This window comes from Magnolia sinica, chromosome 10 (assembly GCF_029962835.1).
Source record: "Magnolia sinica isolate HGM2019 chromosome 10, MsV1, whole genome shotgun sequence".
Classification (NCBI taxonomy): domain Eukaryota; kingdom Viridiplantae; phylum Streptophyta; class Magnoliopsida; order Magnoliales; family Magnoliaceae; genus Magnolia; species Magnolia sinica.
The window spans coordinates 19084454-19200498 of record NC_080582.1 but is presented as its reverse complement, the minus strand read 5'-3'; the positions used below and the strand labels follow the sequence as shown (position 1 = coordinate 19200498).

The 116045-nt window shown below is 41.5% G+C and overlaps 3 protein-coding genes and 1 long non-coding RNA gene across 15 annotated transcripts; 1 reads left to right on the top strand and 3 right to left on the bottom strand.

The window, feature by feature from the left end:
• Positions 1-8473: 8473 nt before the first annotated feature.
• Positions 8474-9710, bottom strand: LOC131257382 (uncharacterized). Its single transcript, XR_009177349.1, has 2 exons — positions 9643-9710; positions 8474-8720 (listed from the first exon to the last, which is right to left on the bottom strand). It is a non-coding gene; the product is annotated as an uncharacterized LOC131257382 (long non-coding RNA).
• Positions 9711-37404: 27694 nt separating this feature from the next.
• On the bottom strand, positions 37405-38394 carry LOC131217418 (uncharacterized). Its single transcript, XM_058212340.1, has one exon. The coding sequence runs from the start codon at positions 38392-38394 to the stop codon at positions 37405-37407; it is 990 nt and encodes a 329-aa protein (XP_058068323.1).
• Positions 38395-47709: 9315 nt separating this feature from the next.
• On the top strand, positions 47710-53870 carry LOC131258121 (thioredoxin-like protein YLS8). 3 transcript variants are annotated; one of them, XM_058259208.1, is made up of 3 exons: positions 47710-48888; positions 53089-53494; positions 53757-53870. In XM_058259208.1, exon 2 carries the CDS (start codon positions 53089-53091, stop codon positions 53371-53373), a length of 285 nt encoding a protein of 94 aa, XP_058115191.1. In that variant the 5' UTR covers positions 47710-48888; the 3' UTR covers positions 53374-53494; positions 53757-53870. The 3 variants fall into 3 exon arrangements, with proteins under 3 accessions (XP_058115191.1, XP_058115193.1, XP_058115192.1); XM_058259210.1 differs by lacking the exon at positions 47710-48888 and adding an exon at positions 49440-49917; XM_058259209.1 differs by lacking the exon at positions 47710-48888 and adding an exon at positions 49443-49902.
• A 1655-nt stretch (positions 53871-55525) lies between these two features.
• On the bottom strand, positions 55526-107995 carry LOC131258120 (transcription factor BIM2-like). 10 transcript variants are annotated; one of them, XM_058259199.1, is made up of 10 exons: positions 107775-107992; positions 107546-107670; positions 104132-104240; positions 69199-69271; positions 68675-68770; positions 63411-63859; positions 57875-57992; positions 56463-56568; positions 56256-56336; positions 55526-56057 (listed from the first exon to the last, which is right to left on the bottom strand). In XM_058259199.1, exons 2-10 carry the CDS (start codon positions 107637-107639, stop codon positions 55999-56001), a joined length of 1185 nt encoding a protein of 394 aa, XP_058115182.1. In that variant the 5' UTR covers positions 107640-107670; positions 107775-107992; the 3' UTR covers positions 55526-55998. The 10 variants fall into 10 exon arrangements, with proteins under 10 accessions (XP_058115182.1, XP_058115183.1, XP_058115184.1 ...); XM_058259200.1 differs by having other exon boundaries at positions 55526-56042; positions 107775-107991; XM_058259201.1 differs by having other exon boundaries at positions 56256-56315; positions 107775-107991.
• Positions 107996-116045: the final 8050 nt, after the last annotated feature.

Below are 116045 nucleotides of genomic sequence, written 5' to 3'. Positions count from 1 at the left end.
TCCACCTTAAATACCTGATATTTCTTATGGTGTCGATTACTTGGGTTTTGTTGTTGCACTCCAATTCAATTAAATAGGACCACTTATATAACCACGGTCTAGATTAGATATGTATGTGCGTTAGTAGGATGCATGGCGTGCTCAAACCTCTTACTCATGTGACCGAGGGTCTAGATTGGATTTTTTTGGACTTTTCTGTGTATGAGTAGAATGCGCGGGTGTCTCGGAGTATGCGTGATTCAAGAGTTGATTGAATTGTTGTTGTCCCCTTAGCAAAGATTGACATGTTCGAGACTAGGGTCGAAAATCTAGAATCTTTTGGCAACTAAAATTGTGCTCCGCGAAAGCAACCAATGAAAGGAAATGAGACTAATCCTTCTGAATGAGTTCTTTTTGCCTTGCAATAAAGACGTAGGTTTATGGCCTTAAGGACTTGTTCTTTCACCAACACTTTATGTCACGACTCAGATTTCGGATACTTGGCGTTTACTTCAGGCCCAAGATCCATGTCATGATTTGTACATTGAGTGTACTTAAACTATTAGATATGCTTATAATAATTCGCCATGCTAGTAGTTCCACCATAATTATATGTTTCATTCATAATCAACAACATTTCATAAGTAAGAAATCGACTACCCATTGCAATCATCAGTTATGAATATAGTTAAGGACCCTTTCATTTGGAATTTTATGAAATGAAATAAATATTTATCCAACAATTTAAAAGAAATAATTAACAATCTAAGAACATCAAATATAATTAAAGTAAAAAAAAAAATAAAATCATAACTAGTTTAAGGGAGTAACTTCTTCCTCTGTCAAGTAGGACCACGTATCCCTTGAGTCATTTTTCGGCTCAACTACGTATTCCTGTTCTCGAGCCACCAACTCACCCTCAACCACATTTGTACGATTTTACATCAATACAGGGTAAGCTCACTGGGCCTAATAAGAATTCCCGACATAGTTCTTCATATCAAATTATAATAAAATGTCAATAATCATACATAATATAATTTTAAAAACAAAATGCAAATATTATGCAATGCATGATTGCATCAAATGGGAATCCGTCCACTTGCTTGAATTGGAAACCCATCGACCCACATCTGTCCCTTGGCAAGCTTATACCATTTGATAGGCATTGTCAAGGCCCGCATCTACTCCTTGAGTAGGTTTTCACTAGTATAGTGGGCTTCTGGTAACGATTATACCAGGTATACTATCCAGGGAGGTCTCCAAGAATTCAGCACATATTGCCCATATAATTAATAGATGTACAAGCATATCAAATAATCGTGAATCATGTATTATATAGATCATTTTAACTATCACATTTAAATCAACATAGTCACATACTATCTAGTAATATCAGTATGTCATTTAATTCATGTCCAGTCAGTAATTCAACATATAGGTTGCATTAATATAATAACTCATATAATTGATTATACTAACACATTAATCAAATCATATCATGATTACTATATTAATACAAAAATCACATGTTCATCCAAATCAAATAAGAGTACATAGCAACTATATCAGGGTAAGTATACAACATATCAAACAATCAATATATTTTAACTTGATGGATGGGAAACACATCAAGATCACTCAGCTTGATACAATAGAGATGATTCTGTGAACCAATAGTTTGATTTGAATTAAGATTTCTTAAAATCAAATAAATAAGAATTATTTTTAATCTTATAATTCCACTTAACGAATCAACATATAGTTCATTATCTACTATTTCTTCAGATCGATACAGCCCATCCAATGATCTGATCGGTTTGAAATTTAAGATTTTAATTTATTTTAATCTTAAGAATCTAATGAATGATGAAGATTTAATAATATATTTCAGATTATGTCATATAATTCTCTGTGTCAAGTTGTATTTTACGCAGAGAATTACTCTTCCAGTATTAATTCAGTTTATTTAGATTAAGGAAGAATCTTTGCAGATACATGATCGGTACAGTTTATTGAGGTGTCGAGTTGGTCTGATTTTTAAAAAATTTATATAATTGAGTCTTATAAAACCCATAAACTGTACATATCATATTGATCGTTGTTTATCATGGAAAAATTCTCACATTCTACACATCAGTCCTAAAGTCATGCGCATCAATGTACCTTTCCACATTAATGAATTAAACCTACACAATAGATGTTTGATTGATCTAATCCATCCAATGTGTAGATCAATGCCAAATTAACTACTGCATAAAGAAAACAAAGGAAAAAAATATTACGCTAACCTGAATAGACGAATTCTAAAAACTTCCTTCCTACTTTCCCTTTTATTTTTTTTCTACAAGTTTCTTTATTTGGTTATTTGAGTTTTGATAGGAACTCGCTCTCACACACTCACTTTTTAAGAGCGGAGATTCGTTGGGAGATTACGAGATACGATGAATAATTTGAATAATGAGAAATAAGAGGAGTGATGAGATGAGATCGACGGATTTCTCTCTCACTCAAAATCAATTTAAAATTTTAAAATTTTATTAAAAAATGTGGGCATTACACTTTTAAGTTTAAAATACTTTTCAAATTAATAGAGATACACATTCAAATTAAATAAAGGCTAAATGTTCCTAATTTCATTAAGTATTGTAAAATAATGTTTATTACAACCAAATAAAAAAACAAAAATGAAAATGAATAAATACCTAATACACCTATTGAAACAGATGAATCGATGTGGGTATAACCAACCAAATCGGAACTTAGAAGAATCACGATCTAAACTAACTCTACTGCTAAGGTACTTCACCGAGAGCTGCTAGGCAACAATTAAACTAGGTTAAGAAAAGATAAATAAAATATATATTGATGTGTTTAGCATAAAGCTCAAGCTCTTCTTTGATTGCTCTTTTTATATATCATCGAAAGAATTAAACACTCATTAGAGTTTCCTTACTGCTTTTAGATTCTTCACGTTCACGTCGCTGGCTTTTTAAATAAGAAAATCTCTTTAGGAAGATCTATAAACTCTCAATCAGGAATGTCTCTAAAAAATACGAAGACATCGGATCTCATATTTCCCCTCCTATACGTAGATGCTCCCTTATTAGACTCTTTAGGAGTATCTTTCGCTTAATCACGGTCGTTCATCTGAGTAACCTAGTCTAGGATACTTAATTCTTGACTGAAAGAGTGAGATTTGACACTACTATGGGTTTGTTCCCGACAATGGGCCAGATTCATCTGATACCAATATATTATCAGGCAGATAATATCCTTCTTCGAGCCCGTTACCCATTATTTTTGTTCTAATTGTGGCATGGTTAAACCCAACCTAGACGATGTGTCTGTTTCTCCTAATCTAGGTCCGAGCCATAGTTGGGTTTTCTTGGACATCGGTCCAATCTTTCAATCTTCTCGAACGCTACAGTCTTCTCGAATGTCTTTGGGAAGATCTCCCATTTCGGAAGGACTATAAGAGATGGCCTTACCGAGGGAATCATCACCAGATTTGTGATAAGATTTAATCTCTCAGCACGTCACTTATAGACATAGTGGACACTTTGCCTCATTAATGAACACGATAATTGTGGCCACATAGCTTATGCTGATTTACTCTCTTAAAGGCAGGCCTAGGGGCTTGTGCCTCCGTATTTATCACATAATACTTATCGTTGAAGGAAATGCCAACGATGATACTCTCGGGTGAGAGTATGTTTTACGCTAGTTATAGTTTTGTAGTGTCGACACACGGCGGCCTTTGATTGGCCCATATCAGGTGTTGAAATTGGCGTAAACAATGCCCCCATGTCTCTTTGTATCGAGAGATATAATGAGACGTGTGACGATCGGGCTTTCGGCAGTCATTCCAACGTATGACATGCAGCAGCACAGGGTTTGTGCTTTGACCATTGTATGACTCTACTAGACGTCAGATTTCGCCTAGCATGATTACTCGCTTTTATTGCGGACACGAATTGCGATGTTTCATTCCACTTATATACAATTATATTTTCCATCGAAATTGGTACTTCCTTATCCCTCAGTATCTTCATTTTTCTTGATTTTGTGACTTCTTTGTACAATGACTTCTTCTTCCAATGATTCACACCCTGAATTTGAATAAGTCGACATGGCTTTTTGCATCCTCGAATCTAGCACAACCACCATCGAGGGTTTGGCCGATTTTATTCTCCCGAACACTCACTTGTTATGAGGATGGTGAGTTGAGTTAGTACCTGCTTGGTTTGACCTTCTCTCATGCTTCCACTGAAGAATTCTCTCCTCTTCAGTTCTTCTTTCTTTTATATCCACATGAGAAGCTCCTCTTACAAGCTCATTCTTTGAACTTTCTCTCAATGGAAACATGTCAGTTCACATAATCAATCATGGCCCTGCCCAACTGCGGATTGGATTATCTAGTTAGATTGTGTCGAGCCTGCATATGACGACCAATGGAGGAGCATTGGGACCTTCAGTTGCATTCAATTTTCTCGAATTGGGACATCTATTTACCTTTGGTTATTAGCAGTGGTTGTCTGTTTATGGGGTTCTTCCACCAATTGTTTTCACTTCCCTCGGGACTTCGTGAGTCCAATAGTCCTTGACATTTGTGCATTGATTAGTCTCCCTACCCTTGGTGAATATATTGAACCGTCCACCATGTAGTCTTCTACAACTCTCGATAATTAACGAGCGATTGTTGTGTACTCTTATATACAAGAGGAAATGAATCAGGGTCATATGCCACATCAAGAACATTTTTCTTTCTTGTTGATGTCGTTGTGCCAGTTTGTTTTTTGTGTTTAGGTTGGCTTCTGACTAAAGAACATATTGAGTTAATCGAGTCTTTAGCCAATGGTCAACATATAGCCCTCGCTCCTTTTCTCCTTTCTCACCTCTATCACCCTCTTCACAATCTGGCATTCCAAAATCTTCATCTGCCCTCATGGCTTCTTCGATTGTGGCTTTGTGACTACTTTTCTACATTTAGATTTCTTACTTCAAATAATGCTCCTTCTTGGTCCCCCCTACTTATGGTTTTTGCCAATTGATGTATTACCAACTTAAAGAGCAATCATTTGAAGATTATCTACATTTCTTTATGGTCAATCTGAGAAACTTCCTAGATGAGTCTTTTTCCCCCTTTTTGGAATGTTTTAAGGCCCACGTTGGTTTAGGTGTTTCCGGCATAACCCTTTCAATTATAAAAGTTTAGAAATTGTGTGTCATCTGTGGGCTAGTTTTTTTCTATTTTGTGAGACCTTTTCATATGGCGGGGCGTTCCCTATTCACAATCTCAATCCCAAAATTAGTATCAATTTTTATCTAGTCATTTTGTATGCACGACAATTTGGCCTAGCTTAGGAGATCCCACTTCCTCCCTATTATTCTTTGAAGAATGTTCACCCACTTTCGAGGAAACACTTTCAGTCCCAAAATGAACTTGACTCAATTCGGGATGAGCATAAGAAATGGCCAATAATTTTACGTTTTCCATATTCTGTGCTGCTTCAGCCATACAGGGTCCCTGAATTTCAAGCTTTGTGGAAAGATAACTGGGATTTTCAATATTTATCTCTCGAAATTGCTAACCTGGCGCATCTTTCACCAAACAAGGGTGAAATTTCTCAGGTCGTAGGGGCAATTTGTTAAGGATCAAATATTGCATATTATCCCTGTAACGCCCTAGATTTCGAGGGTTGAGCAAAGCTCAACTCCAGAGATCCAACACATCACTTATGCAACATAGATAATGATGTTTAAATGTTGTCCATATTAGTGCCTTAAACATGAGGGGGATTATACTAAAACAACACATCATACTCTAGATATAATTAAATTTAGCAAGCAGCAGACTGAAACACATATATATCTGAACAAGCAAGGGTTCAACAACCTCTGGAGTATAATCATATAACCGGGCTGAAATTTATACATGTATTGGTTCAAACTAAACAAAATGTCAAAATGTGGAGTATCCAGCTAATCTGTGTATCCCTGTAATCTCATCGAAACAACACGAGGTCTACATAGACCTGCCAGAGAGCTGAACATAGGAGAACTCTTCCTCCTCGTCTACGAAGTCCAACTTCGCCGCATATACATCCTCATCACTTGCGTCTATAATAGAGTCTGGTTGGTGTTTTAAAACACCGTCCTAGAGTGGGAGTGAGTGATCAACTCAGTGGTACTATAAGGCAAAGGTTAACATATTATCAATTCAATCAAGTAGTAATGATAAAGCAATACAACAATCACTTCCTAGCTACTCTTGTTAATGCAAGGATGGTGTGCAATAATGATGCATGCTCTCGCACAAAGCTCCCTCAGAATGTTTTAATTAGGCTTTACATGTAATACGGTGCATACAGTAGATTTGGGAAGCTAAGGTACCTCCCTTTACATCATTAACCCAAACAGGGATCCATCTAAGGTTGTTAATCCTAATTAATCACATATGATAGACAAATTGTAGGGCATCGTCCCTAATGAAAGCAGTGAATATGCAAATTCAAGAGTTTATACTCGAGGTCACTACGAGGAGGCTCGTCACCTCAGCATAGGCCGATAGCTCGAATACAGTATTCTATACCATCATATTCGGCTCACGAGTTTGGGTTGCTCACTAGTCACTACGGGGAGGCTCATCACCCCAGCGTAGGCCGACAACTCGACCATGGTGTCCTATACCACCATGTTCAGCTCATGAGTCTTAATGGATCATGCTACCATGGTTGAGATAGGCCTTTACATTGGTAAGTGGTACCTTAGATTCAAGCAGTGATGTCCATACATGGTAAACACACAATAGGCCAATCGGTTTATTAGACAAGTTCCATTGGTACGAGCACACACCGAATTAATCGCCATGGAGCGTGTAAGCACTCCCCTGGCCTAACCACTGTCGACAATCGTCGTACGACCCAGATTCACCGAACGTATCAAATGTGGTGAGACGAATTTAGCCACTCAACGAAAATCATTACCACTTGCCTGGACTACGTTGCAGTCTCAATCTTACTCAGATGTAGCATGTAAATATATGTGAAAGTCATGTCAGCATTTGACAAACAATTCAAATCAATATCTCATTTAAGCTTTATCAAGCATATTTGAACATGTTACCAAACATTGCATTTCATTCATAAATTGCGTGGTCGAAATTAAGATTTCATGAAGGAACTATACATATGTCTAAAGTAATTGAGAATTTCATTTCAATACCCTTATTTAATACATTTCATCAACAATTTCTCATTCAGACATTTTATCAAACAATTAGACTACACATAACTAATTACATAGACTAGATTAGTTACGACATGAACCATGACAATTCATTACACAACATCAGTTATAAAGCATATAACATACATGGATCTTAGATTAGAAATCATGACAAGTACAAATCAGGATTTTACACTCATTCAAACATTTCAACAAACACATGAAATGTATCTTATATTCAACATAGTTCACAAATGTATAATTTATCGAAAACGTCGTAACTAAGATCATATGGCAGCAATCAAGTCAAACATAAATCATTAGCTAACATTGAAATCCTTGAAAACCATAACTTAAATGTCTATAGTCCACACCTTTTGTCGAATTGCTCGTTTTGAACTCGGTTCGAATCCTACGCTCCCATATACAGAATAACGGTTACCTAAACATTGAAATAGGTTAGCTATTTCATTAATTACTCTATTTGGATTCCTAAATCAAGATTAGGGTTAAGATTTCTTATCCAAATCGTAGTTGAAATGAGTCGTGTAGAGATGTGGAAAGGCGAATCAGCTCGAGGAGTAATGTGAGTGAATCCCGGCAACAATCTCCCGAACTCTCTCTCTTCTCCTCACTCTTTTCTCTTCTTTTCTCTCATCTCTCTCCTAGGGTTAGAGAAATTCATATGGAATAAAAACGGGGTAGTTTAAGGGCATTATATAGGCCCAGAACTGGTGTCAATGGCCCCAGGGCCATGGTATACTTAGGTTATAATCAAAGGGCAGCTGTTTCTGACGAATGGGGCTCATCTGGGGGTCTATTACCTGTTTATGTCATAGAGTAAGTTCTTTGACAATGGATCTAGGCAAGGATGCGATTTCAGCGCGTTTAGAAAGGCCGATCAACCATGACGGACCTGTATCAGATCAACGGTCGTTGTCGCTTGATCAGGGCCACAAGTATACAGATATGTGCAGGAAAATTTTCCTGATCCATGGGTGAAGTTCTGTTAAAATTTGACAGTCCAAAGTCTTCAATTTCGCCCGCAAGCCAATGGTCCAATGCACTTAGGTTTCAATACTTTTTCTAAGAATATTCGCGTTTCTCACACACTTCGCTCAGGGCTCAAGTTGTGCGTTTCGGGACACCATCTAGGCTCGATTGTAACGCCCCGATTTCTAAAACTCGAGTACGAGACTCGTTTTCAGAAATTCGAAAGTTAATAAATCAGAGAAACAGCGGAATATAAACTCAAAGTGCAATAGCCAAAAGAAGCATGTATATTCATGAGAGCCCAATATTTGACCCGCTCAGCTGGGGGTCTTAGTTACAAAGTTTTCAAAAGTTTCCAAAATATCAAACTACTGAAGTTAAGATCTCAAGCTACTGATTAACACCAAAATATGTTGTTGCGTCCTGATACGGCTCATCCTCATAATACTCCTCCTCTTGCTCCACGGTGGCATTATCAAGGCCGGCACCGACGCCCTCTACATCCGTCCTTGCATGTTCTGTACGGTTGGATAGTCGATGGATGAGTGGCCAGCTCAGTGTGAATTCCCCTCAAGATTACACATCTCCGCGTTAGCAAACATAGTTAAAAGAAAAAACAAGCAGTAATCCAACACAGGCAATATGCAGTCTTATTAGATGGATGCATGAATGCACATCGGCCTGGGGATGCACATCCAACCGGACTTGGGCTCGTCATCCATGCAAATCATCGACCTGAAAAAATCATCTAGTTGGATAGGGGTTGATAGTCGATGGTCTGAGAGCTAGCGAAACGATACCCCAACAACTCTGGGGTATGTGCTACAGCATCCAAAATTAGTCATCCGTCATCGCCAGTATGCTATGAATGCATGATTAGCCAGCCGTTATTAATCCAATTACAATCAGCCAATTTAAGCAACTCAATGGTCATGATTAGCCAGCCATTATTAATCCAATTACAATCAACCAATTTAAGCAACTCAATGGTCACTACGGGGGGGGCTCAACACTCAGCGTAGGCTGATAGCTCGAGTATAGTGTCCCATTACCACCATCTCCGGCTCATGAAGTCCTCCACCTTGGGATGTTCTAATAGGATACCTTGATCAAAATGACACCAATTCAAGGTCCCTATTTCCCACACATTTGTCTAATTACATTCCAAGTGTGGCTTGCATACAATCATGGTATCCTCCATGTGTACCATAAAAAGGTTATGTATAGAAGCAAATCATGTTAACATGTGACAATAAATGACTTCAAATAAGGCATGAAAGGAAGCATCATGAATTAATAACTAATGAGAATATACTACCAAGTCATGTGAATAGTGATCAAGGATTAACTAGCATGTGGGCAAGTATCATAATAATGGTGATCTAGTACAACTAGGTTTAGCTAATTTAGAAATGAAAAGCCCAAAGGGAAAGTCATCACCTGTATGGTAGTGTCCACGTACTCGGTCCGGGTCTTCTTGTGGCTTACGGTTGCTCAAGGAATCTCCTAAGATTGCAATTTATCTTTGTCAGGTATGGCTTTGTACATCTAACAAAAGTTCAAAGGGGTACATCACAAGGCCTTCTAGGCTTGTGTTAGGCATGCCATGTATTTCATCAAGGTGATCTAACAGGATTCCAGCTCATCCTTACCAGGGGTTGGATTGGTCCTCCCAAATGGACCCCATATGTACCTGGTGGGTCCCATGGTTGGGTTCAGGTGAGGGTTGGTTTACACGAAGAGAGGTTTCCATGTGTGTCACTGTGCTCTATCACCCTTTTGGGGCACATGACTTATTAATGATGATTAGCATTGTCACATGTAAACTAGTGTTGTTTGAATGTTGTTTATGTGAATGGCATCGCCCAATGGCAGTGCAGGTAGTTCAATGCTACTTAAAAGCAGTTAGACACTGTTCTAAACATTGTCCAGCACCTATTGGATGGTGTGGATGAAGGGCACATGGGTCAATGGTAGGCCTAACCGTCATATGAGTGGTGTGAATACTTACATTAGGCTGGGATATATGGTACAATCGGTGCAGATGAAGCACTCTACCATGGTGGGACCTACTGTGTTGATGGATGGCTTGGATGAATCATATGTATCAGGGTGAGGTCCCTTCGTGGCCCACCACTGTATAGACGAGCTCATCAAATGGACAGACGGCTGGGATGGAGCACGCCCACCACTGATGCTTTCCCATGTGATGTGGCACACATATATTATGTGTTTATCTAAGCACATTTATACCTGGCAAATCCCACGTGCATGTGGGGCCCATATGGCATTTTATTATATTAACTTGTGCTGGAGGGTATTCCAGCCATTCATAAAATAGGTGGGTCCCACATGGATGTGGGGCCCATTTAATATATATTACTATATATACTATACTTGTTGGAGAGTACTCCAGCCATCCACACTTGTGGGACCCACCATTTATAGTGGTATGATATCATTTATTATCATAAATTTTTAAGTGCATGTGTTATGTATACACATATATACTCCTCCTTTTCTTTTTCTTTTTCTTTTCTTAAAGTGTGCAGGGTCTGACGAGATGGGTGGACGGTCTGACTATAATGTCCATAGATGGACGGTTTGATTTTTGGTCTTAAAATGTAGGGCATGTTTATCTTCAAAACAGAGCCTGTTTCCGGCTTCATGAAGGGTCCCTGGTGATGGGTGTTTTGCAGCCATGAACAGGTTTTGGGTTTATCTGTAGAGAGAAAAGGAATGGAAAAGAAGGTCTCACCTCCAACAGATGGGTCCGACCCGAACTTGGGTTGACACGCACACGCCCACCACCCTCACCTACTTCTTCTCTCTCTTAGATGGTGTTGCTGTGGTCCCACACTGACTCGGCTCGGTCTGGTTTTAATGGACTGAGTTGGGGCAGTGTGCTCCAAGCTCACCAAGGATGCTCTCGTTCTCTCTGTTTTCTCCCTCTCCCTATTTTCTCTCTCTTTTCTCACCTTGTTTCCTTCCTTTCAGTGAGGGAGCTAAAGGGCAGAAATGCTCCTTTTATAGGCAAAGGATGGGGACCTTCGATGGCTGTGTCAGCCTTTCGCTGCCGGAAATGGAGACCTTCGACGGCTGTGTCAACCTTTCGCCGCCGGAATGGAAATCACATTTAAGGTTTTCTCAGCCATTGTCGGTTATGAGGGGACTCTCCCCAACTGGTTCGGTGTAAACCTCAGTCCTCTGGATAGGGGGGCGGTGGCTTACCTCTCACGCCACCGGATGGTTCCTCTCTCTTGATCTTATCCGCTGGTGAAGGGAATGGACGGTTGGGACACAAATCCCAAGTCCCTATGCGTGGGGCCGGATCGCTATACCGTTTTGGCCGGGCAGACCCCATGAGGAAGATGGACGGCTTGGATCGTCTGGAAAATGGCTGTGGTGGCCCACTTAAAGCTCAAAGGCCAACGTTTTCAAATAGGTTGTTGGCGGGAATCGTTTTGAGAATTTTGTATTTGAGTTCGGTCAAACATTATTTGACCACAAGTGGTCGTCCAACGCTCATCGTGTACTAGTGTTTTGGGGTGTATATGCACCTAGCTTGGGGGCTCATTACGACTCTGGTGCTTGATCCGCCCCGTTCAATTGTTTAGGGACTGGTCATAAGGGTCCCGACCCAGTTTGGGGCGGGGCCGAGGCCCAGGTGGGTCGTATCATGCCTTTTAGGGCTGAATTTGGCCCGAATGATGTGATTTGTTGGTCAAGGGAGTTTGATTCTTGTTTTCAACGGTTAAATATATGTCTTTAACGCAAAGATACCCTGTTGGCTATCCGCTGAGTCTCGGGGATTTAGTCCTTGAAATAATGCCAACACAAGTTGTCTTAAAATGAGTGTAAGTTAAGTCTCCTGAGTCGTGGCCGATGGTCTCAATGATGCTTGGGAAATCCTGCCCTGGGTGTATTAAGTTAAGTTGTTAGGTTGACGGGTCCCAAGTTTTAATAATTGTGGGTTTAAAAGGTAACACCCGAGTATCAGAGGTACGGGGTGTTACAGCCTACCCCCTAAAAAAAAATTCATCCTCGAAATTACCTATAGTGTGTCACTGAATAGGTGGGGATATTTTTCCTTAACTTCGGCATCTCGCTCCCACGTCGCCTCTTCTTCTCCATGATGTGACCAAAGAACCTTGACCAAGGGTATTGTCTTAGTTTGGAGGATCTGCTCCTTATGGTCCAAGATACGAATGGGTTCTTCGGTATAAGAAGCATTATCGGTAAGTTCAATCTGCTCCCAGCTAACAATGTGTGATTCGTCTAGCATGTATTTCTTTAACATAGATACGTGGAAGACGTTATGGATGCTGGTCAGTGCAGTCGGTAGTGCAAGGCGATATGCTACGGCTTCCACACGATCCAGGATCTCGAAAGGCCAGATGAAACGAGGTGCAAGCTTCCCTTTTTGTCTGAACCTCATCAGACCCTTCATAGGAGAGACCTTAAAAAATATGTGATCGCCTATTGCAAACTCCAGATCGCGTCGTCGATTGTCTGCATAACTTTTCTGTCTACTCTGAGCGGTACGCAAACGCTTCCGAATGACATTGATTACTTAGGTGGTAATCTGAATGAGCTCAGGTCCTAACAAACTTCGCTCTCCTATTTCAGCCCAACACTGCGGGGCTCGACAGGGGCGGCGATATAGAGCTTCGTATGGTGTTATGCCTATACTGGACTGGAAGCTGTTATTGTAAGCAAACTCGGCGAGGGCCAAATGGTCGTCCCAATTTTTCTTGAAGTCAAAGGCACAAGCTCTTAACATATCCTCCAGGACCTGATTTACTCTTTCTGTATGTCCATCTGTCTAGGGGTGAAATGCTATACTGAACTTGAGTTCTGTGCCGAGTTCCTCCTGCAACCTTCTCCAAAAGGTAGACATAAAGCGGGAGTCGCGATCTGATATGATCTCCCGAGGAACTCTATATGACCGAACTACCTCACGGACATAGAGTCAAGCCAGATTGTCAGTCGAATCTGTCGTCCAAATAGGAAGAAATCGAGCAGACTTTATCAGCCTATCCATAATGACCCAAATCGAATCATGCTTTTTCTGAGTCCTGGGAAGTCCAACGATGAAGTCCATAAAGATGCTGTCCCACTTCTACTCAGCTATGGGTAGGAGCTAAAGAAGGCCTGTGGGTTTGCGGTGCTCGGCTTTTATCTTCTGGCACACCATACATCTTGCTACGAAACTGCTTATGTCCCTTTTCATATTACTCCACCAGTATTGCCTTTTTATGTTGTTGTACATCTTTGTACTCCCCAGATGTATGGCCATTCTGGAGTGGTGTGCTTCTTTCATTACTCCTTTCCTTAAATCTGCATTGTTGGGTACGCACACCCGCCCTTGATACCGAAGGCCGCCATCGCTACCAACCCTCCAGCCCGGTATCTCTTCGCTCTTGCATCTTTCTTTCATCTTGATGAGCCATTCATCCTGGTCCTAGGTGGAGATCACATGTCGGACCAGGGTCGGCTCTGCAGTTAACAAGGCTACATACGCATTGAGTTTGTCAAGGGTAAACTGGATGTTGAAATCCTGTATGAACTCCATCATTTCCAACTCCTTGATCATTAGAGTGGCCACCAGCTCATGTTTCTTCTTCCGACTCAGCGCATCAGCTACAGAATTCGCTTTACCAAGGTGGTACGAGATATTAAAGTGGAAATCTTTGAGTGTCTCCATCCACCTGCGCTGGCGCACATTCAAATCTTTCTGCGTAAATATGTATTTCAGGCTCTTGTGATCGCAGAATAGCTGAAAATCCTCACCGTATAGGTAGTGCCTCCATATTTTTAAGGCAAAGACTACCACTGCCAACTCCAGGTCATGGGTTGGGTAGTTCTCTTCATGCTTCTTCAGTTGGCGAGCAATCACTTTGTCGTTCTGCATCAAAACACAGCCAATGCCCATCTTCGAGGTGTCACTATACACCACAAACTGTTCTCCTCCTTGTGGGAGGGTGAGTATTGGTGCAAATGTCAGCCACATTTTTAGCTCTTAGAAGGCTGCCTTTGTGTTCTCGTCCCATGTGAATCGAGCGTTCTTCTTCGTTAGTTGGGTGAGTGGTCGCGCGATCCTAGAGAACTCCTTGATGAAATGCCTATAGTATCCTGCCATGCCTAAAAAGCTTCGAACTTCGGTGATTGTGGTGGGCTGGTCCCACTTGGACACTGCTTCGACTTTAGCGGGATCGACCACGATGCCTTCTTCATTCACTATATGCCCTAGGAACTTTACTTCCCTTTCCCAGAACTCACATTTTGATAGCTTGGCATACAACTGATTTTCCTTCAGCGTATTTAGGACCGTGTGCAAATGTTGTTCGTGTTCCTCCTGGCTTTTAGAGTAAACCAAGATGTCATCGATGAACACGATCACAAACCAATCTAGGTATGGCATGAAGACTCAGTTCATGAGGTCCATGAATACCGCCGGAGCATTTGTAAGTCCAAAGGACATTACTAGGAACTCGTAGTGCCCATAACGAGTCCTGAATGCGGTTTTAGGGATATCCTCATCCCTGATTCTTAGCTGGTGATATCCTGATCGTAGGTCAATCTTTGAGAAATATCTGGCGCCCTTGAGTTAATTGAACAAGTCGTCAATATGCGGGAGAGGATATCTATTCTTTATTGTCACTTCATTCAACCACCGGTAATCTATGCAGAGGCGCATCAATCCGTCCTTTTTTACAAAGAGGACCGGTGCTCCCCAAGGAGAGACGCTGGGGCGAATGAAACCCTGGGTCAGCAACTCATCTATCTGCTTCCTAACCTCTTCCATTTCATACGGGGGCATTAAGAACGGTGGTAATGATATAGGGGCAGTTCCTGGTTTGAGGTCGATGTAGAAATCTATTACTCGCCTTGGGGGTAGTCCTAGTATCTCTTGAAATACCTCAGGGAATTCCCGCACTACTGGGATTTGGCTCACAGCGGATTCGACTGATTCTGATTCTTTCAGAGCTTGTAAACTTTCCAGCGTACCGTGCTTACTTTTCCCTTTTACGGTGAAGGAGGCCTGCCCAGGGACGGTTATGGTGACCGTTCTGTTGTGGCAATCCATTACTGCCTGGACTCGAGAAAGCCAATCCATCCCGAGGATGATGTCGAATTGTTTCATAGGCATGAGGATTAGGTCCACAGCCACTTCATGGTGTGCGAGATTTAGGGGACAATCTTTACATATCTTGTCTATTTCGATGAATTTACCCATGGGGGATACTACAACTAAGGGAGCATGTATGCGAGTTATGTTCAGCTCTAGTCTATTTGTAATAGTAGAGTCCATGAAAGATCAGGTTGCACTAGAATCAAATAAGAGAAAGACAGGGGTACCGTGGATGTGAGTGGTATCGCGAATGGTCTGATGGAGGTCTTCCTCGGTGTCTGCCGCGGTTACAACGAATACCTGAGTAGGGGCCCTCTGGTGGACTGGAGGTCCGATCTCTGCATCTGCGGCCTTAGTGCTAGCCTGACAGCTACTGGTCCTGTCTGAGGGTGACCTGCTGGTGGAGCGATGCCTTCGTCTCTCATCTTTTTGAAACAACTTCGTGCAGAGTGCCCGGTCTTGTGGCAATACTCGCAGCCTTTTATAGGAGGCATGGGGGGTGCACCTGCAGGCATGACCCTAGCCCTCTTTTCCGATGCAGATGGGGACGGAGGCGCTTGTCTGGGCCTGACTGGGGCTTCCCTAGCTGAGGAACGGGTCCTTAGGGCGCGTTCAAAATCCTTTTCGACTCTCATAGCCTTATCCACCAGCTTGACGAAGTCTTCAAAGTCCCAAGCACACAGTCGTGACTGGATTCCCTGCCTGAGCCCTTCCTTGAATTTCTATAGTTTGTACTCAGCATCTTCCAGGGCTTTCGGCACATTTTGAGAAAGTTCATCGAACCGGGTCTCATATTGGGCGACGGTCAGACCGCCCTGCTCCAGCTTTAAGAATTGAGCTATCTTCTCATTCCTACATGATCGAGGGAAGTATTTTTCGAGGAACTTCGTCTTAAACCCTGCCCATGTCCATACATATGTGGGCGGGACACTCCGTTATATGCCCTGCCACTAGTTCTCCGCCTCACCCTCCAACAGGAACATGGCTAAGTTTACCATTTGTGAATCGGTGCACTCCAGGGGCCGCATAATCTTGGAAATCCTTGTTAGCCAATGTTTCGCTTGTACGGGGTCTGGCGCTCCTTTAAACGTTGGCGGTCGGAGCTTTAGAAACCTTTCAAAAATGTCCGCGCCTTGACTGTATCTTTCTCGGGATGCCTCCCCGCCATCTCTGTTTCCCAAGGATTCCATTAAGAGATTATGCATATCCCGTTGTTGGCGCATGAATACTTCTTGTTGTTGCTGCATAGCTGTAACCATTTGCTCAACGGCTACAAAGGCCGCAGCCCCAGTCTGATCTCTTGCGGATGCTCCAGCGGTCGGCGTCCCTTATGCGAAGTATTGGGATGACAGCCCGATGGTGAAGTCCCATGGGGAAGGAGAATCCCCCACCGTTTCTGACGCGTTGTCTGTATTTGCGATGCCCGATGGAAGGCCTAGGGTATACTCCGGATTGCGCTCTCTTCGGTGCTCACTTGAGGGGATAGGGTGGATATTGACCGTGTCAGTAAGATGTGATCCCAACACCGGCGGCATGATTCCCTGAGAAGTCAAAATTCGTGGTTCAGTTGTTTGGGGGAATGTCCTTAATCGTCCGCGAAGTTGTGTCAAGGTTAGTTATTTCATTACTTGACTATCGCGGGCGTGCCTGAGGGCTGTCCCTGGTTGAATTTTTTCTGAGGGGAGGCTAAGATTTCTGTTTCTAAGTTCATATGAATGTCTTGATGTTTCTCAAGGGGTCTTATGTGTTTTGGTTTCTACATTTGCTCACCCTAACTACTTTCTAAGGGAAATCTCTATGTTTGTCCTACGTTATTTACTTAAGGGTTTTGTATACTTAGATCCCACAGCCAGGCTATCTCAGACTCCGCTCTGATACCAACTTGTAACACCCTGATTTCTAAAGCCTGAGTACGAGACTCGTTTTCAGAAATTCAGGAGTTTATAAATCAGAGAAACAGCAGAATATAAACTCAGAGTGCAATAGCCAAAAGAAGCATGTATATTCATGAGAGCCCAATATTTGACCCGCTCAGCAAGGGGTCTTAGTTGCAAAGTTTCCAAAAGTTTTCAAAATATCAAACTACTAAAGTTAAAATCTCAAGCTACTGATTAACGCCAAAATACGCTGTTGCGTCCTGATGCGGCTCGTCCTCATAATACTCCTCCTCTTGCTCCACGGTGGCATCATCAAGGCTGGCACCGACGCCCTCTACATCCGTCCTTACATGTTTTGTACGGTTGGATAGTCGATGGATGAGTGGCCAGCTCAGTGTGAATTCCCCTCAAGATTACACATCTTCGCCTTAGCAAACATAGTTAAAAGGAAAAACAAGCAGTAATCCAACATAGGCAATATGCAGTCTTATTAGATGGATGCATGAATGCACATCGGCCTGGGGATGCACATCCAGCCGGACTTGAGCTCGTCACCCATGCAAATCATCGACCTGAAAAAATCATCCAGTCGGACAGGGGTCGATAGTCGATGGTCTGAGAGCTAGCAAAACGATACCCCAACAACTCTGGGGTACGTGCTACAACATCTAGAATTAGCCATCCTTCATCGCCAGTATGTTATGAATGCATGATTAGCCAGCCGTTATTAATCCAATTACAATCAGCTAATTTAAGTAACTTAATGGTCACTAGGGGGGAGGGGGGCTCAACACCCAGCGTAGGCCGACAGCTCGAGCATAGTGTCCCATTACCACCATCCCCGGCTCATGAGGTCCTCCACCTTAGGATGTTCTAATAGGATACCTTGATCAAAATGACACCAGTTCAAGGTCCCTATTTCCCACACATTTGTCTAATTAAATTCCAACTGTGGCTTGCATACAATCATGATATCCTCCATGTGTAGCATAAAAAGGTTATGTACGGAAGCAAATCATGTTAACATGTGACAATATATGACTTCAAATAAGGCATGAAAGGAAGCATCATGAATTAATAACTAATGAGGATATATTACCAAGTCTTGTGAATAGTGATCAAGGATTAACTAGCATGTGGACAAGTATCATAATAATGGTGATCTAGTACAACTAGGTTTAGCTAATTTAGAAATGGAAAGCCCAAGGGGAAAGTCATCACCTGTATGATAGTGTCCACGTACTCGGTCCGGGTCTTCTTGTGGCTTGCGGTTGCTCAAGGAATCTCCTAAGATTGCAATTTATCTTTGTCAGGTATGGCTTTGTACATCTAACAAAAGTTCAAAGGGGTACATCACAAGGCCTTCTAGGCTTGTGTTAGGCATGCCATGTATTTCAACAAGGTGATCTAACAGGATTTCAGCTCATCCTTACCACCAGGGGTTGGATTGGTCCTCCCAAATGGACCCCATATGTACCTGGTGGGTCTCATGGTTGGGTTCAGGTGAGGGTTGGTTTACGCGAAGAGAGGTTTCCATGTGTGTCACTGTGCTCTATTACCCTTTTGGGGCACATGGCTTATTAATGATGATTAGCGTTGTCACATGTAAACTAGTGTTGTTTGAATGTTGTTTATGTGAATTGGCACCGCCCAATGGCAGTGCAGGTAGTTCAGTACTGCTTAAAAGCAGTTAGGCACTTTTCTAAACATTGTCCAGCACCTATTGGACGGTGTGGATGAAGGGCACATGGGTCAATGGTAGGCCTAACCATCATATGAGTGGCGTGAATACTTACATTAGGCTGGGATATATGGTACAACCGGTGCAGATGAAGCACTCTACCATGGTGGGACCTACTGTGTTGACGGATGACCTGGATGAATCATATGTATTAGGGTGAGGTCCCTTCGTGGCCCACCGATGTATGGACAAGGTCATCAAATGGACAGACGGCTGGGATGGAGCACGCCCACCACCGATGCTTTCCCACATGATGTGGCACACACATATATTATGTGTTTATGTAATCACATTTATACCTGGCGGATCCCACGTGCATGTGGGGCCCATATGGCATTTTATTATATTAACTTGTACTGGAGGGTATTCCAGCCGTTCATACAACAGGTGGTCCCACGTCGATGTGGGACCCATTTAATATATATGTAATATATATTATACTTGCTGGAGAGTACTCCAGCCATACACACCACAGGTGGGTCCACACGTATGGGACCCACCATTTATACTAGTATGATATCATTTATTATCATAAAATTTTAAGTACATGTGTTATGTATACACATATATACTCCTTTTCTTTTTCCTTTTCTTTTCTTAAAGTGTGCAGGGTCTGACGAGAAGGGTGGACGGTCTGACTATAATGTCCATATATGGACGGTTTGATTTTTGGTCTTAAAACACGGGGCATGTTTATCTTCAAAACAGAGCCTGTTTCCGGCTTCATGAAGGGTCCCTGGTGATGGGTGTTTTCAACCATGAACAGGTGTGGGTGAAGTGTGATGGGGCCTTGGTTTTGGGTTTATCTTTAAAGAGAAAAGGAATGGAAAAGAAGGTCTCACCTCCAACAGATGGGTCCGACCCGAACTTGGGCTGACACGCACACACCCACAACTCTCACCTACTTCTTCTTTCTCTCTCAGATGGTGTTGCTGTGGTCCCACATTGACTCGGCTCGGTCTGGTTTTCACAGACTGAGTTGGGGCAGTGTGCTCCAAGCTCACCAAGGATGCTCTCGTTCTCTCTGTTTTCTCCCTCTCCCTATTTTCTCTCTCTTTTCTCACCTTGTTTCCTTCCGTTCAGTGAGGGAGCTAAAGGGCAGAAATGCTCCTTTTTTAGGCAAAGGATGGGGACCTTTGATGGCTGTGTCAGCCTTTCACCGCCGGAAATGGAGACCTTCGACGGCTGTGTCTGTCACGCCCCAAATCCAAAAATCGGATTCACAGGAATCCCGATCACCGAACTCGGTGCCGACAGCATTCGTAGTACCCCATTCTCGGCCCCCGGGGTACATACACTAGGTTCCGATCTTGGGATCCTACAAGGAGGATTTTCCAACATATATTTGTCTCATAAGAAGCATAACCGCACGTATACCCAAATCATAAAGGCAACATCTTCATCACATATCTACTAATATAATCATTTGAATACAATGCTGAAAGGGAAATACATATATCGAAATCAAAGCTCCAGAGGACAGTTGCACGCTTCAAGCTCAACGCTGCTGCAACCTAACGCCACCTGCACGCATTTATCATGCATAAGTTTACAAAAACTTAGAGGGTGGTGAAAGTGTGTGCACAAGATAAGTGCCAAGTATACCATAAAGCCCATAAACCATACATCATCGGAATAAGCGAAAATACTGACAAGATCATGAATCAATCAATATCAGAATACGCAATATAGAACAACTATGCAAATGAGGAGTCATAAAGAGCCAGATATCAGATGTCGAGGATGCGATGCAATATGCAATTCCTGATGAGTCCACGAATAGCATCAGCCGTATCTAGACCATATAATACAGAAACACAGTAACCCAAAATGTCATATGCCATGGATGTAATGCAATATGCGGTGCGAATGGAATGACCATACTGGAGTGTGAAGTCGGGGATGATAGTACGTAGTATCGCAAGCTACGGGGTCCACCACCAAGGACTCCTATCCAAACCAATCGCATACATAAATTTGGAAAGTCAGACTCAATGTAGTAAACTCCTGATCTCAGGTTAGTCGCGAGCTCAACCGAAATCTTGGTCATGCGAAGGTACACGTAACAAATAGTTGCGCACTACCAGCCCGAGTGGATAGTGAATGAATGATTGAATGAGTATGCAACCCCTGCTCAATAAGTCAACATATCAGTACGGTTCATCTCTGGGATCATCACCGGGATTTAGTACACTCCAAATGGCACTGCCGCTCTCCCAGCCGCACAGTCCAAGTGAGCGTAAGAAACCTCATTATCTGTCTGGCCAATAGTCTGCCAATACCTATCCGGCACGTCGATAGCGGACCCATTCACGAGCTGGTCAAACTCAGCCTAGCAATGCCCCCTACGCTTGGGCGGGTAAGGCCATAACCCCTCCCAACCAACCACGACACAGTGGGAGACGCTGCCTCCTGGTATTTGGCACTCGGGCGCTCATGTATCCACTCGGTCTCGACATTGGGGCATCCTTTGATACCAAGAGGGTTTAGGAATTTTCACCCAGGGCCATCTATGGCAGCCCGATACTAAAATAAATTTTCGGTGTCCCGTCTGGCCATCCACGATATGCATGTGGAGGCTACGACCCTGATGTCACTAGGGCGTACAGTAATCATAATGCAAGGTGCATGAGTCATACAATCCAGTCATGCATCAATCTTGCGCTTACCGTGCGCTCATGCGAGATAACCTTCGCCTATCAGGGAGTCTCATAACAACATGCTCAATGACATATGCAATGATCAACCACATCTCATAACAAACTTGCAGATGATGCGAATGAGCATGTATCATGATGCTATGCTGTCACATATTCATAATCGGTATCAATAACCGGCATCGACAATCAACCTCGACAATGTGGACATTTAACCAACATTGCCCCCAAGGAATGACCCACATAGATCCTAACATATAGTGGACCCATGACCTCACACAAGGGCCAAATGTACAACACCATGGGCCTCACTCAAGAGCTTAATACACATCACGATGGGCCTTTCACATGGGCCCAACATACATCACAATGGGCTTCATAGCCTAGCCCTCAAATACACCACAACGACCCTCATAAAATCATAATGGGCCGCGTCACATGGGTCTAATATGCATCACATAGACTGCATCACATGGGCCTATATACATCGGATGGGCCACGTCCCATGGGCCCCGAATACATCACAATGGGCCACAACCCATGGGTCCCAAGTACATCACAATGGGCCTCTCACACGAGTCCATTATGCATCACATCAAGATGGGCCTCAATGGATGACCATAGATACGTCACATTGGGCCTCATATACATCAAGTGGGTCGCATCACATGGGTTACATATACATCACAATGGGCTTCTAACACGGGCCACATATATATCACAATGGGCCTCTAACACAGGCCTAATATACATCACAAAGGGCTCCATAGCCTTATATGCATTACATTAGACCTCGGCAATCTGACTCGGCCAAGATACTTGGCCTTGATAATCAGAATCGGCAAATCGATCACGTCAATCATAATCGGCAATCGGCCACGACAATCGAGATCGATCAATAATCAAAATTGGCAAATCGGTCACGTCAATTAGAATCGGCCTCGATAAATCAGAATCGGCCTCGATACTCGACCTCGACAATCGGAATCGGCCAAACAAGGCCTATGGAAAGGTCACAATGTGGACATTCAACCACTATTACCCATCAATATGGACATTTAACCGACATCGCTCCCCAAGGAGTGGTCCACATAGAGCCATACGTATAGTGGGCCCATGGCCCTACACAAGGGCCTAACATACATCGCTATGGGCCTCACTCATGGGCCACATATGCATCATATTGGGCCAATAAATCATAATGGGCCTCGCCCATGGGCCTTGAATACATCACAATGGGCCTCGCAGGTCAAGTGGGCCTCATCACATAAGCCTCACATGTATCACATTAGTCCTCACACAAGGCCATATGTATCATTATAATGGTCCCCATATACGGGCCACATGTACATTACAATGGACCATATCCCATGGCCCCGAACACATCGTAATGGGCCACATCCCATGGGCCTCAAATACACCACACTAGGCTACGTCCCATAGGTCTTAAATATATCACAATGGGCCTCGTACCTGGGCCACATCCTATGGGCCTCTCATACATAACATCGGGCCTCTCATACATAACATCGGGCCTTGCCATCTAGGCCGAAAATACATCATAATGGGCCACAACCCATGGGCCTTAATGCACAATGGGTGGGCCCTACACCTGGGTTTAATATACATCACAGATGGGCCCTGCACAGGGGCCTCATACACAACAAGTTGGGCTTATCAATGGACCCTAGGGAGAGTGACAATGCGGACATTTAACCAACATTAATCTTACAATGTGGATGTCAAACTAGCATTGCTCCCAAGGCATGGCCCGCCATAAAACATCATTACACGAACCATGGAAGAATCACACATTGCAATGGACCTTAAGGACATCCCGTTGGGCCTGACCCATGGCCTTAGATACATCAAATGGGCCGCATCACACAGGCCTTATATTGGTCAAGTGGGCCGCACCAATGGGCCTTATGTACATTGCAATGGATCATACCCATGGGCCTTGAATACATCACAATGGGCCTTGTATACATCAAGGTGGGCCTCAATGGAAGGCCATAAATACATCAAGATGGGCCTCCTCAAATGGGCCTTATATATATATCAAGGTAGGCCTCAACGGAAGGCTACAAATAAATCAAGATGAGCCTCATACATATACCAAGGTGGGGTCCACTTGAACTATAGGTCTGTTTTATTTTTAGCCTCAAGCCCTAAAACAAGCTTTCAAAATGGTTGGACAGACTGGATGCAACACATGCATCATGGTGGGGGTCCACATGAAGTCCCACCATCATGTTTATATTATATTATATATAATATATACAATATAATATTATATAATATTTATATACACACACACACTACAGTCCCACACATGCGGTGGGTCCCACCGTCCAGTGTGGACGGTGCGGATAGAACACATAAATCATGGTGGTTTCCACCGTCCACGGTTAGTGGACGGTGTGAATGAAACACATACATCACTGTGAGTCCCACGTAGGGCCAACCATAATGCTTATTTGCAATCCAACCCGTTAGTAAGGTCACACGGACCTGGATGAAAAGGGAAAAACAAATTTCATCTTGATCCAAAGCTTCTGTGAACCCAAAAAGTGTTTCAATGGTAAACATTCATTCACCGCTGTTTCCTACGATGTGGGCCACCTGAGCTGTGTATATGACTGATTTTTGGGGATAGCCCTCGGCCCTAAGGGGTCCACAAAATGGACGGTGTGGATCATAAACACACATCATGGTGGGGCCCACGGCTGGGACCGTGGATCCCTGCTTGTCCGCCCGCCAGCGCAACAAGCGCTGCCTGCGCCTCTGACAGCAGCAGCGTCAACTGCTGCATGTATTTATTATTATTATTATTATTATTATTTTTGTTTCCTGAGGTTTTCACAGGTGGGGCCCGCATCAGGGAAATCCGACCCCACCATTGGTCCCCATAGCTCAAGACAAGCCAAACGAGCCCAATATTCAATATATTTTGGGGTACAGAAACGTCAGGGTGAATTTCAACGGTAAAGCCATTGTTTGTTATGTTATGACGGGCTAGAAAGTCGAATTGGCCCCATTTTTCGGCTCAACACCTAAAATGGTCTGGGGAAAAGGATGGATGGTGTGGATTAAATTTATGCCTCAAGGTGGGGCCTACACAAGCGACCCTCCTAAATAGCTTGTGGAACCAAGCTAATATTTGTATTTTCCATTTCACGTCCAGCGTCCCTGGACGCTGGACGATTTGGGCTCAACACATACATTTAAGGTGGGCCCCACCCATGGACATGGGCCACCAAAAAAAAAGGTTGGATGGCGTGGGTAATACATACACCAAAGTGGGGTCCATGGCGTGGGTAATACATACATCAAAGTGGGGTCCATCCAAGTGGGTCACACAACTACATCATTACAAAGAAAAGGGAGAGAGAGAAAGAGAGAGATCAAGTGATGGAGGGACCCCGGCACTATGGGCCCTCCCTTGCATGATTTAAAATGTACATCAAGTGGATCCCATTTCATATAGGCCCATCGATCAAAATCAACAGTGGAGATCCTTTCTCCACTGAAATAGAGGGTCTAGATGACCCCTTTTCAAACTAGAAAGTAAACATCATGATGGGGTCCATGGAGAATGGCCCCATCATGGAATGATATTGATAATTATGATGGGCCATCGGCCACATCTTAGGGTCCAAAGTGAGATCCATACCATCGATCGGTAGGCCTCACTTGGCCCATCATAAAAATATGAAAACTAGCCTATAGAAGCACCCACCGTTCGATCTTCTTGGTCCGTTGAAAAGTTGATCTCCTTGTGCTTCTCTTTGATGGAGGGTGATGAGGTTTGACTAGATAGGATGAAAGATTTGGGTTGGGAAAGTGGGCCACACAAAAACCACTTTTCTCTATTTAGAAATGTTGGACGTCCACACTCTTTTCTCTCTTTGGTGTTGCTTGGAAAATGTGGAGAGAAAGAGAGAGAGAGGGCTGTAAGGAGAGGTGATGTGTGATGGAGCGATGGAGTGATGGGAAGTGAGTGATGGGGTGATGGGCATGTACTTGACATGTATGGGTGTGTAAGAGAGAGAGAGGGAGAGAGTTGACTTTGAGGTTGCTTTTGGGGATGAGACATGTACTTGACATGTGAGGTGATTGATTGGATTGATTTGACTTGTTATAGAGATTCTCTTGGGATTGCAAACGCGTGGTGTTTTCTCGAAATAAACATGGGCCCACATCTTTTGACCTGGGTATCGAGTCAATGCGCGAGTCGCGGTGTTGGAACCGCGGCGACGGTGCGGTCGCAATGGTATACGTCTCAAATTAAGCCGACTCAAATCTATAGGATACGACTTAGGATCGTGCGCAAACGTCGATCATAGGTCGCAGGTTGCCGGAATTCAACAGGAAGGATCGCGAGAGTCAACGGAATAGTACAGATTAGGATACGGGTCTTACAGTGTCAGCCTTCCGCCGCCGGAATGAAAATCACATTTAAGGTTTTCTCAGCCATTGTCGGTTATGAGGGGACTCTCCCCAGCTGGTTCGGTGTAGACCTTAGTCCTCTAGATAGGGGGGCGGTGGCTTGCCTCTCACGCCACTGGATGGTTCCTCTCTCTTGATCCTATCTGCTAGTGAAGGGAATGGAAGGTTGGGACACAAATCCCAAGTCCCTATGCGTGGGGCCGGATCGCTATACCGTTTTGGCCGGGCGGACCCCATGAGGAAGATGGACGGCTTGGATCGTCTGAAAAATGGCTATGGTGGCCCACTTAAAGCTCAAAGGCCAACGTTTTCAAATAGGGTGTTGGCGGGAATGGTTTTGAGAATTTTGTATTTGAGTTCGGTCAAACACTGTTTGACCACAAGTGGTCGTCCAGCGTTCATCGTGTACTAGTGTTTTGGGGTGTATATGCACCAAGCTTGGGGGCTTATCACGACTCTGGTGCTTGATCCGCCCCATTCGATTGTCTTGGGGACTGGTCATAAGGGTCCTGGCCCAGTTTGGGGCAGGGCCGAGGCCCAGGTGGGTCGTATCATGCCTTTTAGGGCTGAATTTGGCTCGAATGATGTGATCTGTTGGTCAAGGGAGTTTGATACTTGTTTTCAACGGTTAAATATGTGTCTTCAACGTAAAGATACCTTGTTGGCTATCCGCCGACTCTCGAGGATTTAGTCCTTGAAATAATGCCAACACAAGTTGTCTTAAAAATTGATCTAGCTTAGGTTATTTGATCATGCTTACCTCTTTGATTGGTGTGGAACGTAAGTTGAGTCTCCCGAGTCGTGGCAGATGGTCTCAATGCTGCTTAGGAAATCCTGCTCTGGGCGTGTTACGTTAAGTTGTTAGGTTGACGGGTCCCAAGTTTTAATAATTGTGGGTTTAAAAGGTAACACCGAGTATCAGAGGTACGGGGTGTTACATCGATTCTCGCGATAGTTGTCAAGCCCACATAACCCTATAGTTTCGCGGTCATCGGACTTCCGACGTGCGGTTCAGGTCCGATATGGAGTTTCAATGTGCTCCCGAGAGCGACTGACTTTTGGGATTCCTCCTAGGTTTTTAAGTAATGTTGACTCTGCGATTTTGATGGTTTTGGTTCTTGCCGTTTATATAGATAGTGGTTTAAGTTAATTCACCGATTAATTTAGTTTAGTACTTAATTAATTTTCGTCTAATTTCCACAAAATACGGTACTTCGTGATTTCTGCCTGAGGTGGTACTCGGGCCTTTATACAGATTTTTTTGAAACGTTACAATCCCCCATTTATATCTTGATTTTATAAACATGATAATGTTTAATGTTCTATTTTACTCATGTCTATGTCGCGAGGTGAATTTAAGAGCTTGGATTGAAAAGGGTGCTAAAATCATGGATTTGATGCTCAAGAATCACCAATGCGAGAGATGGATCTTAAGAGACCAAGATTAAATAATTTACATACCAAAGATTGAAGAAAACCAAGTGAGTAATGAAAAGAATCAAAGATTTGAAGTGAAGAAAATGTATTCTAAAATCGTCCTGAAAAAGCATATTCTGAAACTCTAGGTCCTTCTGTGAAATTGCGTAGAGTGAAGTCTATTTTGAAAAACTACGCAGAGTAAAGTATATTTTAACAAACTGTGTAAATTTGATGCGGTTTCTAGAGTTTTCCAACTAGGTGCGAAAGTTGGAGTTTCACAACTATAAATGGGACTCCCTAGGATGTTCCTAGGCATCTTCGAGGGTTTAAGGAGTGATGAAAAAAGGTAGAGAAGCCGTCGCCAAGAGTTTTTCTTCTTCCTTAGTTGTTTTCATGTTTTTTTAAGAGACTTTGGTCCAATCATGTCTATAGTTGGATAAACTTCTTAGGTAGGGCTAAGAGGTAAAGCTTGTAGAGTGATGAGATGTTTTTATTGCTTCGATTCATGTTTATGTTGAACTTACTTTGATTCTAGCTTGATATTTAAGGAATACTTTCAGTTTTTAATGATTTATTGTGACTTAAATTATAGTAGATTGCAATAGCTTTGAGTTTCTTTTCTTGTTTTGAGATTATGAAATTGGTAAATCATATTGTTTGTCATCGTCTCATGGGCATGGTTTGGTGATGAAATCCCTGCCAATTATCACAATTCTCCTCTTTTAAGAATCAGGTCAAAGGAAGTTCAGATTTGATCTTAATTATTATATCTTCTAATTGGATAGGATATGACTCCAATTCCAATTGTGTTACTTAAATCAAGTAAGGAATCACTCTGATTGCTACAAGTGGATCCTCGAAAACCTTAGTTCCACATTTGAATTCTTAAGTTTCTAATTACACACTTCACAATTACTTCCTTTAATTCCATATTTAAATTCATATCTTTTTTTAAATCTACTTGTAGTTGCTTTTAGAATACACACGAGATTAGTATCTGTGGATTCGACCTTGGTCTCATCGAAATTATTACTGCATTGCGACTTTACACTTGGGGTTGTGAACAAGTTTTTGATGTCGTTACCGGAGACTACCGGTTGCATTTTTTTGAGATTAACTAGTTTTGAAATTAGTTTAAGATTAGGGTTTTTCTACTTTCTATTTTTAAGTTAGGATTTTTTCTGAATTATTTTAGAAATTAACTTACCTTTCTATTTCTATGTTTAGAAACTTTCTTTTTCTGTTTTTAAAAACTAATTTACTTTCTAATTCTATATAGAAACTTTCCTAATTTGTTTTTAGAAATTTTTTTAATCTGTTTTTAGAAACTAATTTACTTTCATTTTTCTTTTTAAGAAACTAACTTCTTCTTTTTCTTCTTCTTCTTTTTTTTATTTTTTTTGGTGAACGTTGCTTTATTGATGGGCATGATAAACTTGGGCACGTGGCTTATGCTGATTCATGCTCCTAAAGATTAGCCTGAGGGCTTATGTCTCTACATTTATCATCAAAGAAAATACCAATGAGGATATTATCGAATGAGAGTATGTTTTGCGCCAATTACATTTTGCTATTGTCAACATGTGGTGGCCTTTTGAGTGCTGAAAATAAGTGTAAACAATTGTATCTACTTAATTTTTTGCTCTAATCCTAACATGGACGGTTTAAACGTACGGCAGATTACACAGAAGCACCGCAGTCGCTACACACAGCGTTGCATTGCAGGAACGTTACCGTGGGGAGCAAATTAGCCCTCACCCACTAACACCTTAGTGGGTGTTACCCAACCGTGTGGGGCCGACCTTGATGTATTGACTGTATATCCACGCCGTCCATTTGTTTTTCCATTTCATTTTAGGACGAGATCCCAAAACTTAAGAAGATCCAAATCTCATGTGAACCATAACACTGGAAACAGTGATGAACGACCATTAAAAACTTTTGGTGGGCAACAAAAACGATCAAGTTGATCTTAGGCCCTTTGAAAATTTCAATGGGGAGGCACTCCATCATCACTGTTTCCTGGGGTGTGGTCCCTGAGATTTGGAACTGAATAAGAACGCGTCCTGAAATGGGCTGTAGAAACGGATGGACCGCCTAGACATACAACACATCATCAAGGTGGGCCCCACGTTAAGGGTAACACCACATCCGCTCCCACTGTAGTGAGCCCTAGGAAGCTTTAAATGGATGTCTTTCAATCACCATTATTTTTCTGTGGTGTGGCCCACCTAGAACTTGCATCTGCCTCATTTTTGGGTTAATAACCTAAAATAATGATCCAAAATGGATGGACGGCGTGGATAAAACACATACATCATCGTGGGGCCACAGAGAACCGTGTAAGTATGCCATCAGGATCAGCTCTCTGGGCCACGGTGACATCTGAGTTGCATCCACTCCCTCCATGAGTTTTGCGACCTCATTTGAGGCCCTGATACCGAACATAAAGCAGATCCAAAGCACAGGCAAACCTCACCATATGAAAGCGTGGGATGGAAACGCCCACCATTGAAACCTTTAGTTCAAGCTTATATTTGTGTTTCCCTTCATTTCAGTGAGAATAAGCTCGCGAACCGGTTGGAAGGCACATACACATGGGTCCCAGGAATCTTTAAACTGTGGTGGGCATCTCAATCCCACTGTTTCCCGTCATTTGGTCCACCTGAGTTCTGCCTCATGTTTGGGCTCACGGAAATGGATGGACGGAGTGGATTTACCTTAGACAGTAGAATGGGCCCCACAGAGCAAGACCAGCCGCTTTACTTGGGTCCGTCAGATGAACGGATAAAACGAGTTTGTTTTCTCAGTCACGATTGGGGATCACCAGCATCAGCATGTGTGGCCCCATCTGGGACCCACATTCAAATGGGGCCATTCATGCTGAGATAGTTCTATGACTTGAATCATCCATCTTCTGGGTGCTATAGTACAATTCACTGTCATACTTAAATCAAGCTTTAATGATGATTCTAACATTCGATTTGGGAGGTTGAATGTGAGCCATTGAAAATTCTTTTTTTTCAATTTTCTAAATGCATCTGATAGATAGTAACGGTGAGAATCATACATTTAGCTTGTAGCACGACTCCGAAAGACAGGCCGTTCAGATCATTTACAGCAACCACGTGGGCCATTGATCTTGTGCGTTTGGATGCACTTACAAGAATTGTATCCAAATGGGCCCTTAGTTTCTTAGTTTCTAGAGAATTATATAAGCTATGGACTTTCAAGGACACATGATGGTAGAACCAAATTTAAGTGCTCCACATAGCAGTTATCATGCGTTTGGATGCACTTTGCCAACCCCCATCTCCTCTACCACAATGACAAAATATGCATTAAAACACCCACTACTGATTGAAAGTAGGCCTGCCTGTGATGCATGTCTCATCCACCCTATCCATCTGTTTTGCAAGCTTATTTTAGGTCATGAGCTGAAAAGTGAAGCATATCTAAAGCTCTATTGGACCACACCACATGAAACAGTGGGGATAATGGCATCCACCGTTGAAACCTTTCCTCGTGCCCGCAATGATGCATCTTTGTCACATAGACATGGATGAAGAGAAAACGCAAATATCAGGTTGACCCAAAACTTCTACTTAGCACTCAATAAGTTTTCAACAGTAGGCGTTCAATTCCCACTTTCTTCCTGTGGAGTGATCCACTTGAGCTTTGGATATGCTTCAATTTTGGACATGATAGTGGCCCCACACAGAGTTCACTTAATACGCAATCAGCTCTGTGAAGACCAACATATGCAAAGATCATAGGCCACACTTGTGTGTTGAAGATGGACTGTTGGCAAGCTATTTCAAAACCATATAGTCATTTTTTATAGGGGTGGACCATCTGATGAGTGTATGACAGGCGCCGCATTATGCACTTGCAAGTGCGCCATGTAGGTTTGCATGAGTCTAGCAAACCACACTTTATAAAAATAAATCTGACCTTAGAATATGTTACAACAATGGCTCCTGGTAATTGTTGTACAAAATCAAATGGAAGGGCCAAATTCGGCCTTCTGAAGGTTTACATACAAACATGATGCATCGCATGCAAATCTACATCTGGAACATTAGCAGCTTTCTACAATAAAATTACAGCTACAGATTAGAGGAGAACACATGCAGATGAATTGAATCAGTTCACTACTATACAGAGAGAGGCCAACATTAACCCAGGTGGTGGCCAATTGAAGAACAGGGACAAATCAAAGGTGGGGTGAGGCCATATCCAGTCATATGGCCACAAACAGGACTGGGATCCATAGGTCCAATTGACAGTCATTTTAGGTTTGTACACCCTAGATATTATTTCAGGTTTTGTGCACATATGCAGCCCCATGGACTCATTTGGGTGTGTATATTGGGGTTAGTAGATTATGATTTTTCTCCCCTTCGGTGTATCACAGCATATGGGTTATTTGACTTAATTCAGGAAAACGTTAAAGGGTCCATTTTAGTGGACCCCATTCCCCATGTTGCATTCAGAAGCAGATTGCGTGCTCAGTAACTCAGTAAGCTAAAGCATGGGCCCCACCTTGGATGCATTTGTCTTATCCACACCATCCATCCATTTCCCAGCTCATTCTAGGGCATGATCACCAAATTGAAGCATATCCAAAGCTCAAGTGGACCACACCATAGGAAACAGTGGGGATAATGCCGTCCACCATTGAAAACCTTCCTATGGCCCACAGTGATGTTTATTTGTCATCCAACCTGTTCATAATGTTACACACCTGGATGAAGGAAAATAATAATTATATATCAGCTTGATCCAAAACTTGTGGCCCCCAAGAAGTTTTCAACACAAGGAATTCAATTCACACCTTTTCTTCTGGTGTGGTCCAATTGGGCTTTAGATATGGTTCACTTGTATTCTTGTGCCCCAGAAGGAGCTGGTAAACAGCTTGGATAGGACACATACATCACGGTGGGCCTCACAGAGTTTAGCATTCTTGCACTAACTCTCTAAACTTGGGTCATTGCAGTTATGCATAGAAAATGCCACTTTAGTGCGGCGAGAGAGCATGGGCCCTACCAAAATCAAAGATTGCTTAACCATGATTTCATAGGATACCTGCCTAAATAGATCCTAAGTATGGACCAATTACAAAATAAGGAACTAGGACTTTAGTTGTATTGGGGATTTTGTATAGAAAAGCCATATATAGATGCCATACATACATAGAAGCACAGAATAGAAAATAACCCAATTAATGAAAGGCTTCTTCTTCTTCTATCCTGTGGTTCCGAGATAGGAACCATTGCTTAGAGGTGAGATTTCTCCTAACTCAGACCTCTATCCTGTGATGAGAATCTACAGTCTACCTTTATTTCTTCCTCTAAAATCCCTGCTACAATGAAAGGCGGAGTGTTTTTTTTTCCCCCTATTGGTAGCCTTGGAAGAGTGATATCCAAGACATGGAAAAGTAAGGCAAGTGAGGCTTGAAGCTCAGATTAGTCCCTCATGGGGTCATGTCTCTATCAGCTTAGCTAATATTCATTTTATCTCTGGTTGATTCAGTTCATCTTATTTGCTACATCACCTCGGGGCAGTAAGGGATATGATGCCCTTCACAGGAATGATTGGTGAAATAGGATCTCTACAACCAAAACCATTTTTTTTAAAAGAAAGAAAAAAAGAAAAGAAAACGAAATTAAATATCTGGGACAAAGCAGTGATGATGATGATAACCATCCTCTTAGATATTTATTATAATTCTTGTATGTCTAAGTAGAGTTCAATGTTTTACTATGCTTAACATTCTGGATGAAGAATCTTTAGAAGGTAAGAGCCTGAAAGATTATAAACAATAACCTTACAAGGTATGTCGTTTCATGCAATCAGGTATCTTTTACACAAATCTCTTTTATTCTCTACTATATATAACGTGACTGTCTTCGGACAATTTTACCCATGCAGTTAGTCATAGGAGAAACGTGAAATTAAAGATTTCAAGGGAGTGGAACAGATTTGTAAAATAGAGGGTACTTAGGTTGTTTAATCATCTACTCTCTCTGAGAGGATGAACCATGCCTTCGCTATCGCTCCTCCCTACCATATTTGAGCATGATATTTAAGGAGAGTGGATTTGGAAAATAGAGGGCATTTAAGTCATTTAATATTTGTACGTGCTTATCAACCTCCGCTTCCAACCATAAGCAGTGATGATTTTGGCCAATCCTTCCCAATTTTTATGGGAGTAGCCTACTTTGCCTCTCCCCTCCCCGCGTGTCTCTATGCATGTCGCCTCCCTCCATCCCTCCTTCCCATGATTTTAGCTACTCCTTTCCATTTTTATGCGAGTAGCCTGCATCGTCTCTCCCCCCCTGCATGTAGCCCACACTTATACACTTATGCATGTAGCCTTCTCCCACCCTCCCTCCTTCCCACACTTATCCACTCTATGCATGCAGCCTCCACCCTCTCACACTTACCCACTCAATGCATGTAGCCTCCTCCCACCCTCCCTCCTTCCTGCACTTACCCACTCAATGCATGCAGCCTCCTCCCTCCCACACTGGTAGCGATACCGATAATGCTAGTAGTATAAAAAAATTCCAGGTATTAGCAATGTGTCACCAACGTATCAATATCACTAATGTAATCGTCAATATTTTCAACTATGTAAATTTTAGGCGTCACTTGTATTCCCAATGCATCAATATCACCAATGTATCGCCAATATTTGTTACTATGTAAATTCTAGGTAATACTTGTATCATAAGTGTACCGACGATATTTCAATAATCTCACTAACGTATTGATATCATCAAAAAAAAATAATTCATGGGCACATGATTGTATGTAGTGTTCAATTTGTCAATGATAATATTGATAATATCTCGATATCATTGATATTACAACATGCGAGATATTGAGACCACAATCTTTTGTTTCCTTTCCAATTGTTGATGGTTTCTTGGTGAAATATCATGTGTTGTTGATATTTTGCAATATCAATGAATGTTTGGATAGAAGGTTGATGGTTAAATAAGCCGAGGGGGTGGTTTGACTAATTTCTTACAACAACACATGCTTTTAAGGCCCCATTAAATGGAAACTTGTTATGTATGCATTCTTTTTGCAATTTTTTTTCTTCTAAATATGCTAATATGTACATTTTAATGTCTCTTGAAGTTTTGCCGAAATTTCCACTGTTTTTCCTATGTTTCCCCGCATTTTTGGTTATCAGCGACATTATCGGCAATATCGATATTGTTTCTGTATCCCTGGCTAGCAAAACTTGTAACGATACCGATACTTCGAACACTGCCCACTAGTATATAATAGTACTGTTAAAATTAACTGGAACCAACCTGACCGACCCAATTTCTAAAATTGGACCTGGACTGTCCATCAGGCACCTAGGGGTCCAGCTACCAAAGACCATCGTGTGATCAGGCGCCTAAGGCTCCAGCTGTCCTGATCCCTACAGACCTCTCTTCATTTCTCTCCACGTGTGATCGAGCATGCCCTAGCAGCTGGTATATAATAGTACTATTACAATTAACTGGATTCAACCTGACCGACCCAGTTCTAAAATTGGCCCTAATCTGTCCAGCAGCCACCTAATGGTCCAGCTACCCATTGCAGCCCTATATTCCAACCCACAACCATCATGATTTCTACACAAATTACAAACATTCCCCAAAAGCCCCTCCCCCTCCTCTCGTTCTCTACCACCCATTACTACCTCAGAAAACCAACCTTTTCATCTCATCTCCTCAAACTCCAATATCTAATTATGAAAAGATCACCTTCTTTAAATCTATAAAAGCTTCAAAAACTTCAATTTTTTTTTTTCTTATCTTTCATGTTCATAAGAGATCTAAAAAATCTCACATCAAATTTCAGTCTCACATGTTCTTGAAAGAAAAAGGAAAATTCCCATTTAAGACTCCCGTTTTTAATTGCAAAAAACTAGTTTCTCTCCCTTTATTCCCACACCTTCAATCCAAACATAAATTAATAAAACCCAGCATTTAGGTTTTTTTTTTTTCTGCCACCTTTCTTCATATTACACTCTGTAAATATCACAAAACAGTCTCTACGATGGCTCAAAAGAAGTTTTTTTTATTTTTGTTAATGGGTTGTTATTCCTCAAAAGACCCATTTTAAAATAACCACATTTTTTAACCTCTCCCTCTCTCACCACATATCATGCTTTAGTCTGAACAAAAGGGGCCCTTTTACAGATTTAAATATGCACTTTTTTTATGAGAGATGTTATGCAACAGCTTGAAAGGATTCTTGCAATTAACTGATTGTGTGAAACAATATACACCAAACACCATATAGAAACTACAAAACGAAAAGCCAAGATACGTTAAAGGTAATCAAGATGTTCAGTAACTTGACCTCATAAGTCATAACTGGCATCGAGTGACTTGAATCTCTTCCGAATTACTAACTGTCATAACTTTATTATCATTTTATGAATCCCAAATTTCAAAGATCATTAAATTACAGTATCGACCTTCATAGGCTTAAAATCAAACAGATTTGTAAGAAAACAATAGGAAATAGGAAATGAAAGTATACATTACAATGAATTAAACCAAAACATCAGATGGTCCTTATTACGGGTGCAACTTGAGCGGATCAGGTCAGGTTGAGAATCAACCCTACACAACTCGGTTTGGTTGGGTTGGGTCAAGTTGGATAAAAATACCCTTTATTTTGGTTAAAAACCCTTTTACTAAGCTAAAGTTTTAATGTGTGTAGAACTATTTGAGTAGAAACATTTGCCCTTGGCTAATAACATATATATAGGAGTATTTAAAATAGCTTGTCCCACAGTGTATAGCTTATGCATGTAGCACTACACTACGTAGCGGTAGCATAGCATAGCCTTCGCGCTACACAGTGCAAGTCACATGTAGGCCATGCTACACGCAAGGTAGCATATTTCACACATATGCACGCACGCACACTAAAAATTAGTTAATGGTTTCAATGATTTAAGTGGAATATACGAGCAACGGTTTATAATCAGTTCTGTTGCTATATTATCTTTATATTCACTCTTTGCCCTATGTTTCCAATTGTTTTAATTAAAAAATCTGGTAGTGTCTAACTTACGCTTCATGCTTCAAAGGAGTGCATGCTACCCTACATGCTATTCATTATTTAAACTACTAATATATAATACAGCTAGAGGACAGATTCGGATTGGATCACTTGAGGCCTCAACCCAAGCCCCGACATGATCTAGGGTTGTGTTGAGGATTTCATGTTCAAGAACAACTGACCTCAACCCAACCCAACCTAACCTAAAGTTCAGCTTGGCCAGTCGAGTTTGGGCTGAGCCCAACCCAAGTTGCATCCATAGTCTTTACGGAAGGCAGCACCTGAGATAGTAAGCTGTCCTCCAGCTTAAGTATCCACCAGAACAAGCTTAGCCAATACCCAGTGCATATAGAAATCCAGAGAAACAACCATATTTCTATAATCGATGCAAGTTATTGGGTCTTCTTTAAGAAAGAAATAATGTCGGGAAACCCATTAAAGTTCTAAAATCATCCTTTATGTTTGGAGAACTGCTAGGGTGATTCGCATGAGGAGAGACTGAATGCAATTCGCAGCACATGTACAAATGCCAGATCCTGGCCACTCATCAGCTGGGTCTCACTGAGAAGGCTGAAGAAGCCCTGGTCCAAAATCAGTCTGGTCCACTCATCAGGTTGGTCACATGTGTATGAAGAATAAATGGACATCAGAAAGACTCTCGAGTCCATATCCAACATACACGTGTGTCTGTTGGATGTGCGGATCTTCCTAATTTTTGGGCACGAATCTTCTCTTCATTCTCTTCTCACGCGAATCGCCTCAATGTTTATCTCACTTGTGATTTTTGTTACATGGGCAAAAGATAAAGAAAACATTACGCATCCATTCGGTGTATTTCTATTGAGCGGAAGACGTCTCCTTAAGAAGCTGAATTGCAGTGAAAATCTTCCTCCGAGGCCCAACAGCATTTATACCCATCTCTTTGAGGTCTTCCAAGGTGAGTAAAGGCAACGTCTCCTCATCAACTTCATGCATTTCGAACACACCAGCATACCTACCAAACCCAAGCTCCTCCAGCCACACACCAACGCTATTTACAACCGTGCCAACGACCATCACCCTGTCGGCCTTGCTGATCTTGTGATCCGAGAAATCGCCATAGTCAGAAGACAAACCATTGCTTTCCTTGCAATAACCATTCCACATCTGAAAGCCATCCAAATCGCCAGGCATCTGCATGTCTGAAACAGGTCCAAAACACTCATTATCACATGCGTCTTTGCTCATATCAGAAGCTTCTTGATACGAAGAATCCTTCAAACCAATGGCAAAATCATCATTTCTATTACTGATATCAGGACTAGCCCTAGAATTCCAAACACTACCAATCCCGCTGTTGCCTCTCGTGCTCCGCCCCCGGCGCTTCATGACCCTGCCTCTTCGGGTCACTGTTCCAAAATCCAACTTTGGCTTGACTGTTCCAAAACCCAATTTCGGGTTAACCGCTCCAGATTTCGATTTCGGCTTTCCAGCTCCAAAATCACATGTTAGGCTAGCTGCTCCTGAATCCAAATTCGGATTAAACTCTCCAAAATCCAGCTCCGGCTTAACCACATCAACGTCGTCTGAACACGTGAATTCCCAGACTGTTTTGCCAGAATTAGGATTCCGATTCTCCCGATTATGTGCCTCAGCCGAAACCCTAGGTGAGACACCAGGTTCTGAGGCGCCGAACTGTGAGACTCGATCCAGTTTCAATCCCTTCTCCCAATTTCCTTTAAGTTTCTGAGGAATGCCACAAGAAAAGGCTGCCGAACCATCTCCTATCTCTACCAACCTAACGTTCGGCCGCCTCTGCCTCTTCGAATTCACACCCAGAACCAGCATATCCCCAAAACCCTAAATCCAAAACCAAAACCCTAAAATTCAAAAAGAAAACCCTAAATACCAACCAAAACTTCAAAATCCTATTCCCAACATAAAAAGCCTAAAATTCCAACCAAACCCTAAAATCCAAAAACCAAAAAATAAAAATAAAAATAAAAATCCAAACGCAAACAAGCAAACCCCTAAAACAAGTAAAAATAAATAAAAAAACTAATATAGAAACTAAGGACTCAAAAAATAAAATTAAAAATTAAAAAGAAACCCTAAAATCCAAAACCAAAACAAAAACTACCAAATCTCTCAAACAAAACCCTAGAACCAAAGAAGAAGAAGAAGAGGAAGAAGAAGAAGGAAATCCCTAATATTCAATTAATAAATAAAAAAGAAAAAACCCAAAATTTCAATCGGAAACAAAACCTAGTTTCCAAAAGATAACCCTAACCCAAAATCACAATAGAAAAAGCCCTAAAATCCAAAACAGAACACCTAATAAATCCTTAGAACTGGGAAACACCAGTGAAATTTACCAAATATGGAAAGATTGCGAATCGAAGCTGATATGAAACTGTTTCTTTAAATGGCAAAGAGTGAGCGAGTGGTGGGAGCCGAGATAGGAGGGAGAAGAAAGTTTGTTTCTCCTCTCTCGCGTTTAAGCGTAGATCGTGCGTCGCACCGTTATGGGCCAACTTTCTCAGATATTACGATGATTTTAACCGTCCACCTTATCTTCACTATGATAAATAAGCTATTAATTTATAATCACATCTCAGGAATAATTATAACCTTTGATTTGTATATTTTAATATAAACCGTTGAATATTTTTACTTGTTGTTCATCTACAGATAGTGATGGTCATAATCATAGTAAGTTTCCTATCATCTCCACGACATGGACGGTTTTAGATCATCGGACCACTCAGAAAGTGGGTCCCAGTACACTGCGACAAATTCTGTAGTTTCTTAGTCGCGACAGAGGCAAAGCGAAACAGAGGGGAAAGTCGGTGTGGAAAGGTTTATAGTCCGCGGGACATTTTTGTGTCCGCTGAACACTGTATGTAGGGACATGGAACGTGATCCGCACCGTTTATCCTATAAAAATCTCCATCGATGGACTAAAGTACGAAAATTACACTAATTCAACGATCTAGATCTAACGGACACGTCAAAGGCTTTTCTGCATGCAGAAGTCCTTTACCTGAATGAGCTGTTTTTGTGCCATCTGGCAACCATGCGTCCGTATCTACGGGACCGATATTCTCGGCAACATCTGTTTCACGCAGCACCTAAAACACCCAAAATACCCCAGCTCTGTGGGCCCACCATGTTATCTGCTTGAAATCCACTCCGTCCATCAGCTCTGTTCCTCAACTATTCGCCTTAGTGACAAAAAAATAACCAGATAGACGACTCAGGTGGGCCACACCACTGGGAACAATGGAGATGGAACGCAAACCATAAGTTTGTGTGTGGAGCCACCATGGGGTGTATTTTTCATCAAAGTCGTTCATCAGGCATGTGAAATCAGCCTGGAAAAAAACGTTTGCGCGTGTTCTGGACGATTCCAGTCGTATCTCTATGGCAGGACCCTTTGCATGCGACCGAAATACTCGACAACAACTGCATTAAGCCGCACGTAAAACACGCAAGCTGTTTGGGGCCTAAGATGTTATGTGTCTCAAATCCAGTCCGTCCATCAGCTTCAATCATTAATTATATATAATAACATAAAAAATCATCTAGATTCAAAGCTATTTTGGGCCACACCATAGGGAAACATGGAAATGGGACACAAACCATATGTTTGTGTGTGGAGGAATAATAGTGTTTTTATTTCATCAAAACCGTTCATCAGTCATTAAGGGGTAGGATGATGTGAAAATATAAAATTAATCTTAATCAAAAACTCATGTGGGCCTAAACTTGTGAACTTCGTGGTTTTAGGCGCAATTTTATATTTTCACTCGTGGTGTGGCCAATTTGAGTAATTTTAGAGGTGAATATTTTTTATGAACGGATAACATAAAGTTTATCACCAGATAGACGGATTGGATTTTACATATATGTAAAAATTCTGGCCCAAGAGAGCGTTGATGTTTTGCGTGCTATTGTAGACAATTAATTCCAGTCCCTGTATAAGGCGGTGGAGTCAAGAATACAATTTTGGCTGGTTCGGCGGACCACTAAACCTGATTTTGAAAGAGACAGACGTTTGCCAATTCCACGTGTATGTCTGGTTGGGAATAAATTCTCAAAACCACTGCAAAGCTCAGGCAGTTTCTCTCCTCAGGTGGGCCACACCGTAAAGAAATTAAACTGGCCGTCGAAAAAAATTCTTTTCATCTCTCCCTTTTTTTCGTATGCTGTGGAAGACCTGAGGTGTAAAATGTCTTGATTTTCAGGCCACAAGATCTAAAAGGTAGCCCACCTGATGGAAAGATTTGATCAAGCACACGTGCTTCATATTAGCATGTGTGACTGCGTGTGCATGGACCCGGATCAACATGCGCGTGCAGAATAAGCAAACTTAGTTTTCGCCTTTAACGAGGGAATAGGAAAGTCAGATAATCATCCCACGCCAATTTGATTTTCTAGCAGTAACCCTGTACATGGACCCACTGTTCGAAGAGAGCGGTTTAGGTGTTACCCGCGTAACACCTTGGTGAGTATTACCCTTACGGTGTGGGGCCCACCATGATGAATATGCTGTATATCCACACCGTCTATCCGTTTTTCCAGCTCATTTTAGTTTTGGATCCCAAAAATTAAGCAGATCCAAATCTAAGATGCACCACACCACTGGGAACAGTGGTGAAAGTCCATTTAAAACTTTTTGTGGGCCACAAAAAGTTTTGGATAAAGAAAATATTTCCATCCATGTCTGTTTGACATTATCAACGGGTTGGATGGCAGATAAACATTAGGTTGGGCCTTGGGAAGTTTTTAATGGTGTGCGTTCAATCTCCGATGTTTCATGTGGTGTGGTCCACCTGGGATTTGGATCTGCTTAATTTAAAAAAAAACGGATGCGGACAGTGTGGATATACCATAAATCATCAAGGTGGACCCCACGGTAAGGGTAACACCCATCAAGGTGGCCTCACATATAATGACTACACATCAGTATTAGACACTGTACCGAGCCTGATGCTCGCATGCAGTGTTTTATGTGAAATTCACATACATCAATTCCACCGAGCTTGTGTAGAACATCGTATCCGTGCAAAAGGCCGACCACATGTAAAGATCATCTGGGGCGAAAACTGGGGTGGCCCACTCATCATCGTCGGTCTAGATGATTTCCCACCATAACCATCAACAGAATATGAGGTTAGCATCTGATTGATCCCAATCCACACAATGGAATCTAGGCAAATCCAGGACAGCTTCATAACACCATTTGGGGCAAAATACATGAGGCCAGTTTGGATGCACCCTTTGAAGGGGCGGCTTAAATGCCATTTGGGTCAATTTGGCACTTGATGTTGTGCATTTACATGCACATTACAACCTTACATGTACATTACAACCTTATCCATTTGGGGCAAAATACATGAGGCCAGTTTGGATGCACCCTTCGAAGGGGCGGCTTAAATGACATTTGGGTCAATTTGGCACTTGATGTTGTGCATTTACATGCACATTACAACCTTACATGTACATTACAACCTTATCCATTTGGGGCAAAATACATGAGGCCAGTTTGGATGCACCCTTCGAAGGGGCGGCTTAAATGCCATTTGGGTCAATTTGGCACTTGATGTTGTGCACTTACATGCACATTACAACCTTATCTCATCATCCGCTCGACAATATAGGCACCAGAACACCCTCAGGCACAGACCAAGCTGAAAGAAAAAAAGAAAAAAAAAACCTGACACCCACTTGAGAAACTACGTCCAAACAGGTATTCAAATACTAATGCATGCCATCCTCAACAGGAGAATTGAGAATCTGTTTGGGTGTCCCTTAAGCTAAAAAATCTAATTGAATGCATTCAATTCCTAGTAGTTAAAAATGACTGAAATGTTGTTGGGCATGTTGTTTGATGTCTTAAATCTGGGCTGTTTGATCGGTCGACCGGGTTGCTTGACCAGTCTAGGGTCAGGCTTGACCGGTCGAAGGGGTCCTTCGACTGGTCGAGACCCCCCTTCGACTAGCCAATGGTTACGCAGATAATGCACGGATTTTGTACGGATTGCGTAAATTTGAGTCGGTTTTAGAGAGGTGTGTAAGTAAAGTTTCATAAACTATAAATAGGAGTCCCTAGAGCCTTTCCAAAGGTATTTTAAGGCTTCCTAAAGATATTTCAAGGGTTTCTAAAAGGGTTCTAGGGTTATCCAAGGGTGCAGCAAGGGTGATATTCGAGGTTGTTCGAATCGGGTAAGTCCTCTCTCTCTGTAATTTCTATTTTCATAATGAAGATTTGTCGCTTTGTGCCGTGGTTTTTTCCCGCAAGGGTTTTCCACGTTAAATCTTTGTATTCTCTTGTAATTTCTTGGTGCTCTTGGATTGCTATCCTAGATCTAAATCTATGTGATTCCGCATAACAAATCCCAATAGGGCATGCCATCTTAATTCATCATGTCAACCAAACTTCCAACTGAAAATTTGTACATTTCAAGCGCCAGACCCAAGCAATGGGGATTGCATTCCAGCACTATTTCGTCCATTCTCTTCATTGATCTGGGTGGACTGTAATTCAATCTGATTGTACATCCAAACAATCTACGAGGCGTGTCTGGGTGCCACTTAAAAATAAAAAATAAAAACATTTTTTGGTGGGGATAAAAAGCATAACCAACAAGTTATAAAAACTATGATCTCTAATCCCTAATTGATGTTACCTAAAATGAGAACTCTTAAGTGCCACCCAAACGCTGAGCATTTGGAATGTGGGTCAGAAAAATAGGTACAACCTCAGGCAAATTCCCATTTTCTCGCTCCTTCCATCCTAAACAGCAATTGCAATCAGGTAGAGCAGCAGCCATCAGCCACAAGAAAGGAAGGTCTAACTGCAGCCATTGTAACTAATTACAAATATGTGATGAGAGAATTCAAAAACCCAAAAAATAAAATAAAATGACGGTATCACAAGATTTCGTGATTGGCACGACAGAGTATTAGTAAACAATCTTCTTCACAAACAAGGAATTTTGTAACAAAGAAGTAAAAAAGGAAAAAAAAGAAGAAGAAGAAAAAGAAAAGAAAAGGAAAAGAGAACAAATAGAGATAGGAAACTTCTCACGCAATGGAAGCCTTGAAAGAAAAAGCAGCTTCTCAAATATGGTTTGTTCAAGTTCTCAAGGTCGTCCTGATCAGATGATCACCATTCAATTGCCTGCTAAAATGGATAATAAGACCATTTTTATTTCCAGGCCCTTATTTGAATGGCCTTTGTTAATCATATGTGAGCCCACTTAAAAATTTTCAATGTAATAAGGTAAGAAGAAATTCCAATATGTGCATGGGTCGAGGTTGTCATCTATTATAAATGCGATACTTGCAAGGGTCGAGGTTATCATCCATATGGGTTGAGATTGTCAACAAGTTCAGCATGAGTTGAGGTTATTGTAAACGCACTTTTTTATCAATCACGTGTGCCAGTGTGTCAGTGAGTTGGTTGAGCCATTGGAAGCTAAAGACCGAAGGCACATGTATACTTTTAGCATCAAAGAGTAAAGAAACGGGTAAATTAAAGTGCTTTAGTGACCCTAACCTTAGACCCTTTTAGGTCCAAAACAGCCTTACACTCTATATGATCCATTTTAAAATGGATAAACCTTTGTTTGATTATCTCATAGCCTTAGGAGCCTTTATTTGATCATGGCTAGTCAGGCTTTAAAGGTGCAAAGCTGCCGATAATCGAACAACCCAAATCAACAATCCTTGATAAGACATTGATACTGTTGTCAGGCCGTCGATAGGACTCGATCCTTTCGAAGGGTCCGCTTTATACGATTGAAGACGACAAAAAGCAATCTAGCAACCAAACTGATATAACCTTGACTGTTTCAATTCTATCGAATGCATGTTCAATCCTATCGAGGGAGCCTTCGATCCAATTGAAGGTTCGATTGATTGAATCGACAAAGTTGTTGAACTAACCGTTACAAACATTTTCTTTATAAAATGGCATTCAGACCTTGGACAAATGAATGAATTTTTTGTATAATTAGAGCTTAGGTGATTCTCCACTCATTATCTCTCTCCTAAACTCCAAACCCAAGATATTCATAATACCTTTCTTATGATTAATCACTCTAATGAGTATTCCATGCTCTATATGAAGTTGTTTATGTTCTCTCTCATTTTCTATAGATTAGACACCACATTTACAAGTAAATCCTAGTCTGAATCCTCTAGAATACTCATCTAAGTGTATCTAGAAACTAATTATTTATTAGTTATACGAGATTCAACCATCGTCTCATTACCTTAGTAGCCCCATTGGAGCATCAGGTGAAAGATATGATTTTAGGAAGTAGAAGAAGATCAACGTCAAAGATTCAAAGAGCAATTGAGAAGTCGATTCAGGATTGAAGAAGCTCTTAAGTAAGGTGCATTAACGAGATTCAATTCGATAAATAAGGTTGCTATTTTAGAGTCCACGTACTATTTCCTTATGTAGAATTGATTATAGAGTTTGTGACCCAAACTTGCGTAGGTACTTATGTAAGATCATACCGCCACCAAGCATAGGTGTGTACATGTGTAAGTCTTTGTGTAAGCCTTTGACAGTAGTGTATATGTGTAAGTCCTTGTGTAGGCTTTCAACATGAGTGTATGCGTGTAAGATCTTGCATAGGCTTCCGGCAGGTGTGTATGTGTGTAAATGTTAGAGCTAAACCTATTGAAAACTTCCAAGATAGTGAATTTCGGTACACTCGCAGAGAGTAAGTCCGCTAGGAGTGGAGTAGGTATTTAACCAAAGCATTATATATCGTTGTGTTTGTGATTGCTTATGTGGATGCATTTCTATTATGTTTTTGTTTAAATTGTTCATTATGAATGCATTAATAGATTATATGTTAGACACTTAATTTGTAACACACACACAATTAATATTTCATATATCACCACATAGACTAGTTACTCAGTTAGTTATATCTATTGTAGTCTATGTACTTGGAACCACTTGGCTTGGAAGCCTAAGTTGTTAAATTACTTTTAATTGGTGCATACTTTTAAGTAGTCATATCCCCCTTCTAGGACTTGAGCATAATTTTAACTCTGTAAGCTTCCACGTAGCGTGGTACCATGTTAGACAACTGATGTAATTTCACCATTAAGGGTCGAAGTTGGTAACTTATCTAAATAACAACATCGATTCTTAATAGATGATAACCTTGACCATTACTAAATATGTCGACAATCTTGAACCACCATTAACATATAGCAACATAGACCCTTAATGGCCTACTTGTGCTTTATATTTGTTTTTTTTTTTTTTTGGTTCACACCATTAAATGAATCAACAAATTAGATGAACAATACAAAAAAAAACACGGACACTATGGTGGGCCCTACAGTCCCCAACACACCAGCAGTATACGATGCCTAATTTATGTCCTCTACCTACAATCAATACCAGTGCACACACATTGTATATTGGCCCACCAAGTTGCATATTTTTTTTCCACACTGTCCACCCACTTTGCCGACTCATTTTAAGGCATGACCTAAAAAATAAGGATGATTCAAATCTTAGGTGGACCACACCATTGAAAGTAACAATTGAAATACACCATTAAAAACTTATTGGGAGCCATAAAACTTAAATCAAGCTAGTATTTGTGTTTTTACTTTTAATTTCTATGTGACCTAATCAATTGGATGATTGATAAATGTTATAGTTACTCATGCCTCGGTGGTTTACTCAAAGGAGTTTCAACACAAGGTCACGAGTACGAGTATCCATCCACTGTGGTGAAATCCCTCTGGAGTCTGTTTTCACTGACATGGTCTACTTGAGATTTTAATTTGATTCATTTTTTGAGCCTTGTTATAAGTAATGATTTAAAAATGATAAGACATGTATACTGTAGTGGGCCACGAAGCACCGAGGGAAGTGGATTGCGTACTGAAGAAACTTTGTATGGTCCACCATGATTTATGTATTTCATCCACTCGTTCTTTGGATCATGCTTTAGTATGATCTCTCCAAATGGGTGGATGGTATGGATACAAAACATCCATCGTGGTGGGGCCACATAACTTGTGACGTCACTTCGGTAGCGAGTTTCACTTCTCAAGTAGTTAATTGGCGTCCAATGAAATCTGCGTTCGAGTTCGACACGGATTGGCTGTTGTACCACACACCAGCTATATATACGTGTAGTGGAAGACTAGCACTGATGCTCCTCAAGCTCAGAGTAGTACCAACGGTTCAAAGGAGATCATAGTTACATGGCCCCATAGTAGTGATGTATTTATTATATCTACACTGTTCATCTATTTTTAGAGATCATTCAAGAACATTATCCAAAAACTAAATCATATACAAAAATCAGATGGACGACACCACAAATAGCAGCAAACGGTTTGGATATAACACATGGATCATGATCAAAGATGAGCTTGCCAAATGCATGGACGGTTTGGATATAACACATGCCTTGTGATCAGACCCACATAACTTATTGATGTCAATACACCAACTTTATAACTGGTGTGATGTATGACGGCCCTAAGGGCGTGTTTGGACGGGCCCATCCCATGGTATTAGATTGTATTAGGGTGGATGGCAGGTAATGATGGCTGCGTCAGTGGATTGCGATATCCAGGGAAGCTACCACCGAGTATGTTTGGCCCGCCTGGCCAATCCCGAGATTATGCCCGGCCAATCCCTTCCAATCCCGCACACCCAAACATGTCCCAGGCAAAATATGTGGGATTAGGATGGATTGGGTGGATTGCAAGGTAATGATGGTGATGACAGTGGATTGCTGCCAATCCCATGGGATTGCTCCGATTTAGGCAAAAGTTCATCGTGCCTGTTTGGCACGCCCGGCCAATCCTGGGATTGCTCCTTCCAATCCCTTCCAATACAATCTAATCCCATCCAGCATGCCCGTCCAAACACGCCCTTGGGCAGTGGGATTAGAAGGGATTAGGTGGGTTTGGATTCAAAAAACATAATTATTACCCATGGCAGGGATTGATAATACGGTAGTATATTGAATGGATATACCCACCATCATTTGAAATTATTAAGAATAACACACATGTGTTATATCTAAACAGTTCATTTGTTTTGTAACTCGAGATATGATTGTTGGAACTCGAGCAACAAGGTGAAGACAAACAAAGCCTTGAGAAAGATGTCTCCTTCCCTTGCAAAACTGATGGGTTCGAAACATTCGGGTTCGGAAGTGATTATGCATTTGAATGTCCTTGAGCATGCATGGAGCTCCTTCCAATGGATCCCGGTTGCCTCTATTAGACCAAGAGCTATGGAGGAGATGTGAGAGTGGCAATCGTAGAATCGTAGCATGGAAGAAGGAGACAAGAGTCTTAAGCTTTTGAGTGATTTCACGATATGGATTTCTCTTCGACCTTAAGCAAATGTCGACAACTTCTTTCTCATTTGCAATGTGTCTAGGGATAGCTCAATTCGAGCTATCTATAGGTGGGAGGATTAGTTGACTTTCAGATGGGAGGAAGCATGGTACAATATCTAGGAGCTCCCAATGGAGTACTAGATCCACAGTTTTCATGGAGTTCTTACATCAGTGGAGTGGTTGTGATCGATCCAAGTTTAGAAAGGTGTGAAATGCTTCGATTTGCCAGAATCTACATAAGATGGAATGAGCTTGCCCTTATGCCAGAGAAGATTTCCGTCAGTGAAGGGATCACAGGATCACAATTTGGATGATTATGGAATTAGCTAGTTGCTATAAGATTCAACAACAAAAGCATTGGCCAAGGCGCTCCATCTATATGAAGGATAAGGCAGATTGGGAGCTTGTGTTGTAAGTTGCTTCAAAGGAAGATGATGTTCAGGTCCATTGCTCTTGTGGACCATCAGAAGTTGTGGAGGGGATGTGGAAGCGTTTGATTGGTCTAGTGGGGTAGTTGGGGAAGTGTTGCTTGATGGAGTGACGAACGTCCTATCAAGTAGTGTATGCATAGGTGAAGAGATGGAGAGAGGCACCACGTTGTTGCAAGGGGTATGTAGAGGGCTTTTGTCTGAGCTAGTGACACATGGTGATGCTGCCACTCTTGACACAGGGGGAGGGTGATGGACACGTGTAATGGGCTGGTGGAAGGTGTTAGGGTGACCAATGGAAGCCTCACATGTGGCTAGTTTGCGGGTGCTAATTTCCAATTGTTTTTTACCTGTGTATGAAGTTGCTCAGGCCGAGAACTCTCTCGTGGTCCGTGTGGATGATCACTAACGGACGACACGTGTGGGAGATGCTGCTTGATTTTTCAGCAAATGCAAACTCATTCAATTGAAAGGATTTGCTTGTTGTGGGAAGGGATGTATGTGAGGTATTTTCTCGACACCTCTTATGGATTGCGATTTCTCTTCTCCAACTTCTTTGCCTAGGAATCTCCAATGAGGGGGTGATTTCTAATTGTTGGTGAAGATAATTAGTAGGAATGTGAGCTCTTCAAAAAAAATAAAAAAAATAAAAAAAATAAACAGAAAGAAAGGAAAGAAAAGAAAGATGCAGGTGATTGATTAGAGATTAGTAGACTCTCACTCTTTTTCTTTGTTGTTGTTGGGCATTTTTGTATGTAAGGATCGAATTTCTAAAAATATGAATGATTTTTCAAATTGGATTCTTCCAAATGAGATGGTGGATCTACTGAGGGGTGTGTGTGAAGGTTAAATGGGCAATCTAGAGTGGTTAAATCAAAGTTGGATTTATTTATTTTTTTTCCATAGTTTGGGTGGAGAAGCTTCCTCTCGTGCATTAAAGAGGACTTTCTAGGCTAATTTCAAACCGTTGTTCGGTTTTTTTGGCAATGGATGAGGATGATAGGGTCTGTGGTTGTTTAGGTCTCAATTATCATGGCCTGAAATTGATGGATTTTCAAAGCCGTGGAAGAGCATTGTTCATCCTTCGCGGTTGAGGGTTTTGTGGGTTTTTTTTTTTCCAAAAACTTCAGATTACTCGAGGGCATGTTTTTGTCACCAGTTACCACAATAATGTAAAGGAAATGTGCAATGATCCCAAATTACTTGTCTCCGACAACATTTGTATTTAACTCTCGATTCTCGTGTTTGGTTTATAGGTGGCAAAATCAAAATGATGGCATTTTTAGATTACTTAAATGTCAAATCATTACGAAAATACATTGACGTCACTCTTTGGAATAAAGATTTTCACAATAGTGCCATGAAAAGGTACAATGATTACAAATTCCTTTACCTGTCTCCTGTATACATCTAAATTTGACTGACGATTCCCATATTTGGTTTGGCGGTGGTATAGTTGTAATGGGGACACTTTTCTTTTCAATTATATGGGTTACTGGCGAAACAAATAGGCCCTAAAGGTATGATTAACACATGTAAGAAAGAGGTTCTTTGGAACCGGGAAACTAAGACATACTCTCTAATGCAAAAATACTCAAGGCCATATGGTCTTTCGAAAGGAAAAGCTTTGCCAGAGACTTATTTGGTAGCATATAATACTCTTTTGAGGGAAGAGGAAAACCATATGGAAGCATTGGTCTAGGATGACTTGGCTCAAAGAATGGGACAAAAATATAAATTTTTTCATGCAATGGCTAGTGCCCGGGCTAGAGCTAACAAAGATCAAAAGTGTTTCGGTGGATGGGGAGAGGTTAGAGGAGAGATAAAAAAATGTGTGGCGCCATTGTTAAGTTTTTCAAAGACCTTACTGGGAAAGGTTGAGTAAGGTCGTGACTAGAAATTTTGCATTATGATTTAATTTTAAGGCAAAGGTAAGAATATCCAGGCAGTGACAAGGCCTTTGGTCTGAATGGATTCCCCTTAGCTTTCTTTTAAAAGTATTTGCGAAGTAGTAAAAGACGACTTGGTGGGCTTCATCAATGAATTTCATGGTAACGAGAACCCTGCGATAGAGTTGGGTCTAACTTTTATTGCTATCAAACCAAAAAAGGGAGGAGTAGAACGTTTGAGGGAATTTAGTCTGATTAGTCTTCCGAGGATACTTATAAAATATTAGCTAAAATTGTGGCCTTCAAATTTCGTGTGGTTTTGGCTAGTGCGAACTCTAAATTTCAAGGAGCATGTGGCTGAGAGGTAGTTGTAGATAGCGCATTAACAGCTCATGAATTCATTGATTCATGATACAGGGGAGGGAAAATGTTGTTATCTGCAAGCTCGATATCAAAAAGGTGTACAATCATGTTGATTGAAAGTTTCTAGATTATGTGTTGGATTGGCTGGGTTGCGGGCAAAAATGGAGAAGCTGGATTTAAGTTTGTGTTTAGTCACCTAATTTCTAGATCTTTCCCTCCCTACTTATTCCTTTAGGCAAGATGCTAAATAAGAGGTTAGCCGTGGGGTTACATCGAAGGTTTTAGTGTGGATAAGATAGATTTCCAAGTCACTCATCTTTAGCATCCAGACAATACTATTTTATTTTGCGATGCGGATGAGGCTAAAGTGGATAGTTTAAGGAAGATCATTAGATGCTTTGAAGCTGTTTCATGATTAAAGGTGAATATCCTTAAGAGTGAGTTGTTGGGCATTCCTCTTTCTAAGGAGGAAGTGGTTAATTTTGTAGAAGTATTTGGCTGTCGTGTTGGCTCACTTCTTCCTCACATTGAATAGGGAAACCAACCAAGCATTTATGGGACAAAGTTCATGGGGAGTTTTGAAAGAAATTCGTTAAGATGGAAGAGTAGACATCAAGGCATTCCAAAATGGTCACAAAATGGTATTGGTAACAGTAACATTTGTAACCATTACTCGTTAAGGGGCATAACATGACATGAAAAGGGGCCAAAATAGGTTTTTTCGAAGTAAAAAAAGCCATTATGGTTGTAGCGGCCCAATCATATAACAGTAATGGCAATGGCCATTATGGTCGCCATTATCGTTAAGGAACACCTTGACAGACATCTTTCCTTGGGAGGAAGGTTGACACTAATAGAGGCATCAATGTCTAATCGTCCGATTTGTTTTACGTCTATTTTCAGATGTCCAAAGTTTGTCTCATTTGAGAAGCTTAGGAGGGATTTCTTATGGTAGGGAGCTGAAGCGAAGCATAAGTTTCATTTGATAAAGTAGGACGAGTTGTGCAAACCATTTGATGAAGGCGGTTTGGTCTTAGGAAATTGGAGGCAATGAACTCCACTTTGCTAGGAAAATGGCTTTGGAGGTTTGGGTCTAAGGATGGCAATTTATGGGGTTCAGGGAGGGTGATGGTGGCAAGGGCTCATCTCTATACAGGGCCTTGTCTCTAAAGAAGTCTATAGTTGGGTTGACATTAAAGTTTTTAAGGGGGTGGGTTTTTCTTTGGGGGACGGTAAGATGATCCCTTTTTGGGAGGATGTTTGGATGGGCAAGAAAGTGTTGTATGAAGACTTTCCAAGGCTAGATAGAATCTCGTTTGATGCAAATATCCTGATTGTGCAATGTCTCTCCTTTTCTGGAGATGAGTTGATTTGAGCTCCTCCTTGTCTTAGGAGTTTGACAAACGACGAGTTGGAAGATTTTGTTAGGCTATCGGAGTGGTTGCGCAACATTATGCCCTTGGTGGGAGGTGGGAGATAGTGATGCTATGATGTGGAACAAAGAAAAGTCTGGTTTGTTCTCTGTTAGTTCCTTGTATAGAACAATCACCAGCTCTTCGACGGGAGGGCAGTTGTGCCACGCCATTTTTATGTGGCAATATGGTGCAATAAGGTTGCAGCTCTTGCTTTGTTCGTGGGTCAGAACAAGGTGCTGACTATTGATAACATTTGAAAGAGAATGATGATGACAAGGTGCTCGCTATTGGCAACCTTCGAAAGAGGATGATGCTGCTGCTCCTGAATGTGTGTGTGTTTGAAAAATGAGGAACTGGTTGTCCATTGCTCTTTTGTTAGGGAAGTTTGGGACAACAGCTTGTTCGGTGTGACGTGGGTGCTGGTGGGTTCAATTGATTTGCCTTTTGTCTTGGCACAGTGGAGGAGTGAGAAAGGTAGAGAGGGCAGTCTGGAGACTTTGTTGGCTGGCATTTGGTTTTACTTGGGGGGAGAGGAACAATCATTGTTTTAGTTGTAGTGGGTGGGCTTCGGAGGTTTTTAGCAGGGCTAAATTGAACGTAATGGGGTAGGCCTTAGCCTTAAGGGTTTTAGTCGGTAGGTCTCCCCGTCCACACACACACGCACGCACCCCTGCGCTCTTTCTTGGTTTGATTTGTAGTTCCTTTTGCTTTGGCCTCACTCGATAAAATCGTCACCTTCCACATCATAGGAAAAAAATGAATTTCATAATGTGAAGGCATACATTGACAATGCAAAGCAAAATAATGTATTTTTTCATAATGTGGAGGGCATACATTGACAATGCAAAGCAAATAATGTGTCTTTTACAATGCTTTTGTACCTGAATGTGTTAGCAAAACAAATGCATAACTCTTTTTGTGATTGTGATGGGATTGATTTCACTTTTGGTCTGTATGTACCTGAATGTGTTAGCAAAACAAATGGATAACTCTTTTTGTGATTGTGATGGGATTGATTTCACTTTTGGTCTGTATGTAGATGGATGAGGTGCTGGCTTCAGTTGCAGAGACTATAAAGAACTTTGCTGTCATTTACCTGGTGGATATCACCGAGGTGCCCGACTTCAACACCATGTTTGAGCTGTACGACCCCTTGACTGTCATGTTCTTCTTCCGCAACGAGTACATGATGTTTGACTTGGGCACTGGAAACAACAACAAGATCAACTGGGTTCTCAATGACAAGCAGGAGTTTATTGACATCATCGAGACTGTCTACAGGGGAGCAAGGAGGGGAGAAAGGAGGGGAGTAAGGAGGGGATGAGGTCTGGTCTTTGCACCAAAGGATTAACCAACTAGGTACAGATATTGAGTTTCTTCTGGGACGACCTGGTGTTGGTCTCAGCTATTGGTTTGATCAAACAATGAATGGTCTATATACATTGGTAACTAGGTAACTCTATATCTTTGTTGGACATTAAATGGTGTACTTGCAGAGTGCTAGAACCTAACAACGCCAAGTCTCCTGTTACTAATTGGGTGTGAGAGGTTGCTTTTGTCATTCAATACCGTCGATACTTTTTTCCTTTGGCTTTTCCCGTTCTTCCATTTTCCTTCTATGAAAATGATCAAATGCTCGGCTTCTTATCGTTAACCGACTAATCTCAATCATTTCGTCTTGTATAAGACAGATTTCCAATAAGGAAGTTGGCAATGGAATAGTCGGTTTGGATTGAGGTTCAGGTGTCCTACAGATGAGGCAACCGTGTAGTAATCTCCTGTTCAAAATTCTATAATAGAATATTCTTCCTTGCTGTATAATAGCTGTTTTATTGGCAATGAGGTATTTAATTAATGGTGCAGACTGCCAACTCAAGTAATTGGTAAATGCATCCACAAAATTTGACCACCTCATGGTTTGGAAAACCTGCCTTGTATGAAAGAAAAAAGAAAAAAAAATAAAATCCAATCACATTCCCCAAATAAGTTCCCGAAAAATCAAAGGCTTCAACTCAAATTAAACCATACCGCTTCATAAGTCAAGGTGCCGGACCGAGAAACAATTCCTACACGCCCATGCTTGTGAATATACCCAGGCATAATTCCGATTTTGCATTCTCCAGGTATGATAATACCAGGGCAGTTTGGCCCAATCAGTCGGGTTTTGGTTTGGCTCTTGAGAGCAACCTTCACAGGAATCTGAAATTTGGAAGGATGAATTAAAGGCTACCCGCGGGAAAGGACATCCAACAGAATGCACAGTTCAAAAGCAGAACATGGCGTGTAAATTAGCAAAATATACACTCATCTGCTAATACCAAGAAAGCAGCATATGCATATGTTTTTGCATACTAAGCCCCAATACAAAGAGGGGATCTCAACGCTTCCTTTGGCAACTAGAAAGCAAGATTCAAAAATCAGCATCAATTTGCATGCATATCTCTTGGATTACCATCTCACTAAGGCCATATGCTTTTCAGTTTCATTCACAACCACTCTGTTTTCTTCACTTCTTGTTTCTTTTTCCATTGGTTCTTTTTTAAAGTCTGTAGATCTATCATACTCTCCTTTTCCTACTTTCAATTACACCTGATGTATGTGGATCACACCGAGTGAAGTGATTTTGATCCAAATCTCAGATGCACCACACCACTGGGAACAGTGGTGAAAGTCCATTTAAAACTTTTTGTGGGCCACAAAAAGTTTTGGATAAACCCAATCTTTGTATTTTACCTCCATCCAGATCTGTTTGACATTATCAACAGGTTGGATGGCAGATAAACATTAGGTCGGGCCTTAGGAAGTTTTTAATGGTAAGGGTAACACCCATCAAGGTGGCCCCACATATAATGACTACACATCAGTATTAGACACTGTACCGAACCTCATGCTCGCATGCAGTGTTTTTATTCGAAATTCACATACACCTATTCCACCAAACTTGTGTAATGCATCCCATCCGTGCAAAAGGCCGACCACATATAAAGATCATTTGGGGCGAAAACTAGGGTGGCCCACTCATCATCGTCGCTCTAGATGATTTCCCACCAAAACCATCAACAGAATCTTAGGTTAGCATCTGATTGATCCCAATCCACACAATGGAATCTAGGCAAATACACCACAGCTTCATAACACCATTTGGAGCAAAATGCACGAGGCCGTTTGGATGCACCCTTTGAAGGGCGGCTTAAATGGCATTTGGGTCAATTTGGCACTTGATGTTGTGCATTTAGATGCACTTTACAACCTTATCTCATCACCCGCTCAACGAAATAGGCACCGGAACACCCTCAAGCACAAACCAAACTGACAAAATAAAAAAAACAAAAAAAAACTGACACCCATTTGAGAAACTGCATCCAAACAGGCCCTAAAGGGTCTGGGTTTGGGAATTTGAACATCCAGGTATTCAAATACTAATGCATACCATCCTCAACAGGAGAATTGAGAATCTGTTTGGGCGTCCATTAAGATAAAAAATCTAATTGAATGCAATCAATTCCTTGTAGCTAAAAATGACTGAAATGCGGTTGGGCAGGCCATCCAAATTCATCATGTCAACCAAACTCCCAACTGAAAATTTGTACATTTCAAGCCGGACCCAAGCAATGGGAATTGCATTCCGGCACCATTTCATCCATTCTCTCTTCATTGACCTGAGCCGACTGTAATTCAATCCGATTGTACATCCAAACAGTCTATGGGCCTGTCTGGGTGCCACTTAAAAAATAAAAAATAAAAACATTTTTTGGTGGAGATTAAAAGTATAACCAACGAGTTATAAAAAACTATGATCTCTAATTCGTAATTGACATTACCTAAAATGAGAACTCTTAAGTGGCACCCAAACGCAACCTAATCATTTGGGATGTGGGTCAGAAAAACAGGTACAACCTTAGGCAGATTCCCATTTTCTTGCTTCTTCCATCCTAAACAGCAATTGCAATCAGGCAGAGCAGCAGCCATCAGCCACAATGAAGGAAGCTCCAACTGCAGCCATTGTAACTAATCACAAATATGCGATGAGAGAATCAAAGAAACCGACGGTATCACAAGATTTCGTGATTGGCACGACAGAGTATTAGTAAACAATCTTCTTTACAGACAAGGAATTTTGTAACAAAGAAGTAAAAAAGAAATTAAAAAAAAAAAAGAAAAAAAAAGAAAAAGAAAAAGAAAAGAGAACAAATAGAGATAGGAAACTTCTCACACAATGGAAGCCTTGAAAGAAAAAGCAGCTTCTCAAATTTTCATGGAAGCCTCCTAAGAGTAGGAAAAGGAAAACTGCAATAAAGAATTCGTAATGGTTTGCGAACAAACCGTGGAAGCAGCATGTACACTGAATGGATAGTACATCAACTGGCAACAACAGAAAATATAATAAATATCAAAGAGCATTGCATCACTAACTGTTATCCATCTTGAGCCTCTTTTGAGCTTGGTCTGAATCCTCACCGCTGCTCGCCACCCTCGAGTGTGACATCAACCTGTTACTAGATGAAGGGTCCTCGTGATCCTAGAGAAAGTGAATGAAGAGAAGATGAACAATCAAATGATGATAACAAAGAACTCAAAAGCTCGTCGAACAACAAGGTGCAAGGACTTGGGCTTTTACTACTATATGAGGGCTCATCCCATGGTTTGATTTATCGGATGATACCATTACATATCATCTGATAGATAATGGTATTATCCATGGACGATATGAGTCAGCACGCATGTATGCCAAATCCCTGTAAAAATCAGCAGCAATCGCTCTTGCCTCTATCAACTCACCTGGTACAGATCTAGTGTTTGAGTTTGATTTTAATGAGAAAATCAGCCAAAAAAAAAACCCATAAAAATTCCAAGATTATTCTTTTCAACAGTGCTTTTTGGGGGTTTCCGGAAGTATTAAAAAACAAGGACATTTCTGGCAATCTTTTATGGATATATTGTTACATATCTTGTATAGTGCTTTCATTTTTGTACATCTATGATTTTTCTATTTGAAATCATAAATGTTTACGTGCATTTCTTGAAAATGCTAGAAAATCCCGTAAATTAAAAAAGAAAAAAGAAATAGAGACGAATTTTATTATTATTATTATTATTATTTTATTTTTTTTGGCGTTCTCTTGTATAGATTAGCTGTCAAGGTTATAGGAGTAGACCCACTCTTTAGTGGGTTTAAAATTTTATTTATTTTAAATTCAAAATATATTGCTGATTTTTTGGAGATTTCTTTTTTAGATTTGTTGTTAGGCTTATAGGAATAGGTCTTCCCATTCTCTCCTATTTATCTAACATTTTTTTTAATGGATTTTTTTCTTAGAAAAAGAAAATGGGGCGTATCAGTATATCCAGTATCATTGGTGACTGTTATGGTACACCGAAACTGATTTGCACCATGGCTCAACCACCGTACGCACCGCATACATATGTCATTGCAGACCTTTCAAAATCAAATACCCTATTGTGAATACAGCATATTCCAAAAACCGCACTAATCAGAAGATCCTAACCATCCAGCCAATGATGATCAAATGAGAGTTAAAAAGGAAAATGGTATGTGCTTCAAAGTCGGCTCTCTAAAATGTAATTTCTAGGATAAGCTCTTCCCATAATGGAACCCACAAGTCGGATGGATGATCGGGTCAATGTACATGTATGCCATGTGTGATGGATGCACCGCTGCCATTTCGAAAATGGTGGCAAATGCACCAGTTAATCTAATCCCAAGCCTCTCCATATATTCTGTGAATTTTGTTTCCAGACAGGCCATACAATCCATGGTCAGGTGTTCTCATGAGCTTGCAATCCCAAAAGAATAATAATAATACCTTAGTGGTGGACGGTCTCGTAATTGCCCGTTTCCCAAGATCAATCTGCACGGAGATACTAGCTTGTGACAGATCTACGCCTGAGCTCTGCAGTGCCTGTGTTAGAGTAGTCAATAACCTGCTCCAAATCATGCCGTCTGACTGTAAGTTTGAAGTTCAGATAAAATATCAAAGAAAGACTCGAAAACTGCCACTGATAAAAGAAAATACAGAAACCAAATCATACAAACGATCGCACTCTGATATAGAGAAGGATGATCAGATGGCAACATTTGCAAGAAACCAGTGACAGCTTGAAACAAATGCGGAGATACAAAATGAAGATAAGAACAGATTGTGTAACTCAACACAAGTACAGGCAAACAATGCAGGCACTTGACATGCCCTGTAATTAAAATCGTTTAATTTTGTATATCATGATGCGTTTGGATGAATTATCAAGTTGAATTGCAATTATTAGTGCAATTAAGCAGGAGTAACCAAGCATTACTTGACATTCATATTGCGATGCAGGGTTCCGAATCAAGTTACATTGCTTTCAAGGTGGAAATGAATGCAGGTACTTCCTCATTACCTCTTGATTAAACTGAAGGGTTTTGCTAATGTCTCCACCTTCGTGGGGATGTTAACAACATCCCTAAAGCTTTTAAACGACACATTGGATGGCCAATAATCATCAATTCGGACAGTACATTCGATAGTACTATTTGGAGCAAGCCATGAAGCAAGATTCACGCCGATAGGATGATCCTACCTTATGGCCCTGTGAATGAGACCAATTTTGTTACAATAGTTTTGCTTTTATGAGCCATAGATCGCATGGTTAGAATCATCAAACAAAAGTGCCACTTTGGAATTATAAGCAATACAAAGTAGGATCTATGGGATAGATGGTTCAAGATGATGATGATTGGACCTATTAAGTTTATGTGCTCAATCTTGACTGTCCATTTTCCATGCTACTAATAGGATGCTTAGGATCATCCTATTAGCATAATTTTTGCACCATGGCTTGTCCCTAGTAATATGAAAGAATGGCTGGTTCAAATTGATCATTGGGCGGCTCATGTGTCACTCAAAAGGTTTGGGGGTGTTGCTTGCATCACCATGGTGGATACGTTAGCAGAATCATAAACTAAAATGTTCACAGTTCCAATTCACTTCTACTTCCAAACACAGCCTTGTGCTTTCACTAAGCTCCGATAAAATAAAGCCACACGATGTCTCTTCAATTGAGATTAACGCAAACAAAACACCCAAATATTCTTCTGAAAGGTAACTAAAATTTTGTTCAAAACACAAAGGAAACACCATGACAAGTACACAAAAGGCACCAATACTGAAAAGCCCTTTCATCACCCACTCTTTAGCAGCTCTACTGGCCACTTCATTTGCATCCATCAGAACAACAGAACACAGCTCCCAGTCTGGCAACTTAAAAAGTTTAATAGATGTGAGCCTCCCAAGATTTGCAAATTGGTTTTGGTATACCATATTGCTCCTTTATTGGGCTGTTTCGGACTGATACAGCCATATTGTTCAAGGGCGAAACCAGTACATAGAGACAATGCATCAAACCATGGAGCCTCCACAGCCCCGGAAGCCATAACTCACTGAATGGCATTCCAAGGCACCTTTGCAAGCAACTTCCTAGAGTAGGAGGATGTAAAGATGATGCTTTTGAGTCTCTGACCCATCTCAACAAAGACAAAAAGAAGCCATCACAACCTCCCCAATTTCATTTCTCAAGAAACCAACCATGGAGGGACCTAGGTTTTCCCAGAGAGCACAAACCAAAGTTTGAGCTTCACACTGAAGGAGGTTGGTCTGAACAGATCCCCTGGAACTAAAACCTAGTTAGAGCCCAACTGATAATCTTAGAAATGATTCTTCTTTTGAATAGTTCCACTGAAGCTACTTCAATAAATAAAAAAAATAGGGAATTTTACAAAATACTACCTCATTAATACCGTATTTACATCCTGGTACATTTTAAAATTAACTTTTCATTAAGCTAACTCATTAATCAAGATAATTGTCAAAGGGATCTTTTTCCGTAAAATAACAAAAATACCCATCATTAATGATGTCGCTTAATTACTTGAATGTAAATATGGACTCAGACACACCAAGGGGTCGGTACTATGTTGACATGGCAAAGTACTATGGGCCCCACCATAATGTATGTGTTATAGCCACACCGTCCATCCATTTTGATAGATCATTTTAGGTTATGAGCCCAAAAATTAGGTAGATCCAAAGCTCAAGTGGACCATACCTCAGAAAGCATTGGAGACAATGACACCCACTGTTGAAACCTTCCTAGGCCCCACCATGATGTTCATTTGCCATCCAACCTGTTCATAAGGTCACACAGACCTAGATTATGGGAAAACACAAATATCATCTTGATCCAAAACTTCCGTGACACTCCGGAAGTTTTCAATGGTAAGCTTTCATTTTCAACTTGAACGACCTTGTGGCCCACTTGATGAAACGTCTTTCCAGATTTTTGGGCCATAGCATAGACCAAGTGGGGCCAACATGATGAACGACCCAGATCTGTCATCCAAATAGGCTAAATCTGATCTTCAGAGAGAGAGAGAGAGAGAGCTTGATGGATGGACGAACAGAGAAGAGATGATGAAGAGCTTGATGGATGGATGAAAGGAGAAGAGATGATGAAGAGAGGAGGCAAAGATGGGGAGCGGATAAGGTGTGGCCCCAGCCTCACCCAAGATGGTGCTGCCCTTACCATGGGGCCCACCTTGATGGATTGTATATCCACGCCGTCCATCTATTTTTCAATATCATTGTAGGGCATGAGTCCGAACATGAAGCAGATCCAAATCTCAGGTGGACCACACCATAGGAAACAGTGGTGATTGCCATTAACACCTTGTGGGCCACAAAAGTTTTGGATCAAGCTGCTATTTGTTTTTCCCTTCATCCAAGTTTGGTTGACCTTATCAACAGGTTGAATGGCAAATATACATTATAGAAACATTACGGTGGACACTAGGAAGTTTTTAATTGTGGAGCATTCAACCACCATTGTTTCTTATAGCATGGTTCACCTGAGATTTGGACCTGCTTCATTTTTTAGATCATGCCCTAAAATGATCTATCAAAATGGATGGACGGCATGGATATACAATACATACATCAAGGGGGACCTATAGTAAGGGCCACACCGCCTTGGGTGAGTCTAGAACAACACCTAATGTGCTCCCAGAAGGATTCCTTTGTTGCCTTGTCGCACAGGAAGCTAGGTTGGGCCCGCCATGATGTTTGTGAGAAATCTACCTTGTCCATCCATTTTTCGAGATCATGTTAGGACATGGGCACAAAAAATGAGGCAGATCCAAAATTCAATATGGCCGCACAATAGGGAAAAGTGGGCAGGGAAGTGACTCCCATTGAAACCTCCCTGGGGTCCACCGTGATGTTTATATGCCATCCATACCATTCATAAGGTCATTCCTACTAGGATGAACTGAAAACACAAATATTAGCTTGATCCAAAAATTATGTGGCCCCATGAATGTTTCAATGGTGGATGTTGAATCTCATTGTTTCTTGTCATACGGCCCACTTGAGTTTTGGATCTGCCTCATTTTGGGGGTCGTGCCTAATCTATCAAAATAGATGGATGGGGTGGATTTCTCACAACCATCATGGAGGGCCCCACCTAGTTTCCTATTGCAGGGAGTTCCTACATAGTCGCATTGCAAACAACGAGGCGGCTACTGATCGGTGCTTTTTGAGCCTCACCATGATGTATGTGTTTTATCCACACCATCCATCCATTTTTCCAGATCATTCTAGGGAATGAGCCTAAAAATGAATCAGATCCAAATCTCAGGTGGACCATGCCACAAGAAAACAGTAATGATGGAATGCCCACCATTAAAAACTTCCTACAGCCCACTGTAATGTTTATTTGCCATCCAACCTGTTGATTAGGTCACACAGACCTGGATGGAGGGAAAACACAAATATCAGCTTGATCCAAAACGTTTGTGGCCTTCAGGAGTTTTTAATGGTAGACGCTCAATGACCATTGTTCCCTATGGTGTGGTCCACTTGAGATCTAGATTTGACTCATTTTTTTGCTAATGTCGTAAAATGATATGGAAAGCGTGGATAAAACACACACATCATGGTGGGGCCCACAGAACCAACCAGTAGCCACTCCATACTGGCAGCATCAGTAGGCAATCACTGGCTGGAAAGATGATTATTGGTGTTTTGTTTGTTTTTAAAATTTTAAACAATAAATACCTCGTAAATATGGTATTTACATTTAAGTTGCATCATTAATGATGGGCATTTTAGTCATTATATATATATATATATATATATAATGACAGAAATGAGAGAAAACTGATGGAAGGTATCCCCTAGACAATTATCTTGATTAATGAGGTAGCTTAATGAAAAGATAATTTGAAAAGGTATTGGTATGTAATATGGTATTAACGGGGTAGTAATTTGTAAAGTTCCCTAAATAATAACAATAATAATCCTTCAGTTGCTTTATGTCCAGAGACCACACATGATATACCATACCCCATAGAATGTTCATCTTTGCCTTGAACAGGCGAGACGATCTACAGTTAACTTTTTGACAAACCCGTTAAGAATCCAATCCACCCCAAAAAGATTTTTTTAAAAAAAATAAAATAAAATGAGACCATATGGATTCAGTAAGAATGCAAATTTCTCCAAGATGGCTCCAGACTCCTATATTTTGGTGGTATGGAAATTGGACAAGGAGGAAACCAATTTGGTCTTACCAAACAGCTAGTTAACAGCTAGTTAATTGTTACTTTGCACTCGAAAAAGAAGCACAATATCAAGGACCAATAGAAATCAGTAAACTCCACTAAAGTCTTCCTAGTAACATGAGACATGAATATCAGAGCTGCATCTTACCCTCTTTGTGAACATGTAAGAGTTGATTAATGCAGATGAAAGGTATTGAAGCAAGCTTGGAAGAGACAAAGAACATAAAGAGTCGCATCAAGGAAATGCAAATGGTACACCACTAGCTCTTTTGAAGTAGCAAATCAAATTCAGAAGCATTAAACTCAACCCGAGAATGTGAACACTGTTCTCAGTCCTTCAATCTTTATGAGTGGAGATGTAAGCTTGGTAATCCAGGCTCTTGATTTGATGGCTCCCATAGTGGATGGCTCATGCACGAAAATCTCAGATACTCGAAGATCCTAGGCATCCAATAGTTGGCCTTTTCATATTGAATGTGCACTCTGGCTGTATTTTTTTTCTTAACCATCGATATGAAATTTCAGAGTTTTGCATCTCAGGAAATTTCAGAGCACGGCCCATCAAAGGTGGGGCCCGTCAGATCAACATTCTAAAACACCAAACGATGTGGCCCACTCATATGAACCCATACCCTGATAGTCTTCATATTCTTGGGCCAATAGATTTTAAAAAATAAAATTAATGAATTCTGATAGTTCGCCAATAGATTTTAAGGAATAAAACTAACACTACTGTAAATACTAACCCTTGAGAATATATACTGGACATGCGAATAGTGCCCCCTTCAATCATTAGCTCCTCCTGTTCGTTCAACACATCACTGTCAGACGGGTATTGTCTTGGCCATACTTGCGGCTGTGGCTGAGAAGCCATGTTTTCAGCATCGGACATCGGTCTTTGTGGAGGTTGGGCAAGCCCACTGCTTCCAATAGAAGAAGGATACATGTTCTGCTGCAAAACCATGGGTGTGGGAACTGCCTTACTAGCCAAACCCGGATTGTGGTCCATAGGTTTGTAAGGAGTGCCTGCAGTCAAGCTGTCGGATTCAATGGGATTCTGCATGTTTGCAAGCATTGCTGGGACGGCAGCAATATTCTCATCAAACTTCCCGGCAAACATCAACCCAGGACTAGGTCCGTTCTTTATGGCTCGAGAATGGTCAGCTGTATTCTCTCCTGCCCCTTGGCTGTGTTTCTGTTTCAGTCAATGAAAAATAAATGGACAAGTAAATTCTCAGAGAGGAATTTTTTGGTTGAAAATATCCTAGATTCATGTACGAGTGTCCGCCGCTTAATAGTGGAGATCATTTGTATATGGTGACCCCATGCTGGATGGCAATAACTCCAACATCTTTCCCTTCGGATGATCAAAACCATCCGATTTAGCCTCTGTTAAATATGGACAGTTGATTGTAATAGTCCCATTCCTTGGGATGGCTAGAATCATCTCATAGGGTAGATATTGAGGATGGCCAGGGGCCACCAGATCAACAGTTTAGGCTACTGAAAGAGATGGGCCCTATCTGTACATTGCTGTGTTGAACAAGAAAAGAAAAGTTTTCTCCATTGAGCGGCATAGAATACACCTGTGTATAATCTAATTTCTCAGAGGGATTCTCATGAATAACCCACAAGGAAGTATTGAGGCATTATGGCCAACCCATAATGAGACACCAGACCAACAGTATAGACTACCAAAAAAGCTGGGAACAACCTGTACCATTGCTTGGTCGAACAAAAAAAAAAACAGCTCACTATTGAGCATCATAAATACCTCCAGTTTAAAATCTAATTTCTCAAAGTGATTCTCATGAATAACCCACAAAGGCAAAGGGTTTTTCCCCAGACATAACCAAAAGACCTGTTTACTAACCCCAAATAAAATGTGAAAAATTAATGACCCTTTTTTTCTCAGGTAAAATTTTATAGGTTCATAATATACAACAGCACAGTCTATATGGAAGACCAATCTCGACACACCCAAACCAATCTCTTTGGCAAACTCATTTGCCTTTATTTACCACATGATGAAACAAGGAGTTCAAACTAGAGCCTGTTTGGATACTGAGAAAAAGAAATTTTTTTAAAAAAAGGTGGGAAATGATAATTGTTTTCCATCATTGTGACCTGTTTTGTTGTTTGGTTAGCAAAGAAAATAGTAGATTCCACAGTAATTATTACTCTTTTCTATACTCAAATTCTCTAGCACAAGATAATGAGGTGACCGTTGTTTCACAAATATGAAATTTCCACTAGCTATCCAAATAAGACCCCCGTAAAATGGAATCCACAGGAATCCATGTTTCAATAGTGCTTGTGAAATAATCATTGGATAATATTACTGTTTCTTTTCCATGTGTCCAAACAGGCTAATTGAAAACAATTGTTTTCTTCTTGTATTAACGGGAAAATTGCTAAAATATCAATTATTTTTCAGGACCAACTCAATGCGTCTCTACAGTTTTGAAATGATCAATGCACTTAAGAGCTGTACACGAGTCGAGCTAGCTCGATAAACTCGCTCAACTTGACTTGTTCGAACTCGTTCCGACTCGACTCGCATGTAGGTTCGGATCAGGCCGAGCGCGAGTAACTCCAGCTCGATTAAAAACGAGTCGAGTTCGAGCTCGGTCAAGCTCGACTCGACTCGTTATATATATATATATAAAATTTATAATATTATAATATATATAATATATATAATAATAATAGTTAAAAGTTAAAAGTTAAAACCCTAAAATGCCAAAAACCTTTTCACTTTCCCTCTCTCTTTTTACCCTTTTCACTTTCCCCAACCGACTGAGCAAGTTGCGAGCGTGCGTGCGTGTGAGCGGGCCGTCTGACTTCCGAGCACCACCACCCGAGCGGCGAGCTGAGCAGAGTAGCGAACGAGTTGGGTGACCCAAACCTTGCTAGCACCAGTGGCCGGACGACAAGCTGAGCTTCTAAGCAGCCCCACCTCTCATTCTCTCTCAATCTCTGTCTCTCTCCTTCAAGCTCCAGGTAGTTTTTTTTAATGCAAATCGAGCTGGGTCAGCCAGTCAGGGTGTGTTTGGGTCGGGTGAGGTCACTGTTGTGTCGAGTTGGGTCAGGGTTTGGTCAGGGTTGGGTGAGGTCACTGTCGTGTCGGGTTGGGTTAAGGTTTGGTCAGCATCGGGTTGGGTCAGGGTCAGGTTGGGTCAGCATCGGTTCAGTGTCAGGTTGGGTTGGGTTGAGTCAAGGTTTGGTCAGCGTCAAGTTAGGCCAGGGTCGGGTTGGGTCAGGGTTGGGCGGGTTGGGTTGGGTTGGGTCAGGGTCAGGTTGGGTCAGCGTCGCCCGTCGGGTTGGGTCAGGGTCAGGTGGGTTGGGTCAGGGTCAGGTGGGTTGGGTTGAGTCAAGGTTTGGTCAGCATCAAGTTGGGCCAGGGTCGGGTTGGGTCAGCGACAGTGTCAAGTTGGGTTCAATTAGTTAGATTACATGAATAGTTGAATATTTTGATATGATTTATTGATTTTTTATTTTGATTACTTGAATAGCTAAATTTAATATTCAATTAGTTAGATTAATTGAAATTGAATATTTTGATTACTTGAAATTGATTTATGCTTAATTCAAGTATTCAATTAAAAATCATATAAATATATGATTTATAGTTGTATACTTCAATTAATCAGAAATCAATTAGTTTTAGAGCGACTTCACTTGACACTTGACACAATTGACAACAATCTACCTATTCGTTTAAGAATTCATATACAATAAATTATATTCAAATCAATTATTGGTTTGATATATATATATATATTTATATGAATTCTTAAATTATCCATGTTGGACAGTTTGGTAATATACAATGTACCTTAATGTTGCTTACACAATTTACATGGAATTCGAGATTCGGTGCATCAACCCAATTTATTCGCTGAATATATGGTTCTCAACTGGTTGACTGCCTCTCATCTGTGACTGTGAATAACAGATAATGGTGATGACACTCAAACAGTAGAGAATTTTACATATATTTGGAGAATTATGGGGAGATGCTGCAGAATTTTCGAATCGCATGTAAATTGTATGAGTACATCTGTACATGATATATTATTGAATGAGATTTAAAAAAATGAAATTAAAAGTTAGGAGGGTAATTCTTTCAGAAGTCAGGACACTCAAGTTATGAATGAACGCAGCTCCATTTCGGCTATAGGTGATGAAATTTTTAAACGTACTACAATTTACTTCTTGAAAATTATATTCTCCTAAAAATATTATTCTTTATTAACAAAAATCCTTGTGCAGAAATGTCGTCTGATGACCCATCCGCCGACATTTGGGATTACGGTACCCAAGTTTACTCCCCAACATCTGGAAGAATGAAGATTAAATATCATTTGTGTGGAGACAAATTCGTCAACAAAACAAATCGGCTAAGAATACACTTATCCGGTCGGGGAGGAGATGCAAAACCATGTCCTAATGCCTCACAGGAAATACGTATTCTTTTCCAGGCTCTCTTAGACTCAAATAAGAAAACTCCCACCCCCTCCACACCAAATTCAACTAGCCACAAAAAATTATCATAACAAGCCTATTATAATAGATGAAGATTCAGAAATAGAGAGTGCAACAAATTAGTAAGAAATAAGAAGAGAAAAATGCCAGATTAAAAGCTATAGAAGAAGAGCAACTGAAACTTGCTATGAAGATAAGTAGGGAATAGGTGGAGGCATCTAGATATCGATGTCCTCCAAGACAACATGACGTCGAGGCAGGGCCGAGCATGGATACAAAGAAGAGCCACAAAACATCAAAGTTTCTCTCCAGGCTCTCATCATTCTATAAGATGTTGGGAACTCCTAATAAATCGACTCATAAAGAAGGATTGAAAAAGTTAGCTAAATCTATACAGGAACATGATGGTAAAGTTTTACCACCTTCCGATTCAGAAGAAGTAAATAATTACCCTGAAGAAGATAACACATCTGGATCTGCAAACATATTTCTTATTGACAAAAGCGATGGATCGGGTTCAGATGAAGGTAATTACTCTCTTATCCGACGGTCGGGAAAGCGTTCCTCATATGGACCATATTAACAAGATGCCCTATGAATTTTGAGTGAGTTTATGGTTTGTAAAATAATATTCTCATATTTTTATTTGCTATCTTGTATTAACTTGTTATGCACTGCCAATCTTGATTTTCTATCATTGTAGAATAATATTAACTCAACTCGAATAGCTCGCTCGACTCGACTCGAAGCTCGGGTCACGGTAGGGTTGAGCCGAGTCGAGCTACACCTAGCTCGACTCAAACTCGACCTGTGTACAGCTCTAAATGCACTTATGAATTACAGAAAATTGCTAAAGACAGATGCCAATTAATTGATGTGGATAGGCAAATAGATTTTTTCCCCTTTTTTTCAAACAAAGTACCCTCCATGTGCCCCTGACAAATGACAAAAACTCAACCGTTCTGTGGAAAATGCTGGACTTGAGGTCCAACGTATGGAGCCGAAGCAAAAATTATAAAACTTTTTGAGTGGAAATATAGCCCAAATAACAATCATGCATATAACCATTCTATGAGTGCAGATTGGTATGAGAAATTTACAATGGATACCTGTTAAAAAGTGAATAAACAATATAAAAGAAAGTCAAAATACACTGCTTGTTTCCTCTTGATATAACTTCTAAAAAATGAACAGTACATCAGATATCTACTATTGAGACAGGTGCCTGTGCATGCCTGTACTGACACAAAAACACACCAAAACCACCACCCTTCCACCACTAACACGCATCCTACGCTTGAACCACATTCCAACACCTACGCGCATGTGCAGGCATGGCTACAACCATGTTTAGGAAGGGTACTGGCCCTTTACCCATGGCATCAATTACACCACCACGCTTGAAACTCTTACCCAATCCTACCCCACTGGCATCCCATCTCAAACACAAACATCAACAAGCAAGTGCACACATAACCAGAACTCCAGAAGCAATTTCTAAAGAGTGGTATTGGTTCTTTACCCATGTTGCCAGTTTCATGCTATCTTGACCCCATCCAGGGAATGCTGTCTCATACTTCTGAACCTTCTCTTGTAAAAACTGGACATATTCAATGACCTGGATAGGGAGATGGACAACTCAGTAGTAGTAAAGAGTCGCAATTGTTATAAAACAAAATGAGTTGAATATAAGTTATGGTCCACCCAGTGGTTAACTCCCGACCTTTCATGTATCTATGACATCCAACCTGGTAAATAGGTCGGCCCCATCATGAGGATTGCCTCGTACAAAAAATCTACCATATCTACTCATCAAGTAGACAACACTTGTATTTTTCTATTTATCAATGGTTAGACTTGTTCCATGGTGAGGCCCACATGATCAACGGATAGGGCTGATTTTTGCACTAGATGATCTTCATGGTGAGGCCAACCTAATGGAGGGTTGGATTTCACATGCACTTCACAGGTTGAAAGTTATCAGCTTAGTGGACCGTACGTGGTTGTACTTGAGAACTTTTCTATTTTAAATATTACACAATGTACCTCTAAAAGGAATGATGCCTTGTCTCTCTTCTGATCACTACTATTTGGGATGAGATCTCTTAATATTTGGAATCTGCAAAACAAAGTTAGAATCCATCAGGCCTGTAGAGACTAGAGAAGTAAGCAGAATTACTCTATAAATAATGCCTTACATTTTGTGGTTAGTTCAGAAACCCCAAAACTCTTTTTATGTTGTATGATACGACACCTGGATCATTCAAATCCCTTGGGGTACCCATGTTGAATATGACATGACATGAATGTAAGAAAATGGATAAGACGAAGAGTCAACCATTGCTCAGTCACACTCAAACCCGATTTTATTTTTTTATTTTTTTTTGTGAAAATAACTCATCATGATCATCTAAGCCTTATCCCAATTAATTAGGGTTGCCTACATGAATCTTATTCCGCCATTCCACTCTATCAAGGGATTGTGAAAAGAACTGAAATTACAAATATATCTTAAAGTTTGATACGATAGGATTATTTTATTTTAGTATAAAAATACTAAAATACTATACATATAGTTGTCTTCGTACATTGAGATTTGGGGGTCAAAAGCATGGCTATAAGACTAGGATTTGGAATTACCAGATTCGGTTCGATACCATGTCCTTCTCCCGAAGTATGTTGGGATGATACAAGAAAGACCAGTCAGCCCTTTCAATGGAACTATTAGAACTCACACAAGTTCCTATGGATAGCTATGAAATTCCTGCATGTTAACTCTCATAAACTCACCTCTACTGCTGATACCATAGGGAATACAAAAACACCAAATCTCATAGAGACGACACAGAAACCATGTGGAAGCAAATACCAATTCCACATAATTTAAAGATGACTTTACTGATTAGTATTGCATTAGAAGATCACAATAGATTGAAATAAAGTTGGAAAATCCATAAAAAGAGGGGATCAACAACAAAGTCTCCTTCCCTCTGATGGAAAAAACTGTGATTACCAATGGTGAGAAAATAAAGGGCACTGTTCTCTCTTCCCTGTATTTTCTCATGCAGTGTGTTTTATCCAGTGTTCGAAATATTGGTATCGCACAATGTATCACACCCTTGGGATATAGATACGTATCGGTTATCGCACGGGATATATCGTTTGTATCGCATAGTTTATCGCACTTTCTGAGAAACATGGGGAAACATTGGGAAAATGGTTGAATTTTTTAATGAAACTTTGAGGATTGTTAAAAAGGCCCTTAATACACACTTTTAAATTATAAAGTTTCAAAAAAGAAGTGTACATAATAGATTTCCTTTGTAGAGGGTCCTAAGCTATGCGCTGTCCAATTGAACTAAGACAACCATATTCAGTATCAACCCCGTCCATCCGTTTTTCCATATCATTTCAGGACATTATCCAAAAAATAAAACAGATCCAATAATTAGGTAGACCATACCATAGGAAACAATGGTGATTGACCATTAGTGGACCACAAAAGTTTTGGATCAAACTAATAATAGTTTTTTCTCTTCATTCAAACCATAAAATTATCTGGTAAAATGGATGGACAAAGTGGATAAAATACATGAATTATAGTGGGCTCACAAAGTTTACAAAGTACACTACTCACTACGGGATCTACTTCCCGCCACACTGGGGGTGGGGCGCTGATCGTACACAGATTTCTTGCCAAGTTCCTTCCCTCGAAACCTAAGTGTGGCCCACTGTGATGTTTGTAAGAAATCCACCTCGTCCATTCATTTTTTGAGATCATTTTAGCACTTGTGAGCAAAAATGAGCAGGATCCAAGACTAAAGTGGGCCGCACTAAAGGAAAAGGTGGGTAGGAAAATTCCTACCGTTGAAACCTCCCTGGGTTGACAGTGATGTTAACATGCCATCCATACCATTCATAACGTTATTCCTACACGGATGAATTGAAAATACAAATATTAGTCTAATTCAAAACTTATGTGGCCCCACGAATATTTCAAGTGTGGATGTTCAATCCTCACATTTTTGGCACACTTGAGTATTAGATCCTAATCATTTTTTACTCCATGTCTTAAAATGATCTCACAAAATGGATGGACGGAGTGGATTCCTCACAAACATCATGGTAGGCCCCACTAAGGTTTCAAGCGCAGGAACTTCCTGCGAAGGCTTTGGCAGGAAATCCGTGTACGGACGAAATCAGATTGCGACCTAAGTTACTCAGTACCCTTTTATCGTGCTGAGTAAACTCAGTTGGGGCTACCGTGAATGTGTGTGAGTTATTTACGCCGTCCATCCGTTTTTCCAGCTCATTTTAGTGGTTGATTTGAAAATTGAAGAATGCCCCAAAGCTTAAGTGTGCCACACCACAGGAAACAGTGGGAATAATGACTTCAACCGTTGAAACCTTGATAGGGCCCACAGTGATGTTTATTTGTCATCCAACGTGTTCATAAGATCACATAGACATGAATAAAGGGAAAACACAAATAACAAATTGATCCAAAACTTCTGTGGCCCCCAAGAAATTTTCTACGGTAGAATTTCAATTCACATTCTTTCTCGTGGTGAGGTTCACTTGAGTTTTGGATATACTTCGTTTTTGGGCTAGAGCCTCAAATTATCTCATAAAATGGATGGACGGAGTGGATAACATTTTAAATCATGGTGGACCCCACAGAGTTTACGCAGTACGCTAAGCGTGTTGAGTTACTTAGTATGCAATCCGCGTCCGGCGCTAACGCTCCTTGAGCTCAAGTAGTACAAATGTTTCAAAGTTACATGCCCCACAATAATATATTTATTATATCTACACCGTTCATGCATTTGGAGAGATCATTTTAGATCATGAACCCAAAAATGAGTCATATCCAAAGCTCAAGTGGACCACACCACAAATAGCAGTGGGGGACTGATTCTCACCATTAATACATTTGTAGGGCCCACCATAATGTTTATTTTCCAATCCAATCTGTTAATTAGGTCACACAGACCTGGATGAAGAGGAAAAATAAATATCATATTGATCCAAAACTTCCGTGACCCCCAAAAGGGTTTCAACGGTAGACGTTCAATCTACCACTGTTGTTTGCAATGTGGTCCAGTTGATCTTTGGATCTGTCTTATTTATCGCATAAAGCCTTACGAAGAGCTCACCAAATGGACGAACGGTCTGGATATAACACATACCTCATGATGGGACCCACAGAACTTGGTGACGTCAACACAGTTAGCTCGGTGGTGTGCGGTACCCGATTTCAATAAAACAGGCTCGAACGACCTTTATTTTTACATAGAGAGGGTTCCGGCTTCCGGAACCCTAACATTTCTCCCAAATTTCATCGTATCGGTGAGGATGTTTCCGGATTTCTCTCCAAAATCATAGGTTTTATTTGCGGTAACCTAGGAATGACGCTTCAATACGAATGGCCTACCAAATGGAAGCTTCCGATCATGGCGATCTCTTCTACAGGTACTGAAATCCACCCTCTAATTTTTTTTCCTGATTTTTTCGGATGATGACGTCGATGTCCGACAATAATGGAGAGGAAATCGCGCAATATTGTCGGAATATCGTGCAATATCGACGATATATCGGCCGATATCTGGAATTTGGGGTTTTTTGGTATCTTCCGGGGGTTATCGAGAGTGTATCGTCTCGTAGTGGTGCGATACCAATAATATCGGCCGATAGTATCGATATTTCGAACACTGGTTTTATCCTCCATCTCTATCCTTTTGGAGTCGCAACTCCACCTCGTGGAGGATTTTCTGCAATGTGGTGAACTTTTGGTGCTGCATGCTCTCATGTCTAGATGCAACCATACTACAGTTTTCTAGACATGGACACTCCACATTTGATGCAACCAGATTTGAAACCAGAACCAATTGCATGTAGCACAAACCGACCTTACCATTGATTTTGAAGCTCAAAGAAGCTCAATGATAAGGAGGGATAACTATAACCTACCAGAGCCTGGCCCAAAACTGGCAGGGTATGAGTGTAGCTAAATGGGTGTGGGTACATGTTCGGGTACAAAGCTGAGCCCAATTAATAATTGGGCCAGGTGTGGGTATACCTTCCCCTATCAATGTTTGCTCCAACCAAACCTTTGCCTTTGGTAAACATGCCTAAAACACCTTATTTCCATCAAATGCATGCTCCAGCCATGGATTTTTTTTCCCCCCCAATTTCCCTTCTTCAAAGAATGTTGCCCTTATGTGTGTCGGTCACACGCCTTTACTGCACCAGCTTAGGATGTCTATGGATACTTATATCCATCAATACCATGGATAGGTGGGCACCATCAAGTCAGTCCCTCCAACAAGTTGGCTACACGTGTTGAATGTGGAATGATGCCAAGTCTTTTGAATTGTCCATTGTTTCCTAAATTTGTGGCCACTTGATGAACTAACCAGATGGGTTCTCTTGAAAGGCTGTCTAGTTAGTGGGTCCCGGATGATCCACTGCTAAGATGCATCAGCACGGTTGCCACATATATCAGTGTTTGGAGGTGAGGTGTGGTGCATCAGGGCCAAAGAACCCAAATATGGTAGAGCCATGTCTCCACAATACACGTGGCAAGATTATGTACAATCAAGACCATCTAAAGGTGGCGATGGGCTAGGTTCAAGTCAGTTATAGGGGTTACCCATACGGCCATACCCATACCCGCCAATGAGAATTGCAACCATAGCCCCATACCCATGTCGGGCCTAAAATGGGCACCCATACCCAATAGGGTGTCAAGCACGCATTGGGCTACCCATTTATGTTTTGAAAATATTAAAAAGCAAAAAAATCTAAATTTTGATTAAAAGCTTAGATTTTATAACAAAGATGAAAAAACCTATGGATTTTTCTTCAAAAACATTTTAAAAAAATAGCATGCTACATGCTATTTTAGATTAAAACACTCAAAAACTACATATGTTCACAATGTGGCATCTCAGTTTCTTTTTTCTTTTTTTTTTTTGAAGACGGAGTGTCCCCACCTCATTTTTGAAGTGAGACTAATCCCTGCGGATACACGCAATCACCCACAACCACGTGTATCGGGTAAAGCCAAGGAGGGGAATCAAACCCTCACCTATAGGGAGCAAACCTACGGTGAAGACCATTCGCCTATAGCCAAGGAGGGGAATCAAACCCTCACCTATAGGCATCCCAGTTTCATTGTAGGGCAAACATGTTGGACTAGTTGGATTGCATACAGCCTATAAACATTTGTGTGGGTCCCACATACGAAGTGTAGGAAAAGTTCATCCTACAATGTTGTCGACGAATCAACCTAATTCTTTATAGTTTTGTGTATTTAAAAAGTGTCCATCATTATTTTTTACTGATTATAAATTAATTGGAGTGTTGGGCATATGCAAAAGGGAAAAGGACCTGCCATCCACATATATAACATTTGTACCCACAAGACCCTGGTTTTAGTTTCCTTTCGGTCAACCCCCTTACAAGTTGTCAACAGAAAGCACTCCAATCAATAGTTCTAAATTTATTTTCCACTCATGCCTGTTTAGAATGATGTGTAAAAGTGACCTTTTACATCTCTCTCATTCACCTGCTCTATCTCAAATTCCCTCATTGGAATCACCGTCTTGAAAAAAATGAAAACCACCATCCAGTCTACGTGTAGTATGTAACGATCCTAGACCACCTATATATGAGGCCCATTGTGGATGGGGCATGGCTCAAAATTTACTGTTTGGACTATATTAACCACGTGATTTCACCCATTGCAGTTTGACCATTGCCCATACTATTTATCCAACAACTAAATGGTACGAATTGTCCAATCAGTGCAAATTTTGGGCTATGCTCATCCCTAATAGGCATACGATTTCAAATATTTGGATTGATTGATGTAAAGATTGGCATGTGTTTTGAGTGTCTCGCCAAACTCTTAAAATAGTCCGGAGCCTATCACTTTTGCTAAGATCACATGCCACTCCCCCCACAGTGACCCAATGGCATAGACTACCAGTAAAATGAAACTAATTAATTCATTAGGTGAGTCACACAAATAGAAAAGCCGTTGAAAAGCATGGAAAAACTTGCCAAAGGGCCACAATGAATGTATGTGGCTTGCCTATTAAGAGGGTCAGCGAGCTGGATCTCTCTCTCAACCATCTATTTGCCACACAGTTATGAACATCATGGATTCCACCTAACTAATCATCCAGTTTAGCGAACAATGGGTCTCTTGTACATACGGGTGGTAATGGGTCAGGTTAGGTTCCAATCATAACAAGGATGGGTACAACCCAAACCCAGCCCATTTATTAAATGGGTTGAAAATCTTAATCCCAACCCATCCCGCCTACAAATGGATCAACACAAGCCCAACCCACTAACCCATTTAATTAAAAAAACATTGTCACTTCATAGAAATAAAAAATAATAATAATAATAATAACAACCACATATTTAAAACTTTTAATTAATATACAATCAAAGTCTTACTATAACCAACTTACAACCATCATAACCACGTTTAGGGTTTTTTAAACTTACATTATAATATAATATAATATAATATAACATATATAGTTAGCATTTAGCAGGGAGGCAAGTGGCGGACCATAAACATGACTTGCTGTGTCCAACCCAGCAAACCCAAACCCAACCCGTTTAATTTCGAGTTAACAAAACACAACCCGAATGACGCAGGACATGAAATTCAAATATGATGTGCGAGATTTCAGGCTTAGGATCACGTTAGTTCATAAACAATTATACAAATTCCACATCCCATACAAAAATCCAAATATTCAATTAAGGGGAATCTATGTGGGTCTGGGCCTACACACGTTAGGGCTGGATCAATAAAAATTATGAACCAAATAATACTCAAAGGGAAATAGAAATCATCCACACACACATGACAATCAATCCCTAATCCAAGGAATTCACCAATTTCAAATCAAGGAACCCTAGGGTGAGAAATGAGATAGAAATTGGAAATTTAGGGCAATCTAGGGTTAGGGTTTATAAAATTAGGAATGAAAAGAGGAAAACAAGAGAAAAACCTGACCCAGAAATAACTCCTGCGTGCAGACGGTGCCCCGGGGCTGACGCACGTGCGCAGATGGGCTGGCCGCACGTGCGATAAAGGCCCGTCTTCCCAAATCGGCTTCTTGGCCCTGGTCGGCTAGGCTGGGGCTGCAAAATTTCACGTCGATCCAGGTTGTGGTCTGGGCGTGGTGCTCCGTCAAAGTTTTAGCCCTCTTGCAGAGCCAGGTTCTGAAAACTGGCTGTGGAGGGATGAACAACTGCAAAACAAACGGATTGGGCGCGAAGATAGTTGTAGGAATGATGAAATAAGATGAAGGGGCGGATGGGGATAAACGGGGCTTCACACCACGGTAGTTAACCCTTCGAAAAGGGATAGCTTCACACCCACTTTAATCTCAGCCCTTCGAAAAGGGAGAGCTTCGCACCCACTTTAATTTTTCCACAACTCAGAACCTCAGAGAGCAGAAAAACCATGCAAGAGTTTTTATTCAACTTCAATGAATGAAAAGAACTACAAGGGGTGCCTATTTATAGGGAAAACCCTATACCCCAAAAACTCGCACCATGTGCGCAACCTATTACTTGGCGATGAAGTAAACTAAAATAAAAACCAAACAAAGAAATCTAAAGCGTTCACGATGTTCTAAATAATAACAATAAGCAAAACCTAAAATATGAAATCAATTCGACGAGTGGGCCACGATCATGAGATCCCATGATGAGCTTCTCTTAACTATCGGGCCCACTTTTTTTAACCAAAACTTGTCTTCTAGCTAAAAGGCCCACCTTGGACGTCGTCATCGAGCCAGATCAATGGTGGGGTCTTCCTTCTGCGTACGTACGTACGTAGGGGGGTGGTGTCCGTGCGCGTGTGCGCATGATGTCCCCATCAATTCTCCGACTGGGAAGATTTCGCCACTGGCGAAATAAAACTCCTGAACTGATCCAGGATATCAGGATCAAGTCTCTGAAGCTCCTCCTCAGTGAGCCACGTGTTGTCTGAAGCTGGGTGTGACTTCCATTTAATCAGGTACTTTTGAAACCCGCCGTCCAACATTGATATTATCTGATGGTACAAAATATCTTCTATTTCCTCTATAGGTGTGGGAAGGGTAGGTATGTAAGGTAGAGGCTGAGAAAATGGGTCGGGAAGGGTAGGTATGGGATATAATAGCTGGGAAGATGGGTCAGGACAGGTAGGTATGGGAGGTAGAGGCTGGAAAAATAGGTCGGGACGGGTAGGTATGGGAGGTAGAGGTTGGAAAAATGGGTCGGGAGAGGTAGGTATGGGACGTAGTAGCTGGGAAGATGGGTCAGGACAGATAGGTATGGGAGGTAGAGGCTGGGAAAATGGGTCGGACGGGTAAGTATGGGAGGTAGAGGTTGGAAAAATGGGTCGAGAGGGAGGCATGGATCAAGGGAAAGGTCTGATGAATCAGGATGGCTAGGCGAAAGGCTAGACAATGCATCAATGGCTCCTTGAAATGCAACTAGATCCTCCACATTGAATGTGGAACTAATTCCCATGGAGGGTGGAAGATTTGCCACATACGCATTGAGACCATTTCGTTTTATAATTTTGACAGGTCTAGTGCTACGCGCATGTAACTTACGAATGACCCTCAGAGGATACCGCTCGGGCCTAATGCGGACCATCACTACATTGAATTCCTTGAAACATTTATGCTGATCTGCAGAAAATTTGTAATATTCATTACTAGTAGTGATCTTCTGCCTGATTTCTTGATGCCATGAATGAATGTGATGCACAAAAGATTCTGCAGGCTCTGACGGCCTATGGCACAGTGACATAAGGACAAGATCAATAGGTTTCTCAGGTTTATAACCAGTAACGACTTCATAAGGACTGAGACCTGTGGACCTATCGACAGAACTATTAAACGCAAACTCGGCTGTAGGTATTACGGTGTCCCATGTTCTGGTGTGCTCTATATCCCTCCTATGGGGAGACTTATCCAGTAGATCATCAGAAAAAACATCATGAAACTCACCCACTACCGGAATGGCCTCAGTAGGTAATTCTACACTAGCTTCTGGTGCACTCTCTCTAGCCATGAAGACGCACATGTTGTACCCCTCAAAATAATGGTCTTGATGTCCCTCATGGGGTGGGGGTACAGGTGCACGCCCATGACTGATTCCTTGACCACCTCCGTTCATTGGTCTATCATCCTGTCCACCTGCCTGAGATTGACCATCTTCCCTAATGGTGGGGTTTGTCCTGAGGGAGGCCTCTATTTGGTCAAGGTGTTGATCTATGTCTTGTTCCAAGCGCTTACCCCAAGACTCAATCTGCTAGGACAGCTTTAGTGACTCTAGCACGTGTTCCATATTTAGTGTAGGGTGCTAGCCAAAACCATGATCCGTACGTGTGCGCGTACAACTTGCAACTCCACCTAAGGATTTTCTACGACGACTATATGAGACAAAATGATCCTATGAGACTATATGAGGGAAACTACGCAGTGCTACTAAAATCCAGCAATATAGTTGTCAAATTAAAGGAATAACAGAAAGTTACAGCAATGTAAATTGCTAACTTCCTGCTAACAAAAATTTCAGCAACTAATATTAGTGACTATGGACTCCTAAAAGCTACATGTGATGGACTGGATGCATGAAGGACTCAAACAAACTAATCCTAAACAAGTAATGTATTCCCCTATAAGAACCCTAAGCTTTGATACCAAATTTGATGCAGGACATGAAATTCAAATATGATGTGCGAGATTTCAGGCTTAAGATCACATTAGTTCATAAACAATTACACAAATTCCACATCCCACACAAAAATCTAAATATTCAATTAAGGGGAATCTATGTGGGTCCGGGCCTACACACGTTAGGGCTGGATCAATAAAAATTATGAACCAAATAATACTCAAAGGGAAATAGAAATCATCCACACACGCATGACAATCAATCCTTAATCCAAGGAATTCACCAATTTCAAATCAAGGATCCCTAAGGTGAGAAATGAAATAGAAATTGGGAATTTAGGGCAATCTAGGGTTGAGGTTTATAAAATTAGGGATGAAAAGAGGAAAACAAGAGAAAAACTTGACCTAGAAATAACTCCTGCGTGCAGACGGTGCCCCGGGGCTGACACACGTGCGGCGTGCGCAGATGGGCTGGCCGCACGTGCGATGAAGGCCCGCCTTCCCAAATCGGCTTCTTGGTCCTGGTCGGCTAGGCTGGGGTTGCAAAACCTCCAAATTTCACGCGATCAGGGCTGTGGTCTGGGCGTGGTGCTCCTTCAAAGTTTCAGCTCTCCTGCAGGGCCAGATTTTGAAAACTGACTATGGAGGGATGAACAACTGCAAAACAAACGGATTGGGCGCGAAGATGGTTGTGGAAAGGATGAAATAAGATGAAGGGGCGGATGGGGATAAACGTGGCTTTGCACCACGGTAGTTAACCCTTCGAAAAGGGAGGGTTTCGCACCCGCTTTAATTTTTCCACAACTCCGAGAGCAGAAAAACTACGCAGGAATTTTTATTCAACTTCAATGAATGAAAAGAATTACAAGGGGTGCCTATTTATAGTGAAAACCCTATACCCCAAAAACTCGCACCATGTGCGCAACCTATTACTTGGCGATGAAGTAAACTAAAATAAAAACCAAACAAAGAAATCTAAATCATTCACGATGTTCTAAATAATAACAATAAGCAAAACCTAAAATATGAAATCAATTCGACAAGTGGGCCACGATCATGAGATCCCATGATGAGCTTTTCTTGACTATCGGGCCCACTTTTTTTGAACCAAAACTTGTCTTCTAGCTAGGAGGCCCTCCCTTCTGCGTGCGTACGTGCGTAGGGGGGTGGTGTGTGTGCGCGTGTGCGCCTGATGTCCCCATCACCGAACCCTACCCACATGGGAAATAGGTTGGCCCCACCCTTAACTTTCCAAGTTGGGTCCAAGCAAGGTATTCCATAACAGTGACAATGGCCGTTGTTGTAACCGTCACGATATGGGCTGTAATAGCCCCCGTCACGGTTGTTACTGCCTTTAAAACAAAATGTTATGGGGCCATTACGGGACATTTCTTCTATATTAGCCACTACGGCCATTGCAGCCTCATAGCATGTAACAGTTACCGCCACTACCATTACGTAATAGCCGTTGTGGCCGTTACGCAACCATTTTCTAACACCTTGGGTCTGAGTCAGGTTGATAGTTCAGGTCAAGTTTGGCCAGCCCTATCTGTAGTGCTGAAGGTTAATGACAATAAAGATTATAGAAAATTCTTATGAAGTAGTAAATTAGCTACTCGCGAACATTTGGTGAAACTTTGGGATGCACTTTTGTCCAGTTGGAGGGTTATGAAATAGATCTAACAATTCTAAAATTTTTAAAGGTAACCCTGTGATTGCCAAAGTATCCATTCCTTGCGCTTCCATTGACATAACCAAAGTAGGGGGGACCCTCATGTGAGGAGGTAGTACTTAGTTTTAGTTTCCTTTCAGTCATCCCCCTTATTTGCAAAACCTATCTTAAATTACCCCCGACATTAATCGAAAAGCGCCTCAATCAATAGTCCTAATGTTTTATACGAAGAGGTAGTGGGTCCTTTCACCTGCATATATGTCCAATACTCCAATTTATTTATAAATAATAATGATTAACAAATTTATTTATTTTTTTGAAAAGTAACAATATATATATTAAAAGAGAAGTAAATACAAAAGAGGAGAAATTGTTGACAGGGCAGAAGCTCCTAAGAAACCAAAATCATTACACGCCAATAAAACATAAATCCTGACCCTTAAGCCTATCTGTTTGGGACGCCCATTCCACCAGCAAACGCTTAGCTCTAGAGATAACCACATGAGCGGAACTAGATACATCCGAGAAGCATCTCTGGTTTCTTTCCTCCCAGACTGCCCACCAGACCGCAAGGATGCCCAACCTCCATAGGATGGATCTAAGGTTACCGAAACAGACCCCGTACCAGGCTTGAAGGAAATGGGTTGCCGAGCATGGAGCGCACCAACTAACATTGAACCGGAGGCAGAATTTAGCCCAAATTTTAGAAGAGAAGGGGCAGTGGAGCAGAAGATGATCCACGGTTTCTTCATTTCACATGCAGCAAAGACGTGTGTTAACAAGGACCATTCCTCTCTTACGAAGATTATCGACGGTTGGCTCACATGCAAGCAGAAAATTAACAATTTTTAATTCACAAAAAATCATAAAAGGAGGCGAATTCCTCTACAAGTTGTTGTAGGAGAAGCTTAACCTACAACACTTTTCATGTGGGGTCCACAAGAGGTATGTAGGTGTGAATACCATCCAACCCATCTAACAAGGTTGCCCTACCATGAAAGTGGGATGCCCCATCGTAAACAAATATTATTTTTGAGTTCTTCAATCTAAAAATGCTATTTTTTATGTTTTTGAAGAAATATCAATAGTTTTTCAATCTCCAATACAAAATTTACTCTTTTGAATTAATCGTTGGATTTTTTTAATTTTAAAATCATAATGGATACTTGACGCCCTAACAGTGCCAAACACCCTGATAGCCACGGTATGAGCGTCCATCTCAAGCCTAACATGAGTATGGGTATGGGTGTAGCACCCATAGGCAAGTATGTGTATAGGTGTCCCGATGCTCCCGTAGTAATAATAGTGGGCGTAACAGTGCCCACCGTTACGGATACACTAAATCGACGTAATGGTCGATACAGAGGGCGTAATGACCGATACACCCTTGTTTATGGTAGTGTAACAATCCAATCTTTAGTGAGAATGGTGTATCATACTGTTTGACGAATTTATGAACCTGACAACCTAGAATTAACTGCAAATCTTTTATATTTAATTATGTAACTATATAATATCAATATAAATTTATTGAAATGAATGTAATACCAAAACATCTCATATTTATAAGGTTTATTATTATTTATAGTGTTGGTGTACACATAACTCGCAACTCTCGTACATTTCATTTCAACATACAGAGGCTAGGGGCTTTTGTGTCCTATTATGTAATTCATATACCTAACAATTTGATATCATTGAAAACATGACGAAGAAGACAACGGCAAGATCAAAAGCACCCAGGAATACCGACAATGAATCGGGAGCCTCGGATCGACAGCACGGAAAGGAGGTTTCAGAAGAATGGACTAAAGTTGTGCGCAACAAAGGTAAAGGGGGTTATTCAGATACGAAAACGAGATCCACCATCGACTACCCGACTTTATTTGTCAGAGGTTTCCCAGAAGGATGGCTTCCAATCAATATCTTGAGAGTTTTTGGTCGTGCGAGGGCGGTAATGGATGTGGTTATGCCAAGGGACAGATCAAATGGTCAATGCAGAGGTTTTGCTCTTGTTAGGATGAGCTCAGAAGAAGAACTCTCCAGAGTTGTTCTTATGCTTCACGGAGAAAGATTTGGAGGGATTCCATTGTTGGTTCAAAGAGCAAGGTTTGGTCTAGATCGAAAACCTAGGAGGAGCGCACCTCGAGTCTCCATGGAAACTACGGGAACCCCCCCCCCCCCCCCCCCCAAATGTTATCTCTTTCAAAGAAGCTCTTATCAATCCCTCAGGGTCAGTGAAGACGACATAGCCTCAAAATCCAAGCAGAATAGATCAAGGAAGAAGGAAATAGAAAAAGATGTCCTAGAAGAGATCGACACTGTACAAGAACTGACTATCAGTCAAGACCGCTTGGATCTCTCAAAGAAGGAATTACAGGATTCGGTGGTGATAACTACCAGAGAGGGGGCTTCCATCTCTCGAGGTAGAGACTGGATTGTTAGTTGTTGTAGAATCAGGCCACAGCAATATTCAATCAAACCCATTGAATACAATGAGTTGTGGATTAAGGTATGCCCGGGCCTTAATCCGAGTATTCTGATAATGGCAGGAGCTCTACATAAAGATGGACCAGTTAACAGAGTACAATCTTGGGAAGAATTCTCTATCTTCGGAGGGGAAGATGTTTGGATTCTCATCTGGGGAATCCCGCTTGAACTCTGGTATGATGAATTTCTCATATCAGCGGCATCGGTTATTGGATCCTTCATAGATTTGGATCCCAAGACCAAGAATGGTGAGGAGATGGTTGTGGCCAGAGTATGTGTGCGCAGAAATAAGGGAGATCCTCTTCCGACCCACATCCAGGTCCTTGCGGGAGGAAGACTGATCAAGATGCCGCTGCAGAGGGAAGCGAAGGATGATCCTGCTCCTAGATGGGGAGATCTCTGGAGACTTAAGGAACCCAACCCTCCTTCCATGGCCAGGTCCGTCGATTCCGTGAACGAAGGAGCATGGTCTCCATACTCCCGTGGTGCTCCGGACCCCAGTTCTCCCTCTCCAGCTATAGCACTCGATGGCTATGGCAGAGAGCAGCCCCAACGTGAGACGTGTGGCAAAGAACCAATGGCTAAAGCCTCCTCTATCAATATTTCCGCTACACATGGAGAAGAAGCAACCGATCAGGACTATAATAGCGAGGCGTGTGGTACACGTGGCACCGTCTCTCTCAATCGATCGAAGGAGAGCTCGCCATGTCAACCCAAGGTCCAGGCCTTTTCGCTCACGTCAGTTCGATCTCCCAGCGAACATATCTCGAAGGCGCGTGGACGGATCGCAGAAGACTCAGCTGCAGAGTGATCGGGACCCGAACCCGATCCCATAAATGATTCGACTTATTCGGGTCCTTTTTCACTCAGGTTTCGGATTCCGCCCTTTTCTTCGGGTAGCATTTCATCAAAAGCTCTTAAACTCAACATATCCTTACAACCGGACCCAAGCTCTGATCGCAGTCTCATTCCCCTTTCTTGTAACTCGAGTAGGAAATCTTCCTTTCCTTCTCAAACGTTTCAGCAGGGGATGACGATTCCGCTTCAGATTGTCAGAGATAAGAACCAAACCCTCCAGACCGATCCTGTAGTCTGGTCGTGGGTGGGCGAAGATAGCGTCGAATATGGTCTCCTCGCAGTCGGAAAATCCTCCTTCTCCAGCTTCCCTTCTTTCATCCCCTCTCATCCTCCTCAGACCGGGCAGATCACGGGCTCCTTACATTATTTCAGGAGGACTCTACCGCTGAAGTCATAGAAGCTGAGCCTTTACAGTTCCGAGTTGGTACGGCTAAGGATCTCCAGACAGGGTACACTCAAAAGAATTCAGAGGAAGACCAAAGGGCAAAGCTGATCGATATCATCCAAAGGAAGAAATGGATCAGGGACGTTGTTGACCACATTGGTAGATCCTTATCCTTTGGGGATTGCCCTGAGGATTACATCGCCTTATTCCAGTGCGTTGAGTCGCGAGGAAGACCCCTATCGACCACAAAATCTCCTAAAAGTCTTCTCTCCAGGTCATGCGACAACAGAGAACTGCAACTTCTTGCGTCGTATCTTGGTGGGTTGAATTCCCTCAACGTCAGCACTAGGGAGGTGGGTATCCGGGACAGTCAGTTGCCCAATGAAGATTATCTCTTGGAATGTTAGGGGAGTGGGGTCCAAGCAGAAAAGAAGACTCATCAAAGATTCTTGTAGAGATATTATTTGCTTGTAGGAAACCAAAGTTCCCCATTTCGATGATAGGCTAATGGGTTCTTTGTGGAAGGCTAGCGATGTGAAATAGGTGGTTCTAGATTCCATAGGCAGCTCTGGTGGTATTTTGTTGGCATGGAAATCGTCTCAGTGGGCTTTACTGTCTAGCCAGGTTGGCTCTTTTTCTATTTCAGTTATTTTGCAAGAGATAGCTTCCGATCTTCAATTTCTCATAGCCTCAGTTTATGGTCCTACCCAAGATGTCAGAAGAAAAGATTTCTGGGAGGAATTGAGCTTTAATAGACAGTTTTGTTGGCCCTTGCTGTATAGTGGGAGACTTCAACGTCACCAGATATGTAGAAGAAAAATCTCGCAGGAATAAGATCACCCCTGCGATGGCTTCTTTTTTGTGTTGGATAGAAGATCAGGAGCTAGTGGATCTTCCAGTGCTTGGTTCCAGATTTACCTGGACCAATGGGAGAGCTACCCCTATCCTCTCTCGTTTAGATATACTCCTGATTTCTCCCAATTGGTTGGACCTGTTTCCATCAGTCTTCCAGTCGGTCCTTCCTAGAGTCACGTCTGACCATTGTCCTGTGCTTCTTTCTAACGAAGAGCATAATTGGGGTTCGAAACCTTTCAGGTTCGACTCCTCGTGGCTGATAATGGAAGGTTTTCATCAGATGATTTCCGATTAGTGGGCTGGTTTCCAGGTGGAGGGCTTTGTGGGTTATAGATTATTTTCCAAACTTAAACAGCTAAAGGACAAACTGAAGTAGTGGAAGCAGAAGGAATTTCGTGCAAGGGATTTGGAAATGGAATTGCTTCTTTCAGAGTTGCAGAGGATCGACGCGGAAGTTGAAGTCACCTCTATGTCCATCGAAACTCTGGCCAGAAGAATTCAGCTGATCCAATCTCTTTCAGCGAGGGCTTTTGAAAAGGAAATCTCTTGGAAGCAAAAATCCCGAGCGAAATGGATTAAGGAGGGAGACAGGAATACAAGTTACTTCCACAACATAGCCAATATGCATGCCAGAATCAACAAATCAGTAGTATTGTTGTTAATGGGAGGCAGATAGAAGACAAAGAAAGCATTGCGGAGGAGGCCATTGCGTATTTCAGCTCTCTGTTTAAGGGAGAAGATTGGCGCAGGCCTCGATTGGACCATCTTCATATGGACAACATATCGCCAGAAGAAGCTATTCATCTCGAAGCCCCTTTCTCCGCGGAAGAAGTGAGGAAGGCTATAGAAGCCTTACGTAGTGACAAGGCTCCAGGTCCTGATGGGTTTCCCATAATATTCTTTCAAACTTTCTGGGAGGTAATTCAAGCGATTCTTCTCAATGGATCCCCGAATGGTTTCTTCAAGAGTTCGAGGGGTTTATGGCAAGGAGATCCCTTATCTCCGATCCTTTTCCTCATTGTAGGAGAGGCCCTTTCTAGATTGCTGCATAAAGGTCAATCTGAAGGTTTTCTTTATGGGTGTAAAATGAAAGGTATGATTAACCCGATCTCTCACATTCAGTTTGTGGATGACACTTTGATTTTTTCTGAAGCTAGCCAAGATAAAGTGGATTATCTTCATACAACGATCCGCTGCTTTGAGGTTGTGTCTGGTTTGAGAGTCAATTTAGCGAAATCCAAGATGTACGGGGTCAATATGAAGATAGAGGAGCTTAATTCATACGCTGAAGCTTTCGATTGTTCTGCGGCCACCCTTCCGACTATCTTTGTTGGTCTCCCCCTTTGTATTGGTTCACCTCCTAAGTACCTATGGGAGAAAGTCATAGCTAGGTTTCAGAAATACCTTGCTAAATGGAAATGTCGTTACCTATCCTTGGGAGGTCGCCTCAGCCTTATCAAAGCGGCTCTTTCCAACTTGCCATTGTACTTCATGTTTGTCTTCAGATGTCCAAGCTCGGTTTTGGCTACTCTCGAAAATCTAAGACAGGACTTCCTTTGGCAAGGTAAGGAAGATAAGAAGAAATTTCATCTATTAAATTGGAAAGAAGTGTGTAAACAAATTCAAGGTGGAGCAGGGGTAAAAGATCTTAAGACAATGAATCGAGCTCTTCTAGGGGACATGGATTTGGAGACTAGGGTCGGAAAATGGGAACCTTTGGAATATTATTATCAAAAGCAAATACGGTAAATCAGCGGGTGGGTGGTGGACTAAAGACTCTTCGACTTATAAGGCATCGGCAATTTGGAAGGGTGTTTTAAAAATGAAAAAGATGGTTCTCAAAGGCGTTGGTTTCGACCTTGGGAAGGGTTCAAATATCAGTTTTTGGGAAGATATCTGGGTGGGGGAGGCCCCTCTCAAAGCTAGATTTCTGAACATTCACCTTCTTGCGCCTCTCAAAGATGTTACTGTGGCTGACTGCTATATTGTTGCTGGAGATAAGATTGTTTGGAATCTGAATTGTAGAAGGAATCTACAAGACAGGGAGGTAACTGAATATATGGATATTTTGGAATGCATTTACTCTGTCAGGCCAATTCAGACAAACAACGACAGATTAATCTGGAGACTGGATAAGTCTTGCAGATTCTCGGTCAAATCGCTATATCAGCTGCTTCACAGTAACCTGCTTGTAAAAGAGCCTCAGCAGCCTTCTCACATTTGGAGATAACCAGCCCCCCCTAAGATCGTGGTCTTCGGTTGGTTAGTTAGCAAGGAGTAAATCATAACAGTTGATAATCTGAGAAAAAGGGGGATGGTCCTTGCTAATATTTGTCTTTGTTGTATGAGGAATGAAGAAATAGTTGACCATCTCCTAGTGCATTGCCCTTTTATTACCAGAATTTGGTCTGAATTCAGTTCTCGGTTCAACATCTCCTGGTGTGTTCCTGGTGCGGCGGATCAATTTCTCTTCGCTTGGCATGGGGTTAACATAGGCAAGAAGAAGACCAGGTTATGGAGGATGGCCATTCTTGCTATTTGGTGGTCTGTGGGGGAAGAAAGAAACGGGAGATGCTTCTAGGATGTCTCAAATGCAGTAGAAGTTGTTATCTCCAAGAGTAAGCATCTCATGATAGAATGGGTTACATATGTAGATTTTTTGAAGGGTTGTGATCTTAGCTTTATTGGAGTTTAGAGAGTCTGCATTATCAGCGGACTCTCTCTCCTTTTTTTATCTTTTTGTTTTCTTAATACAATTGTCACATTTCAAAAAAAATAAAAAAACAATTTGATATCATTTTCCCTAATAGATCTTAAGAAAAAAATTGAAATTAGAATCGGGTGAATAGTGTTGTTGATTTGTGCTGATTTGACAAACCATTTGATGTTCCAAATCAACCTCAAACCCATGCAATCTATTGGTACTCATCCTACTAATGGATTGGTGGACATTTATTGGACAGTCAAGAATGAAAAAATATCAAATGGTCTTATTTCAAAAAACAAGTTTTAATAGTGAAAATTATTCAAATAATTTAATTTTTGGATTGTGACTTGGCAACAATGGTCCATAATTTAATTAATTAATTTTGAGTTAATGTGCTTCATGTGCAACTTTTTAGGGTTGTGTATGTGGGGCCCACCTCGATGTATGTATTGTATATCCATGTTGTCCATTTCATTTTGCCAACTCATTTTACGACATTGTCTAAAAATGAGGCAAATCCAGATCTCAGGTGGACCACTAGTGGATGAGGTCCTGAATGTAGGGCCCATCTCAATATATTTTTATATCCATGCCGTTAATCTATTTTGCCAACTCCTTCTAAGGCATGGTCCAAAAAATCAGGCAGATCTAAATCTCAAGTGGACCATAGTGAGTGACGCCTTGGACGTGGGGACCCACCTTGACACAGTTGTTATATATCCATGCCATCCATCCTTTTTACCAACCCATTTTCAAGCATGGTCCAAAAAATGAGGCTGATCCAAATCTCAGGTGGACCGCACAATAGAGATTGAATTCCAATCCTTAAAAACTTTTTTGGGACCGAAAGATTTTTTTGATCAAGCTGTTATTTGTGTTTTCCCTTCATCCAAGTCTATGTGACCTTATCAATAGGTTCCGTGGAAAAAAAACATTACAGTGGGCCCTAAGAAGATGGCAAATAAACATTACAATGGGCCCTGGGAAGTTTTTAAATGTGGGCATTCGATCTCTATTGTGCGGTCCACCTGAGATGTGGATCTACTTCATTTGGGACCATGGCATAAAATGAACTAAGAAAACTAATGGACGGCATGGATATACAACACATAAATCAAGGTGGGCCCCATGCACCAAAACAGTGCATGTGCACTAAGGGCCTGTTTGAATTCGCGTATTAGGGTGTATTGTATTGTATCCGAGTACTGTTCATGTATATGTTGGGTGGTTTTCAGAATACAACCAAATCAACATGCCATTAATCAATGTTTGGATAAGAGGTATTGTTCGGGCAAGTATACAATTTCTTATACAGATCAATGTTTGGATACGACGTATTGGGCCTGCGTATTGTACAATCGTACAACATACAATAGCATTTGTACGGATGGAAAATCTGATAGGAAAATATGAACCGTCCATTGCATCCGGGAGGCAAATCCTACCGAACCCATGTTGTCCATAAGCATCCATGTACACACAAGCGGTCACAGCACAGGTGAAAGCACCACTATGATTGATTTTGGTGTGGTCCACCCAAGACGCGGATTCAATTCACATTTGGACTTATGGCATAACTCGATCCTGCAAAACCAATAAATGGCCCTGATCCATAGCAAGATGATCGTGAGTGGACCCCACTGACTACAACAGGGACCAAAACCGTTTATTCCGCAAACGACAGAGAAACCAGAAGCAATCCACTTCCAGAATGATCGGACCTCCGATCTTGAGGCCCAGAACACACCAACGAGGAAATCCCAACCATCCAGTGAAACTATCTTGAAAGACGAGTGACCATATCGGAACATGCCATTGACGTGCACCACCTTCCTCGTCAAGAAGATGACTACCCAAGAAGACCATGCGGCTTCCATAGGCTAATCTCAGTCGTCCACTGATAGGCCTATCCAAAACCGACCTTGGCCATCAGAAAAGAAGGGAGAAGGGTGGTGGAATGTGTCCAAACGGCCTTCCGCACTCCCGCTAACGCAGCCGTGTCGCACAAGACGTGTTCCGCATGGAAAATAACGCTGGAACAATCTGGAGGTTTTGGAACAATATAAAACCCCATGTCCGACCACTGGAAAACGCAAACAAGGAAAGAAAAGAGATAGAAACAGGAGAGAGAAAGAGAGAAACTCTCTGCATTTCCCACTCAAATACAATGCATTGAAGAGACTATACAGATGGCAGCGCAGTCGACTGACAGTACTTTACAATCGATGCAGTTTTTTGGCTCCACGCTGTATTCGTGCGCGTGGAATTCTTTGGTTGTCTACTCCGAACCAAACACCATACATGTCACATCACACACTTTAATACCATACAATACACTCGCAAACGCGAATCCAAATAGGCCCTAAGCGGCGTACACCACAGAGCATTATAAAACAAAACTTAAGTGTGTGGTTGTGAAACAGTTCACAGCCACGCCGTCCATTTGTTTTGAGAGGGGTGGGGGGGGGGGGGGGTGCAACACAGGGTAAAAGGAAGATGAAGCAGTTGCAGCAGCAATAACAGAAGAAGAAGAAAATCGGGTATGTTTTTTTTTTTTTTGCTTTTTTCCCTTTTTCTTTTAGGGTTACTGTAACAGCCGTTGCGGTTCCTTTTTTTGGACCACGCCAGTTCAGCCCCATATCGCACCGTTACACACAATGCTATTTTTTATGCTTTTATGATCCTGGGGCCGATATGCCTATAAAAGCACAATGCTATTTTTTGTGTTTTTGAAGAAATATCCATAGTTTTTCAATCTCTAATATATAATTTAATCTTTTGAATCAATTGTTGGATTTTTTTAATTTTTAAATCATAATGGGTACTCGACGCCCTAACAGTCACAGGTATGGGTGCCCATCTCAAGCCTAACATGAGTGTGGGTATGGGTGTAACACCCATTGGTAGGTATGGGTATGGGTGTCCCTATGCCCGAACCACACTTGGCCCATTGCCACCCCTAGATACCCATGTGGAATTGCTCCAAACAAACCCAAAGCAACACACCCTAGGGCTTCTACACATCCAGCCACAGAATAATGATTCCCATCAAAGAAAGCATGAAAGCAATTCTATTTTTGAACAATTTTATGATCAACTATGCATATTCATGCTTAAAGCCATATTTATAAAGTTAAGTACATAAGAAATCAAAATAGCACTCGCTAATTGGTGCTAACGCCTTTTTATTTTCCTTTTCTTCTTTTCAAGCATATTTATGTTAACACTCATGCACAGGCTATCATCACCACTCAAACGTGTATGGAGTATTACAGTTGTGTACACAACTGTGCAGACTCAAATGCATGGTAATTGGTAATACGAGTAACTAAGTGGTGCCCATTGGGTCCTTTGATACACATGTAGCCCCTCTCAATACATCCAAACACTAAGTGAGATAACAATTGTTGTAAAGAAACCAAAGACTGTATACAAAGAAATCTAAAACTATCATGCATATGGGAAGTTATGGCTGTATACAAAACCGTATGGTTGTATTACAAAGCCCAGATGCATCGCTTTCCCCAGCTACAGAAAACTCATCCTAAAGTATGAAACCCCAATCTCCGTTGATCATGCCCTGCCTTTACAGCGGGTTTTCTTTGGTAGTGGTGATAGCTAGTGATGAAGTCATCCATGTCGGTGAGGCAAACCGAAGATTGGATCATGTTATCACTTTTCTCTTCTGGCACTACCTCCTTCGATGACAGCTGTGCTCTTACCATTATCTGCATCTCAATCGACGAAGTGATTATCTTCATCTCAACTATATGATCACATTGCCTCCCTGAACTTTCTCATGTGTCATGGTAATAGCCTTGGTCCTGTCATCTACCTGTGGTGGATCATCTCTCATGGGCTTGAGGATGATCTTCTTCCCATTGTGCACAAAACCATAGTATTACAGGCGATTGTCAAATAGCCAGAAAAAACACAATAGGGTGTGGCAAACCCTCATTGGAACAACATCACACTAATTCTGCATCACATTCACTAGGTTACTCGCAGAGTTTCTGATGCGGACACAAGCACATTCAAGGTGTACCAACGAAGAAAGCGCCAACCACAAGTGCCGTCCTTTTGGATAGGCGACTATTGAGGAGCTGAAGACCTTTCACATGTGATTGGACATATAGAAGACCCCACTCAGGGAAGACACATGTGAAGGAAGATTGGAGAAAGAAGACTGAGCGCCCAAACTTTCCCGTACTTATGTTATTTGCGCGTTTTTGACTTAGTTAGGGGTCTTTTAGTAATTTTATGTCTTTATTTGCTTATCCTAGGGGTATTTTAGTAATTTTATGTCTTTATTTGCTTATTTAAGTGGGCTAAAGCCCTAAACTCGAATTTTAACTATTGATTAATGAAAAGCAAACCTTTGGTTGCCCCCTTCCTCTCTTCTCTCTAATGGTGCTTCTTCTCTTCCCTTGATCTTCTTCTCCTAATTTCTTCTTGTGCCCCTCCAACTTCTTCAAGGTAATAATTTTCTTCCTTCTATTTTTCAGTTTTGGCTAATCCTTCTTCGATCAAAATCTTGAGAACCGATCTAAACCCTAAACCCCCAAATTCTCAAATCCCTAATCCGAGAAACTTCTTGGTTCTTCGGACTAGTGATCTTCGTTGATCGATTGGGTGTGACCATGCAAGATCGGGAGGTCTCATCCCTCGCCGGATCCAACCCAAGTAGTAATTGAATTCCATAATCCATGGTTGTGGTGATGGCCCGCTCCATTGCATGTTTCCTTTATGATTTTCTCAGTTATGATGATTACTGTTAGAATTTTAGATCATTTATTCCTTTTATTTCCACTGTTTAATTGTGTCCATGAGCATGCATCATAATTAGGGCTGTCCTGCGTCAAATTTGGTATCAAAGCCTAGGCTTGCATGGTTTTTGTCTAGATCGAGTTATCAAATTAGGGTTTTGATTTTTAGGTTTAACTTAGGAAAGTTCCAGGTTTAGAAAGTTTTCAATTTTAGAAACTTTCCAATTTTAGAAAGTTCCTAATCTGGAAAAATTTTCAGATTTGAGTTGTTTCCTGTTTCAACTTAATTGTGTCAGTTCATAGTAGTTTTGCATTCATCGCATTCATCTTGAAAGTCATAACACCTAGTAGTCTAGTTAGGTAGAGTTTGGTTCAAGTCTTCATTGTATGCCCACGAGAAGAGGTAGAGGTTTCGGACTTCAACCTACCATGAATAACGAGCAGTTATCTGAGCAACTTGCTCAATTGATACAAAAGATAACCGCTCTAGAACCGGGTCAAAGGCGTGAGTTTGCCCGCCTTGAGAACCAAATTACCACTACTATGACTAAGGTGGAGCAACTAGAGGCGTCCCAAAAGGAAAACCCCGCTGTAGGGGAAGATGCGCACTCCCAAGTGGAAGGAATCATGGAAGAACGTGCTGCCACACGTGGTGGTAGTGAGGATAGAGATTGTGGTAACGGTCGTGGTGTGGTGCGAGAGGCATGAGCCACATGTGGTCATCAAGATCGCTATGATCTAGATGAGCGTGCGATGAAGAGTGTGAGAGTTGAGGCCCCGAGTTTTGATAGACGCTTGGATCCCAAGGCGTTCCTTGACTGGGTTGCTGACATGGACCACTACTTTGAGTGGTATGGCATGTCGAAAAACCGTCAAATGCAGTTTGCTAAGATGAAGCTTGTGGGTCAAGTCAAGCTCTTCTGGACCAATACCGAGCGTAGGATAGAGAGAGTTGGTAGAGCCCCTATCACACATTGGTATGAGATGAAAGAGAAGTTGAAGGAGAAGTATCTTCCTCTCTCATACCGTCAGAAGCTCCTTGACCAATGGCAATCCTTACGCCAAGGGTCAATGCCTGCCGCTGACTACATCGCTAAATTTGAAGAATATGTGATGCGATGTGATATCCGAGAAGACCCTCTAGTAACGCTCTCGCGTTTCAAGACGGGCCTTTGTGCGGATCTTCAGCGCGAGCTTATTACTCGGCCCTTAACGGACTTAGATGAAGCATATCAAGTCGTGCAGGAGTTAAAGCAATATCTGAAGGCTCCTGTCGTTCGTCGTTTTGAGTCCTGAGACTCCAGTGCTAGATCTAGTTCCTAAGGAACTAGACCTAATATTGCTAGTCAACCTAGGGCACAGTCGACCATTCCGCCTAGGCCTAGGGAGGATAAGGGCAAAGGGGTTCTTGGTGCCGGTCCTAGTAACATGAGCCAAGTGAGGTGCTATGAGTGTGGCAACCTTGGCCACATGTCTAATCAGTGTCCTACGAAGAGCCGTGGGAGAGCCTTAGTTATAGGCGAGTCCCACGAGGGTGGAGATGACCAGGGTGATTATGAAGTTAAAGAGTATCACCCCGAAGGAGGACTTACTGATGAAGAAGAAGTGGATGGAGAAGCAATGCTTGCAATAGTCAGGCGTGTGTTAGCTCAGTCTAAAAGTAGTGCTGACTGGCGTCGAAGCACTATCTTCTACACTATTGCCAAGTGTGGTGAGAAGAATTGTAAGGTAATAGTGGACAGTGGAAGTTGTCAGAATGTGATTTCCACTAGCACCTTAGATCGCTTAAAACTAAAATCCACATCTCATCCAGACCCGTATAAAGTTTCTTGAGTTGACAAGACATCCCTACCTGTCACCCAGCAATGTCTAGTCCCCATCGAGTTTGGGTCATACAAAGAGTCCCTGTGGTGTGATGTTTTACCTATGGATGTGGGACATGTTATCCTAGGTAGACCGTGGCTATTCGATAATGATGTCACAATCTTTGGCCGTTCGAATGCGTGTACTTTTATGTATAATGGTAAAAAGATCAAACTTAATCCCATGCCACCTGAGAATACACTAGGGAAGAAGAAGGATGAGAAGGCAAGTGAGCCTAGAGAAATGGGAAAATCCAAACCTAAGTCTTTACATATAATCAGCGCAAGAGAGTTTGAAAAAGAGGCTAAGGAGGATTCTATGGTGTATGCCCTTGTGGCTAGAGAAATTACACCTGAGGTTCCATCAGAGTTGCCCTGTGAGGTGACCTCGGTCCTGAAGGAATACAGTGATGTATTTCCTGAAGACTTACCGAATGAGTTGCCACCTATGAGGGACATACAGCATGCCATTGACCTTGTCCCAGGGTCTACTCTACCGAACCTTCCTCACTACAGGATGAACCCTGCAGCGCATGCAGAGTTGAAGAAGCAAGTTGATGAGCTTCTACAAAAGGGTTTCATCCAAAAGAGTATGAGCTCGTGTGCCGTGCTTGCATTGTTGACGCCAAAGAGAGACGGCACATGGCGCATGTGTGTGGACAGTCGTGCCATAAACAATATTACTGTCAAGTATAGGTTCCCTATACCTAGACCTGATGATATGCTTGACATGATGGCCAGGTCCACTATATTTCTAAGATAGACCTCAAGAGTGGATATCACCAAATCCGTATACGCCCAGGAGATGAGTGGAAGACGGCGTTTAAGACGAAAGATGGGCTGTATGAGTGGTTGGTCATGCCCTTCGGCTTGACTAACGCACCCAGTACTTTCATGCGGGTGATGACACAAGCTTTGAGGTCGTTCATGGAAAAATTCTTAGTAGTGTACTTTGACGATATTCTTATTTATAGTACCACTAAGGAATCACACCTTGAACATTTAAAGAATATCTGTAGTGTCCTTAGGAAGGAAAAGATGTATGCTAATCTTAAGAAATGTGCATTCATGTCTGGCCAAGTTGTGTTCTTAGGATTTATAGTGTCATCTGAGGGGATGCGCGCAGACCCTGAAAAAGTCAGGGCCATAGTTGAGTGGCCAGAACCAAGGAACATTCATGAGGTGCGAAGTTTTCACGGCCTAGCAACTTTTTATCGTCGGTTCATTAGGGGTTTTAGCATGATCATGGCTCCCATTACCGAGTGCATGAAAAAGGGAGAGTTCATGTGGTCTAAAGCCGCCGTCAAGGCTTTTTAAGGAAATTAAGGGCAAGATGGTGGAAGCTCCTGTCATGCGTCTACCTGACTTTTCTAAAGTCTTTGTAGTAGCGTGCGATGCGTCTGGTGTCGGTATAGGTGGAGTGTTGAGTCAAGAAGGACACCCAGTGGCCTATTTCAGTGAGAAACTGAATGAGGCAAAACAAAAATACTCCACTTACGACAAAGAATTTTATGCGGTAGTGCAATCCCTGAGACATTGGCGACACTACCTCCTACCGCAAGAATTCGTTTTGTTTTCTGACCATGAGGCTTTGAGATATTTGCATTCTCAGAAGAAACTCAACCTAAGGCATGCCAAGTGGGTAGCGTTTCTTCAGGAATATTCGTTTGTTTTGAAACACAAGGCCGGGGTTGAAAACAAACCAGCGGATGCCCTTAGTAGGAGAGTGGCGTTGCTCAACTCCTTGAGTGTAGAGGTAGTCGAATTTGAGCAACTGAAAGATGAATACCCCATATGTCCTGATTTTGGGGGTACTTACGCGTCGCTCTCTAGTGACCAGCATATTATGGGTGAATATGTTCTTAAAGATGGCTTTCTTTTCAAGGGAGACAGACTTTGTATTCCCCGTATGTCCCTTCGTGAATTCCTCATCTGGGAGCTTCATTCAGGAGGGATAGCTGGCCATTTTGGTCGTGATAAGACCATTGCCCTCGTGGAAGATCGTTTCTATTGGCCAAGCCTCAAGCGAGACGTAGCCAAAGTTTTAGGGCGGTGTCGAACATGTCAGCTGGCAAAGCAAAGAAAGCAAAATACTAGGTTGTACACGCCATTGCCAGTGCCACATGCTCCGTGGCAGGACATTAGTATGGACTTCGTGCCCAGGCTTCCCAAGACTATAAAAAAGCACGATTCCGTTTTTGTCGTTGTGGACTGTTTTTCTAAAATGGCACATTTCCTCCCATGTTCGAAGACGTCAGATGCATCTCATGTTGCTCGTCTCTTTTTTTATGGTGTGGTGCGTCTCCATGGGTTACCTAAAACCATAGTGTCTAATCGTGATGTTCGATTTACTAGCTATTTTTGGAAGACACTGTGGCACATTATGGGAACTCGTTTGCAATTTTCTACTACTTACCACCCACAAACAGATGGTCAAACTGAAGTGGTAAACCGTATCCTTGGAAATCTTCTACGTTGTCTAGTGGGTGAACATGTTAAGACTTGGGACCTAATTTTACCAACTGCTGAACTTGCTTATAATGGGTCAGTTAATAGATCTACGGGGTTGAGTCCTTTTGAAATTGTAAGTGGTTATAAACCTAGAATGCCTATAGATCTCTTACCTATGTCTGTTACCCAAAGGTCTTCTGAGTCAGCCGATGCATTCGCACGCCATATTCATGATTTGCATACACATATTAGACAGCGGTTAAATAAGAGCAATGATGATTATAAAGTTTTAGCTGATTCTCATCGTAGAGTGCAAGAATTTCAAGAAGGAGACTATGTAATGGTGCGAATAAGGCCAGAGCGATTCTCTCAAGGATCTGCAAAGAAATTACAAGCGCGTAGTGCTGAACCATTCAAGACATTACAAAAGGTTGGGTCCAACGCGTATCGGGTTGACCTTCCACCTGAAATGAGCATTAATCCAACTTTTAATGTGAAAGATCTAGTCCGTGCCCATACTCCCATTGTTGATACATCGTCCCTTTCATGGCCTTTTTCTGAGTTTGCTACCCAACCCCTTCCACCCCCTCCTCCACCCATTACCCATAAAGAAGCAATTGAGGAAATCTTGGATGACGAGATAGTATCCACGAGAGATGGGGGTTTCCAAAGGTATCTTGTCAAGTGGAAGAACAAACCATCGTCTGAATCTACGTGGCTGTCGGGCGACGCATTGCAGGGTATTGATCCAGATCTACTCGAGCGCTACAAAAGTTTCAACTCGTCAGAGTCGAGTTTTTCTCACCCGAGGGGAATTGATGCGGACACAAGCACATTCAAGGTGTACCAACGAAGAAAGCGCCAACCACAAGTGTCGTCCTTGTGGATAGGCGACTATTGAGGAGCTGAAGACCTTTCACATGTGATTGGACATATAGAAGACCCCACTCAGGGAAGACACATGTGAAGGAAGATTGGAGAAAGAAGACCGAGCGCCCAAACTTTCCCGTACTTATGTTATTTGCGCATTTTTGACTTAGTTAGGGGTCTTTTAGTAATTTTATGTCTTTATTTGCTTATTCTAGGGGTATTTTAGTAATTTTATGTCTTTATTTGCTTATTTAAGTGGGCTAAAGCCCTAAACTCGAATTTTAACTATTGATTAATGAAAAGCAAACCTTTGGTTGCCCCCTTCCTCTCTTCTCTCTAATGGTGCTTCTTCTCTTCCCTTGATCTTCTTCTCCTAATTTCTTCTTGTGCCCCTCCAACTTCTTCAAGGTAATAATTTTCTTCCTTCTATTTTTCAGTTTTGGCTAATCCTTCTTCGATCAAAATCTTGAGAACCGATCTAAACCCTAAACCCCCAAATTCTCAAATCCCTAATCCGAGAAACTTCTTGGTTCTTCGGACTAGTGATCTTCGTTGATCGATTGGGTGTGACCATGCAAGATCGGGAGGTTTCATCCCTCGCCGGATCCAACCCAAGTAGTAATTGAATTCCATAATCCATGGTTGTGGTGATGGCCCGCTCCATTGCATGTTTCCTTTATGATTTTCTCAGTTACGCTGATTACTGTTAGAATTTTAGATCATTTATTCCTTTTATTTCTGCTGTCTAATTGTGTCCATGAGCATGCATCATAATTAGGGCTGTCCTGCGTCAGTTTCATTATATACCCAAGCAATCTGAGAGAGTTGTGAGGGCATTTCCATCTGAAGCTCCAACCGGTCTAGTGTTCTCTGCAAGATAAAATTAGAACTATTATCGTTGCCCATGATCACCACGGTGACTTCCCTTCAAGGACCTTGTGCATGGAAGACACTAGCATACGCTACACTTCATTCGTGATCCAACAAATAAATGCCAAGCTTGTTCGAGTAGCAATTTTCTGCATAGTTATAACTAAAATTGTTGTAAAAGTAATAATAGGACACAGACGCTTTTATCAAGATTGTGAGAGTGATCCCAACGATCCACTATTCCAAAAGTAGAGACTACTTAGGCCCCCTCTCCCTTCCACCAAAAGTACCAAAGAACCCTTCTTGTATATGTTTATCCAAAATAACCTAGGGCCAAGTTACATGCCCACATGCCTTTATATAGTCTAGACAAAAAGAAACCATGTGTAAAAGGAAATTCCAAAAATGCCCATGCAAATGGGTCAATTCACAATTAGCCCATACATGACAGCAAACTAATTGAAACCATTGAATCAAGTCCAGACATCTCATATGCTCCCTGATCCGATCCAAATCAACACATAAGACAACTAGGACCCCTAGATTAGATACAAATCTACAATATGGACAACAAGGCAGTCCAAATTTATAATATGGATTGTTTTTTTTTTGTTTTGAAATGAGTATAATATGGATTGTTGGATTTGACAAATCTGTGATCACAACCGTTGATGAAACCTGGCTCGGCGCTGACATGCAACTAATGGCCTGAACTTTGATAAGACATCGAGTGTAGCCATCTGGTTGCATCAATGGCCTCCAACTTCAAAAAGAACTTAGAACCAGTAATAATCGATCGCAACGTTGCACCTTTTAGAATGTCTTCTATCTTTAATGGTAGTTGATGGTGAAGTCCTACTCATCTTATCGCCATATTGTGCACAGGATCACATTGTAGAACAAATGATTTCTTCCACTTCTTCCTGATCCACCATCTTATTGCAAGCTGTGGAGCCTCATCCATCATATGCACATGGAAATATGGACTATCCAAAATTCCAAATACGGCACCTCAATGTGACCCAAAACTTACATTGATCAAATTATCATAACCATCATATTTCATTTATTGGATTACCACTGATGTCTTAATTATTGGCCATCCATTTGATGGGGCAATAATCAAATCGTTAGGATCATCTCATCATTGTGATTTAAGTCGATGTTCCATCCACTAGGGGCAATGAGATTTTTGGACTGCATGTGTATGTCAATTTCTACGGTTGATAAGACACTAAAACTAAAAACAGTTAAATATTATAAAGTTTATACCTTAAGTGCCTGTTTGGTCCATGGGATTAAATGGTATAGAATTGTATTAGATGGGATTAACACCATTATTGCACAATGATTGCATGTCTGGAAATACTATGCTATTTTGGCCATCCAATCCCCATGTTTGGGATAGAATTCTTGCTATGGGAAAAACGCTGGATTAAGTAAAATCTCGTTTGTTGGACCATGGCATTGTAATCAACTAACCAAATTCACAACAGATGTTGGTCACTCGTACACGTATATAACTAGAATGTCACGTGTAAAGGGCGTATATGGATGAATGGCATGGGCAAAACACATGCATGAATGTGGGGCCCACATTTGTAGTGGATTTCAAAATCCACCGGAAATACGACGAGGGACCAAATGCAATTCTATCCCACCTAATCCCAACACTTCCCGTCCTCCCCAATGCCGGATGGAATTTGCACGGGACCAAATCCAATTCCATCCCAACCAATCCCATCTAAGCCCACGTACCAAACAGGCCATAAGTATTGAATTGCTAGATGCCTATTAGGGCGTGTTTGGCCAGTCGAATTAAACAGAATTGGATGGGATTGACCTGGTTATAACTCATCCCATGATTGTGTCAGGGTATGTCGTGGGATGTTTGGATACCCGGAGTTAGAGCAATATTGTTGGGAATGCTGCCGAGACACACGTTTGGTAAAATCATGGGATTGAGATTAGATGCCACAATTCCACCGTGCCTTATTTGGCATGTAAACCAATCTTTGTGGGATTCTGTGTAGCATTGTAGATGATTTCTGGACGCCGATTAGCTACTGACTGGTTGAGTAGCAATCTCGCTACATAAGTGACGTCACCAGGTTTTTTGGGCCCCACCATGATGTATGTGTTGTATCCACACCGTTCATCCATTTTGAGAGACCATTTTATAGCATGATCTAAAGATCGAGGCAGATCCAAAGCTCAAGTGGACCCCACCACAGAAAACAGTGGGGATTGAACGCCTACCATTAAAAACTTCATGGGGGCCAAAAAAGTTTTCGATCAAGTTGATATTTGTGTTTTCCCTACATCCATGTCTGTGTTGACTCATAGACAGGTTTGACATCAAATAAACATCTTGGTAGGCCAAAAAATGAATTAACGGTGGGCGTCACTATCTCCAGTATTTTCTATGGTGGGGTTCACTTGAGCTTTTGATCTAATTCATTTTTTGGCTCATGCCATAAAAGGATCTCTCGAAATGGATGGACAGTGTGGATACAACAAATACATCATGGTGGGGCCTACAAAACCTTGTGACATTACTTCGGTAGCTAGAAGCTATACCCGCCAGGCATTCCCCCAAACATGAATACGGTGTAAAAACTGTGAAGCCATCCCGTCTCAAACCATGCCATGGATTCAACCATACTCCGCAACGTGCTCGAGGGACTGGATGATTCCGACGGAAAATCCAATGCGGGATTCTCGCAATCTACTGTTGTAGCAAAGAATTCACAAAGAAGAAATCGGGCGCCAAAACCATGCGTTCCAAACAACAGGCGGTATTGTGAAAAGGGATATGACAATACTGTCCCTTCTAATCCCACTGAATTCTGCGTGCCAAACTAGCCCTTAGGGATTTTCTTATTCTCATCTCTTCTTCTTCTAGCAACTCAACGGAGAAACCACCAAATGAATACATGGTGGGTCATGCGCAATTTCAATGGATGCCATTAATACCTCCTTTTCTTGTTATTCTTATCATTTTCTCCTTCCTAAAAGGGTTGGATTGATTGGATTCAAGAGCTGAATTGAATCATCCTTGAACCATCAAACGAACTAAAGGAAACTCATTCTATCCAACCCGTCGAATTTCAGAAAACTGAACTACAAATTTGTTTGATGGAACTAGTTTGCAGTTGAAGGATAGATTGGTTGAATTAGGAAAGTATGATCTCATATTCTTTGCATCTTTCGATCATGGAAGTGACATGTAATCACTTGTACTATAACTCCCTTGTCCTCATCCTTCGAAGATTTTCTTCTTTTACTTGCCTACCGATAACAGTGTTGACACTCAAATCTCTATTCAGTCTTCAACTTTATTTAATTGCCTTCTATTGTTTCTCCCAATGGACCATCCAATATATCACATTCTATCCCTTGTATTTGTGGGCCATTTGCTCCATAAGATCCTTTGCTTCTAATACCTTTTCGTCTATGCTTGTTACACCAGTGCACATAAGAAGATGCTACTCAAGCTTGCCACAACAACACTCCTCTTTGTGCTAACTTGGCTATAATGTTTGTGCTTTGTTGCTTGCATTTTATGACACTTGAATGATATAAACTCATTTTGGATATAATTCATCACTTATGGCCAACAGAGCATAGTTTGTCACCCAAACAATGGCCGATGGTGCATAGTTATCCACAAAATGTTCATAATGTTTGAAGTTTTAAGTGTGTAATCATGTGCCTTTTAACATCTTGTGAAGTTTTCCCAATGTTACCCTCGGACTGTGATATATTACGTGATACATGAGATATTTCCTCATTATATTCCATATCACAAGGGAGTGATGCATGGTGCAGTAATGAGCCTTCAAACACTAGGTAATGCAGGGGCATTTTAACACCGGGCTCGAGTGGGGTGGCCTGTGGGATGCAGGGGCACACTCGGGGTGGACGACCCATGTGAGGCGGTACCCATGTGATGTGGGACCCACGAGAGGGGTTCGGTTGAGGTCCTAACCTATGGGATATGGGGTCTGGGCTATGAGATAAAGGGATTAATTCGTCATGATCTATTAGTTCGAGCTTTTAGAGCAAGTGGTTAATGGTCCTGCATCAAATTGGTATCAGAGCGGGAGGTCTCGTGTTTGAGACTCCTCACCGGGGGTGATTGACTCATTAGTCTAGTACAATCATTAAGTGAGCCACAGTTATACAAAAGAATGGATGGTATAAAGACACTTTTGAGTTGTTCCCATTCAACATACATGTGTAGTTTAAAGACACTCGTTGGATACAGGTTCATAATTCGATGGCCCCAACCACTCATATGATGTGGCATGTCGTAGATGAAAGCCCAAAGAAAATTCTTAGATATGAATATCTTAATCCTTTGATCATTTAACTCTTTTCCTTAAAGGGCCAGCCTAGGCTCAACTAGTTAGCCAAGGTTAGGGCTTAGGGACAAGGGTAGAGCCAGGGCCAACCCCAACCTGGCCCATTGTCACACCTACTTCATCCTTTCTTTTTTTTGAAAGATGTACAAATTTTATTAAAAAGAAAAGAAAAGAAAAAAAAAAAAAAAACGTATCATGAAGTGACTCCCTCATCACCTCCCCATCAGGCCAAAATTATAACTAGAAAGGAAAAAGATACAAGGGATCGAAAACTCTAAATTGGAACAACAAAGTCCCCACTCAAAATCTCCCAAAAGGTCAAAGGAAGTATGGTCATGGCACTCCAATCTCACTAGCACCCGATTGATGATCATGGACATGGTTTTCCTTTCTAATGCTACACTGGTCAAAACTTTGTTATCGAAAATCTTACAATTCCTTCCCCTCCATGGCCGCAAAGGACCCCCAAATAATACTAGATTCCAAATAGTGAAGGCTCCTAAATCCATTCTAACGATGACTCTCCAATGGATACATTGGAATCCAATACACCTAAATGTTACTAGGAAATGACCCAAATTTCCTTTACCACTTTACAATTAATGAACAAGAAATCAATTGTTTCCTCTCCTAACTTGCGCATAACACAACTATTTGGAAGTAAGAAGTTCCGCTTATTTAGGTTGTCCAAAGTCAAATTTCTTTTTAGCCAAAGCGTTCCAATTTCCAAGTCAATGCTTTAACTCTTGGGGGACCAGAGACTTCCCAACTTTGGCACAAGAAGTAGATGCAATTAACCTAGCTAGTATCCTTGAGAGCATCAACTTTGCCAAAAAAGATCCGTTCAACAACCAATTCTAAATCTTCCTCTTTGGTAGAGCTGTCAAAGGTGCACTTCCCACAACCTATTAAGTAAATACACAAACATATTTGATTCCTCGTTATAAAGGTTCATCCATAAACTTATCAAGTGTTTCCCACAACCAACCCCATGCATTATAATATGCAGAATACTTAACAACCATTGACCAGATTTGAGATTCGTAAGTAGAGATGATGCACATATATAAGACAGCACTATATTAAAGAAATCTTAAGGAATCAGCCTTGTATAAGCTTACCTGTCATTGATTTTGCTCCTCCTACGCTGTTCGGTTGCAGAGTGCTTCGATCGCGGCGTGTTTGCCCTTTGATCATTGCCCCTACCATCTCCTCTAGCACCCGAATCTCCTATAACAAATTGAAATTTCAAAAGGTTGTTAGAAAAGAATATATATGATACATGAAAGTAAATGTTACTTATCTCTACTCCTAAGACTGTATTTACACCCTGTATGACCTTAAGACTAAGCGGGTGTTTGGCTACCAGGCTAAAATCATTTCTTTTCAATCCTTCCGTTGAGTTGTACATGACGTGATGGCATGCCTTTGGGCCATTTGGGGAGAAAGGAATAGGCGTTGCTTTGAAAACAAATCGGCTTCAGTTGAAGTCATCAAGCGCAAAGTGATTATATGGGTGTTTGATTGGGCTGCTCTCATCAAGGATTTGGACACTTGCATCCTTATTGCCCTTCTGGGGTTGTAATTTGGTTTTTGTTTCTCCTTTGTTGTATTTTGCTATTCTTTTCCACTTCATATGGCTTTTCAATAAATTCGTTACCTTTCAAAAAAAAAAAAAGTTGTACATGACGCTAGGCATAATGATTCCCTCACATGAAATCCTGAATAATAGGATTTCAGGCATTTCACAAGGAACTCATTTATGTGACTGATAAGTTGGTGCCTCGTTGCATGTGCCAATGAGGGCACACTTGGTTGTGATCTGAACATTTACCAAGTGCATCCTGCATCATGACTCTCTTGACCCAAAACTCAAACTACCCCTCTTCTGATGGGTCACATGATGCATGTTGAAACTGGACTGTTGTTCTTCTGTGAGGCAATAAAAAATATATAAATAAATAAAAACCTTTCCACCAATAGAGACCTCCATAAACCTATATTGCCCAGGTTACTTTATGCCAAAAACGAAAACATTAAAAAAATAATAATAATAAAATAAAATGGGTGGCATGCTAACAAACAACCACAAGCTTTTTATAGTGCTTTCAAGTGTCAACCATCTTTGCTTTATCTCTCAATAAATAAATAAATAAATAAATAAAACTTTGCAATGACCAAATATCAGGCCCTGGGGATGGAAATATCAATTCTCTATAAAGACTATAAACGGAATTGAAGGTTGGTATTTATGATTAGTGTGATCTCCTAGTAAGGGAAATCAATGTGTATTATTAGAATTTCATGAATTAACAGAAAAAAAAAAAAAAAAAGGATAAACATAGAAAGAAGCTAATATCCAGTTATCTACACCGTTTATCTTGACACATATCCCCCTTTTTTATGTTAGAAACAAAATCTTAGGCTCATTATCATTCCAAAAAAAGAAAAGAAAACAGAATAGTAGGCTACCTGAGCGTAAGAGAAACAGGCGAGAGAACCAAATGCATAAAAACTTGGGAGTGTGAAAATAATTTCACTGAATATACAGTCTAATAAAAGTGTACAAAGAAAACACCGTATGCATATTGAGCAATGTCGACATCAATCTCTCCTTTTCTATTTGCACTAACCAATTTTGGGAATTAATATAGTATGAGCTTTGCTAAGCCCACATGCATTTACAAGTCGGCTAATGCACACTCCACCACATATGCCAGCATGGCAGACAGGTGCACTATTCAAGCCATCCCCCGCAAGGGTACCAACTACCACTACATTGATTCTCTATCCCATGAATCAGGTCAGTCCACTAGACAGTTGGAGCAAAATTAACTGAACAAATGTACGGTTGTGAAAAATCCGCTCAGGTTTATAAGCCGTCGGTTTATTTCTTATAATGGCACACCTACTGAATGGAACACCTTTTTAGCAGTAACACCGCCATGGTGAGGTCCACCTGATGGATGGCTTGGATATTTCACCCGTGCCACAATGGCATATGTGGTGCCGTGTGCATTAGCTGACTTGTATACACATGTCGGCTTAGAAAAGCTCAAAACAGTACACTTTTTTCAACTGTTCGAATGCCCAAACCTGAAAACAGGTGTATGCAGTCCAAAAGGGGTCATATAAGGAGATCCGCAAAATAAAGGAGATTGATAAAATTATCAGGCAGTTATTTGATACTCTGGAAGAGTGTGATGGTTGATACGCAGGCACTCAAAACTGCAAAAGTGGCATACATTAACTCAAATTAAGCTGCCCAAATTGTGTGACCCACTGTAGAAGATTGGTCGTCACCCAAAATCAGATAGGTTGGACAATCCAAACATCTGATTCACACAATCATGTTTGCAGAATTTGGAGCGTTGGCTACTTATCATCACAACCACCCAATAAATGATTGGGACTGTTAGCTACTTTTCATCACAATTGTCCAATAAATGTTCACCAATCGACAGTTTTAAGTAATAAGATTTAGTGGAAATTTTGATCTCTGATTGATGGGCATGTTCGTTAAATTTTGACCATTCGATACCAATTTGGTTTGTCATCTGTTGAAGAGTTTTTACGTGTAATTATTTGGGTTACAATCCATCTACGCTGGGTCCCACGCAGTTATGGTTGGACAATCCAAACATCTGATTCACAGTCACTGCTGAATTTGGAGCATTGGCTACTTTTCATCACAACCACCCAATAAATAATTGGGAGCGTTGGTTACTTTTTATCACAACCATCCAATAAATCAACGATCGACCGTTTAAGTAATCAGATTTAGTGTAAATTTTGGTTTCTGATCAATCAAAAGTGGATTTCACCAGTTGGACAGTATAGTTTGAATCATTTACGTGCCCTGTATACAATATCTCAGTACCTGCATATCAACCATCACACTCCGCCAGAGTATTAAAGTTTTCACAAGATCAGCCAGCAAAAGATCCAAAGGCTCATGTATCCTGCTAACATGAACACAACCTTAACCAGCACCTATCAACTGCCAGTGCAGGGGCGACACCCTACTGTGAACTAGCATGCACCTATAGGAGCCGCCTAAATAGTGGGACCCACTGCAGATGGATTGGTATAACCACTGAAAAAACTAGTCTAACGGAAGACAAACCAAAATGGCATTGAACGGTCGAAATTTAACGAACAAATGCCCATCAATCAGAGATAAGTCTCGACAAATCAATCTGATTTTGGGGGATATCACCGACCTACAATGGGCCCCACTAATTGGGCGGCTATGATTTAAGTACATGCCACGTGTGCAGCACGGTACGCGCCAGCCTGTCGTCCACTATCATTTGCCCAAGCAAAAGACGGGGCCGCTCTAACATGCGCCTGGGGAGAACCACACGAAAAAAACCAAAGAATTGCAAGCCTTAAAAAAATGAAAAAGAAAACAACACAAAATCTCGACCTCCCAGTTCCGATATAACCCCGGACCACCCACGGCGCACGTTAGATCGCCTTTCTCACTACCCCACTAACGTGTACAACGGTGCGCATGGTTGAAGAAAACATACCTTTCTGTGAAGAAGAACCGTCTTTCCTGACGTAATCTTCATCGTCGTCGTCCTCGTCTTCTGTAAGCCCTTTGTTAGATCTCAACATCTCCATCGACAGCTCCAGTTTCTTCTGCTACTGCTGCCTGTCAAAAAATTCAAAAAAAAAGGACGAAAAGGACCAAATTCATCACAAAAGAGAAGCGAAAGAGGACGAAAATAGCAAAAATATGGGCGAGAATGTCACCACCTTGGAAGAAGATGAGAGAGAGCTGAGACCGGTGCCCGAGTGGAGAGAAAAAGTGAAGGAACGGCTCTGATTTCTTCTCCCGCCGGCTGTGGAAAGAAAACAGACAATACCCTAGGTGGGCTTTAATTAACGTGGAGTGTTTACTAACCTGCGCGGAAGGGGGGGAGGTTGTTGAGCTGCGCACCGGTTGGGCGATATGGCCACTTGGGGTGGTGGGTTTTTCTTAACCGGTTCCCTTCCGGCTCATGTTAGCCTTTTATGTGAGCACGTGAGATCACGTGATGGGAGCGTGCGTTCACGTGAGAGGGAGGAAGGGTGCCCGTGATAGTTTTATTGGTTTTCTTTCTTGTTAGTGGACTCCGCACGTATGACGTGATGTCAGCCTCCACCACAGACCCGACATGTTTTTTGGATTTTTAACACGTGTACAATCCCCCGTGCGGTCCATCAGATGAGTGGTCGAGATCATAACGTTCACGTGGACATGGCCCTCATAGGGAGCCGATTAGGTGTTACTTAGAGTGCCGTGGGGCCCACCTTGATGATCTTCTGTATATCCGCGCTGTACATCCATCTTTCCAGCTAATTTTAGAAAGTCGTACCAAAAATTAAGAAAATCCAAATCTCCGATGGACCACACCATAGAAAACAATGGTGATTGAACGGCCACCATTAAAAGCTTTCTAAGGCTACCTTAATGTTTATTTGTCATCCAACCAGTTTAAAATGTCAATCAAACGTAGATGAAGTGGAAATAGAAAAATCATCTTGACCCAAAACTTTTGTGGCCCATAAAAAGCTTTTAACAGTCATTTACTAATGTTTTCAGTAGTGTGATCCACCTTAGATTTTGATCTTCTTAATTTTTTATATTACAACATAAAATGATATAAAAAAATGGATGGACGGCGTGGATGTACAAATACTTCATCGAGGTGGTCCCACACGGTTAAGGTAACACCCACTAAGTTATTACCTGATTAACACCCAACCCGCTCCTCTCCGCAGTGGAGAGCGCCAAAAGTTCGGTGGGAAACAAATCACTTACTTCACGGCATTGGGAGGATATTTTATGGAAAATTTCCTTTAAAATGCTGATTCTATGAAATATGTCCCACTAACTGATTTTATGAGGCGGTGATCTCCGAGTAATAAAATTATTAAATTGCTCTCATTTACTTTTCTTTTCTTTAAAAAAGTGAAAAGTAGATAACTGTAGAGCCCACCTGATAAACCATTCAACATATGCGTCCCACCAGCTACAGGGATTACTGTAACAAAATATCTGATTGATTGAATTATCAAATGAGCTACATATGTCTTTGGATGGAAAGCGGATTGGCTGGTGTACCACACACCAGCTATTAGCCTGTATAGCTGATTTGTTGATGTCAGCAAGTTTTGTGAGTCCCACCATGAGGTATGTGTTATATCCAAACCGTCCATCCATTAGGCGATATCATCTTGAGGTTTGAGCAGAAAAATAAGACATATCTAAAGATCAAGTGGACCACACTGAAAAATAAGACATATCTAAAGATCAAGTGGACCACACTGCAAAAAAATAGTGGAGGATTGAATGTCTACCATTGAAACCTTTTTGGGGTCACAAAAGTTTCGGATCAATATGAAATTTGTTTTTCCTCTTTATCCATGTATTTTTGACCCTGTTAACAGATTGGATGGAAAATAAACATTATGGTGGACTGTATGAATTTTTTAATGGTGAAGATCATTATCCTGGCTGCTATTTTTGGTGTGGTTCATTTGGGCTTTGGATAATGCTTTAAAATAATCTTGAAAACCAGATGAACGGTATAGATATAATAAATACATCATTGTGGGGCCATGTAACTTTGATCTCATTTGAACCGTTCGTACAGTTGGGAGCACGAGGAGCGTCGGCGCTCGTCTTCGCACGACACGTATCAACATCAGCTATATAGCTGGTGTGTGGTTTTTAGATGCGTTTGGTAGTATATTATGTTTTCATGCATGTATAGATGTCTGGCCAACATTTTGGTTGGATATGCAAGAATTTTCAGCCGTTTGATCTCTGTGATAAGATTCGTGTGGAAGACGAGTTAGATCTGATACACTACAACTAAAACATGGGCTTGTAATTTTTCTACTTCACCACTTTTTTAGAAAAAATAAACAAAGATAATTTTGCAATTTAATTTTAAAAAGATACTTTTATGTTCTTTACTCTATAAGCATTATTTACTAAAATTGGAACATTCAAAAAATTAAGAGAATGCCACGAGTCTCTATTAAGTGAACGTGCCATCTTTGACTTGCCTGTTTGGTTCATTGAATTAAATGATATGTAATTGCATTGGATGGAATTAACATGATAAATGCAAAATAATTGCATGTTTGGAAATACTATGATATTTTGATTATCACATCCCACGTTTGGGATCAAATGCTTCCCTGGGAAAAACACTATATTAAGTGAAGCCTATCGTTTGGTAGACCATGGAATTACAGTCGACATACCGGATTTCATTACTGATGTTGCCCACTTGTGTGCATATACAACTCGAATATCACGTGTAGGTGGTGTATATGGATGGATGGCGTGGATAAAACACAAGCATCAACGTGAGGCCTACAAATGTAGTGGATCAGAAATCCTACTGGTTTCACCAAATGCAATTCCACACCCGTTTGAAATCCAATCCTTCTTATCACTTCAAAATGTCGGATGAAATTTGCATGGGACCAAATGCAATTTCATACCACTTAATCCCACTAGATACCATACGCCAAATAGGCTATGAGGATCATGGAGCACAAAAATCAGCCTCCACATAAGATGGGCAACATCATAGGAAATAATTAGCCATGGATAAACACCAAAGTGCAACACACTGATGAGCTTATGTGGTTGATTGTTGCATGATGGGACCAACCTATTGAAAAAATTGGATGTTGTTGTAAACACTGAAAAATCGGCGCTTATGCAAACTTGTATACTAGTATGTGGATTGGGAGGTGATTAAGTTGATTTGTAGATGTTGGAGTCGCCACTAGCCGATTGGTCTCAGAATCCCGCGGTCGGCTAGATCCCACGGAACACGTAAGGTTGGAGAAATCCGAAAACTCTCATACCTTAGATTGACTTCTGGTCTGCGATCTGAGATTCTGGGTAAGGGACCTCGGTTATAAAGAGGGAAGGTGTTAGGCACCTTCTCTGCCCATACAAAGGTATGGTCTCTATTTAGTGTGGTAAAACAATCTCAAGGGATGATAGATGTAGTGGTTGAGATGGGACTAGGCACACATGCGAATTTCTAATGTAACAAGATCTGAGATTTCGGCAAGCCACAGAGCATACGTTCAACGGCGTGTTTAGAAAGTGGATGAAATGATGCTTATGCAAACGATGTAAGAAAAGTGGACTAGACTACTAAGAATTTCTAATGTGACAGGATCCGATATACGGTAAGCCACAAAGCATACGTTCACTAGAAATTTAGATGAGAAGGGGGGTTGAGAAGGGAATAAATGTCATGATGAATGCTTGTGTAAGGTATAAAGGATCTTTGGCTTGAACTTGAGTAGGCTAAAACATGGGTTGCACCATGATTAGTCTGAGCTAGACTTGGGATTGAGAAGGTTAAGAGGCTAAGAGATGGCTAGAAAAATCTGATCTTAGAGGCTTGGGAGCTCTCCCTCACCCTCACTCTCTTACTTCCTCTCCCTCTCACTTAAGCTTGGAAATGAGAAGTGATTGTTGTGAAATGTGAAGAGGAGAGGGCTATTTATAGCCTTTTTCAATAGCATTGCTGTAATTACTAGGTTTGAGAGGGGTAAATGCTGATGTGGCAAGTGGTGAATAGTTGAGGGGAGAGAAATGCCACGTGGCGCAATCCTATTGGCTATTGGGATTGTTAAAACGGTAAATAAGGTCGGATAAGGGGGTAATTTTTGGAGAAAGTTGACTTTCGGACGCTGAGACAGCTGTACCCAGAAATTCACACGTGGCTGCAAGTGGCGGCACTCCAAGTCCCGCCGACGGTAGTCAAACTACCGTCAGCGGTAGTTGGACTACCGTCCGGTACGGGCTCGGGCCGGGCTCAAGCGTGTGGGTTTGTCTGGTGTACTGTTTCGTCCGATTATCCCCCTTTTAGACTTTTAGAGTTCAGGTAGGTGGGTTTGAGGTTTGGGTAATGGGCTCAGATCAGGGTATAGGGTATAGGCGGGGGTTGTATGTGGGTTGAACGGTTTGGATTAGGGTTTTAGGTTGCGGATTGAAGGTTTGAGGTTTGGGTCAGGGTTTTAGGTTAGGTCTAGGTTTAAGCTGGGATTATGTTTAGGATATAATCATGATTCCCGGATTGTCTTAGCCTTCTCAAGATGTTAGCCTGGGTGGGGTGTCTACAGATGCCCCTCTTTGGCCGAGGTTACAAGCAACCGAGTGTCTTCTGGTCAGAAAGGATAGTGATCTAAATCTGTTGTCTGTCATTTTATCATTATTAGCTAATTATTTGAAAAAAGATGACTTGCACATATCACGAGGGCTGAGAAAAACATTGTGATTGTCCCCTGCACATTCGTCGCGGCTTTACGGGTCACCAATCACAACCCTTTCACGTCAGATTGTTGATAACATTGGAGGGTAAGTCTGAAAGTAGGGCCTCTGCGCGTTGGTGCAGCTTTACGAGGATTCCCGTACTATTTGGTCTATTGTTCCTTTGCTACATAATCACCTTAAGAGTATTCGATCCATTTGATCGTAAAAATGGTTAGCTGCCCTGCGCGTTGCTGCGGCCTTATGGGGAACTCACTACGCCGACTTAGACTCGATCAAATTTTGCAAACATCCCGGACTAGGTATGTGCAGGTAATCTTTTACCATGCAATCTTCTGATTCTGATACTTTGGTTACAATGGATTGCTTTCACTTTGAGTTTGATTATTCTTTATAGAAATAGATCCCCTCATTTCTACTACCATTCATACGACTGTCCAGATATAGAGATCGGGCCAATCGTATATGTATCATGTACGGATTCGATTATCCTCCGGGGAAATCGAGGAGACCGAATCTTATTTAGCTGTTTGCACTCACCGCAACTAGAGAATATGGAAGATTTTTCAGTGTACTGCATGCCACGTGCATTTTTGAAAACTTTTTGAAAACTATCCTCTTTGGAGTTAAACTCCTTGGGGATTTTATTTGAATATATATATTTTCTTGGAAAATATCCGTTCGATCTCGCGGGTGGGCGTCGTCGTTCGGTTTTTATCTGCAATAAATTGACAGATGGCTTCCACTAATAAATTAATGGGACTGATGATTTGAAATATATATATATACACACACACACACACACACGGAAACGCTCACCTGCGAACCAGTTCGTACATACTACATATGAACTTTTTTGAGAACTCATCATATCTGATGAGTCTCGAAAATCTGAACGGTCCACATGAAGTAGAACCTCATGAAACCCCCTGGTACGAAATTTTACTTTGATCCAAAACTTTGGTGGGCCATGAAAAATGCAAACAGTTTCTTCCCTTGATTGAATTTCTCTTTGCTATGGCCCACCAGAATCTTAGATCAGGGTGAAAATTCACACCCTAAGGTTTGATGGGATTCCACATCTTATGAACCGTTCGGATTCGACACCCATAACACGTGTGCAAAGGTACGCACATATGTAGGTGAGCATGCCTATATATATATATATATATATATATATATATATATATATTGGAAGATCCGTCCGATCTCGCAGATGGTCGAGATCATTCGGTTTTTATGAACTGAGAGATAGCCTCCACTAATAAATTAATATTTTTAAAGTTTTAAAAGATCCATCTGATCTCCTGAATGGTCGAGATCGTTCGGTTTTTATGAACCGATAGATGTCCTCCACTAATAAATTAATGGGGCATTTTATTTTAAATATTTTTGAAGTTTTGAAAGATCCGTCTAATCTCCTGAATGGTCGAGATCGTTCGGTTTTTATAAACTGATAGATGACCTCCACTAATACATTAATAGGGCATTTTATTTTTTTTGTATTTTATTTTTCTCCCTTTATATATATTTATATTTTTTTCTTTTTTTTGTGTTTTACATATTTTTACATTTTTTTAGCAATTTTCAGGTGGTGCTTTTATTAAAATTCTCAATTTCTCGCGAGATTTTGAATTTCTCACGTGATTTTAAAGGGAATCTACTTTTTGTGGGAGAGTCCTTTTCTCTCCACCCTTTGGTCTTTATCTAGTGGATCCAAGGCACCAGTTAACCCATCAAGTATAGGAGACCGGCCCGCTGTCCGATGCGCTTTTGGTTGGGGGCGACAGTCAGACTGCCACCGGTCCAAGCTTTGGTGGTCCGAGCTGTGTATTGGTCCGAACGATGGGGCTTCTCCCTCTATTTGAAATTGATTTCTGGACATCCAGGGACTCCATTGTGGTCTCTAGAAGCTCTTTGTTGGAGGTTTTTCTTAATTTGTTTTTTGTATTTTGCATTTTCTTCCTTCCTCAAATTTTTAGGTAATTTGATCAATGGATTCTTGTTGGATTTTCGTTGGACCACTATTCAAGGAGTTATTGATGGGTTGGATCTCTTCATAGGCTTTGGGAGGACCATGATAGGGACCTTTTGAACTGTTTTGATTAGACCTCAACCGTTGGATCTTGCTTGACTTGTTGTTTTTGGGCTAAAGAGTTGGCTAGATTTTTACATTTTTTTTTGTTTGTTTATTGTATTTATTATTTTTTATTTTGTTAGAGTGGGGGGTGATAAGAAAGGAGGCCCCACCTTTTTGTTTGATTTTTTTTAGATGATCTGGACCGTTGGATGGGTGATTTGGGGCCCATTTGAGTGCTTTGATGGTGTAGACCTTGATGGTTGGTCACTTTCGTGGATAATGTACGGATGAGATTTTTCGAGTGGGCCCCACATCATGATTTTGATGTGGCTAGATGTATTTGAATTTGAATATGTGGTCCCAGAAATGGTTTCGTGAAAGTGGGCCTGAATTATGGACATATGGGCCTGGAGAATGGGCTCTGAAAATGGGCCTTGTGATGGGCCTTAGAAATAGGCTTTTGAAATGGGCCTCGCCATGGGCTTTTGAAATGGGCTTTAAATGGGCTTTGGAAGTGGGCCTCGACATGGGCTTTTGAAATGGGACTGAATGGTGGGACTGAATGGGCTTTTGAAATGGCCCTTGGAATGGGCTTTTGAAACGGGCCTTGAAAATGGGTTTTTGAAATGGGCCTTGGAAAGGGCCTTGGCTATGGGCCTCGACATGGGCCTGAATAGGCTTTTGAAATGGGCCTTGGAATGGGCTTTAGAAATGGGCCTCGACATGGGCTTTTGAAATGGGCCTAAATGGGCTTTTGAAATGGGCCTTGACATGGGCTTTTGAGTTTTGACAATGCCGGGATGCTAACTTGTGGATTTTGTTTATGCAGCATGCTTCATCATGGCAGGAGTGAGGCTAGTTCTTCTCATCAGTCCACCGACCCTTGTTTTGTGCCTCATAAGGGTCGGCATTTGTCTGACGTGGCTCGGGAGGGTGGCGCACCTGCGATCCTGAGGGGACGTGGGGTTAGGACACATTGGCTGAATTGGTTTCAAGATTCGCAACCCTTGTTCTTCGATGTATTGGAGCGCACTCCGTTCGCCAATTTGTTTCAAATTTGTTTGAGCAAGACGAATATCTCCCTTTTGTCGGCTCTAGCGGAGTGATGACATGCTAGGACTCATACTTTCCATTTGCCCTTTGGAGAGTGGGGGATCACCGCATATGATATCTCCATGCAGCTGGGCCTTAAGTATGATGGAGGATCTGTCCCCTTTGAGGATGACCTCTTGGTACCTTCTGAGGATGATTGGATGAGTCTCTTGGGGATAATGTTGGATGCCTCAGATTTCTCTGGCCATCGGTTCAAGTTGTTTTGGCTGTCTTCGAACTTTGCTCGTCGTATTCCTGAGACTGAGGCCGCAGCCATTGTGAAGGCCCGCGCCCTGATACTGTATACTATGGGGGCAATGATCTTCTGTCATGGGAACGAGCTCATAAGTTCCCTCCTGTTGACGTTGGTGGCAGATATCACCTTCTCCACACCATATAATTGGAAATGTGGCTCTTCTTGCCCATTTTTACGAAGGATTGGACAAGGCCAACCGCTGCGTTAGCAAGTCTTTGACTGACTTTTATTCAGTTGTTGAGATATCCCTTGGAATTGTTTACGTTTTCAACTTTTAGGATGATTGAGATCAGCCATTGATTG

Bases quoted from the DNA above. Each gene is read 5' to 3' on its own strand.
- LOC131217418 (XM_058212340.1), bottom strand. From the start codon at position 38,394: ATGCTGGTTCTGGGTGTGAATTCGAAGAGGCAGAGGCGGCCGAACGTT.
- LOC131258121 (XM_058259208.1), top strand. From the start codon at position 53,089: ATGGATGAGGTGCTGGCTTCAGTTGCAGAGACTATAAAGAACTTTGCT.
- LOC131258120 (XM_058259197.1), bottom strand. From the start codon at position 107,639: ATGGAGATGTTGAGATCTAACAAAGGGCTTACAGAAGACGAGGACGAC. The intron at 68,771-69,198 runs GTACATTGTGTA...CTCCCTATCCAG, and splicing joins AGGCATCATTCCTTTTAGAG to GTCATTGAATATGTCCAGTT. The intron at 56,337-56,462 runs GTTAGTGATGCA...TCTTTATTGCAG, and splicing joins GAGGCTCAAGATGGATAACA to TTTTCCTTTTCCTACTCTTA.